We start from the raw sequence: 144,179 nt of genomic DNA, 5'->3' as shown, positions 1-144,179 counted from the left end.
TGTAGAACGAAAAACAAATTCGATGTCGCAATTCGGCGAATGCAAACGATAAAAATTACTCGTGAACGTCTGGTAATTCGTCTTATTGTCCGCTATAGCTGGGCGAAAACTGCTGATCTATTTATTTAATCATTTTGGTTACATTTGGACTGGTCTGTCTTAGCTGCCTCGCGCTGCGTTGTTAGAGCCACGACGGAAAACTTTTGATAATCAGAGAGGATTATTTTGCGTGCCGAGTGCACTGTTTTTGGCGAAGAAACAAAATGGTGTAGCAAAGGAAAAATTTAGGTGTCTCAGTTGTTACGTAAACATGAAGTGCGTGGAGCGGGAGCTGCACCTAAAACTGAATCGCAGCTCTTGCTTTCCTTAGCATCAGTCCAAAAATTTGCACATATATAGACTGACGCTTTTCATTAGCTTCCTTTCACAGCTGTGGTGGAAATATAAAAACAGAACAATAATTACCGACGAACAACATAATCTGAAGAAAGGCGATCGGAGACATGTTTGTTAGTGACTGTTTCCCCTTTCTGTAGCTGCTACATCCCAGGTATTCTGATGTCTGCAGTGACGTATGCAAAGCACGTGCTCGTTTTTATTAAAGTACATCAAGGGAAAACAATCTCAACAGAACACGATTAATGAGACGTGAAATACAGATACGACCTGCAACATCTGCTATACAGTTTGTTGCAGGCCAGAAAGCGTGATCGCATAAAAACCACTCTTATTAGTCATAAAAATTCTCAAATTGTTCAAATGGCTCTGAGCGCTATGGGACTTAACAGCTGAGGTCATCAGTCCCCTAAGAACTACTTAAAGCTAACTAACCTAAGGACATCACACACATTCTTGCCCGAGGCAGAATTCGAAACTGCGACCGTACCGGTCGCGCGGTTCCAGACTGTAGCGCCTAGAACCGCTCGGCCACAACGGCCGCCTCCAAATTCTCGGACAGAACAGTGATTCATCAGGCATGTAATTACAACTGCCCTGATTGTTATCAGAGAGACTGATCAAGGTATTTTGTACATTTTTAATATTAATCAGCCGAACAGGTACGCATTTGCACTTGTTTAGATACAAAGAAATTATTCTGCTTTTCGTTTTGAATAAAAAGAATTGCAAAGTTTGTTCGTATTTGCTCCGTTCCTACCTGATACAAGTATCTACTGAATTTGTTGTCTTCCTCACATCTCCGGTAGGACCTTCAAGTAATTCGGCTGTTTCCCACCGATCACAGTCTTTTTCTTCGGCATTTGTGCCTGGTACCTGGTGGATAATGGGATGTAGTCGAATTAAGTCAGGTGATGCTAAGGGAATTAGATTAGGAAATGAGACACTTAAAGTAGTAAAGGAGTTTTGCTATTTGGGGAGCAATATAACTGATAATGGTCGAAGTGGAGAGGATATAAAATGTAGACTGGCAATGACAAGGAAAGCGTTTCTGAAGAAGAGAAATTTGTTAACATCGAGTATAGATTTAAGTGTCAGGAAGTCGTTTCTGAAAGTATTTGTATGGAGTGTAGCCATGTATGGCAGTGAAATATGGACGATAAATAGTTTAGACGAGAAGAGAATAGAAGCTTTCGAAATGTGGTGCTACAGAAGAATGCTGAAGATTAGATGGGTAGATCACATAACCAATGAGGAGGTATTGAATAGAATTGGGGAGAAGAGGGGTTTGTGCCACAACTTGACTATAAGAAGGGATCGGTTGGTAGGACATGTTCTGAGGCATCAAGGGATCACCAATTTAATATTGGAGGGCAGCGTGGAGGGTAAAAATCGTAGAGGGAGACCAAGAGATGAATACACTAAGCAGATTCAGAAGGATGTAGGTTGCAGTAGGTACTGGGAGATGTAGAAATTTGGGCAGGATAGGGTAGCATGGAGAGCTGCATCAAACCAGTCTCAGGACTGAAGACCACAACAACAACAACCTGGTGGATCCAAGAAGGCAATCTATATTCTTTTACCAGCAGCATCAGGTTATGCTTGGACCACTCCATCGCTCACACAACCCATGTCAACCACAAAAGCGTGAAGTGGAGAGGACACAAACTTTTATTTTATTGTTATAGGATTTCCGTACGTGTGCAGACAGCCATCTCAACAGGGGAATGTCAATTATGACGGCACAGACGAAAGGCGAACACCACATCCAAACTCCGCGCTGATTAAAGCTACGACCCGGTCGGGAATTGAATCCTGGGACTTTCGGTCAGCCGGCCAGCGTGGCCGAGCGGTTCTAGGCGCTACAGTCTGGAACCGCGCTACCGCTACGGTCGCAGGTTCGAATCCTGCCTCGGGCATGGATGTGTGTGATGTCCTTAGTTAGGTTTAAGTAGTTCTAAGTCTAGGGGACTGATGACCTTAGAAGTTAAGTCCCGTAGTGCTCAGAGCCATTTGAACCGTTTTTTTGACTTCCGGTCAGGAATTGCAGCGCTGACCGCCCAGCTGCCGAGGCGGGCAAAAACGCAAAGTTCCTTTGGTGGTTGATTAAAAGAGTGACACAGCCAGCGGAACACGAGCGAATACTAGCGAATGCGAGCCGAACACGGCAGAATACTATTTCATTTGCCGAACAGCCCTTGCCAATGCTGCGACTGAAAACGACGTCACAGGCTGGCCAGTAGTGTTCGGTGACGCCAGTCACGAAGAAAGGACTCGAGGAGGCAGAGCGCCACTGCACTGCGAAATGGCGCTCCTTCCGCAGCTGGAGATGACCGACTTACTCACGTGCAAATTAGCGCGACAGCAAAACGAGTGCGTTTATCTTCAAGTCGTTAGCAATTGAGCAAAGCGGGCGTAAGACGCGCCAGCCGAGCGTGCATCGACGCTCCGGCTGTCAAGAAGGAAAACGAAGCGCAGCGGTTGCAGCCGAGCATCAGTGACGTCACGAGGGACAGCCTCCTACTCCGAGCCCCACGAGAAAGACCAACACCGACTCAAAGGAAGGCCTCGGCGCTTGTTGGTGACATCACATCACCAAGGCGAACGCCAGGTCTGTTGCAGGAAGAAACGCCTGGGCGTGCTTATCACTATAAATCTCTTATTTTTGGACAAAATGTTTGGTATTCTTTTGGATTCTGCAGTTTTATTTAGACTATCGTAAAGCTACAAATGAAAATCATAGTTCTGTATTACTGAACCCTGTCCAAACAAACGTAGATCGATATGAGAAGATGCTTTGCCCCATTGCAAGCTTCGGAAATTTTACATTCAAGTAACTATATTTACTTGATCCATTTTGCTATCGAAACTTACCCCAACCCCCTTACAATGAACTCGTTTCTTTCATTTATTTATTTATTTTCGTTTGACATCGTCACTGGAAATATGAACTAATTTACATGTGTAAATGTCCAACTGTTGCCAGTCATTAGATTACAGTCGTTTTCAACGAAAGGAATTCTAAACAGGAAACAAAATAGCTTCGTACATCGAAAATACTGCTGAGGTTAAACTTTTTTAAACATGCACATTGTTGTTGTTGTTGTGGTCTTCAGTCCTGAGACTGGTTTGATGCAGTTCTCCATGCTACTCTATCCCGTGCGAGCTTCTTCGTCACCCAGTACCTACTGCAACCTACATCCTTCTGAATCTGCTTAGTGTATTCATTTCTTGGTCTGCCTCTACGATTTTTACCCTCCACACTGCCCTCCAATGCTAAATTTCTGATCCCTTGATGCCTCAGAACATGTCCTACCAACCGGTCCCTTCTTCTTGTGAAGTTGTGCCACAAACTCCTCTTCTCCCCAATTCTATTCAATACCTCCTCATTAGTTATGTGATCTACCCATCTAATCTTCAGCATTCTTCTGTAACACCACATTTCGAAAGCTTCTATTCTCTTCTTGTCCAAACTATTTATCATCCATGTTTCACTTCCGTACATGGCTACACTCCATACAAATACTTTCAGAAACGACTTCCTGACACTTAAATCTATACTCGAAGTTAACAAATGTCTCTTCTTCAGAAACGCTTTTCTTGCCATTGCCAGTCTACATTTTATATCCTCTCTACTTCGACCATCATCAGTTATTTTGCTCCCCAAATAGCAAAACTCCTTTACTACTTTAAGTGTCTCATTTCCTAATCTAATTCCCTCTGCATCACCCGACTTAATTCGACTACATTCCATTATCCTCGTTTTGCTTTTGTTGGTGTTAATCTTATATCCTCCTTTCAAGACACTGTCCATTCCATTCAACTGCTCTTCCAAGTCATTTGCTGCCTCTGACAGAATTACAATGTCATCGGCGAACCTCAAAGTTTTTATTTCTTCTCCATGGACTACGCACATTATAAAACATAAATATTCCCCTCTTGCAACTGAAAGGAGAAACTTTATAAGATAAAAAAATTTTATTTGATAAAACAAGTATCTCTCTCTTGCTTCTTCTTCTGTCCCCCACCCCGTCCCCCTACGTGTACAATCGCAACATATTTCATTAACATTCAGTGCTCCTCACCCCATAGTCAACCAACATACCTAAAGAAGAGCACCAATATGTTCACAGTTTTTTGTAAAAGCAACCCAGTAGAAACGTAACTTCCTCAGATTTACAAATAAGGTAAAGGACCACGAATTCTATTGTTGCTGGACCATGAAGTTGTTTTTGTACGTCAATCCTTAAAACAGGTGGCAATTTAAGTTCAGGAGAACACTATTTGTTAAGAAGCGTAATGAACTGCACAATTAATTGATTGCAGAAACCTCTAACAAGGGAACCTCCCCATCGCACCCCCCTCAGATTTAGTTATAAGTTAGCAAAGTGGATAGGCCTTGAAAAACTGAACACAGATCAATCGAGAAAACAGGAAGAAGTTATGTGGAACTATGAAGAAAATAAGCAAAATACACAAACTGAGTAGTCCAAGTGAGATAAGCAATATCAAGGAGAGCATTAGGGGAGGAGCGCCGTGGTCCTGTGGTTAGCGTGACCAGCTGTGAAACGAGAGTTCCTTGGTTCAAGTCTTCCTTCGAGTGAAAACTTTAATTTTTTGTTTTCAGACGACTATATCTGTCCGTCTGTCCGTCCGATGCGATCACTTTTTTGGGAGTGATAATCACATCCACAAGAAAACCTAAATCGGGCAAGGTAGAAGAATCTTTTTACCCATTCGCCAAGTGTACAAGTTAGGTGGGTCGACAACATATTCCTGTCATGTGACGCACATGCCGTGACCAGTGTCGTATAGAATATATCAGACGTGTTTTTCTGTGGAGGAATCGGTTGACCTATGACCTTGCGATCAAATGTTTTCGGTTCCCATTGGAAAGGCACGTCCTTTCGTCTACTAGTCGCACGGTTTTGCGGTGCTGTCGCAAAACAGAGACACTAAACTTATTACAGTGAACAGAGACGTCAATAAACGAACGGACAGATCATAACTTCGCGAAAATAAAGAAAGTAAACCTTTCATTCGAGGGAAGACTTGAACCAAAGACCTCTCGTTCCGCAGCTGCCCACGCTAACCACGGCACCACGGCACTGCTTGGCTCAAACTATCCTTGACGTTACCTACCTTGCGCATGGTCTACTCAGTTTGTATATTTTGCTTACTTTTTTCATAGTTCCACACAACTTCTTCCTGTTTTCTAGATTGATCTGTGTTCAGTTTTTCAAGGCCTATCCAGTGTGTCAACTTATAACTAAATCTGAGGGGTGTGTGATGGGGAGGTTCCCTTGTAAGAACAATGTGTGTTCGTCAACTACCGCCAATAGTTCACATATTCCTGTGTCAGAGAGGGGGACACCACCATTGCCTGCGACAGACCTGGTGTTCGCCGTGCCTAGCTGACGTGACGTCACCAACAAGCGCCGAGGCCTTCGTTTGAGTCGGTGTTGGAAAGACGGGCCGCGCCGCGTACGTCATCCGCCGACCTTCACGTGACCAGGAAAGGTCGAACTACCGAACTGCACCAGTGAGCCTAAAGCCGTCGGCACACGGACCGTGCTGTCGAACGTTCTACATCTACATCTACATCTACATCCATACTCCGCAAGCCACCTGACGGTGTGTGGCGGAGGGTACCTCGAGTACCTCTATCGATTCTCCCTTCTATTCCAGTCTCGTATTGTTCGTGGAAAGAAGGATTGTCGGTATGCCTCTGTGTGGGCTCTAATATCTCTGATTTTATCCTCATGCTCTCTTCGCGAGATATACGTAGGAGGGAGCAATATACTGCTTGACTCTTCGGTGAAGGTATGTTCTCGAAACTTCAACAAAAGCCCGTACCGAGCTACTGAGCGTCTCTCCTGCAGAGTCTTCCACTGGAGTTTATCTATCATCTCCATAACGCTTTCGCGACTACTAAATGATCCTGTAACGAAGCGCGCTGCTCTCCGTTGGATCTTCTCTATCTCTTCTATCAACCCTATCTGGTACGGATCCCACACTGCTGAGCAGTATTCAAGCAGTGGGCGAACAAGCGTACTGTAACCTACTTCCTATGTTTTCGGATTGCATTTCCTTAGGATTCTTCCATTGACTCTCAGTCTGGCATCTGCTTTACCGACGATCAACTTTATATGATCATTCCATTTTAAATCACTCCTAATGCCTACTCCCAGATAATTTATGGAATTAACTGCTTCCAGTTGCTGACCTGCTACATTGTAGCTAAATGATAAGGGATCTTTCTTTCTACGTATTCGCAGCACATTACACTTGTCTACATTGAGATTCAATTGCCATTTCCTGCACCATGCGTCAATTCGCTGCAGATTCTCCTGCATTTCAGTACAATTTTCCATTGTTACAACCTCTCGATATACCACAGCATCATCCGCAAAAAGCCTAAGTGAACTTCCGATGTCATCCACAAGGTCATTTATGTATAATGTGAATAGCAACGGTCATACGACACTGCCCTGCGGCACACCTGAAATCACTCTTACTTCGGAAGACTCATCTCCATTGAGAATGACGTGCTGCGTTCTGTTATCTAGGAACTCTTCAATCCAATCACACAATTGGTCTGATAGTCCATATGCTCTTACTTTGTTCATTAAACGACTGTGGGGAACTGTATCAAACGCCTTGCGTAAGTCAAGAAACACGGCATCTACCTGGGAACCCGTGTCTATTCGTGGACGAATAGCGCGAGCTGGGTTTCACACGATCGTCTTTTTCTAAACCCGTGCTGATTCCTACAGAGTAGATTTCTAGTCTCCAGAAAAGTCATTATACTCGAACATAATACGTGTTTCAAAATTCTACAACTGATAGACGTTAGAGGTATAGGTCTATAGTCCTGCACATCTGTTCGACGCCCCTTCTTAAAAACGGGATTGACCTGTGCCCTTTTCCAATCCTTTGGAACGCTACGCTCTTCTAGAGACCTACGGTACACTGCTGCAAGAAGGGGGGCAAGTTCCTTCGCGTACTCTGTGTAAAATCGAACTGGTATCCCATCAGGTCCAGCGGCCTTTCCTCTTTTGAGCGATTTTAATTGTTTCTCTATCCCCCTATCGTCTATTTCGATATCTACCATTTTGTCATCTGTGCGACAATCTAGAGAAGGAGCTATAGTGCAGTCTTCCTCTGTGAAACAGCTTTGGAAAAAGACATTTAGTATTTCGGCCTTCAGTCTGTCATCCTCTGTTTCAGTACCATTTTGGTCACAGAGTGGTTCAAATGGCTCTGAGCACAATGGGACTCAACTGCTGTGGTCATCAGTCCCCTAGAACTTAGAACTACTTAAACCTAACTAACCTAAGGACATCACACACATCCATGCCCGAGGCAGGATTCGAACCTGCGACCGTAGCGGTCACGCGGTTCCAGACTGTAGCGCCTAGAACCGCGAGACAACGGCGGCCGGCGTCACAGAGTGTCTGGACATTTTGTTTTGATCCACCTACCGCTTTGACATAAGACCAAAATTTCTTAGGATTTTCTGCCAAGTCAGTACATAGAACTTTACTTTCGAATTCATTGAACGCCTCTCGCCTCACACTACATTTCGCTTCGCGTAATTTTTGTTTGTCTGCAAGGCTTTGGCTATGTTTATGTTTGCTGTTAAGTTGCCTTTGCTTCCGCAGCAGTTTTCTATCTCGTTTGTTGTACCACGGTGGCTATATTCCATCTCTTACCATCTTGCTTGGCACATACTCATCTAACACATATTGTATGATGGTTTTGAACTTTGTCCACTGATCTTCAACACTATCTGTACTTGAGACAAATCTTTTGTGTTGAGCCATCAGGTACTCTGAAATCTGCTTTTTGTCACTTTTGCTAAACAGAAAAATCTTCCTACCTTTTTTAATATTTCTACTTACGGCTGAAATCATCGATGCAGTAACCGCTTTATGATCGCTGATTCCCTGTTCTGCGTTAACTGTTTCAAATTCTGTTTGTCACCAGAAGGTCTTATATGTTATCGCCACGAGTCGGTTCTCTGTTTAACTGTTCAAGGTAGTTTTCAGATTAAGCACTTAAAAAAATTTCACTGGATTCTTTGTCCCTGCCACCCGTTATGAACGTTTCAGTCTCCCAGTCTATATCTGGCAAATTAAAATCTCCACCCAGAACTATAACATGGTGGGGAAATCTACTCGAAATATTTTCCAAATTATCCTTCTCAACCACAACAGCTGCTGAGCCAGGAGGCCTATAGAGACATCCAATTACCATGTCTGAGCCTGCTTTAACCGTGACCTTCACCCAAATTATTTCACATTTCGGATCTCCGTCAATTTCCTTCGATACTATTGGACTTGTTATCGCTATAAACACGCCTCCCCCTTCACTGTCCAGCCTGTCTCTGCGGTATACATTCCAATCTGAGTTTATAATTTCATTACTGTTTACATCTGATTTCAGCCAACTTTCTGTCCCTAGTACTATGTGGGCATTGTGACCGTTTATTAATGAGAGCAGTTCTGGGACCTTTCTATAGACGCTCCTGCAGTTTACTATTACCACATTAATTTTGTTATTCCCTGTTGCATTTTGCCTACTCCTACCTTGCCGCGTCTCAGGAGGCGTCTTGTCGGGCCTAGGGAGGGAATTCTCTAACCGAAAACGTCAACGTTGAGTGTGCCAAGTTCAACGTGCTGCTGAACGCTCAGGAACGATGCGACTCGTGCACACGGTACGTGGGCCCCAAACGTGGTATACGCGATCGCAACGCACTTCAGTGGCAGTTTGAGCAATGTTTCGAGTTCGTAAATCACACTGTTTACTCAACGGGCGCGCGTAAAATTCCCACGTTAGCTCTATTAAAATGCACATTCCTCCAGCGTCCACGAAAAGGAAAGTACCATGTCCAATCAATAAGGACACAGGCTTATAAAAGTTCCATTACAAACAGTGCGGTACTAATTTGGAATACTTCTCCGCATAAGATAAACATTATTTCATCATTCCCACATTTTAGTAAAACCCCAAGGTCAGTCTTACTTGATCACTGTTCCTGCCCAGTAGCAGAATCTTTGCAACATGTGAATTACGAAGTGTAAAAGAAAAAGGAGCAAAATTTCTTTACACATGTAGCGCAAGCTGTCCTGTAGATTAAGCCAATCGAACAAAGTCACCCCTCAAAAAAAAAGATGAACTTATATTTATATAACATCAAATATTATAGCATATAATTATATTAAACTAATAATAAAGTATCAGAACCTATTAAAAACGCGAATGTTAGGAAAAAAATTTGGAAGTGTTACGACGCGAACCACCGCCTCGCTACTTATTACGCTAAACAAAAGAATTGTTTCAAATGGCTCTGAGCACTATGGGACTTAACTTCTGAGGTCATCAGTACCCTAGAACTTAGAACTACTTAAACCTAACTAACCTAAGGACATCACACACATCCATGCCCCAGGCAGGATTCGAACCTGCGACCGTAGCGGTCGCGCGGTTCCAGATTGTAGCGCCTAGAACCGCTCGGTCACAAAGGCCGGCCTATTACGCTAAACCAACAACATGCTCCTTGTACATAATCATATTGTGTTACCCCTTGCTAAAAACGTTAATCGTAGATAATTACGTTACTAATTGAAATTTAATTGTAACAAATTGCACCAAGAACAATACGTTTTGGCTGGATCTTCAGTGTGGCGCTGCCTTCACATATCATACTCTCATCATACGCAAGTCACAATAATTATTTTGCCATGACTCTGATGCTTCTTCATTATTTTATTGGAGCGAATCACACAACTAACAACAGGTTTTCCAGTGATTCTCAATTTGCTGGTGCTCAAAAACAGGATATATACATATAGGCTTGAAATGAATGCCAATATGGCGCCTCACAACTCTGTACTGCAGGGGGACGGCGTGCGTGTGACGTAGGTGGCGTTGTGCCATCTCATTGGTCAACGCTCAGAATATCTGACATGCCAGATATTGCTCTGCACGTTCGGAAAGACTCTCGAACGTGCTGTTCCACGGTATGACGTCAGAAACTCGGCACGCACAACGCTCAATGTTCGGATACACGGTCCGTGTGCAGACGGCTTAAAAGGCTGCGGTCACAGCGGTTCCGATATCGGTGGATTCTGCCTACGACCGACATCGGGCGCAAACGGCTGTTCCTTTCAAGTCAGTACGCCACTACGTGCGCCGTCGCACTGTAGCCGATTCTGTCTTCAGAAGGTAGAGACTTCGGACGACAACAGGTGAAATTCAGATCAATTTGTTTACTTAGGGCCGGCTGTTATGGCCGAGCGGTTCTAGGCGCTTCAGTCTGCAACCGCGCGGCCGCTAGAGTCGCAGGTTCGAATCCTGCCTCGGGCATGGATGTGTGTGATGTCCTTAGGTTAGTTTGGTTTAAGTAGTTCTAAGTTCTAGGGGACTGATGACCTCAGATGTTAAGTCCCATAGTGCTCAGAGCCATTTGAACCAATTCTTTTGTTTACTCAGGTCACTTCGACCGATGTTCTCGGGCACGAAATATGCGAGTGTGAGGAACTGATAAGTTTACTGCAAGAAAAAGTGAATTTGTGGCATCCTGAGGATGAAAATACCGTAATCGGAATATAGTTCGGAATCTATGGACTGAAATCGCATCTTTATTCGAAACCTCAAACAGGCCAAATCTTTGTTGGAAATTTTCAGCACAGATTATAACCTTAAAAATTAATTTGTTCAAATGAAGGGTGAGGTGTATCTTATATGTACTGTATCTACAGTACTGTACCTTTTTTGTGGTAGGTTGTCATTAGTTGTTTACAAATTATTATTACTACTTTCTGGGATTTTATACCCATAGGATAGGGATAGCGTTAACCCGTCAGGGTGGCCGAGAGCACTAACGCCCTGCTTCCTAGACTCGGGTAGGCGCGCCGGCCCCGGATCGAATCCGTCCGCCGGATTAACGGCGAGGGCCGGTGTGCCGGCCAGCCTGGATGTGGTTTTTAGGCGGTTCTCCACATCCCGCTAGGTGAATACCGGGCTGGTCCCCACGTTCCGCCTCAGTTACACGCGTAGCAGATATATGAAACACGTCCGCATTAATTCACGATTTACACTAGACGCAGACAGTTGGGGTACACTGGTTCCATCCCTGGGGGGTACGGGGTGGCGGCAGGAAGAGCATCCGGCCAGTGCTAAAACTAACATTGCCGAATCCTTTGTAACTACGCCGACCCTGTGATCACTGCGGGACTATGGCGTAACCGAAAGTAAGAATAGTGATAGTGTTAAAATGAAGTCTTTTGCAAATGTGGTGTACGGTACGTATGTCGACTTGTAAGTGCTTTACGGTTTCATAGTACCTTATTATACGCTTTATTCTTGCCTTTTACTCGTGTGCTAAATTACAGTCACTGACTACGAGGGTTGTTTTTTAAGTAAGGGCCGTTCGCGCGTATAGTCCCGTAGTTCGCGCGGACGCCGCAACAAGCCACCGCGCCACTTGCCGGCATCCTTCCCGTTCACACTGACGCAAGTTGCAGCTCTGTAGCTGACGTGTACGCATCGCTGTGCTACGATTATTGAATCGCCCGCCGCGTGTGAGATACGGTCAGTGATACGTTTTTTGAGTGCGAGAAGCCCATCAGCTGCAGAAATTCATCGTCAGTTAACGGAAGTTTATGGCTTGAATGCAGTGAGTGAAGGTAAAGTGCGTCAATGGGTTAGAGAGTTTAAAAATGGCCGTCAAAACGTCCGTGACGAAGAACGGTCAGGCCGGCCCTCTGTCATTACTGATGATTTGGTGGCTGCAGTCGAAACAAAGATTCGTGAGGACAGAAGATTCACAATTTCCACTCTTTCTTCGGAATTTCCACAAGTTTCAAGATCGGTTTTGTACAAAATTGTGTCTGAAAACCTAAACTTTAAGAAACTATGTTCTCGGTGGGTACCCAGACTCCTCACAGAGGACCACAAAGGGAAGAGATTTGCCACTTCATTGGACTTTTTGATTCGTTACGAGGAAGAAGGGGACGACATGTTGAGTCAAATTGTCGCTGGAGATGAAACGTGGGTATCCCATATCACTCCCGAAAGCAAGCGACAATCGATGGAATGGCGACACACGACCTCGCCTGTCAAGGTCGAAGCCAAACAGACGCTGTCAAAGCGCAAGATTATGGCAACTGTGTTCTGGGACCGGCGCGGTGTTTTGCTAGTGGACTTTATGCCACGAGGAACGACAATCAACTCAGATGCCTACTGTGCAACTCTAAAGAAGCTCCACAGAGCAATTCAAAACAAAAGGCGCGGCATGCTGACAAAAGGAGTTTTTCTCCTGCACGATAACGCTAGGTCTCACACCTCTCAAAAGACTCGGGATTTGATTGACTCTTTTGGCTGGGAAGTTTTGGACCGTGCACCATACAGCCCCGACCTTCCTCCTAGCGATTTTCATCTTTTCCGGTACCTGAAATACCATCTTGGTGGGCAGCGCTTCAATGACGACGATGAAGTGAAAGCGGCCGTGAACTCTTGGCTGTCGGAGCAGGCGGCCGAATTCTTTGAAGAGGGAATTAAAAACTTAGTTGTACGGTATGACAAGTGCTTAAATAAACAAGGCAACTATGTAGAAAAATAGGTAAAAGTGTGTAGAATCAGAAAATAAAAGTTTTTTTTACAAAAGTATTTGTATCTTTTTTTAAAAATAAAAACGGCCATTACTTAAAAAACAACCCTCGTATTAGGCGACGCATGTTTTATTTATTTATTTATTTATTTATTTATTTATTGTTCCGTGGGACCACATTTAGGAGAAGTCTCCATGGTCATGGAACGAGTCAATACATGAAATTATAACACGATTGTGGAAACAGATAAAATGAAATATAAGAAACATATTCAGGCGACAAGTCGTTAGTTTAAATAAAGAAAATCAAGAATGTAACACTGGAATTTGCTTAATTTTTTAGCTCTTCCAGGAGCTCCTCGACAGAATAGAAGGAGTGAGCCATGAGGAAACTCTTCAGTTTAGACTTAAAAGAGTTTGGGCTACTGCTAAGATTTTTGAGTTCTTGTGGTAGCTTATTGAAAATGAATGCAGCAGAATACTGCACTCCTTTCTGCACAAGAGTCAAGGAAGTGCATTCCACATGCAGATTTGATTTCTGCCTAGTATTAACTGAGTGAAAGCTGCCAACTCTTGGGAATAATCTAATATTGCTAACAACAAACGACATTAAAGAAAATACATACTGTGAGGGCAATGTCAAAATTCCCAGACTATTGAATAGGGATCGGCAAGAGGTTTTCGAACTTACACCATACACAGCTCGAACAGCCCGTTTTTGAGCCAAAAATACCCTTTTTGAATCAGAAGAATTACCCCAAAAAATAATACCATATGACATAAGCGTATGAAAATATGCGAAGTATACTACTTTTCGTGTTGAAATGTCACTTATTTCAGATACTGTTCTAATGGTAAATAAAGCGGCATTTAGTTTCTGAACAAGATCCTGAACATGGGCTTTCCACAACAGCTTACTATCTATCCGTACGCCTAGGAACTTGAACTGTTCTGTCTCGCTTATAACATGCCCATTCTGTCTGATTAAAATGTCAGTTCTTGTTGAATTGTGAGTAAGAAACTGTAAAAACTGAGTCTTACTATGATTTAGCATCAAATTATTTTCCACAAGCCACGAACTTATATCATGAACTACATTATTTGATAATGTTTCAATATTACACACAAGAGCCTTCACTACCAAGGTGGTGTCATCAGCAAACAGAAATATTTTTGAATCACCTGTAATACTACAAGGCATATCATTTATATAAATAAGAAACAGCAGTGGCCCCAGCACCGACCCTTGGGGAACGCCCCATTTAACAGTGCCCCATTGGGACTGAACATCATTACCACTCTCAATATTGCGGAGGATTACCTTCTGCTTTCTGTTCTTAAAGTAGGAGGCGAACCAATTGTAAGCTACTCCCCTTCCTCCATAATGTTCCAACTTCTGCAGTAATATTTTGTGGTCAACACTGTCAAAAGCCTTCATTAAATCAAAGAAAACACCTAACGTTCGCAACCTTTTATTTAATCCATCCAAAACCTCACAGAGAAAAGAGACTATAGCATTTTCAGTTGTTAAGCCATTTCTAAAACCAAACTGTATATTTGACAGCAAATTATGTGAATTTAAATGCTGCAGTAACCTTGTATATACAACACTCTCGATAACTTTAGCAAACACCGATGGCATAGAAATAGGTCTATAATTGTCAACATTATCCCTGTCTCCCTTTTTATAAAGTGGCTTCACTACCGAGTACTTTAATCGGTCAGGAAACCGACCACTCCTAAAGGAAAAGTTACAGATATGACTAAGTACTGAGCTAACATACGTGGAACAGTACTTCAGTATTCTGCTAGATACCCCGTCATATCCATGTCAACGTGACGTTTAATAAATACAGCGAAACAGGGTGTTTACAACTCCCTCTTCTAGGTCACCACTATGTAACAGAGCGTTTCTCCTGTAATCTCGTATATTCATAAAACGCCTAGTTATTCCGATAACTAAGGACGGAGTGTACGGAAAGCCCATTGATATGGAGTCTCTTTAATGGGCAAAAGCCATCATACAGATCTCGTATACAGGCACAGTGGCATCGTGGTGTCCACCCCATCCTATGAGGTTAAAATGTAATCTGCTTCACACACCGAATAGATTGTAACCCAACCTCACCTCTTGACCCTGCCAGAAACTAACGGAGGGGATCGGACGCACTCTGACCAGGCTGTCGGCCGATGTCACCGGGCGACCTCCGGCGACGGTGTCTGACGACTGTTCTCGGTGCCACTGTGAAGGCAGCCTAAGCCAAAATGGTTCAGATGGCTCTGAGCACTATGGGACTTAAAATCTGAGGACTTAAAATCTGAGAACTTAGAACTACTTAAACCTAATTAACCTAAGGACATCACACACATCCATGCCCCGAGGCAGGATTCGAACCTGCGACCGTAGCGGTCACGCGGTTCCAGACTGTAGCGCCTAGAACCGCACGGCCACACAGGCCGGCCCAGCCTAAGCCACAAGGCCAATGAACCTTCTACAAGAAAAACCTGCATTTCTGGCAGATTCAACATTTTGCAATGGGCTATTCATACAGGTTTACGAACTGCGTCTTCTATTAGACGGTGTAAATTTGTACCAAGGCAAATTTTCAGATGGATAATACTTTAAAACAGCTTCTGTCTAGGTACAGTTTAGCGTTCTGCTAGTCACACTGGATGAACACCGAAAATATATTCGTACCATTGGTGTTTAGTGAAGTTCCTTATCCTTTTATTGTGTGGTATTTGTGCATACTAGTGAAATATAATACTAACGCGAATTATTTACAGACGAATGGAGGAACTAGTAGAAGCCGACCTCGGGGAGGATCAGTTTGGACACCGTAGAAATATCGGGACACGTGAGGCAATACTGACCCAACGACTTATCTTAGAAGCTAGATTAAGGAAAGGCAAACCTACATTTCTAGCATTTGTAGATTTAGAGAAAGCTTTTGACAATGTTGACTGGAATACTCTCTTTCAAATCCTGAGGATGGCAGGGGTAAAATACAGGGGGCGAAAAGCTATTTACAATTTGTACAGAAACCAGATGGCAGTTATAAGAGTCGAGGGACATGAAAGGGAAGCAGTGGTTGGGAAGGGAGTGAGACAGGGTTGTAGCCTCTCCCCGATGTTGTTCAATCTGTATATTGAGCAAGCAGTAAAAGAAACACAAGGAAAATTCGGAGTAGGTATTAAAATCCATGGAGCAGAAATAAAAACTTTGAGGTTTGCCGATGACATTGTAATTCTGTCAGAGGCAGCAATGGACTTGGAAGATCAGTTGAACAGAATGGACAGTGTCTTGAAAGGAGGATATAAGATGAACATCAACAAAAGCAAAACGAGGGTAATGGAATGTAGTCGAATTAAGTCGGGTGATACTGAGGGAATTAGATTAGGAAATGAGACACTTAAAGTAGCAAAGGAGTTTTGCTATTTGGGGAGCAAAATAACTGATGATGGTCGAAGTAGAGTGGATATAAAATGTAGACTGGCAATGGCAAGGAAAGCATTTCTGAAGAAGAGAAATTTGTTAACTTCGAGTATAGATTTAAGTGTCAGGAAGTGGTTTCTGAAAGTATTTGTATGGAGTGTAGCCATGAATGGAAGTGAAACATGGACGATAAACAGTTTGGACAAGAAGAGAATAGAAGCTTTCCAAATGTGGTGCTACAGAAGGATGCTGAAGATTAGATGGGTAGACCACATAACTAATGAGGAGGTATTGAATAGGATTGGGGAGAAGAGAAGTTTGTGGCACAACCTGACTAGAAGAAGGGATCGGTTGGTAGGACATGTTCTGAGGCATCAAGGGATCACCAGTTTAGTATTGGAGGGCATCGTGGAGGGTAAAAATCCTAGAGGGAGACGAAGAGATGAATACACTAAGCAGATTCAGAAGGATGTAGGTTGCAGCAGGTACTGAGAGATGAAGAAGCTTGCACAGGATAGAGTAGCATGGAGAGCTGCATCAAACCAGTCTCAGGACTGAAGACCACAACAACAGTGAAATATACACTGACGCCCCCAAAGAAACTGGGATAGGCATGTGTATTCAAATACAGAGATACGTAAACAAGAAGAATGCGGCGTTGCGGTGGGCAATGCCTGACAACATGTGTCTAGTGCAGTTATTAGATCGGTTACTGCTGCTACAGTGGCAGCTTATCAAGATTTAAGTGAGTTTGAATGAAGTGTTATGGTCGGAGCACGAGCGATGGGACACAGCGTCTCAGAGATAGCGATGAAGTGGCGATTTTCCCATACGACCATTTCACGAGTGTACCGTGAATATGAGGAATCCGACATCGCTGGGGCCGGAGAAACATCCTGCAAGAATGGGACCGACGACTGCTGAAGAGAATCGTTCAACGTGACACAAGTGCAACCCTACCGGAAATTGCTGCAGATATCAGTGCTGAGCCGTCACAAAATGTCAGCATGCGAACCATTCAACGAAACATCACCGATATGGGCTTTCGGAGCCGAAGGCACACTCGTGTACACGACACAAAGGTTTAGCCACGTCTGGGTCCGTCAATACCGAGATTGGACTGTTGATGACTGGAAACACGTCGCCTCGTCGAACGAGTCTCCGTTCAAACTCTATCGAGTGGATGGACGTGTACGGGTATGGAGACAACTTCACGAATCCCTGGACCCGACATGTCAGCAGCGGACTGTTTAAGTTGGTGGAGGCTCTGTAATGGTGTGGGGTGTCTGCAGTGGGAGTGATATGGGACCCCTGATACGGCTAGATACGACTGACTCTGACAGGTGACACGTACGTAAGCATCCTGTCCGATCAGCTGCACCCATTTATGCCGATAGCGCGTTCTGCCGCACTTGGGCAATTCCAGCAGGACAATGCGACACCCCACGCTTCGAGAATTGCTACAGAGTGGCTCCAGGAACACTCTACTGAGTTTAAATACTTCCGCCTGGCCAACAAATTTTTATTATTGAGCATATCTGGGATGCCTTGCAAGGTGCTGTTCACAAGAGATCTCCACCCCTTCATATCCTTACGGATTCGTGGTGTCATTTCCCTCCAGCACGACTCCAGACATTAGTGGAGTCCATGCCACGTCGTGTTGCACCACTTCTACGTGCTCGCGGGCGCCCTACTCGGTATTAGGCATGTGTACCAGTTTCTTTGGCTGTGCAGTGTATAATCGGTAAATTTACGTTACTTAGTTTGACTTTTTGTGTTGAATGGCAGGATATATTTAAGGATGTGCTTGTAAATCTTCAACACGCAGAATCAATAATAAAGTATGTACTGTACGTTTGCCGTCCAACATAAACACTGTGCATGCGCACGTGTTGTCTGCAGCAGCTGTATACAGGGTGGTTCATTGTTAGTGACCGGGCCAAATATCTCACGAAATGAGCATCAAACGAAAAAACTACAAAGAACGAAACTTGTCTAGCTTGAAGGGGGAAACCAGATGGCGCTATGGTTGGCCCGCTAGATAGCGCTGCCATAGGTCAAACGGATCTCAACTGCGTTTTTTAAAGTAGGACCCACAATTTTTATTACATATTCGTGTAGTACGTAAAGAAAATGGTTGACGTTTCACATGTGGCTGAAGACTTTCTGTTTCCTTAAATAATGTAACTATCCGGCGAACGGATGATGTCGTCCAGGATACCGAGCAGCATACATAGCACAGGCTCGTTGGGCATTTTTGTTACAATAGCGATACATCAACACGATATCGACCTTTTTCGCAATTGGTAAACGGTCCATTTTAACACGGGTAATGTATCACGAAGCAAATAGCGTCTGTACTGGCGGAATGTTACGTGATACCACGTAGTTATACGTTTGTGACTATTACAGCACCATCTGTGACAAAGCGAAAAAAGTGGCCCAACTAAAACATTCATATTTATATTGTAACAAATAAGCCCACGGTCACAAATATTAACTCAAAATTGACCTGGTTTCGACGCTACTATGAGCGTCGTCTTCAGAATTAGACTAACTGTACTAAAACATTAGGTATATAGTACATAAATAAAATTAAAGTTTGTACTGACTCGAAAAGATGCAGTACTTACAAGTCACATATTAAAAAAGATCTAAGCCGGAAAGACGACGTCATGAACACTTGTGCGATGGCGAGCCGCTAAGGGCTGCTCGTACTGTGGACAATGGTTGCAACAAGACTGAGGTGCCCACGTCAGAAAGTGTGGGCAAGAAAACATGGTGTTGCTACGAGCGCCATCTAGTAGCCGCAGAAACAACTAGGCTACTGTACATTCAAAATTAGACACATGAAATTGTGATGCAGTTGATTCAGGCATAACGTAAGCATTAATAATAACAGGATGAAGTTACATATTTATCAGCTTTAAATAGAGATACATTTTGTAACGTAAAAAAGTTAGTTATGACATACAAGAAAACAGCAATGATGTGACAGGAAAACGACATTTCGGCAAACTGCATGAGGAAATCTGAAACAAAGATCGAGCAATGGCTTTATACAGTCAAAAAAGTTTTTATTTCGCAGCTGCAGCTGTTCGTTGAGAATGAGGCCATCATGACAAGTGAGATGTTTGAAAATCTCCAATTCCTCTAAGACATCTAACCTACGCCCCTTCTTTTCGGTATGCAGAATATTGTTATCGGCTTTAGGCACGTGTCCAGTAATTAAGAGATAATCGGCAAAGGATGAATTTAGGGGACCGGTGCCGTTCTTTCTCAAAAGATGTTCTTTATATCTGACGATGAAAGCACGTCCGGTTTGCCCTGTATAACATTCATATTTCTTTCCGTACTACACGAGTATGTAATAAAAAATGGGGGTTCCTATTTAACAAAAAACGCTGTTGATATCCGTTTGATCTATGGCAGCGCCATCTAGCGGGCCAGCCTTAGCGCCATCTGGTTTCCCCCTTAAAGCTAGACGAGTTTCGATCTTTGCAGTTTTTTTCTTTGATGCTTATTTCGTGAGATATTTGGCGCAGTCACTATCATAGAATGAAGGCTTTCACGACCGGGTGACATGGCTGTGAGGTCGTGGTCCAAGAACTTTTCTGCTCCTTACGTTTCGTCCAGGACTGCGCTGGACTTTCTCAGAGGCGCTGCTCCGCTGAGTCTTGCCAACTGGCTGGTCGGGTTTTTTTTTTTTTTTTTTTTTTTTTAAATGGACTTTTAGTCCGGGGTGATATGTTACAATACAGCATCACCGGTCTATTGCGGTCTAACTGTGTTGGTGAGGCAGTAAATTTCCACAGGGCAGTGACTGCGTCACTGCAATTCACTTTGGAGGTGTGGCGGTGGGACTTTTAGTCCCGTACCACCCTCTGACGGCGATAGTATTACATGAGTCAGGCAGAAAAATTTTGCCTAACATGGGCGGGTGAAGGTGTGGCGGTGTTTCCGTGGCGCGGTGTCTGAGAGCGACTTATATATTGTGAGAAAGGGATACAGAAGTTTTATCTACAACGTTAAATTACTATCCACGGCTATATAGAGAAGCTATCGAAATTTATAAACATCACGATAATTTTAATAGGAAAGAGGAGGCTATGAAACTTAGCGATATACGGACAGTGGCTCTACAAAATTGCTAACAATTTTTATCTTTGACAAGGTGGTAATCGATAGTCAACATCTTTGCTATGGATTATCACTGCTCATCACGTGTCACCTAAACCACGCCCCCCTTTCTCACAATATATAAGTCGCTCTCAGACACCCGACCAGTCAGTCGGCAAGACTCAGCGGAGCAGCGCCTCTGAGGAAGTCCAGCGCAGTCCTGGACGAAACGTAAGGAGCAGAAAAGTTCTTGGACCACGACCTCACACCCGGAAAGTATATCAACAGCAGTCACTATCAATGTAGCACGCTGTATAACGGTGACGCAAGTCGCAGCAGGAGCAGTCGCGTCAGTGGCATCCTTGCAGTGCCCTCCCACTTCTCCCCTCCCCCCCCCCCCCCCGTGTCCCCTCCTCCCACCACCTTCCTCAAGGTCATCGAGCATGCCGCTGCAGCCGCGACGGCGCTCTGCAAAACCAGCTGCCCGAGCTCTCTCACAAGGGAACCTCCCCATCGCACCCCCCTCAGATTTAGTTATAAGTTGGAACAGAAGATACGGCTTTAAAAACTGAAAACAGATCAATCGAGAAAACAGGAAGAAGTTGTGTGGAACTATGAAAAAATAAGCAAAATGTACAAACTGAGTAGTCCATGTGCAAGAAGGCCACATCAAGGATACGCTGAGCTAAGGAGCACCGTGGTCCCGTGGTTAGCGTGAGCAGCTGCGGAACGACAGGTCCTTGGTTCAAGTCAGCCCTCGAGTGAAAAGTTTACTTTCTTTATTTTCGCAAAGTTATGATCTGTCCGTTCGTTCATTGACGTCTCTGTTCACTGTAATAAGTTTAGTGTCTGTGTTTTGCGACCGCACCGCAAAACCGTGCGATTAGTAGACGAAAGGACGTGCCTCTCCAATGGGAACCGAAAACATTTGATCGCAAGGTCATAGGTCAACCGATTCCTGCCCGCATCTCGTGGTCGTGCGGTAGCGTTCTCGCTTCCCACGCCCGGGTTCCCGGGTTCGATTCCCGGCGGGGTCAGGGATTTTCTCTGCCTCGTGATGGCTGGGTGTTGTGTGCTGTCCTTGGGTTAGTTAGCTTTAAGTAGTTCTAAGTTCTAGGGGACTTATGACCACAGCAGTTGAGTCCCATAGTGCTCAGAGCCATTTGAACCGATTCCTCCACAGGAAAACACGTCTGATATATTCTATATGACACTGGTGACGGCATGTGCGTCACATGACAGGAATATGTTGTCGACCCACCTAACTTGTACACTTGCCGAATGGGTAAAAAGATTCTTCTACTTTGCCCGATTTAGGTTTTATCATGGAAGTGATAATCACTCCCAAAAAAGTGATGAAAACATAAGAGTTTGTCACATAAACTGCAACAAATGAATGCAACAGTTTCACAGTCGCACAGTTTTCTCTGTGCTCTGTCAAAACATGTTTTTAACGTTTTCAAATTTTTCCGTGTGCAGACCGTCAATTCCTGCATATGTCCAAGCAAATCTGAACATGTCCTGGAATTTTGGAGAGCGAAGTTAATTATGTGTGAGTGCTTGAACTTTGATAATTGTCTGAAAAAAAAAAAATAAACTCTTCACTCCAGGGAAGACTTGAACCAAGGACCTCTCGTTCCACAGCTGCTCATGTTAACCACGGGACCTCGGCGCTCCTGAGGTCATAGTATCCTTTATGTTCCATATCTTGCGCATGAACTACTCAATTTGTATATTTTGCTTATTTTTTTCATAGTTCCACACAACTTCTTCTTGTTTTCTCGATTGATCTGTGTTCAGTTTTTCAAGGCCTAACCACTGTGCCAAATTATAACCAAATCTGAGGGGGGTGCGATGGGGAGGTTACCTTGTAAGTAGCGATCAGTCAACTGCCAGTCAGGGAGCCTCGTTAGCAGGAATACTCTTTCCGTGCGCTGTAGTCGACTGACGTCGTTTGTTTCGATGTTTGTTTAGGTGTAGCGTCCCCATACTACGGCGCAGTTACCTCGCATCGCGCTGACGGACAGATAATAATTGTTTGAAAATAAAAAATTACACTATCCACTCGAGAGAAGTCTTGAACCAAGGACCTCTCGTTCCACAGCTGCTCATGTTAACCACGGGACCACGGCGCTTCTGAGCTCACAGTATCCTTGATGTTGCATATCTTGCGCATGGACTACTCAATTTGTATATTTTGCTTATTTTTTTTCATAGTTCCACACAACTTCTTCTTGTTTTCTCGATTGATCTGTGTTCAGTTTTTCAAGGCCTATCCACTGTGCCAACTTGTAACTAAATCTGAGGGGGGTGCGATGGGAACGTTCCGTTGTTAGAAGCGCCGATCTACATCTACATCTATACTCCGCGAGCCACCTTACGGTGTGTGGCGGAGGGTACTTATTGTACCACTATCTGATCCCCCCTTCCCTGTTCCATTCACGAATTGTGCGTGGGAAGAACGACTGCTTGTAAGTCTCCGTATTTGCTCTAATTTCTCGGATCTTTTCGTTGTGATCATTACGCGAGATATATGTGGGCGGTAGTAATATGTTGCCCATCTCTTCCCGGAATGTGCTCTCTCGTAATTTCGATAATAAACCTCTCCGTATTGCGTAACGCCTTTCTTGAAGTGTCCGCCACTGGAGCTTGTTCAGCATCTCCGTAACGCTCTCGCGCTGACTAAATGTCCCCATGACGAATCGCGCTGCTTTTCGCTGGATCATGTCTATCTCTTCTATTAATCCAACCTGGTAAGGGTCCCATACTGATGAGCAATACTCAAGAATCGGACGAACAAGCGTTTTGTAAGCTACTTCTTTCGTCGATGAGTCACATTTTCTTAGAATTCTTCCTATGAATCTCAACCTGGCGCCTGCTTTTCCCACTATTTGTTTTATGTGATCATTCCACTTCAGATCGCTCCGGATAGTAACTCCTAAGTATTTTACGGTCGTTACCGCTTCCAATGATTTACCACCTATGGCATAATCGTACTGGAATGGATTTCTGCCCCTATGTATGCGCATTATATTACATTTATCTACGTTTAGGGAAAGCTGCCAGCTGTCGCACCATGCATTAATCCTCTGCAGGTCCTCCTGGAGTACGTACGAGTCTTCTGATGTTGCTACTTTCTTGTAGACAACCGTGTCATCTGCAAATAGCCTCACGGAGCTACCGATGTTGTCAACTAAGTCATTTATGTATATTGTAAACAATAAAGGTCCTATCACGCTTCCCTGCGGTACTCCCGAAATTACCTCTACATCTGCAGATTTTGAACCGTTAAGAATGACATGTTGTGTTCTTTCTTCTAGGAAATCCTGAATCCAATCACAAACCTGGTCCGATATTCCGTAAGCTCGTATTTTTTTCACTAAACGTAAGTGCGGAACCGTATCAAATGCCTTCCTGAAGTCCAGGAATACGGCATCAATCTGCTCGCCAGTGTCTACGGCACTGTGAATTTCTTGGGCAAATAGGGCGAGCTGTGTTTCACATGATCTCTGTTTGCGGAATCCATGTTGGTTATGATGAAGGAGATTTGTATTATCTAAGAACGTCATAATACGAGAACACAAAACATGTTCCATTATTCTACAACAGATTGACGTAAGCGAAATAGGCCTATAATTATTCGCATCTGATTTATGACCCTTCCTGAAAATGGGAACGACCTGCGCTTTCTTCCAGTCGCTAGGTACTTTACGTTCTTCCAGCGATCTACGATAAATTGCTGATAGAAAGGGGGCAAGTTCTTTAGCATAATCACTGTAGAATCTTAAGGGTATCTCGTCTGGTCCGGATGCTTTTCCGCTACTAAGTGATAGCAGTTGTTTTTCAATTCCGATATCGTTTATTTCAGTATTTTCCATTTTGGCGTCCGTGCGACGGCTGAAGTCAGGGACCGTGTTACGATTTTCCGCAGTGAAACAGTTTCGGAACACTGAATTCAGTATTTCTGCCTTTCTTCGGTCGTCCTCTGTTTCGGTGCCATCGTGGTCAACGAGTGACTGAATAGGGGATTTAGATCCGCTTACCGATTTTACATATGACCAAAACTTTTTAGGGTTCTTGTTTAGATTGTTTGCCAATGTTTTATGTTCGAATTCGTTGAATGCTTCTCTCATTGCTCTCTTTACGCTCTTTTTCGCTTCGTTCAGCTTTTCCTTATCAGCTATGATTCGACTACTCTTAAACCTATGATGAAGCTTTCTTTGTTTCCGTAGTACCTTTCGTACATGATTGTTATACCACGGTGGATCTTTCCCCTCGCTTTGGACCTTAGTCGGTACGAACTTATCTAAGGCGTACTGGACGATGTTTCTGAATTTTTTCCATTTTTGTTCCACATCCTCTTCCTCAGAAATGAACGTTTGATGGTGGTCACTCAGATATTCTGCGATTTGTGCCCTATCACTCTTGTTAAGCAAATATATTTTCCTTCCTTTCTTGGCATTTCTTATTACACTTGTAGTCATTGATGCAACCACTGACTTATGATCACTGATACCCTCTTCTACATTCACGGAGTCGAAAAGTTCCGGTCTATTTGTTGCTATGAGGCCTAAAACGTTAGCTTCACGAGTTGGTTCTCTAACTATCTGCTCGAAGTAATTCTCGGACAAGGCAGTCAGGATAATGTCACAAGAGTCTCTGTCCCTGGCTCCAGTTCTGATCTGCCTGCCCCTTGAGATTTCCGTAGCACCAACACGGCCCGCTGCTTCGCCTGACAGCGCAGTATATTCTCAAAACGTCGATCTGGGAAGTGACTAGGTCAGCGCGCTGACTACGGTCCTGAGCGTCGCCTTCTGTTCTGCCACACACGCCCCGCACCAACACAGACTCAGAGGAAGGATTCGGCGCTCGTTGGTGACGTCACGTCAGCTAGGCACGGCGAACGCCAGGTCTGTTGCAGGTATACTCATAATGGTGGTGTCTCCCTCTCTGACGCAGGATAATGTGAAACTATTGGCGGTAGTTGACCAACACACATTGTTCTGAGAGGTTTCTGCAATCAATTAATTGTGCAATTCATTACACTTCTTAACAAATAGTGTACGCCTGAACTTAAATTGCCACCTGTTTTAAGGATTGACATACAAAAACAAGTTCATTGTCCAGCAGCAACAGAATTCGTGCTTCTTTACCTTATTTGTAAATCGGAGGAAGTTACGTTTGTACTGGGTTGCTTTTACAAGAAACTGTGAAAATATTGGTGCTCTTCTTTAGGTATCTCGGTTGACTATGTGGTGAGGAGCACTGAATGTTAATGAAATATCTTGCGATTGTACACGTTGGGCGAGGGGGTGGGGGACAGCAGAAGAGGCAAAAGAGAGATACTTGTTTTATCAATTAAAATTTTTTTATCTTATAAAGTTACACCTTTCAGTTGCAAGAGGGGAATATTTATGTTTTCTAATGAGCATGTTTAAAAAAGTTTAAGCTCAGCAGTATTTTCGATGTATGAAGCTATTTTGTTTCCTGTTTAGAATTCCTTTCGTTGAAAACGAGTGTAATCTAATGACTGGCAACAGTTGGACATTTAAATATGTAAATTAGTTCACATTTCCAGTGACGATGTCAAACGAAAATAAATAAATAAATAAATGAAAGAAACGAGTTCATTGTAAGGGGGTTTGAGTAAGTTTCGATAACAAAATGGATCGAGTAAATATACGAGGGCAGTTCAATAAGTAATGCAACACATTTTTTTTCTCGGCCAATTTTGGTTGAAAAAACCGGAAATTTCTTGTGGAATATTTTCAAACATTCCCGCTTCGTCTCGTATAGTTTCATTGACTTCCGACAGGTGGCAGCGCTGTACAGAGCTGTTAAAATGACGTCTGTAACGGATGTGCGTTGCAAACAACGGGCAGTGATCGAGTTTCTTTTGACGGAAAACCAGGGCATCTCAGATATTCATAGGCGCTTGCAGAATGTCTACGGTGATCTGGCAGTGGACAAAAGCACGGTGAGTCGTTGGGCAAAGCGTGTGTCACCATCGCCGCAAGGTCAAGCAAGACTGTCTGATCTCCCGCGTGCGGGCCGGCCGTGCACAGCTGTGACTCCTGCAATGGCGGAGCGTGCGAACACACTCGTTCGAGATGATCGACGGACCACCATCAAACAACTCAGTGCTCAACTTGACATCTCTGTTGGTAGTGCTGTCACAATTGTTCACCAGTTGGGATATTCAAAGGTTTGTTCCCGCTGGGTCCCTCGTTGTCTAACCGAACACCATAAAGAGCAAATGAGAACCATCTGTGCGGAATTGCTTGCTTGTCATGTGGCTGAGGGTGACAATTTCTTGTCAAAGATTGTTACAGGCGATGAAACATGGGTTCATCACTTCGAACCTGAAACAAAACGGCAATCAATGGAGTGGCGCCACACCCACTCCCCTACCAAGAAAAGTCACGGTTACAGTCTTCTGGGACGCTGAAGGGGTTATTCTGTTCGATGTCCTTCCCCATGGTCAAACGATCAACTCTGAAGTGTATTGTGCTAGTCTTCAGAAATTGAAGACACAATTTCAGCGTGTTCGTAGACACAAAAATGTGAACGAACTTCTCCGTCTTCATGACAACGCAAGACCTCACACAAGTCTTCGCACCCGAGAGGAGCTCACAAAACTTCAGTGGACTGTTCTTCCTCATGCACCCTACAGCCCCGATCTCGCACCGTCGGATTTCCATATGTTTGGCCCAATGAAGGACGCAATCCGTGGGAGGCACTACGCGGATGATGAAGTAGTTATTGATGCAGTACGACGTTGGCTCCGACATCGACCAGTGGAATGGTACCGTGCAGGCATACAGGCCCTCATTTCAAGGTGGCGTAAGGCCGTAGCATTGAATGGAGATTACGTTGAAAAATAGTGTTGTGTAGCTAAAAGATTGGGGAATAACCTGGTGTATTTCAATGCTGAATAAAACAACCCCTGTTTCATAAAAAAATGTGTTGCATTACTTATTGAACTGCCCTCGTAGTTACTTGAATGTGAAATTTCCGAAGCTTGCAATGGGGCAAAGCGTCTTCTCATATCGATCTACGTTTGTTTGGACAGGGTTCAGTAATACAGAACTATGATCTTCATTTGTAGCTTTACGATAGTAAGAAAATCTTTCGTCAAAACAAAACTGCAGAATCCAAAACAGTACCGAACATTTTGTCCAAAAATAAGAGATTTATAGTGATAAGCGCGCCCAGGCGTTTCTGCCTGCAACAGACCTTGCGTTCGCCGTGCCTAGCCGACGTGACGTCACCAACAAGCGCCGAGGCCTTCCTTTGAGTCGGTGTTGCCCGCACACACTCGCTCAGCCTAGAGCCTGCCGCTGCGGAAGGCGCGCCCTCGCCACACGCGGAATCCCGTAGACGCGCGGCGGACCTGCGGAAACTCACGCGGACGCACAAAAATGGCCGGTCGTCTGATGGGATTCAAAAATGAAGGATACCAAGCCACACGCGTCTCTGTAGTTACTTTTTCTACATCTACATCTACATTCATACTCCGCAAGCCACCCACTGGTGTGTGGCGGAGGGCACTTACGTGCCACTGTCATTACCTCCCTTTCCTGTTCCAGTCGCGTTTGGTTCGCGGGGAGAACGACTGCCGGAAAGCCTCGATCTCCTCGGGAGGTATAAGTAGGGGGAAGCCATATATTCGATACCTCATCCAGAAACGCACCTCCTCGAAACCTGGACAGCAAGCTACACCCCGATGCAGAGCGCCTCTCTTGCAGAGTCTGCCACTCGAGTTTGCTAAACATCTCCGTAACGCTATCACGCTTACCAAATAATCCTGTGACGAAACGCGCCGCTCTTCTTTGGATCTTCTCTATCTCCTCTGTCAAGCATGCCGGGGTGGCCGAACGGTTCTAGGCGCTACAGTCTGGAACCCCTCGACCGCTACTTCGCAGGTTCGAATCCTGCCTCGGGCATGGATGTGTGTGATGTCCTTAGTTAGGTTTAAATAGTTCTAAGTTCTAGGGGACTGATGACCTCAGAAGTTAAGTCCCATAGTGCTCAGAGCCATTTGAACCATTTTTTTTTCCTCTGTCAACCCGACCTGGTACGGATCACACACTGATGAGCAATAAAGTATGGGTCGAACGAGTGTTTTGTAAGCCACCTCCTTTGTGTCCGGTCGTCTCATGAGCTTTAAAAATGAAGGATACCAACCACACACGTCTCTGTAATTACTTTATCTACATCTACATTTATACTCCGCAAGCCACCCAACGGAGTGTGGCGGAGGGCACTTTACGTGACACTGTCATTACCTCCCTTTCCCCGTTCCAGTCGCGTGTGGTTCGCGGGAAGAACGACTGCCGGAAAGCCTCCGTGCGCGCTCGAATCTCTCTAATTTTACATTCGTGATCTCCTCGGGAGGCACAAGTAGGGGGAAGCAATATATTCGATACCTCATCCAGAAACGCACCTCCTCGAAACCTGGACAGCAATCTACACCCCGATGCAGAGCGCCTCTCTTGTAGAGTCTGCCACTTGCAATGGTACTTGAATTACGTTACCATTATGGTACCTCACCTGAACCTCTCGATACCAGTAATATTCTACTGTGTTTCTGTTAACTACTTAACATATTTCTGAGACAACATTCAGATTTGATTTCATTTGTGATACATCGATATGTTTATATTGCAATGATATTATTCTTACGTGTATTCTTTCTTTTGTCACTATGATCTTTGACGTACTTGTAACTCTGATTTTTGGGCGGATTATTAGTTGGTTGTTAAGTTGTTAGACAGTCGGACCTTGAAAAGGTCAAGTCTTGGACGTCAATGTTGGAAAGACGCATATTATAGTTGGGTTATAAAATGTCAGGAAGATGTTTTCAAGTATGTTTTGTATATTGTGAAGTGATGTTTTGTGTTTACGTGATATTGCAATTAAGAGGAAGTGTAACTTAATTTCGGAGTTCTGATTTTTTTTTTATATATATATATCACCATTGTGCTAACTTTGAAAGGTTTAATCTCCAAGAATGGTTTGTGAAGCGCATGTAAATAACTTTTGAATATAGCAGGATAAAACCGAGGCATCTTTGCATCTGAGCTTGGAATCATAACCCCCCAGATTTTCAACGATTGATCCATGATTTTAGGACGAGACCAGCGTGGGAAACACGAAAAGATGCCTAGTTTTTTAATTATTACATGAAATGACTATTGACTGTGCTCTAATGACACCTGCCACATAATATGACTGTTGTTGCCCGAAAATGCAGTATCTAGCAGCGTGAGAAACACCACAATCGTTATTAAAGTTTCACCTTTGCTGTGGTAGGGTTGTTAAGACACTTCCGTAACGCTACCACGCTTACCAAATAATCCTGTGACGAAACGCGCCGCTCTTCTTTGGATCTTCTCTATCTTCTCTGTCAACCCGACCTGGTACGTATAAAGACACATTTGCATGCCGTGCATGAGTTTCCTCGGAAACCCGAAATCTTAATTAAATAATTAATCTCCGACAAATAAATAAAGCCTATGGCACAGAACTGCAGCGCTATGTCGCTGATAAAACAAAAATACAATTAGGACACTCTTATGTTTCATTAAGAAGAAGTAGGTCTTGTACAATAGCTGGTGCGGGAAGCACGTATATTTTATTAACTGGCACGCCGTCATATTTGTTGTTATATAAGAACACTGCGAGTTGCAATCTCACTAGGCAATCGACTATATTTATGAAAGTAAGTTGAATTATTTAACTGTAGGCTTATTCGTTGAATATATCTGATTTAACTAACTGTGTAAACTTTTTTATGTTTAGTAGACAGTCAGCTCTGTACGACGTATTGACATGGCTGGCAAATTATTCTAATATTCAGATTTTGAGTCCGCACCTACCGCAGCAGTCTTTGGAAACGATTTAAATACGAAGTCCGATTATTTGAGTCACATTTCACGGTCAACTACGAATAACATTGCATTTAAGAAAAAGCCATTGTCAAGCGTCTGATACAAAATAATTATAAGTCCACGTTCTAGATAAGCAAATATTAATTACAACCAATCACTATCATACATATATAACAATTAATATTTTATTTTATTTTTTTATTTATTTATTTTATATACGGATCCCACAGTGATGAGCAATACTCAAGTATAGGTCGAACGAGTGTTTTGTAAGCCACCTCCTTTGTTGATGGACTACATTTTCTAACGACTCTCCCAATGAATCCCAACCTGGCACCCGCCTTACCAACAATTAATTTTATATGATCGTTCCACTTCAAATCGTTCCGTACGCATACTCCCAGATATTTTACAGAAATAACTGCTACCAGTGTTTGTTCCTCTATCATATAATCATACAATAAAGGATCCCTCTTTCTATGTATTCGCAATACATTACATTTGTCTATGTTAAGGGTCAGTTGCTACTCCCTGCACATCTTCCTGCATTTCGCTGTAGTTTTCTAATGCTGCAACTTCTCTGTATACTACAGCATCATACGCGAAAAGCCGCATGGAACTTCCGACACTATCTACTAGGTCATTTATATATATTGTGAAAAGCAATGGTCCCATAAAACTCCCCTGTGGCACGCCAGAGTCTGTAGACGTCTCTCCATTGAGACATAAAAAACTGATAAGCTAACAACAACAAGAAAAGAAAACTCGGGACCTCACATCCAAAAAAAAAAAAAAAAAAAGAAAAGAAAAGGCGCGAAAAATTTTCCCGCGCAGTAATTCACGTACCATCGAGACGAAGCACGACTGAAAAATTTAGAAATTCATAAAAAGAGCTTCAATTACACTACTGGACATTAAAATTGCTACACCAAGAAGAAATGCAGATGATAAACGGGTATTCATTGGAAATATATATTATACTAGAACTGACATGTGATTACATTTTCACGCAATTTGGGTGCATAGATCCTGAGAAATCAGTACCCAGAACAACCACCTCTGGCGTAATAACGGCCTTGATACGCCTAGGCATTGAGTCAAACAGAACTTGGATGGCGTGTACAGGTACAGCTACCTATGCAGCTTCAACAAGATACCACAGTTCATCAAAAGTACTGACTGGCGTATTGTGACGAGCCAGTTGCTCGGCCACCATTGACCAGACGTTTTCAATTGGTGGCCAGGACAGCAGTCGAACATTCTCTGTATCCAGAAAGGCCCGTACAAGACATGCAACATGCGGTCGTGCATTATCCTGCTGAAATGTAGGGTTGCGCAGGGATCGAATGAAGGGTAGAGCCACGGGTCGTAACACATCTAAAATGTAACGTCCACTGTTCAAAGTGCCGTCAATGCGAAAAAGAGTAGACCAAGACGTGTAACCAATGGCACCCCATACCATCACGCCGGGTGATACGCCAGTATGGCAATGACGAATGCACGCTTGCAATGCGACCATCATGATGCTGTAAACAGAACCTGGATTAATCGGAAAAAATGACGTTTTGCCATTCGTGCTCCCAGGTTCGTCGTTGAGTACACCATCGCAGGCGCTCCTGTCTGTGATGCAGCGTCAAGGATAAGTGTCAAGGGTAACCGCAGCCATTGTCTCCGAGCTGATAGTCCGTGCTGCTGCAAACGTCGTCGAACTGTTCGTGCAGATGGTTGTTGTCTTGCAAACGTCCCCATCTGTTGATTCAAGAATCGTGACGTGGCTTCACGATCCGTTACAGCCATGCAGATAAGATGCCTGTCATCTCGACTGCTAGTGATACGAGGCCGTTGGGATCCAGCACGGCGTTCCATATTACCATCGTGAACCAACCGATTCCATATTCTGCTAACAGTCATTGAATCGCGACCAACGCGATACGATAAACCGCAATCGCGATAGGCTACAATCCGACCTTTATCAAAGTAGGAAACGCGATGGTACGCATTTCTCCTCTTTACACGAGGCATCACAACAACGTTTCACCAGGCAACGCCGGTCAACTGCTGTTTGTGTATGAGAAATCGGTTGGAAACTTTCCTCATGTCAGCACGTTGTAGGTATTGCCACCGGCGCCAACCTTGTGTGGAAGCTGTGAAAAGCTAATCATTTGCATATCACAGCATCTTCTTCCTATCGGTTAAATTTCACGTCTGTAGCATCTTCGTGGTGTAGCAATTTTAATGGCCAGTAGTGCATCAGTCTTTCCTATTAATTTCGTCCAAATCAAAACCTCATTCCAACTTGTTTATCATTTAATTACGAGAGTGGTCCCCGTCCTCGGACCAGTTCAGATTGCAGCATTTACCAGCTGACGTGATCAGTAGACTTGGACACTGTTTCTATGTTTCGATACAGTGTATCGATACGTGGTACTGTCTCAGTGTTTCGAAACGGCTATGTTTAAATGTTTCGAAACAGTGGTGTTTCATACCGCTCTGTCTCGGATACCGGGACCAGATTCGATCTCGAGCCAGACACAGAAACTGTATCGCTGTTTCAAAATAACGCTGATTCAGTCCACTTGTGCTTGGAAGGGACTAATTGTGTTGACACACTGACGTTTCATTCCGCTCTTGTGTAGGACGAGATTCGGGCACGGTACAGATACTGAAACATTTAACATCTCACTTCATGAAACACTTTCAAGTGTGTCGAAATCTTTTTCACACACGACAACACGAAGCTTAAGGCTTCCGAAACTAAAGCTTCATTTCTAATTGACTGCCCTATTCCGAAATGGCGTAATATCCGCTTTATAAACACCAACAAACAACAAAATAACGCACACTATTTGCATTCAAACTAATAAAAGTGTGAAAAACATTCAGTTAAATTACACATCTGTTATAACATACACTTGCTGCAACTACAGTCAAGCTTGATAAATGTATGAAGATGCCACTGATACGCGAATCACAAGATCCATTGCTGTGGTGGAAAGAAAATTATGTGTTGTTTCCTACGCTGTTTGAAATAATGAAACGGCGTCTTTGTGCTATGGCCACCTCTGTTCCATGTGAGCGCATATTATCAAAGCAGGGGAAAACAATAACAGACAGACTATCCTGTCTTTCAAGCTAAAAAGTATCAAAAATGGTATTTCTAAACTACAACTTAGAACAGATACAGTAAATCTACACAGAAATGAAACAGTAAAATTTCAGATGAATTTGTTCTTCTCTGGCAAATATGCACTGAATTTGTATTTGACTGGATTTTGTTTAGCCCACTAAATCTTAGATGTAGCTACCTAAGATCATTTTTTTTTCAGATTTGTTGCACGCAGAAGATACCTCCGTATTTGCTCAGCATTCAGTGAGTTTAATTTTTTTTGTGAGTGCATTCATTTATTTATGTGTTCGAGAATAATTATCTGATTTATGTATGTATATGTTTGTCTGTTGTAAATGTGCTATGTTTGGTTATTACACACTATAGGCATCTAACTTGTGTATCATAGATAATTCTCAGGCAAACCAACAACAGTACTTTGATACTTTTGTTTTTGGCTTTCAGATGCTGTGATAAAAATTGCATTTCGACAGCAACTTAACTTTATCTCTGGTTTCCTGGGGAAGTTTGTAATAAAATGATAATATATCTGCTTGTTGTGAGTACTTGAGGGATCTTGATATACCTGTACTTCAAACAAACTTCCTTAACAAGAATTGTAAGTAGCGTAGAGCCAGATCTGCCATGATATAGGTCTCACAAAGGCATTACACTGTATGAATTGTTTTAAACTTTAGTTTGGATTTTATACTTCAAGGAAACATACCGCAAACAATGGAAAATTTAACTGTGAGTAAGAAAAGTGTGAATGGCACACTCATAAGTGTTAATTCAGTGCCTCGCTTCCCAGAATGCTATCTCAATAAATTATATTCTATGATATGCCTTTTGAAGAGGACATACAGATCATCACTCATGAAATCTATCAAAATTAGGCACTAGAATACAGGGAAACGAGTTTGGCAAAATCTGTTACGTCAAACATACAAACTCTGACCTCACCCAATTGAAAATATGAAAGTCACATGACACGAAAACAGCGCATTTGCTGTAGCAAATACGAGACTATCAAGACTCCTAAGTGAAATTTTCATACTTTCAGCGATATGATTGGCGCTCTCTCGAGCTTATTTGTGTTTATATGGCAATATTTGTACATCTCTGTACAACAAAGCAAGTTGGCAATATTTGCTGCACTTGGAAATCTTATGAAGATTTGACTGAATATCTGTACAGATTCATTCAGACAGTTCTTCATTACAGATTATAACGACTCCTCTTATTACTAGGCTAATTACTGTTTAGCTCTACAGGGCCATTATACTGAAATGTTTCCCCACACCACCTAGTATTGTCTTTCTATTTGTGTGAGTAACTGTATGCTCACTGTTGTGGGTAAATACATACAGCGTACACAGGGCGGTGTGTGAAACTGATGGCGATTACACGCTTCCGCTGTTGTAGAAATCTGCTCCAGATGCTGCAGATACCGTGTTGAGCTGAAAGTGGTAACCAAAATACGGAGAAATATTCTTCGGGGGTCTGTTGCATAGCAATCAGATTGCTTTCAGTTCTGAGAAATGTCCAGTTACTATTGTGGATTTGAATGATCCATGAAGTGACTTCTTTTCCGAAGAAAACATCGAACTATTTCACTAGAACTGAACGCTCCCGTCGGAACTGTTCTCAACTGGTGTTTATTAGTAAATCACAATAGCAGTACATCGCTGGGTGTATAATAAGACGTACCTTCTTGAAATGAACAATATTTTATTGTTCTATTAACTGATTTCCTTCCATATGCACTTATATTTTACAATGTGAATCAAAAACTCGCAATGGCGTCGATTTTTTACATCACAAGAATGGCTCTCCTCTACTAAAATTACTCTTAACCAGAACAAACAAAACTATATCCTAAGAATAATTATGTGAGCGCTGTCCGCCACAGAGTAATAAACAATATCTTTGTCTCTCTCTCGCACTGTCACAGCAAGTTACGCTGCATGATACGTCATAAGAAGTCGCATCATCTGCATAGACACTGAGGTTACTTTTAGTATTTTTAGCAAAGTCATTGAGATGTAAGATTAGGCACACTTGAAGTCAGTTCCACACCTGTGGCTAAGTCTCCACCCAAGATAACAAGCTGCGACTTGCCTAACACAAAATTCTTTCTGTGTGTGTGTGTGTGTGTGTGTGTGTGTGTGTGTGTGTTTGTGTGAGAGTGTGCGTGCGTGTGTGCGTGTGCGTGTGTGTGTGTGTGTGTGTGTGTGTGTGTGTGCGCGCGTAAAAGAGACATAGGCAGAGAGAAAAGCACATCACCGATGTGTGGAGATCGCCCTACGATGTCTCTCATGCTACTGTAGATTATTGCTCGACATGACTTATCTTTTGCTGGTCGTTAATGACTACCAACTATCTCCCATTTGACTGGCTGATGGAAATGCAAGTTGCGTATTTAATTTCATCGTTCTGATGCTAATGTGCCATTGGGTTTCTGTGTTTTGAATGTGCTTGAAACTAAATGATACACTTTCTAGTGGCCTGTGCATTAAACATTATTCAGTATGAGTCGTGCTTTGCACGTTTTCATAAAATAAAATAGAGGATTGTTATATATCGGTTTATAAATATGAAGTGGAATCGTATCAGTGCAAACAAGGCTGTTTACTAATGTTGTTACTGCTGTTTCTAGGGACACTTTGTCTTAGACATCTCTTACTACTAGACTGTGTACGGGCTGGTGTAAAATTCCTTGTCTATAAAAACGAGCTTGAACTATTTTCTAATCGCAGCCACCTTTTTTATGACAATCACAACAGAAATAGGTCTACATACTAACGTTAGCGTCCTGGTGGCTTACTAGAGAAGGTATGGTGAGTACAGATGAATGTTTGACTATGAAGTACTGAATAGCATTTATTATGTCGACATATAGTGCAGTTAATAAGTGGCAGGAATATGTAAGCCCTTCTCGTAAGTATCCAGCCATTCCGCTGTCTTATAAGGCCATCCTGTCTACTCAGAATATGGAAATATCTGTGAAGCGAGCATCATGTTTTCTGAACACAATTTCTTTCTGCAACATAACGTCCCCTTTGGTGGCTTAAGGATTGCATATAAGCGTTCTGCAGCCGTAGAATATCATTACGGTGTCAGTACAGGCATGACCTCTTCAGAAGTACCGCTAATTTTGTGGGCGCGTTTCACAGGCATCGAATTATTGGCATTCGGCACGTGGAATGAACTAGGTGTAAAGCCTGGGGAACCGTGGTACTACTCAATTCGTTAGAAAATCAAAATTACAGTCTCACCACAGTAATTTAAAGGAACTAGAATAACTGTTGATGGACAAGCCTGTGATTGTTTTACAATTTTAATATGACTGTAAACAGACTACTGTCCATTACCACTGCTACAACAAGAAGAACTGCAGATGATAAACGGGTATTGATTGGACAAATATATTATACTAGAATTGACATGTGATTACATTTTCACGCAGTTTGGGTGCATACATCCTGAGAAATCAGTACCCAGAACAACCACCTCTTGCCGTAATATCGGCCTTGATACGCCTGGGCGGTGAGTCAAACAGAGCTCGGATGGCGTGTACAGGTACAGCTGCCCATGCAGCTTCAACACGATACCACAGTTCATCAACAGTAGTGAGTGGCATATTGTGACGAACAGCCAGTTCCTCGGCCATCATTGACCAGACGTTTTCAACTGGTGAGAGATCTGGAGCATGTGCTGGCCAGGGCAGCAGTCGAACATTTTCTGTATCCAGAAAGGCCCGTACAGGACCTGTAACGTGCGGTCGTGCATTATCCTGCTGAAATGTAGGGTTGCGCAGGGATCGAATGCAGGTTAGAGCCACGGGTCGTAACACATCTGAAATGTAACGCCGACTGTTCAAAGTGCCGTCAATGCGAAGAAGAGGTGACCGAGACGTGTAACCAATTGTAGCCCATACCATCGCGCCGGGTGATACGCCAGTACGGCGATGACGAATACACGCTTCCAATGTGCGTTCACCACGATGTCGCCAAATACGGATGCGATCATCGTGATGCTGTAAAAAGGACCTGGATTCATCCGAAAAAATAGCGTTTTGCCATTCGTGTACCCAGGTTCGTCGCTGAGTACACCATGGCAGGCGCTCCTGTCTGTGATGCACCGTGAAGGTTAACCGCAGCCACGGCCTCTGAGCTGATAGTCCGTGCTGCTGCAAACGTCGTCGAACTGTTCGTGCAGATGGTTGTTGTCTTGCAAACGTCCCTATCTGTTGACTAAAGGATCGAGACGTGGCTGTACGATCCGTTACAGCCATGCGGATAGGATGGCTGTCATCTCGACTGGTAGTGATACGAAGCCGTTGGGATCCAGCACGGCGTTCCATATTACCCTCCTGAACCCACCGATTCCTTATTCTGCTAACAGTCATTGTATCTCGACCGACGCGAGGAGCAATGTCGCGATACGATAAACCGCAATTGCGATAGGCTACAATCCGGCCTTTATCAAAGTCGGAAACGTGATGGTACGCATTTCTCCTCCTTACACGAGGCATCACAACAACGTTTCACCAGGCAACGCCGGTGAACTGCTGTTTGTGTATGATAAATCGGTTGGAAACTTTCCTCAGGTCAGCACGTTGTAAGTGTCGCCACCGGCGCCAACCCTGTGTGAATGCTCTGAAAAGCTAAGCATTTGCATATCACAGCATCTTCTTCCTGTCGGTTAAATTTCGCATCTGTAGCACGTCATCTTCGTGGTGTAGCAATTGTAATGGCCAGTAGTGTATAAACTTCAATTCGGACATTTGCCCTCTTAGTGATGCAATATACATATCTTCACTTTGATTAAATTACATAAACACGAATAAGAATCATATTATTTTGCGTCCGCAACCAAAATCATTGATAGTAGGCACCGTAAACAATCAATCTCAAACAATCGTTCTTGTTTAACCATGTCTCAAGAGACTAATAACACTACACACTTGCAACCAAAGTTACACAGCCACGTCATACCACAACCTCATAAAGAACAAAGAGATCTTAAAGCTCAATAAAACTAAACTGCCCACATAAAGGTCCACAGTGAAACATGCTTACACTAAAAATGCAAAGTGGCCAACCAAGGTCGCAAAACTTGCACACAGGAATAATAACAAGTCGCACGTTCATTAAAGATACTGCATGGGGGCTTAATTCTTATGCAATAATTTTAGTAGCTGTGTGTGCGGTTACGAAGTCTCGTAACCGGTTGGCCCTGACTAGTGTTAGTACGCAATCTGACTGCATAAAATTACAACAAAGAATGAAATGAAATTTCCGTTAGCACAATTGATTAATTAAGTCCCCTGCAACTATAAAAGCTACGAGACAACAAAGCACAAGTGTAACTGTTCTGTGTGTGGTAGTGTGACTCATCGTACATGTATCTGGCATGGCTCTTCCTCAATACGACAAGATATTTTAAACACCATTTACACTGAAGTAATTAAAAAAACCAGAAATACTATAATTGCACATAGAAACCAGAATTACAAGTCTAATACATGAACACGAGCCAGATGCTTTGTTGACTGAACCTGTGACCAAGAGGCATTATCATTAAGGAAATGTGAAATAATTTTTTTTTTCTTTACCTCCATATATATTGACGAAAAATACACTGTGATCATTGCAGCATCTTCCATCTAAGCATTACACCAACCGAACAGCATCTACTCGCTCGCCCAACAGAACAACAACTGCACACGACATCCTCTGAACTAGAACTGCTCTCGACAACCTCTCAACTAGTACTGCCCACGGCAACCTCTGAACTACTACTGCCCAGTGGAGGCGGCGGAATAATAATCTTTGGCGCAATATCTGGCGTTGTGACTCAGTGTAGCCACCTTTCAATACACAAATGATTAACATAAGTGTTAAATAAGAACGTCTAGTAATAACTCAACCAATAAAATGACTTACAGATTCGCCAATATTAACAAGGTGGCCTCACTTAACTAACGGACATAATGACTCAGAATGATTCCCAAATTGCACTTAACTTCAGAGAACAGCTTTAAGGCCCACAGCAGTGTTTGGAAGCAACAACGCTACGGCCGGCAGGCAATACGAGCGTTCACTCCCCACGGCTTGTGCACATGCTCACATAGCAGGCGGTATATATTTGTATAGAGTCCGACCGGCCTCACACTGAGCGGTCCTGACAAGAATCCATAACCGCACCGACGCCAGGGAACGAGCAGAATTAACAAATGGCCTGCAGTACAAATAGATTGCAATGAAGACAAGGTCAAATCACAGCGACACTGGAATATAGAGGGTGTTACAAAAAGGTACGGCCAAACTTTCAGGAAACATTCCTCACACACGAATAAAGAGAAGATGTTATGTGGACATGTGTCCGGAAACGCTTAATTTCCATGTTAGAGCTCATTTTAGTTTCGTCCACCTACGCTCAATGGAGCACGTTATCACGATTTCATACGGGATACTCTAACTGTGCTGCTAGAACGTGTGCCTTTACAAGTACGACACAACATGTGGTTCATGCACGATGGAGGTCCTGCACATTTCAGTCGAAGTGTTCGTACGCTTCTCAACAACAGATTCGGTGACCGATGGATTGGTAGAGGCGGACCAATTCCGTGGCCTCCACGCTCTCCTGACCTCAACCCACTCGACTTTCATTTATGGGGGCATTTGAAAGCTCTTGTCTACGCAACCCCGGTACCAAATGTAGAGACTCTTCGTGCTCGTATTGTGGACGGCTGTGATACAATACGCCATTCTCCAGGGCTGCATCAGGGATTCCATGCGACAGAGGGTAGATGCACGTATCCCGACATTTTGAACATTTCCTGTAACAAAGTGTTTGAAGTCACGCTGGTACGTTCTGTTGCCGTGTGTTTCCATTCCATGATTAATGCGATTTGAAGAGAAGTAATAAAATGAGCTCTAACATGGAAAGTAAGCGTTTCCGGACACATGTCCACATAACATATTTTCTTTCTTTGTGTGTGAGGAATGTTTCCTGAAAGTTTGGCCGTAGCTTTTTGTAACACCCTGTATAATAAGCACGCCCCCGAATTATTATGGAGCAAAACTGTAACATTACCCGTCTCCCAGTAACTTAGCAGGAAACTTAGAGATCACTTCCAGTTGCCTTAAGGCACTTTCAACAATAAATAAACATACCAAATGCTGCCGTGACAAACGATCAAAGCATTAACTCTACAGCTGCCGGGCACGTACACAACTGCAGACAGTCCCAAAGCGGACAATATGTCCTAAAACAAGTTAAAATTTTGCATGAAAACCACTTAAAACACACACTCCACAGACGACGAGAGACGAAATGAGGCACATCAGCCTGCTTAAAGTAACCACTGTGGATCCAAGTTCAGAGCCATCTGCGGCAGCTACCCGTGCCACAAAAAAGCTTCAACACCTTCTTAGTTAAACACAGAATAAAAGTCATACTTAACTTGGAGCTTGCAAATTACGATCTGGGGAGCTGTTCAGCGTGAGACGACGAAGCCACGGGCAGTTCTGCACGCCAAGGCGCCCAGTGATCGGCACCGAACATCCGGCGCGCGCCGAAAGACAAGGGCGGCGAGCACGGCGAGCGAGGCCAGTGCACCACGGTTTAGGGACGCTGGGTTGTTTCCGACACAAGTTGGCTCGTTGAACGCCGACCGGAGACTCTCCCGTCACACGTCCACCCTGGAAAACCCGCCGGGGGAGGAGTCAAAGATAGCAGGACGGCCCGATATCGATATCAGCCACGCAAGTCGAACACCCTAGCGCCAGCTTCCACGGCCGACCTGGACAGGATACATGCGACGGGATTTCACTTGTTTGCAACAAGTGTCGCCGCTCGCATGTCCCTAATTTTATTTCTCTTCCAGGAAAGGAAGGGGCAGCCACAGCATTTTTTTTTTCTTTTTGCATATTTCGCACTGCACCTGATCGTGTTGGTGAGTCTCTGTTTTAATAGATCATACTGTGGCGGGAATCGAAAAGGCTTCCTAGTACCTCAGAGTGAAAATACCCAGAAAAAAGTCCAATTACTGATTTATCACACTGCGAAATGTTTTTATTGGCGAAGTTGTTCCATACTTACTCTCTCGTACCACATGTCTAATCTTCCTTCGTGCTTAGAGAAACTAAACTACACTACTGGCAATTAAAATTACTACGCCAAGAAGAAATGCAGATGATAAACGGGTATTCATTGGACCAATATATTATACTAGAAGTGACATGTGATTACATTTTCACGCAATGTGGGTGCATAGATCCTGAAAAATCAGTACCCAGAACAACCACCTCTTGCCGTAATATCGGCCTTGATACGCCTGGGCGGTGAGTCAAACAGAGCTCGGATGGCGTGTACAGGTACAGCTGCCCATGCAGCTTCAACACGATACCACAGTTCATCAGGAGTAGTGACTGGCGTATTGTGACGAGCCAGTTGCTCGACCACCATTGAGCAGACTTTTTCAATTGGTGAGATATCTGGAGAATGTGCTGGCCAGGGCAGCAGTCGAACATTTTCTGTATCCAAAAAGGCCCGTACAGGACCTGCAAGATGCTGTCGTGCATTATCCTGCTGAAATGTAGGGTTGTGCAGGGATCGAATGAAGGGTGGAGCCACGGGTCGTAACACATCCGAAATGTAACGTTCACTGTTCAAAGTGCCGTCAATGCGAAGAAGAGGTGACCGAGACGTGTAACCAGTGGCACCCCATACCATCACGCCGGGTGATACGCCAGTACGGCGATGACGAATACACGCTTCCAATGTGCGTTCACCACGATGTCGCCAAATACGGATGCGATCATCGTGATGCTCTAAACAGAACCTGGATTCATCCGAAAAAATTACGTTTTACCATTCGTGCACCCAGGTTCGTCGTCCAATACACCGTCGCAGGCGCCCCTGTCTGTGATGCAGCGTCAAGGGTAACAGCAGCCACGGACTCCGAGCTGATAGTTCCGTGCTGCTGCAAACTGTTCGCGCAGATGGTTGTCGTCTTGCAAACGTCCCCCCCCCCCCCCCCCCCCAATCTGTTGACTCAGGGATCGAGACGTGGCTACACGATCCGTTACAGCCATGCGGATAAGATGCCTGCCACCTCGACTGCTTGTAATACTTGGCCGTTGGGATCCAGCACGGCGTTGCATATTGCCCTCCTGAACCCACCGATTCGATATTCTGCTAACAGTCATTGGATCTCGACCAACGCGAGCAGCAGTGTCGCGATACGATAAACCGCTATAGCGATAGACTGCAATCCGACCTTTATCAAAGTCGGAAACGTGATGGTACGCATTTCTCCTCCTTCCACGAGGCATCACAACAACGTTTCACCAGGCAACGCCGGTCAACTGGTGCTTGTGTATGAGAAATCGGTTGGAAACTTTCCTCATGTCAGCACGTTGTAGGTGTCGGCACCGGTGCCAACCTTGTGTGAATGCTCTGAAAAGCTAATCATTTGCAAATCACAGCATCTTCTTCCTGTCGCTTAAATTTGGCGTCTGTAGAACGTCATCATCGTGGTGAAGCAATTTTAATGTCCAGTACCTCTGCTTTATTGACTACGCCAAAGCCTTTGACTGCGTGGATCACAAGAAATTATGGAACGTACTGAAAAACATGGGTGTACCAGATCACCTCATTCATCTGATACGCAGTTTATACCTTGACCAAGAAGCCACGGTGAGAACTATGTATGGAACAACGAAATGGATAAAGATTCAGAAAGGGGTCCGGCAAGGCTGCATACTGTCACCGTACTTATTCAGTCTGTATGCAGAACATGTCATGAGAAATGCGAGGCTAGATGAAGGAGAAACAGGAATTAAAATAGCTGGACTAAATGTAAACAACCTCAGGTACACGGATGATACGATCCTGTTGGCAGAAAGTGAAGAAGAATTGAGAACACTCTTACTGAAGGTGAAAGACGAAAGTGCAACGGCTGGTCTTCTGCTGAATGTGAAGAAAACGAAAATTATGGCAACTACACCTACCAATTCGTGGGATATAGCAGGAGAAACCATGGAGGTGGTGACCACATTCAATTATCTCGGTTCCCTGCTGACGGCGACTGCAGCCATGAAATCCGGAGACACCTGTTGCTTGGTAGACAGGCGATGTCAAACCTTCTCAAGGTTATAAGGTCCAGAGATATAACACGAGCAACAAAGATCCGTATTGTGAGGGCTATGGTCTTTCCAGTTGTGATGTATGGATGTGAGACCTGGACCATTAGAAAGGCTGAACGGCGATGAATTGGCTCCTTCGAATTGTGGTGTTGGAGGAAACTTCTTAGAGTTCCATGGACTGCAAAGAGAACCAACAGAACAATATTGAAGCAAATTAAACCAGAGTTTCTCCCTGGAAGGTCTAATCTTAAAACAAAAGCTGACCTACTTTGGACACACAATGCGAAGGCATGCCTCGCTGGAAAAAAACATTAATGCTGGGGAAGATGAAGGAACTAGAAGAAGAGGACGTCAGAGGATGAGATGGATCGACGGCATCACAGAAGCAATGTGTTCCAACCTGGAAGGTCTACGGGAGAAAGTGCAAGACAGGAAAAAGTGGCGTGATTTGGTCATGGGGTCACGAAGAGTCGGAACCGACTAAACGAATAGAGAGAGAGAGAGAGAGAGAGAGAATGTATTAATCGCGCATACACTTTTCGGCGTCGCAGATGCCGGTACCGCAGTTTCCTATTGCGGCGACTGTAAAATAAGACTGATGGTCTGATGACCCGCATAACGCGGAGTTGATGACGCAGGGCCCTAATAGCGCTCCAGCGAGCACGCTCCTGGCGGTTTCCGCACCGCCCCGAACAACAGGCAGAGCCAGCCGCAGCTGCCTCCGAGTCGTTGCTGCACACACGCCGCCCCCGCATTCTCCTCTCCGAGCGAGACTGCGGGGCTGCCGTCCAACGTCTGCCTATTCGCCTGGGGCAGCGCGGCATCCGACCTGCCGCACACTGTGGCTACTGCAGGCGTTAAACACGGCGAGCTCCGTGTGAAGCGCGCTCCGTAAACTGTACAGCTGACAGTGCTACAGGCCCACGATTTGCTGCGCCTGTACAACGGTCCGTCTCGAAAACGTGGATCACCTGCACTTTTTTGTTCCCAGCTGCCTGGTACTCTAGGGCCAACGACTCCCGCCAGATCACCGAAGTTAAGCGCTGTTGGGCTGGGCTAGCACTTGATGGGTGACCATCCGGTCTGCCGAGCTCTGTTTGCAAGCGGGATCCACTCACCCTTGTGAGGCAAACTGAGGAGCTACTTGGTTGAGAAGTAGCGGCTCTGGTCTGGTAAACTGACATAACGGCCGAGAGAGCGGTGTGCTGACCACATGCCACTCTGACTCGCAACCAGTGACTCCTGTGGGTGAGGATGACACGGCGGCCGGTCGGTACCGTTGAGCCTTCGTTGCCGGTATAATAATAATGTTGTGGTCTTCAGTCCTGAGACTGGTTTGATGCAACCCTCCATGCTACTCTATCCTGTGCAAACCTCTTCATCTCCAGTACCTACTGCAACCTACATCCTTCTGAATCTGCTTAGTGTATTCATCTCTTGGTCTCCTCTACGTTTTCTACCCTCCACGCTGCCCTCCAACGCTAAATTTGTGATCCCTTGATGCCTCAGAACATGTCCTAACCACCGATCCCTTCTTCAGTCAAGTTGTGCCACAAACTTCTCGTCTCCCCAATCCTATTCAATACCTCCTCATTAGTTATGTCATCTACCCATCTAATCTTCAGCATTCTTCTGTAGCACCACATTTCGAATGCTTCTATTCTCTTTTTGTCTAAACTAATTATTGTCCACGTTTCACTTCCATACATGGGTACACTCCATACAAATACTTTCAGAAACGACTTCCTGACACTTAAATCTATACTCGATGTTAACAATTTTCTCTTCTTCAGAAACGCTTTTCTGGCCATTGCCAGTATACATTTTATATCCTCTCTACTTCGACCATCATCAGTTATTTTGCTCCCCAAATAGCAAAACTCCTTTACTACTTTCAGTGTCTCATTTCCTAATCTAATTCCCTCAGCATCACCCGATTTAATTCGACTACATTGCATTATCCTCGTTTTTCTTTTCTTGTTGTTCATCTTACATCCTCCTTTCAAGACACTGTCCATTCCGTTCAAACTGTTCTTGGAAGTGTTTTGCTATCTCTAACGGAATTACAGTGTCATCGGCGAACCTCAAACTTTTATTTTCTTCTCCATGGATTTTAATACCTACCCCGAATTTTCTTTTTTTTTCCTTTACTGCTTGCTCAATATACAGATTGAATAACATCCGATAATAATATATATAATTAATAAGTTAGTTATTTTTTTTGGAATGTGTAATGAATAGTTGATTTGTCAGAGGAAAGCTAATAAATGAAAAGTACAATTAATTTAAATATCTCATCCGCATACACAAATCACTTACTTAATCTTTTTACCTTTTTTGTTTGCTTGAAAGTGAAGATCAGTAGACTCTTAAGGTGCTGGAAAAACATTTAGTTTGCGATCTTAAAATCTCAGGGGAATGGAAAATTGTCTTCTCGCCTCGCGAGAAAATTCAGATTAGTTCTAAATTAATTTCGTGGGTATCGCGTTGACAACGTAAGAAAAAATGTAGTAAAGAAAAATCTGTAACGTTTTATAAATTGGGGATTGGTAACCGTTACTATGAAATGAAAGTGGAAATCCCAATTAAGCAATTATTATTTCACAAAGTAAGTTTTTTTTATAGACATCTGACATCTCGAACACTAATCGTACAGTTTTGAACAAAATAAAGAATTGTGCCGTGTTTCGGCGGAACAAGTAGAAATTACAGTAATCTCAACTGGATTCTGGGAGCGAAAGAAAATATTCATCCAGAATGAGATTTTCACTCTGCAGTGGAGTGTGCGCTGATATGAAACTTCCTGGCGGATTAAAACTGTGTGCCGGACCGAGACTCGAACTCGGTCCGGCACACAGTTTTAATCTGCCAGGAAGTTTCAAAAATATTCATAGTAAAGTCACTTCGGTAATTGCAATTGCCGATGATAATGACACAACCTAAACAAATTCCTAACAGGAATACAATTTCAGTTCATTTGAAACAAATGGAAGAATATAGGAATCTGATAGCGTAAGATGCTGTCGGAAAGGTGCGCGACGAAGAGAGAAAGAAAAGACGAGCGCGCGTTCTTATACGGGACAAAATACAGATGATAATGCTACGCCGTTCTCGTTATCCTGGTCGTACATATTCGCTGACTTGCAGCGCGGTTAATTGGCACACAGATTAAATTATATCTTAATTTTTGATATTTCGATATAAAAGGAAAATAGTACATTATTACGTCGCGGGCAGGACACAGTAAACTGCCGCTGTCAGAGCACAGATTCTTTCGGTTAATCTTTGCAGTATCTCGCAGTTATCTCGCCCAGATGCCTTTCCTATGCTGAGCACTCTTCGTTCTCCTTGTATTCCGCGATCGCTTCTTTACATAAGACAAGAAATTTTTAGTATTTTTAGGTTGATACATTGCCGATATTTTATTTACGAAATCATCAAACACTTCTGCATTGCACTCTTTGCGCTAATTTTGACTCAGACTAGCATTTGTTTGCCAACCAAACCTTCACTTCGTTTAACCAATTATTTATCATTGTCTCTTTGTTGGGACGCAAATATCTTATTTGTTTTTACACAAGCAATGAAATCTTTAGCTTTCGTTTTTGTATCTAACGGCTGAACTGACTGCTACAATGCTTGCAACTGAAAAGGAATAATTTTTCTCTAAGTAAGTTTTTTTGGGGTGGGGCAAGAATTAATATGCCCATGTTCTGTCCATGCACTTAGCTTCGCTGTGTGCCTCCTGGTACTTTTTGTTTCTGTATAACAAGGAATTTTTCACATCTGCTAAAGTAACTGCCATATCATTTTATGCGTCCCAATAAAGGCAAATAGAATGTTACATGAATGTTACATTATTACTACTTTGTTGATGTGCCGTATGACTTCTTCTTAGCGTTTATCCCACACTAGCAGAGTTTGCTTGGTGACACATCTGACTGCGTTTGGGTCTAACGGTTCAAATGGCTCTGAGCAGTATGGGACTTAACATCTAAGGCCATCAGTCCCCTAGAACTTAAAGGGAACCTCCCCATCGCACCCCCCTCAGATTTAGTTATAAATTGACACAGTGGATAGGCCTTGAAAAACTAAACACAGATCAATCGAGAAAACAGGAAGAAATTGTGTGGAACTATGAAAAAATAAGCAAAATATACAAACTGAGTAGTCCATGTGCAAGATAGTCCACATCAAGGACAACTGAAGCCGAGGAGCGCCGTGGTCCCGTGGTTAGAGTGAGCAGCTGCGGAACGAGAGGTCCTTGGTTCGAGTCCTCCCTCCAGTGAAAACTTTACTTTGTTTATTTTCGCAAAGTTACGATCTGTCCGTTCATTCATTGACGTCTCTGTTCACTGTAATAAGTTTAGTGTCTGTGTTTTGCGACCGCACCGCAAAACCGTGCGATTAGTAGACGAAAGGACGTGCCTCTCCAATGGGAACCGAAAACATTTGATCGCAAGGTCATAGGTCAACCGATTCCTCCACAGGAAAACACGTCTGATATATTCTATACGACACTGGTGACGGCATGTGCGTCACATGACAGGAATATGTTGTCGACCCACCTAACTTGCAAACTTGGCGAATCGATAAAAAGATTCTTCTGTCTTGCCCGATTTAGGTTTTCTTGAGGATGTGATAATCACTCCCAAAAAAGTAATGAAAAACATAAGAGTTTGTCACATAAACTGCAACAAATGAATGCAACAGCTTCACAGTCGCACAGTTTTCCCTGTGCTCTGTCAAAACATATGTTTTTTACGTTTTCAAATGTTTCCTTGCGTAGACCGTCAAATCCTGCATATGTATAAGCAAATCTGAATATGTCCTGGAATTTTGGAGATCGAAGTTGATTATGTGTGAGTGCCTGAACTTTGATAATTACCTGAAAATAAAAAATTAAACTTTTCACTCGAGAGAAGATTTGAACCAAAGACCTCTCGTTCCGCAGCTGCTCACGCTAAACCACGGGACCACGGCGCTCTCACGCTGACAATCTCCTTGATGTTGCCCACCTTGCACATGAACTACTCAGTTTGTATATTTTGCTTATTTTTTTCATGGTTCCACACAACTTCTTCCTGTTATCTCGATTGATCTGTGTTCAGTTTTTAAAGGCCTATCCCTGTGCCAACTTATAACGAAGTCTGAGGGGGGTGCGATGGGGAGGTTCCCTTGTTAGAACTACTTAAACCTAACTAACCTTAGGACATCGCACACATCCATGCCCGAGGCAGGAATCGAACCTGCGACCGAAGCAGTCGCATTGTTCTAGACTCAAGCGCCTAGAACCGGTCGTCCACCGCGGCCGGCTGTGATGTATTTATGTTGTTGTCATAAACAGACATCCAACTTAACGGCATTTCTTATATGGCTACTGTAGGACGAGTGATACTTAAGATATTGTTATAGCGGATTGGTCATTGTGAGGGAATCTGCACAGGTAACGTGACCAGTTTTGACGCAACTCAACAAGCAACAAACCTATCATGAAGTAGAAATGAATACTGGTTAAATGATAGATGAAACTGTTAGTAAATATTAGTTTCTCTGTGACAGAAAACTTCTTTTAATCGCAAGTAAGTACGTCAAGAAATGCGAGATTTTTATTGCACAGAGGGGTCGGAAGGGGGGGGTGGGGGGGGGAAGAAGAATAAACACCACTTTTACAAGTGCCTATATGTGGGTAGAAATTGATAAGTAGACAGAGGTTGTTACTACATAACAACCATATTAAAGACATTGCTACCGAGTTCTTAACTCGTTACGTTTGCTATTTGCAAACTATTACGCAAGTTGCGAGCCTAGATTCATACAGCAAAGTATTATTATATTTCAGTCTTCCCGTTATATGAAAAGGGCATTCTAGATACCTCCATACACATTAATTGATGATTAGAACGCTTCTACGAGTAATATCAAATATTTTATAAGAAATATCGTATAAAGTTGCGTGAATAGATTCATCACCCCCAAGATAAACATTGCCGATGGCTCAGGGTTGGGGGAAAACATGTCGGACGATTCAGCCTATTATATAGGAGCTCCATGTCCCCGCACTGAGGACGCGCTTGACGAAAACACTTGCGCGACCGTGCTTGATCAAGCACGCCCAAAATCCTCCCGCCTGTACATGGTTCAAGGATACTTGTACAAGCATCAGTTCATTTGTCAGGAAATGTCAAACTCAGACAACGATGTCCTGGCTTTGGCGGCCTTTTGGCTCGTGTTAATGAAAAACAAAACAAAAGAGAAAATGTTATATATGTATCAAAAAATGGTTAAAGAAAGGGAAACATTATTCCCGTACTATTTGCGGTAAGCACACTGAGGAAGTTGTCTCATTGTACTCTTGTTTTCCTTCTATCTTCTCCCTGAAATATTGCATTCTTTGAGTTTATCTACATTATAGTACAACCGAAGCGGTCGCATTGTTCTGGATTGAAACTCTTAGAACCGCTCGGCCACCGCGGCCGGCCTTTTGGATCTGTCAAGGGCATTTTCATAGGCGACACTGATTAATTTCATATCCTTCTTGATACTGTCCGTGCATCGTGTGCGTATTGTATGTTAGTCGCAGCAAGTCGTTCGTGGAGAAAGGCTGCAAGACGCGAAGGTCACGCCTCGCGCCGTTGGCCTACCGCCAGGATTCGGCGTGAGCGGGGGAAGGGAGGGGGGGTTCCGCGTGACGTCAGAGCTGCTGCCGCGCTGGCTCTTGTTGGGCAGTCGTTCGCGATACGTGTCAGGCAGAGCGTGCAACAGGGCAGACGTGTGAACAGCAGAGGTAGGACAGCTGAGCCAATTTTGAAAGACGCGATATTATTAAGTGAGACATCCAGACAGTTAACTACTGGAGCTGGAAGTGGCGAGTCGCGAAATGTGCGGCCTCAATAGCGGTGTCCACTGGTGTCAGTGGCTGTGCGAATTTCGCGAAATCGCAATCTGTGGGCTTTCGTGTTTACGTGGTTCATTTGCAGTAAAACATGCATACCGCCCAACTACAATGCGACAGCTGCTAAGTCGATATCTTGTCAGCAGTAGAAATCAACGTATCGTACTAACCCAGTGTGTAAATAGCGTTGCATGTCGGCGTCGGTATTTCGTTTACTTTTCTGTAAGAGTAACCGCGTGGTCAATTTGCTGCCAGTACCACAAAATTTGAAGCAAGTTCCTAACATATGATTTCTTCAGTTTCAATTACTACGACTTCCGACTCTCGCTTACTGTGCGAAAACTGTATTTGTTTCAGTGTACGCCTAAATGGAGAATGCTAGCGGGTCAGAGTGAAAGCGCACTCATTTTGATTAATTTTTCTTTTGCTACGAATATACAAGACAAGAGGAGATGTTGAGTCATAAGCTGATTTACCAAAATGTTTAATAGCAATTTCAAACATATGATAGGTACGATAGGCAATTACATCTCTATCATTAAAACTTTCAAGACCAGGTACACTAGAAACTCCGCTACCACCTCTTACTATGGCAAACGGTGAACCATCCATTTCCATGTGAAAAAGTGTCGTTTATATCCAAGCCAAAATTAAGAGAACATCCAAGAAATACACAAGGTCCATAACACTCTTCACTGGAATGCGATTTTTCTTGTCTCCTGATGTTGTAAGTTCAATGCTAGCGGGTCAGAGTGAAAGCGCACGGCTAGACAGACACAATTTTTGCGTAGAGAAAGTAAGAGCAATGTGGACTTTACAATGATAATAGCGATCATAATTTTAATACGTGAGCATCGAAAATTGAAGTAAACATTTTTTAAATTAATTATATAAAGAGGTCAATGAAACTTATACAATTCGGAAGGAACTTCTACATCTACATATCTGCATATATACTCCGCTAGCCACCAAGCGGTGTGTGGCGGAGGGCACAATTCGCGTCAGTCATATTCCTCCCCCCCCCCCCCCCCACCCTCACCCCGTCTTTCCACTCACGGATCGCGCGACTGCTACGGTCGCAGGTTCGAATCCTGCCTCGGACATGGATGTGTGTGATGTCCTTAGGTTAGTTAGGTTTAAGTAGTTCTAAGTTCTAGGGAACTAATGACCACAGCAGTTGAGGTCCCATAGTGCTCAGAGCCATTTGAACCATGGATCGCACGAGGGAAAAACGACTGTCTGAATGCCTCAGTACGAGCTCTAATTTCTCTTATCTTTGAATGGTGATCATTGCGTGATTTCAAAGTTGGTGGTAATAATATATGCTCTTCATCTTCGGCGAAGATCGGATTTCGGAATTTAGTGAGCAGCCCCTGCTGTTTAGCGCGCCGTCTATCTGCAAGAGTGTCCCACTTCAAACTTTCTATGAGATTTGTAACGCTCTCGCGATGGCTAAATGTGCCAGTCACGAATCTTGCCGCTCTTCTTTGGACCTCCTCAATCTCTAGAATCAGACCCAACTGGTCAGGCTCCCATTCAGACGAACAGTACTCTAAAGCTGGTCGAACTAACGTACTGTAAGCAATTTCCTTTGTTGAAGGCCTGCATCGCTTCAGGATTCTACCAATAAACCGCAATCTAGAGTTCACCTTACCCGTTACTTGTGTAATCTGATGATTCCATTTGAGATCATTTCGAATAGTCACACCCAGATACTTGACGGACGTTACGGCGTCCAAAGACTGGGCATTTATTTTGTACTCGTACATTAATGGGGATTTTCGCCTTGTTATACGCAGTAGGTTACACTTACTAATATTGAGAGACAACTGCCAGTCATTGCACCACACACTTATTTTCTGCAAATCCACACTGATTTGTTCACAACTTTCGTGTGATACTACTTTCCTCTAGACAAAAGAAAACAAAATCATGTGTATACATAGCCATTAGTTGAGGAAATATAGTCACACACACATGCACACACTAGAAAAGTTTTCCTTCTAGGTGAGGAAATATAGTCACACACACACACACACACACACACACACACACACACACACACACACACACACACACGCGCCACACGTACACACAAACACTAGAAAAGTTTTCCTTCGTGTTTGCTACCAACAGGCTTAATGATCAGGTGCTATGATAGAAACTAAACACGAAAGTAACAACGTTTCGTGAAGTTGCATTCCAGAGACAGTGATGTTTAAACGTTGCAGATAGTTCATTTGCAGTAACACTCGTATACTGGACAGCTGGGGCGCCGCAACTGATGATGTTTTCAACAGTGGAAAACGAAACGTAATAACGAAGCCGTCGGGGACAACAAACGTGGTTTATTAGCGTCTTTTCAAAATAGCTTTGAGCACTATGGGACTTAACTTCTGAGGTCATCAGTCCCCTGGATCTTAGAACTACTTAAACCTAACTAAGCTAAGGACATCACACACATCCATGCCCGAGGCAGGATTGGAACCTGCGACCGTAGCAGTCGCGCGGTTCCAGACTGTAGCGCCTAGAGCCGCTCGGCCACCCCGGCCGGCTAGCGTCTTTTGTTCAGTTAATTTGGTATAAGAGTAAACGGAACTAACTCTTTTTCGTTTGCCGCCATTGCTACAAGATTTAGTGTGTTCCCAACTTTCAGTATCTTTATTTTGAGTAGTCACAGCGTTTCTTATGGCAAGGAAACAATACTTGTTTTACCCTGCCCCGAAGAAGAACATTAAAGGGTCGGACAGTCCGAGGAAGAGCTAGAGGGGACACAGCTTTTGCATAGGAAAAGTAATGCAGATTTTGATAGTAATCATTCTATTGTCGTTCTGAATGATGCATTTAAATGTGCACTGAACAGAATTTCAAATACTTCTGAGAACTGTAATTAAAGTTTGATGAATTTACATTGGAGATTTCGCCGGCCATGGTGGCCGAGCGGCTCTAGGCGCTACAGTCTGGAACCGAGCGACCGCTACGGTCGCAGGTTCGAATCCTGCCTCGGGCATGGATGTGTGTCATGTCCTTAGGTTTAAGTAGGTCTAAGTTCTAGGGGACTGATGACCTTAGAAGTTAAGTCTCATAGTGCTCAGAGCCATTTGAACCATTGGAGATTTCGTAAAGCAAATTATTTCGCGTCTGAGGTGACTTTACGGCATTCACATTGTGTTGTAATAAGGGATAACTTAATTTGCCGCCATAAGCACAAAATTTATTTTTCAAAGCATTGTATCAAAGACATCTTTCAAACGCACCTTAATCTTGTCATTGTAGATGAAATTCAAAAAAATATCATGTCTCCAAAAAGTAAGAACTCTGCAGGGTTTGGTAATATTTCTAGTAATTTATTGAAATATTCTTGTGTCTGGATAAGGGACATACTCTGTCATATTTTCAATGGTCCCTACAGAAATGTGTTGTTCCCAGCAGAATTAAGAATGCCATTGTGAAGCCCCTGTAAAAAAAGGACGATCAAACTGAACTAACTGTGACCTATCTCTCTGCTGGCAGCTTTCTCTAAAATTCTAGAAAAGCTAATACATGTAAGAATTACTGATCATCTCATAAAGAATGGAATTCTCAGCAAGCCAATTTGGCTCTCAAAAGGGCCATTCAACAGAAGACACAATCTATGCACTTGCAAATGAAGTCCTAGAAACTCTTAATGAAGAAATGGTAGCATTTGGCGTTTTCTGTGATTTGTCTAAAACTTTAGATTGTGCTGATCATCAGATTCTCTTGCAAAAAGCAAAATTATAGGAATTAGTGGTGTTGCAGATAATTGGCTACAGTCGTATCTCCAAAACAGAAAACAAAAAGTTAATAGCTCAGGTGGAGTATGTGATGTTTCCTCACATTCTGAACGGACTTTCGTTACAGGTGGAGTGCCTCAGGGCTCAATTCTTGGGCCTCTATTGTTCCTGATTTTTATAAATGATCTACCATCATGTAGAAGCCTGCCATGTAAATTTACACTATTTACTGATGGCACTACAACTTTTATTACCCGTAGAACATATAGTAATCCTTGAGGACTCCATTAATCACATACTCTCAGATGTGGTTAATTGCCGGCCGCTGGTGGCCGAGCGGTTCTAGGCGCTTCAGTCTGGGACCGTGCGACCGCTACGGTCGCAGGTTCGAATCCTGCTTTGGGCATGGATGTGTGTGATGTCCTTAGGTTAGTTAGGTTTAAGTATTTCTAAGTTCTAGGGGGACTGATGACCTCAGATGTTAAGTCCCATAGTGCTCAGAGCCATTTGAACCATTTTTTGTGGTTAATTGGTTCAGAGTGAATGGTCTCTCATTAAATTCCAGTAAGACCAACTTTATTCAGTTCTGTAGAAAATCAGAAAAAGAGAGAGATAAGTGTGACATGTGGTAATCAGCGAATAGAAATAATGGAAACAACAAAAATTCTTAGAGTGCACATTGGCAAGAAAATGAACTAGTCTTCACGTATTATAGAGCTCTGTAAGAGGCTTAACTCTGCTACGTATGCTTTACAGGCTGTCACTACATGTGTTGAACCTAACACTACAAAAGTGGCATACTATGGTTATTTTAACTCACTCCTTGAATATGGCATTATTTTTTGGGGAAACCAGCCACTAGCAAGGAAAGTGTTCATTGCTCTAAGAGTTATATGTGGTTTGCTCCCAAGAGACTCGTGAAGAAATTGCTTTCGAAAACTTAAAACATACACAACTACATGCCAATATTTTTACTCTCATGTGTTTTGTTTGTAAAAACTAGAGGTATTTCAACCAAACAGTAATTATCATGAGCGTAACACACAGAGGAAGAATGATATACACAGCGAGCATAGAAATTGGTGCAAAAGGTTGTCCACTATACTGGAAAAAAACTCTTCAATGCTCTTCTTCCTGAAATAAAGGCAGAGATTCATCACAGGAGTATAAGAAAGCACTAAAAATATTTCTGCTAGAAAAGCTTTTTACAATCCAGATGAATTTTTAAATGAATAAATTATAAATTTTAATATTATATTAATACAAGTTGACGTAACACCGCTAAGAAGGTTATTTAACTTGAGCTCGGTATCTGTGTGTATGTTTTCCCGCAGTGCTTTATTGATTCTAAGAAAATATGTGTCGTCTTTTTTACTGTATTGCTGCTCAAAGACACTGTATAAATTTTTACATAATCATGTACTCAAATGTCTGTATATGCTATAAGATTATCATGTTGTATTTGTAAAAAAGTGACTCGGGTCCTTGTGAACCCAACCCAGTTGGACCTATGTAACACTAAATAAAATAAAATCAACTGGGCAATTAAAGAGAAATGGAAGAGCTATTTCTAGAACACTCGTAGCTACAGTGTAGCACGTGCCACAGATCAGTTCTGCAGCTAAAATTTCAGATACGCTACATGACATTTGCTATCACAGATAAAGTCCACTGACACAGTTGGTCGAATTTCGACCACAGGCGATACTAGGAAACACTGAGACATGCGGAAAACTACGTTTTGCTTCTGGAGCGCAAACTTCCGAGACTATATTCATTCAGTGTTAGATAATGACAACAGTTAGTGACTTCAAAAAATATTAAACGTAATTTCGAAGCTTTCCTACGTTTTTCTCGCTTACATGCTTAACGTAAAAGATTAATTCATTTGTAAAGTAATCAGAAGACTGGAACTGTTACATATATTGGAGCGCATTTCGTTAAAGCATCTTGGGTGGGTCATTTACTGGTTGTAGTGTAAAATGAATAGTAAACTATGCGGTGGAGCTTATGCCGTTCTAGAACTAGCAGAATGGTTACGTCTGTGAAGTATTTGTTGCATCTACACTGCACGCCTAGATGTGTTTCAAGCTTTGCTGTAAGATGTGGTTGGATAACTCAGCTGGTAAGAACTAGGGGACCGGGCTGATGCCTCATTCACGGCACAGACGTCCGATCTGCCTCATCGTCCAGGCGTGGTTGGCGTTCTGTTGATGGACGCTGCAGTAAACATTCTGTCTGCAGGTGCGAAGGCAACACACGTAACTGCATGCTTGACGAGCACACTTGACCAAGAACGCTTGAGCGAGTGTGTGAGAAACTTGCGAGGCGTCAAAACCGTACAAGCAGCTTGATGGTGGATCGAATTTTGATTATGCATGCGTGTGCAAGCATTCAAGGGTCTGTATGGTTCAGCATGTGTGCCAAGAATAGGGGAGGCTTGTGGAAGCATTCGTCAGTAACTTCACTTAATTTTTATTTGGTCCTGTTATACTACTTTTTTTTGCTTATGAATTTGGCCAGCTATGGAACGCATACAAATTAAGACTTATGGTGTTTCTTTTTATTCTTTTCTTCACAGTACTTCTTCATTTTCTCTCCAACTGCTTGTCTCTGCTCATCTGTCCACACTCTCTTAGGTCGAGGTTTTGGCTCATCTTCTTCATAGTTTGCGTTTCTTATCAGTAGCCTGAAGTGATTGCTGTCACATATTGTTTCTTCTGTAACACCTATTTTGTTGGCATCTTTCTTTACTGCTTCTATCCATCCTACAGTTTTTTTTCAGCTTACTAACTTAATTAAAAATTTTCTTTGTAATGCGTGTTTCTTCCGTTCTTATTAAATACCCATAAAATTCTAGCCGTCTGTTCCTCATTGTATCTGTGATATTTTCCGTATTTTCGTATAAATCTTCATTTCTCCTTTTAATCCATCTATTTTCATTGTTTTTCTCAAGAGCTAGAATTTTTCTTAGTATTTTTCTCTCTTTTTTTCTAGTTCTCTGAATTCGCCTTTTTTTCAATGTTAGGCGCTGTGAGCCTAACATTGAATAAATTTGAATAGTACATTACGTGTAAAGGTTGTACTATAATGTAGATAAACTCAAAGAATGCAATATTTCAGGGAGAAGATAGAAGAAAAACAAGAGTACCATGAGACAACTTCCTCAGTGTGCCTACCGCAAATAGTACGGGAATAATGTTTTCCTTTCTCTGACCATTCTTTGATACACATATAACATTTTCTATTTTGTTTTGTTTTTCATTAACACGAGCCAAAAGGCCGCCAAAGCCAGGACATCGTTGTCTGAGTTTGACATTTCCTGACAAATGAACTGATGGTTGTACAAGTATCCTTGAACCATGTACAGGCGGGAGGATTTTGGGCGTGCTTGATCAAGCACGGTCGCGCAAGTGTTTTCGTCAAGCGCGTCCTCAGTGCGGGACATGGAGCTCCTATATAATAGGCTGAATCGTCCGACATCTTTTCCCCCAACCCTGAGCAATCGGCAATGTTTATCTTGGGAGTGATGAATCTATACACGCAACTTTATACGATATTTCTTATAAAATATTTGATATTACTCGTAGAAGCGTTCTAAACAGCAATTAATGTGTATGGAGGTATCTAGAATGCCCTTTTCATATAACGGGAAGACTGAAATATAATAATACTTTGCTGTATGAATCGGTAACAATGTCTTTAAATATGGCTGTTATGTAGTAACAACCTCTGTCTACTTATCAATTTCTACCCACACATAGGCACTTGTAAAAGTGGTGTTTATTCTTCTTCCCCCCCCCCCCCCCCCCCCTTCCGACCCCTCTGTGCAATAAAAATCTCGCATTTCTTAACGTACTTACTTATGATTAAAAGACGTTTTCTGTCACAGAGAAACTAATATTTATTAACAGTTTCATTCATCTAGCATTTAACCAGTATTCATTTCTACTTCATGATAGGTTTGTTGCTTGTTGAGTTGCATCAAAACTGGTCACGTTACCTGTGCAGGTTCCCTCACAATGACCAATCCACTATAAAATATCTTAAGTATCACTCGTCCTACACTAGCCATATAAGAAATTCCGTTAAGTTGTATGTATGTTTAAGACAACGACATAAATATGTCACAGCCGGCCAGGGTGGCCGAGCGGTTCTAGGCGCTGCAGTCTGGAACCGCGCGACCGCTACGGTGGCAGGTTCGAATCCTGCCTCGGGCATGGCTGTGTGTGGCGTCCTTAGGTTAGTTAGGTTTAAGTAGTTCTGAGTTCTAGGGGACTGATGACCTCAGCAGTTAAGTCCCATAGTGCTCAGAGCCATTTTAACCATTTTTTAAATACATCACAAATATTGCTCTCCACTTTGGAAACTACGAAAACTCTCAGGAGCCGAAATCTTTTTAGACGAACTGCTTCAGTAAAGTTTTGGCGGTGGGAAGAAACGCAGTTGCCTACGACTGATTTCATTTTTATAATTATTTATATTATTATAAATTAAACTGGTAGAAGCCGATCTTGGGGAAGATCTGTTTGGATTCCGTAGAAATGTTGGAACACGTGAGGCAATACTGACCCTACGACCTATCTTAGAAGAAAGATTAAGGAAAGGCAAACCTACGTTTCTAGTATTTGTAGACTTAGAGAAAGCTTTTGAGAATGTTGACTGGCAGGAGTAAAATAGAGGGAGCGAAAGGCTATTTATAATTTGTACAGAAAGCAGATGGCAGTTATAAGAGTCGAGGGACATGAAAGGGAAGCAGTGGTTGGCAAGGGAGTGAGACAGGGTTGTAGCCTCTTCCCGATGCTATTCAATCTGTATATTGAGCAAGCAGTAAAGGAAACAAAGAAAAATTCGGAATAGGTATTAAAATCCATGGAGAAGAAATAAAAACTTTGAGGTTCGCCGATGACATTGTAATTGTCAGAAACAGCAAAGGACTTGGAAGAGCAGTTGAACGGAATGGACAGTGTCTTGAAAGGAGGGTATAAGATGAATATCAACAAAAGCAAAACGAGGATAATGCAATGTAGTCGAATTAAGTCGGGTGATTCTGAGGGAATTAGATTAGGAAATGAGACACTGAAAGTAGTAAAGGAGTTTTGCTATTTGGGGAGCAAAATAACTGATGATGGTCGAAGTAGAGAGGATATAAAATGTAGACTGGCAATGGCAAGGAAAGCGTTTCTGAAGAACAGAAATTTGTTAACATCAAGTATTAATTCAAGTGCTAGGAAGTCGTTTCTGAAAGTATTTGTATGGAGTGTAGTGATGTATGGAAGAGAAACGTGGACAATAATTAGTTTAGACAAAAAGAGAATAGAAGCATTCGAAATGTGGTGCTACAGAAGAATGCTGAAGATTAGATGGGTAGATCACATAACTAATGAGGAGGTACTTAATAGGATTGGGGAGGAGTTTGTGGCACAACTTGAGTAGAAGAAGGGATCTGTTGGTAGGACATGTTCTGAGGCATCAAGAGATCACCAATTTAGTACTGGAGGGCAGCAGCATGGAGGGTAAAAATCGTAGAGGGAGACCAAGAGATGAGTACACTAAGCAGATTCAGAAGGATGTAGGTTGCAGTAGGTACTGGGAGATAAAGAAGTTTGCACAGGATAGAGTAGTATGGAGAGAGCTGCATCAAATCAGTCTCAGTACTGAAGACCACAACAACAACAACATCGTAAATTACAGAACAGAATTGAGCAACAGGTCCTGGTTCCCAGTTGTCTTTGCGAAAATCTATGGCCCGTCTTTTCCTTCATGTTAGATTACGTGGAAATCTAGAAATGCAAAAACTATGTTTGCAATAATTAGTGCAGTTCAGAGTTAAGCGCCCGCCCGTATTTACGACGAATTCTTTGGCACATTTAGTTAGAAATCTCCACTCTCATTGTGACTCATATGTAAATAAGTGAGAATATGTTATACAGGGTGACACAGGAAAATAGGTACATTTCCATAATCCAATAAACCTAGAAGTAATGAAAGAAAGAACTTGCATTCGTAGTAATCGGAACCTTTATAACTTTGCCCTTTGCCATTTGATGGCATTTATCTTTTTTTTTTTTTTTTTTTTAATTACGGCTTAGATGGCGTATACATTCGTGAAATCTGCTGTTGAGATTCCTCATTGACCGCTGCGACATCTCAGCTGGGATACTATGAATTGCATCCCCAATTCTCTGTTTTAACTCACCAGAGTTTTTGGTCGAGTCCTGCAGACTTTGCTCTTGAGGTAGGCGCACAAGAAAAAAATCACAATAGGATAAATTTGGCGATCCAGGGGGCCAGGGAATATCATCGAATAGTGAGATCGCATGGTTGCCAAACAACTGTCGCACATGTGCCGTTGAGTGCCGTGCAGTGTTTGATGTCGCTCCGTTCTGTTGTGATCAGGCTTCTTGAACGTTTGGAAACTTGTTCAATGCAGGTGTAACGGAAGTTCGTAACATCTGCACATAACGATCGGCATTGACAGTTACTGTGTTTCCCTGTTCATTTGCGAAAAAATACTCTCCGGTAATCCCATGTGATGAAACATCACACCATACTGCCACTTCACTAGCGTGTAAAGGGCGTTCACGAACGTCCTTAGGATTTGTGTAACGGTAGTTCTGTTTATTCGAATAATGTGTGAGATGAAAATGTGCCTCATCTGACAACCACAACGTGTTTAGAAATTCGTCGTCATTCTTTACTTTTGTCATCATTTGTTGACAGAATCCTACTCTTAACTAGCAATTGTTGACCTTCAATTGTTGCACCATCTGTAGTTTGTACGGGTGAAATTTTAAATCAAGATGAAGAACTCTGTGAACACTCTCCCGGGACATCCCGACCACTGCTGCTTGCTTACGAATTGAACGCCGTGGCCTCCGTAAGACAGACTCGTGTACATCATCTACGTTTGTTGGAGAACGCACACTTCTCGGTCGTCCTGTTGGTTTATTCTTGAGGGCAGATCCGGTCTCTTCAAAGTTATTAATCCAACATCTTACCAAGTGTTTCGACGGAACGGCATCATGACGGCCTAAATTATAGAAACGTCGAAACCCCCCAAACGACCACTAGTTTTATAAAACATTTTTATGGCTACCGCACGCTGTTGTCCGTTCCACTGATCCATGATTACTGAAATGGCGGACTGTTTACTCGCTAACTGTCACGAACCTGCAGTGCTGCCACCTGCCCATGGGTGCCGCTACTCATTTCGAACAGTCCCGTTATTCTGTGTCACCCTGTACTTTGGCGAAAAACATGTCCGTCAGTTGGGCTCAGATTATAGGACAGCAAGTGGTCTGTAGGCTAGAAACGGCCGCCCGCACAGTGCAGGCAAAACAGCTGAGGCTGGGAGGTGACGTCACGCGGCCAGACTGGTTGGAACCCGTTGTGGTGTTGCAAGTGGAGGGGAGTGGGTAGGAGGGCGGGGGGGGGGGGGGGGGGGGGGGAGAGGGGCAACAACCGCTCTACCGCGACGGCGGGGCGTAGTGGCGTCTGTGACGTGAGTGCAGTTTGCCGCACACTGCACAGTGCCTTGAGCAATAGAGGTACAGGTGGTTATTTATTCATTTTTGCAGCAGACTCCAGTTCACTGTTAATTCTGTACATGTTTTGCTTTCAGTTTGATTCAAAATACGTGACCAACAAGACCTACCGTGAAAAATTACGATTTAATTGACGAAAGTACACAACTGGCCATTAAAATTGCTACACCAAGAAGAAATGTAGATGATAAATGGGTATTCGTTGGACAAATATATTATCCTAGAACTAACATGTCATTGCATTTTCACGCAATTTGGGTGCATAGATCCTCAGAAATCAATACCCAGAACAACCACCCCTGGCAGTAATAACGGCCTTGATACGCCTAGGCATTGAGTCAAACAGAGCTTGGATGGCGTGTACAGGTACAGCTGCCCTTGCAGCTTCAACATGATACCACAGTTCATCAAGAGTAGTGACTGGCGTATTGTGACGAGCCAGTTGCTCGGCCACCATTGACCAGACATTTTCAGTTGGTGAGAGATCTGGAGAATGTGCTGGCCAGAGCAGCAGTCGAACATCTTCTGTATCCAGAAAGACCCATAGAGGACCTGCAACATGCGGTCGTGCATTATCCTGCTGAAATGTAGGGTTTCGCAGGGATCGAATGAAGGGTAGAATCACGGGTCTGGAGAATGTGCTGGCGAGGGCAGCAGTCGAACATTTTCTGTATCCAGAAAGGCCCGTACAGGATCTGCAACATGCGGTCGTGCATTATCCTGCTGAAATCTAGGGTTTCGTAGGGATCGGATGAAGGGTAGAGCCACGGGTCGTAATACATCTGTAATGGAACGTCCAATGTTAAAAGCGCCGTCAATGCGAACAAGAGGTGACCGAGACGTGTAACCAATGGCACTCCATACCATCACGCCGGATGATACACCAGTATGGCAATGACGAATACAGGCTTCCAATGTGCGTTCACCGCGATGTCGCCAAGCACGGATGCGACCATTATGATGCTGTAAACAGAACCTGGATTCAACCGAAAAGATGACCTTTTCCCATTCTTTCACCTAGGTTCTTCGTTGAGTACACCATCACAGGCGCTCCTGTCTGTGATGCAGCGTCAGGAGTAACCGCAGCCGTGGTCTCCGAGCTGATAGTCCGTGCTGCTGCAAACGTCATCGAACTGTTCGTGCAGATGGTTGTTGTCTTGCAAACGTTCCCATTTGTTAACTCAGGGATCGAGGCGTGGGTGCACGATCCGTTACAGCCATGTGGATAAGATGCCTGTCATCTCGACTGCTAGTGATAAGAGGCCGTTGGGATCCAGCACGGTGTTCCGTATTACCCTCCTGAACCCACCGATTCTATACTCTGCTAACAGTCATTGGATCTCGACCAACGCGAGCAGCAATGTCGCGATACGATAAACCGCTATCGCGATAGGCTACAATCCGACCTTTATCAAAGTCAGATACGTGATGGTACGCATTTCTCCTCCTTACACGAGGCATCACAACAACGTTTCACCAGGCGACGCCGGTCAACTGCTTTTTGTGTATGAGAAATCGGTTGGAAACTTTCCTCGTGTCAGCATGTTGTAGGTGTCGCCACCGGCGCCAACCTTGTGTGAATGCTCTGAAAAGCTAATCGTTTGCATATCACAGCATCTTCTTCCTGTCGGTTAAATTTCGTGTCTGTAGAACATCATCGTGGTGTAGCAATTTTAATGGACAGTGGTGTATATTCACAACAGTTCATTTCAGTAAGTCCACAGTTCGTGGTTTCGCGGTAGCGTTCTCGCTTCTCGAACCCGTTCGATTCCCAGCGGGGTGAGGGATTTTCACCTGCCCCGACATGACTGGGTGTTGCTGTGTCGTCTTCATCACCACCACTCATCCCCATTATGGTCGGAGGAAGGCAAAGGCAAACCACCTCCACTAGGACCTTGCCTAGTACTGCAGTGCGGGTATTCCGCATCGCTGCCGTATGCTTTGTCAAGGACATGATTCATCTGGCTACTATTAATTTCTATACGAACTGTGAAATGTCTGCCATTAAGGTTTCACAAAGTCCGCCGTCTTTGGCGCTGCCGGCGTGTCTCCTGCATCAACACAGCGTCACCGTGGAATTCCCAGCCACGCGGCTGGACCCCTCTTGCTTCGGCCAGCGTCTGCCAAGACATGGTAGGCCTGCCGAGCGGCCCGTACCGCCACTGCTTCCTCCGAACTTAGAATATTATCAAGGCGCGACGACTAGCCCGCTACCTCACAAATGAAACGATAACAACTCGCGATAAGCTGACCGAACCGCCCTCACTCTGAGGTGCTATAATACTGTGGTCGACCAATAAATACATCTGCCACAGTGCCAAAGACTGACCATTCTTGCGAGCACAGAGGGTCACTACAGCTAGATTACTGATAGCAGAGTCATCGGCTCCTATCACTGACCCGAGTAACATGTTCTGTACACTAGTGCTGTTCACATGCATGGTATTTTCTTTGTATTTATTGGCTTTCCGAACGCTCCCATATGGCTACCTCAACAGTGGAACGTCATTTCTCACGATACGAACGTAAGAACAGCACAACACCCACTGCCCGAGCGACAAAACCTCCAACTCCGACGGGAATCGATCCCGGACCTCTCAGGCTAGCAATACGCCACGCTGAACAAGGTGGACCATATGCCGCTTGAAATTCAGCCATAGTTGCACAAAATCAGTCACCTGGTAAAAAGATAACGTCGGCCGCTGTGGCCGAGCGGTTCCAGGCGCTTCAGTCCGGAACCGCGCTGCTGCTACGGTCGCAGGTTCGAATCCTGCCTCGGGCATGGATGTGTGTGATGTCCTTAGGGGACTGATGACCTCAGATGTTAAGTCTCATAGTGCTTAGAGCCATTTGAGCCATAACAATGTGCCAGTTAACCTCATCAGAGACTTACAAATCAACACCACGTTATCGATATTCATACTTTGTTCACCAACTGTATGCATAAATTACGTGATATAACTGAAGAGTGGTAAATAATGATAGTAAGTTACTTAATAAAACATATGTTCTATCACTTGATACGGGCAAGTCTTCAGGTCCAGATTACGCTGATACAATAGCTCCCTACTTAGCAATCATATACAACCGCTCACTCACCGATAGATCTGTACCTACAGATTGGAAAATTGCGCAGGTCGCACCAGTGTTTAAGAAGGGTAGTAGGAGTAATCCATCGAACTACAGACCTATATCATTAACGTCGGTTTGCAGTAGGGTTTTGGAGCATATACTGTATTCAAACATTATGAATCACCTCGAAGGGAACGATCTATTGATACGTAATCAGCATGGTTTCAGAAAACATCTTTCTTGCGCAACGCAGCTAGCTCTTTATTCGCACGAAGTAATGGCCGCTATCGACATGGGTCTCAAGTTGATTCCGTATTTCTAGATTTGCGGAAAGCTTTTGACACCGTTCCTCACAAGCGACTTCTAATCAAGCTGCGGGCCTATGGGGTATCGTCTCAGTTGTGCTACTGGATTCGTGATTTCCTGGCAGGAAGGTCACAGTTCGTAGTAATAGACGGCAAATCGTCGAGTAAAACTGAAGTGATACCAGGTGTTCCCCAGGGAAGCGTCCTGGGACGTCTGCTGTTCCTGATCTATATAAATGACCTGGGTGACAATCTGAGCAGTTCTCTTAGGTTGTTCGCAGATGATGCTGTAATTTACCGTCTAGTAAGGTCATCCGAAGACCAGTATCAATTGCAAAGCGATTTAGAAAAGATTGCTGTATGGTGTGGCAGGTGGCAGTTGACGCTAAATAACGAAAAGTGTGAGGTGATCCACACGAGTTCCAAAAGAAATTCGTTGGAATTCGATTAATCGATAAACAGTACAATTCTCAAAGCTGTCAATTCAACTAAGTACCTGGATGTTAAAATTACGAACAACTTCCGTTGGAAAGACCACATAGATAATATTGTGGGGAAGGCGAGCCAAAGGTTGCGTTTCATTGGCAGGACACTTAGAAGATGCAACAAGTCCACTAAAGAGACAGCTTACACTACACTCGTTCGTCCTCTGTTAGAATATTGCTGCGCGGTGATGGATCCTTACCAGGTGGGATTGACGGAAGACATCGAAAGGGTGCAAAAAAGGGCAGCTCGTTTTGTATTATCACGTAATAGGGGAGAGAGTGTGGCAGATATGATACGCGACTTGGGATGGAAGTCATTAAAGCAAAGCCTTTTTTCGTCGCGGCGAGATCTATTTACGGAATTTCAGTCACTAACTTTCTCTTCCGAATGCGAAAATATTTTGTTGAGCCCAACCTACATAGGCAGGAATGATCATTAAAATAAGAGAAATCAGAGCTCGAACAGAAGGTTTAGGTGTTCGTTTTTCCCGCGCGCTGTTCGGGAGTGGAATGGTAGAGAAATAGTATGATTGTGGTTCGATGAACCCTCTGCCAAGCACTTAAATGTGAATTGCAGAGTAATCATGTAGAAGTAGATGCCTTACACCGACAGTGATAGGGACTGCCCGCGCTTAACTGAAGGTGCTTCAGTGTCTAGAACACGTTTACTCGAATACTGGCGTGCAAAATAAATTACGCACAAAGATGCCCTTATCTGTTAGGCAAGGGGGTCCGACCCTCCTTCCCCCGCCTCCCCTCCCCCGGCCAGCTCCCAGGGGAAGGAAAGAAACATCCAGGTGTTTTTTCTTCCAGAAATTTACATGAAAGTTGGTATTACGCAGGTTTTTGTGAGGTCAGAACTGCGCCTTTTTTTTTGGCTTCTTACAAGTTGCTCTGTTTCTTCCAAAATACTAAAATTACTCCACATCCACAGATCTAGGAACCCCCCCCCCCCTTCCCCCACACACACACCTAGAAACTATCCTAATGGTTCCCTTGCTTATAGATTAGGCGGTAGGGACGCGAAAAACTGACCGTCTGAAACGGATACTGCTAGTTTAGTTCTGAAGAACCGATATTTTTCTGTGTTTGTTTGGTCTAGGATATAACGGTTTCTTCACTTTTTTACTAACATCTGGATGACGAAACCAGAATACAAATTTTCCTTAGCACTAGCTCTTGGTCTAGCGTTGTTGCCTCTGGATCACAGGGTGCCGAGTTCGATTTCTGGCCAGGTAGGGGATATTCTCCTCCCGGGAACTGGGTATCGGTGTTGTCCTTATCATGTCGTCATCATTCGGGTAGTGGTAAGACTGAAAATGGAAAGAATGGAACTTGTAAGGGCGCTGATGACCATGATGTTGAGCGCTCCACAAACCACCACCACCACCACCACCACCACCACCACCACCACCACCACCACCATCATCATCATCATCATCATCATCATTATCATCATCATCACACTTTCCGTCACGCTACCTCACGTCACATCCCGTCACAACATTCCGCAACAATGGATTTCAAATGGCAGCATCCATACTGGCCGTCGTGTCAGCTCATATCACATCACGTCACCGTTCAGGTTTGTCCGGAAGAAAGATTTGACGGCCGGCGTTGTCGATCACGTGACCTCGGAGCTCGTTTCCGCCCCATACAATGCCATGTGCACATTTCCCTATTTCGCTTCGTCGTGGTTTTCATGGTTGTTATCAGTTTTTTTGTTGTTCTTTATTCGTTATAAATTGTGTCGTTTCGTTACTTCTTTTGTTCAAAGTTATAATTTTATAATAGATGACGAAAAATTAACTGAAGCAGTGAGGCAGCCGTCTGAATTGTGAGCGTACAAAATTACTTGTCCCATACTGCATTTATAAAGTTCATTTTTGTACATACCGGTATCGTACGTAATTTTTTAGAATGAAATGGTTCAAATGGTTCAAATGGCTCTGAGCACTACGGGACTTAACATCTTAGGTCATCAGTCCCCTAGAACTTAGAACTACTTAAACCTAACTAACCTAAGGACATCACACACATCCATGCCCGAGGCAAGATTCCAACCTGCGACCGTAGCGGTCAGGCGGTTCCGGACTGCAGCGCCTAGAACCGCACGGCCACCAAGGCCGGCTTAGAATGAGATGCATTGCAGTATGTCTGTAAGTTGAAGCGAAATATGTGCTGTGGGTAGAACCCAACTGATTAGGAAATGGGAATTATTTGTATGTTGCCAGGTATTTGTGCTGTTGAAACCTTCAGGCACTGCAACACTGACATAATGCCGATTTTGTGAAGTATACATCAAATAATGTACTAGAGCTGTTTGTTTGAATACGTGTTTCTCGCAAGTTTAGTTATTGTTAAGTAGTTGTCTGTATTGTGTGTGAAACAGTTTTGCAAACATCAGTGGTCAATATTTATGTGGTTTCACTAGCTAATCCCAGTAGAAATAAAGCACTTGAACAATTAGAAGCCAAATACAAGGCGTAAAAATTATTCTATAAATCTTGAAGGGAATGGTAACGTGCGAGAGATGACTGTTGCACAAAAATTTGCACTAGCTGACAACTAAACTCTGTAAGTAGGCTGTTTATGTTTTCTTTTTGGCAACGTTACGTAGCGCTCTGTATGAAAATCACTGGCTGTGCTGTGTGTAGTCTGTGGCCAGTTTGCATTGTTGTCAGCCACTGTAGTGTTGGGCAGCGGCAGCTGGATGTGAACAGCACGTAGCGTTACGCAGTTGGAGGTGAGCCGCCAGCAGTGGTGGATGTGGGGAAATGAGATGGAGGATTTTTGAGTACAGAATGGATGTCATGAACTGCTATATATATTATGACTATTAAGGTAAATACATTGTTTGTTCTCTATTAAAATCTTTCATTTGCTACTAGTAGTTAGTGCCTTCCGTAGTTTGAATCTTTTATTTAGCTGGCAGTAGTGGCGCTCGCTGTATTGCAGTAGTTCGAGTAATGAAGATTTTTGTGAGGTAAGTGATTTGTGAAAGGTACAGGTTAATGTTAGTCAGGGCCATTGTTTTGTAGGGATTATTGAAAGTCAGATTGCGTTGCGCTAAAAAATATTGTGTGTCAGTTTAAGCACAGTTCTGTACAATTGTTCTAAGGGGACGTTTCATATGTCGACCCTTAGCCTAGGGTACCTCACTGGAATCTTCTGATTTTTTCTTGTAGTTTGTGCAATTAGTGTAGCTATTGTTTATTGCTAGCGCGTAATTATAGAGAGAATTTCCTTTGTAGTTGCAGTCTTTCATTGTTGTACAGTACAACAGGTGTGGCACGCATGTAGATTTGCACCAAGTATTTCGCAGCTGCAATTAACTAGATATTATTTGCAGTGCTATGTTAATGTGTTCTCTTATTTTTGCTCTTCAAATTGTGCTTTTCTGTGTTGTCGTGTGAAATATTGTGACAATAATGGCGTGTGAAAAACGTAATACTAGGCTCCAAAGTAAACTGAGAAAAAACAGTGAAGACGAAAGCAGTGTGTTAACGCCACCATGTAATGAATTAACAAATATTCAAAGTAGTAATTTGGTAACTGTGCATAGGGAAATGGAGCGGGCGTCAAATAATGGAGTAGACAGTGAAACAGGTAGAGAACAGGGAAGCATTATCGATCGATCGGTCGGCAACAGCTCGCCTCAGGAATCGGGAATGACAGAACACAATATTGCAAATACTGTAGACTCAGGTTTTGGGTTCTCACCGTTTTCTCAAATGAGTCAAGACACATTTTCCGCTTGTCAAAATGTGAATGTTCCGGTGCAAATTCACTGCCGAAAAGCGCTGAGGAACATGTTTCAGACACCAGTGCACTGTTATTACAGTTAATGCAACAAATGGGACAAAGGCTACAAAAGTTAGACACAACGCTTGAACAAAATCAGAAACAAATGGGACAAAATCTTCAAAAGTTAGACACAGTGGAACATAAGCTTGAACAAACACGTGAAGATTTAACTACTGAGTTACATAACATTGAATCGAAATGTCAAAAAGTCTGTAATGATGTAAAAACACAAATTTGTGACCATTTTCAACCTATTTTTTCGCGGCATGAAAATGCATTACAGAATCACGAAGCAGCCATAAAAGAACTGCAAACTATTGTTCATGAAAATCATGAGACCTTGCAAGCTAAAATTGACTCAGTTGCATCTACTGATTTGGTTACGCAACTTTCAAATACTCAAGAAAACTTAAAGGACACAGTAGATACTCTGAAAATTGGTTCAGAAAGACACATGGAGGAAATTAGTTCATTATCAGGGAAAGTAGTTGAACTTTCGGATCAGCTAAATAATTTATCTACGAAGGTAGATGATAATCTGAATGACACAAAACCAGTAGTCTTTAATGACACAGAAGAGTGCGAACAAATTAGGAAATTCAAACAAAATCAAAATGAAATTAATACACAACACCAAAGACAAATCCGGGAAGTACAAGATCAGCTGACACAGGTAATACAAGAATTACGTAGTTCAGAGGACACTCGCGCCCCAATACGGGAAGAGGGACATAGAAATACGGAACAGCCACAAAATAATAACACAGGGCATTTCGGAAGTTATGAAAGAAATTGGCAATGTGAACCGAATTTTGAGATGGAACCGCCGACACGACGTAACAATGACCGACATGCGACTCGCCGACACGATGATTTTGACTATAAGCTGTTCATTACTACACGTAAATTCATAATGTTTAAGAATTCTGCCAACGACATTCATCCACAAGCGTGGCTCCATCAATTCTCTCATTCTTTTCCTCCCAAGTGGTCATTAGAACACAGATTAGAATTTATGTGTGGCTACTTGGAGAATGAACCAGCTGTAAGAATGCGATCGGTCATTCACGATTGTCACAGTGAAGGAGAATTTTACCATGCATTCCTCTCAGCATATTGGTCTCAAGCTACACAAGACCGAGTAAAGCATAGCATCATAATGATGAAACATTTCGAACAATCTGAATTTTCCAGTCTTGTGAAATATTTTGAAGACATGTTGCACAAGAATCAGTACCTGTCAAACCCATACAGCCCCACAGAACTCATCCGCATTTGCTTAATCAAACTGCCTGAACATTTGAGACATATTATTTTAGCAGGACGTTGCAAAGACGACATTGAAGCTTTTCAAGGACTGTTACAAGAACTGGAAATTGACACAGACAGTCGCGGGATGCAAAAACAGGGAAACAATCACTACAGGTCACATCTGTCAGAATTCCGTGACGACAGAAATAATAACTGGACACGACAAGGCTATTCTCACAACACAAATCGTGACCAAAACAGACACCACCCGTATGACAACCACTGGCAGAGTAATAGTTACAGAGAAAGATCGCATTTCCGTAGTAAAGAATATGATAGAGACAATCATAGAAACAGACAATATGGTAACCAGAACTATTATTATCAACGGAGACAGAATAATTTCAGACGCAACAGTTCAGCGGGCAGTTAAGATTCAGGGAGAAATTCTCCACGACGTGACCGACAAGAAAGAAACTGTGGGATCTACCGACATGACGACAGACGATATAATCATAACGACAAACCTGAATTTCATCAGAACTGGCGGGACTCAAACAGAGCAGGGCCCTCTCGGCAAGGCGAATTTGTAGAAGTTAGGTCTCCTAATCCCTGTAACGACGCGCGCCAACAAAGAAACAGACAATGACTCACACCGCAGGCAGCCACTTGCGCCCGCTGGCTCAGGGAAAAATAACATTGACGCTAACCTTGAGCAGAATTCCAGTATTCTTTACGGACGAATACCGCACGATAATTGCATTCAAGTTGAAACTCTGCGTACTAGGAAGAGCAAAGAGCTACACCACATTTCACATGTGAAACCATTTATTGAAAGATAATCTGCTTTTTAACTTTGTCTTTGCTATAAAACGTTTCACTTCACGTTACTAGCATGCTTTAGAAACTGTTACCATGCAACAATGTTTGAAGTTAAATATCGATTCAAGAACCAAGAGAACTTATTTAAACAGAAATTACGAATGCATTGTTATTGCGAACAGACGACACAGTGTTATTGTGTGTGTACATTCTTGCTTGTTAGTTACACAATTAAGTAACGACTATAAGGCTCACATACTTAGAACATATACTGGTACTGCTAATGAGATTCTAATGCAACATTTTGGTTTACTTGAAAATACATTCTGGATTTAAAGTACTTTCTGTGAGATACCAGATGAGACAGTGGTTAGTTTATGTGACAGCTACACGATTTTATCACGATGCTACTAATGAGTGACAATTTACAATGTTGCTTTTGCGGTGTTTCTGTTTTATATCTGCACAGTTTTTCTGAATTCTTCTGGAGAGTAAAACATGTTTTAGTAGCAACTTTTGTGGTATAGCTACAATGAGACAGCCTTTTCCGTAGCACAACAATATGTTACAGCACAGTAATTCCTTCATCACAACAATAAGCGTAATAACTAAGATATCTATACGCAAAGCATTTCACTTTTGTTTATCATGAGGTAAGTACATTGACTTCTGCAGAACTTAGCTTTCGGAGGACAATAACTACGACACTTCCACAGAGATTATCTTACAGCAAGACGCACATTTAGCGCTACAGGACACGTATTTGAGTGATTAATTTTGTACTTAAATCATTTATTTTTAAACATATTTGAAATACAATGATACAAAGGTTTTCCTTAATACATTTAATTCCATTCTTGTAATCTGTAACACCTGAGGGTATAATTACATTAATCCTCAGGGGGGGTACACGCTTTCTTTGTGTATCATGTGTTTGGCAAGCACAAGGAGCCCTAGCTAATATGGTATTTGCTTATACAACTTTACACATCGGTACCTTATTTCTCTAACACATAAATTACACAGCTATCTGATCATGTAACTGAGAGATAAACATTTTTTTACTATGTCAGTGACACATGTTTACGTAATTACACAGTTGGGTAACTTCACACTTATGAAATTGTATTTTGTCTGTTCTTTGTGAATTGTTCATTTTTTTTGGAACCATTGTGATACTATGAGAGCTTTTAATGATGTATTTGGTAAGGGAGCATGATTTTAAAGTACGTTCGAGGTAGATGACGCTATTGAAATGAGCAGAGAATATTTTTTATGGTTTGAAATTATTGCAGAAAGCTACGACATTTTTGAGATTTTACTGAGGTGTTATGATGTTATTTTTATGACGACGATGTGTATTATGCTGTTGAGGTATATTTATGATCAATAAGCTGATGTTATATGAGGAATCTGATTATGCTATGTAGTTATTATGATGAAATACTGAAGACGTGTTGATGAATATGAATATGTGTATGTGTAATAAGGTAAGGAATAATGAGTAGTGGTTAGGGACTCTGGTTTGTGAATAAGGTTGTTGGAAACCAAGAATCATACTTTAAGTTATGAAATGTATGTAAATGCGTGAATGTATCACAATACCGGCGAAAATTTTTTGGACACTGTTATATTTATAGGATTTTGTTTCTACAGATTTGTAACGCAAATTCTTGACCTGTGAAATATTTTTATATGAGACTGTCACTGTAGCGGAAACTGCTGTCATAAATATTTCAGTAAGAAAGTTAAGTGACCACCTGCACGTAATGCGTCGTGGGCACCCAGCTGTGTCAGACGCCGGGAGAACAAGTCATTAGTGAGTGTCCTTTTCAGAGGCACAGGTAGAAAAAAAGGGGAGGCCATTAACCTCGCTATTGACATTCCATTATAGAAAGCACCGCAAATACGACACGCTCATTACTTGGAAACATTCTTACATCTGCACACCTGATTATGACAAGTATCTTTCTACGAGAGTTGAGAGAATTTCTACTAACTTATGAAATGTCACATGGCTATTGAATGATATTTTTATGCTTTGCCTTTCATAGTTGCTTATTTCATTTGATATCTGTTTTCCAGCTGTGCTGCAGCATTGGTTTTAAAAAATAAACTTGAATGCATCTCCTAATGTGAACACTTTCTGTCAACAGATCTATTAAATAATTATGTTCTGATCCACATTCTTCGAAAAAGGAGCTCTTGGAATGGAAGGAACAATAAGAAGGGACTGATAACAATAACTGCATATATAATTTTCTTTTCAAGTACTTGGTAATTTTTTGTAGAATTAGTTTTTGTGGTGCACCACTTTAATTACATAGACAATAAGATGTGAATATACATTTCCCTTGTCTGCATTGTTGTCTTTACTGTAATATTTTTATGCTTGAGCTATGTCATGTTTATGTATTTCATTTTCTGCTGCTGTTTGCCAGGCATCGTGTTACTGAATTTGACTTTGTGTTACTCTGCTAAGCCTGTTTTGCTACTAATTTATTATTCTTGTTTGCTGCTCATTGCCTTATATTAGTTGTAATATTGTTGCTTACTTTGCCAATTTGAATTTTTGTCATTGCTGTTTGTATTAATTGTTTTATGCTGCTGCATTGCCTCGTCCCTTGGTATATATATCTGAGCTCAGTAGATTTAAGTTAGCTTAAGAGGGGGTAGACTATATAAGAAACTAACTATGATGAATTGGAAGAAATGCATTAAGAAGCTATAAGAAAATAGTTTGGCCAAAAAAGTAGTGCACAGTGGAGAAAAACTATTTTTGAAAGAGGATGTGAACAGAATACAGAAAGTATGCTTGGATAGGATGTTTTTTTGGTGGAAGCAAAGGTTGAAATAAGACGAAAGATCTATGGAATGAAGTTTTGGGATGGACTGCAGTACCAAATGTTACACTGAAAACGAACCCCGTTCTTTCCTTTTGTGTTATCCCACTATATGTTTGTGTACCCTTGTGTATTTGTTTTCTTTGTGTCTCTGTGTAGTTTCATAGAATTTTTTCTTCTTCTAATACTAAGCTACATTCACTATGATGAGGAATACTGTTATCCTCAAATATAATTGGCATTAATAATATGTTATTTACCTTGTAAATATGCTTAGACATTATTTATTCTGTTTTGTTTTAATGCTCATGTGTGAAGTTGATGTTTCAATAATTATTCTGATCTTTTATGTATTGACTTATGTCATAATTCCTGTAACATTGATGTATATGTTTATTTCTATTCTGTTGTAAAGCCTGTACTACAAATGTTATCTGTATTGTTATGTTCTTTAATGATGTATTTTGTACCTTTGTAATTGTATTCTTATGTTATAAAATTGTAATTGATACCAGTTCATCATATTATTAACTTGTTAGTTACATTTCACTGCACATTTTTCTGTTGGTCATAGTATATGGACAATATGTGAGAAGTAGGGACTGTTAGTGTTTGCACGTGTGTTGATAATTCAGCAAGGGACTGGATAACAGCATTGCTGGTTCTAAGGACAATTCCAAAAACTTTGTGAGTGCACAAGTGGTGGTTATGGACTTGCTATATTAACTGCAAGACTCTTCAATGGTGATTGTGCACCTGCACAGTCACAACAGATGGCTGCTGGCCATCTCTACAAGGACTACACTGGGTCTACATCTCTGATGACCCACCAATACCACAATCTCTACCAGGACTACAGTGGGCCTGTCCACTATTTCTACAAGGACTGCAGTGGGTCTGCACCTCTGGTGGCCCACAAATACCGTAATCTCTACCAGGACTACAGTGATCAGCTCTGTGATGACCTACCTACCAATATTCTTCAAAACTTCGAATGACTCTGCTGTGGGTTTACTCTGTTGTGGCCCATTACCTGTCAGCATGTCAAGAGTCAGCACTGTCTTTCAGTTGGAAGGACAACACTACTTCTTCAAGACTGCATGGAAATCCACTACTTCCGTGTGCGTTGTCTTTTACTGCTCAGACTTTGAAAAAAAAAAAAAAAACACTGATATTTTACTGTGATGAACAATCTGGACTGTCTTTATGGACTGTGAGAAAATTTTAGCTTTTGACCAACATTGTATAAATAAGTGTGTGCATTTGATATCTTTGTTATTGTAATCATGAAAATTTTTTTGAAATCATTATTGGCCACTGCCCAAAACAATTTGTAAAATTTTTTGTGGGGAGCATGGGGGCTATGTAAGTAGGCTGTTTATGTTTTCTTATTGGCAACGTTACGTAGCGCTCTGTATGAAAATCACTGGCTGTGCTGTGTGTAGTCTGTGGCCAGTTTGCATTGTTGTCAGCCACTGTAGTGTTGGGCAGCGGCAGCTGGATGTGAACAGCACGTAGCGTTACGCAGTTGGAGGTGAGCCGCCAGCAGTGGTGGATGTGGGGAAATGAGATGGAGGATTTTTGAGTACAGAATGGATGTCATGAACTGCTATATATATTATGACTATTAAGGTAAATACATTGTTTGTTCTCTATTAAAATCTTTCATTTGCTACTAGTAGTTAGTGCCTTCCGTAGTTTGAATCTTTTATTTAGCTGGCAGTAGTGGCGCTCGCTGTATTGCAGTAGTTCGAGTAATGAAGATTTTTGTGAGGTAAGTGATTTGTGAAAGGTACAGGTTAATGTTAGTCAGGGCCATTGTTTTGTAGGGATTATTGAAAGTCAGATTGCGTTGCGCTAAAAAATATTGTGTGTCAGTTTAAGCACAGTTCTGTACAATTGTTCTAAGGGGACGTTTCAACTCAACCTTACACAAAACAACTTTTCACAGGATATGTTGGCAGTTCGTAACACTGTGTTCTTTATAAAGCTGGTTCAAATGGTTCAAATGGCTCTGAGCACTATGGGACTTAACTTCTGAGGTCATCAGTCGCCTAGAACTTAGAACTAATTAAACCTAACTAACCTAAGGACATCACACACATCCATGCCCGGGGCAGGATTCGAACCTGCGACCGTAGCGGTCGCTCGGCTCCAGACTTTAGCGCCTAGAACCGCAAGGCCACTCCGGCCGGCAGGAATAAAGCACTTGAACTATTAAAAGCCAAATACAAGATGTAAAAATCATTCTATAAATCATGAAGGGAATGGTAACGTGGGAGAGATGACTATTGCACAAAAATTTGCACTGGACTGGCAACTAAACTCAACCTTACACAAAACGACTTTTCACAGGATGTGGTGGCAGTTCTTTATAGCGATTCCGGGTGCCATTTGACGTAAAAGAAAGAAACAACTGGTGCTTCGACTTACTAAAAATATTTATAAAATATCTAGAGGAAAATTTAATTATAAGACTCATAAAATACAAATTCCTCTTCCTAAAGCTCCTCATGCAGTGTGTGAAATTCCCCTTCTGTGCAACGTAATGACATTATTTTTTTTGGATCCACATTCTTTTTGCGTCATTTTGAACTTGTGTCTTTCTTCTGTAATCTACAAGCTGTTCCCGCAAACTGCAGTTCTCACGCAAATGCAGTTTAAAATCATCTTGCAAAGATCGCAATTCCCAGGAAAAACGACTGAGGACAGCCACACGAGTTGACATCTCGTGACTTGAATTGACTTGACGTGACGGACCGTGAGAACACGTCTCGACGAGACGGGTGCTCTGACGTGACGGTGCCTCAAGGGCCGGTGTGAATTAAGGTCGGGACACACATGCCCGGACCGTGTCAGGGCCGAGCGTCGGACGAGTGACGGCTGTTCTCCGGTCCGTTCCTGCAGGGGCCACACATGACCCGTGTCTTTGCTGTTCCTTGTAGTGACTCGGACGCGGTGATCTGTGTTTCTGTTTGTGAAAGCTGTAAATCATGTTCACCAATTTTCGTAATAGTGAATTAGGACTTACAGCACTTGCTTTAGACTAAGAGGAAAAAGAACGAAGGTAAACAAGACGAAGAAAATTATGGATCCACAGTGCCTGGCCCGCATCTCTTGGTCGTGCAGTAGCGTTCTCGCTTCCCACGCCCGGGTTCGATTCCTGGCAGGGTCAGGGATTTTCTCTGCCTCGTGATGGCTGGGTGTTGTGTGCTGTCCTTAGGTTAGTTAGGTTTAAGTAGTTCTAAGTTCTAGGGGACTGATGACCATAGATGTTAAGTTCCATAGTGCTCAGAGCCACAGTGCCTGGAAAACGAGACCAGTACAGGGAGAGTTTCGAACACTATTTTCTCACCTCGTAGATTATGAGACTAAGTTTTATGAATATTTAAGATGACGCAGTACACTTCTGTGAACTTTTAAAGAAACTAGAACCAAGGCTGCGAAAAAACGACACGTTCTGGAGAGTATCAGTTTCACCCAGAGAAAGACTGGCTGTTTTTTTACGGTAGGTTAAAGAAAAGTACACAGAACACAAATAAATAAGAAGTTTTAAGGACAGCATTTTTATTTTATTACTTTAGTAATTGAAAGATAAATACATAAGTTAGTAAATAATATAGTTAAATTTCTACTACCCTAAGAAAAACAAAATAGGACTATTCAGTGAATTAGTTTCTGAAGCCGATGAGGATGCAGGGGAACTTGGAGGATGATGGCTTTGGTTATTTATATACGAATTGTGCGAATCCCTTTGCAGATCCAAAAGCTGCTGTGTAGGTTCTGTTGACTCGTTTTCCACAGGTGAAGGATATGGTGTTGAAACAGATTTTTCTGAGGAATTGGAGGATGATGGAGTGAATTGATGGACTGATACGTCATTCGTGAGTTGCTTCAGTTCAAAGTCTTGTACAATTGAAAAAATCCTACTTTTAGCTTGATGAAAAAGTAGTGAATGCCACGATTTTAGGGCTGGTGCTATACCAGCCAAAAAAGCGTCAACTGGGTTTTGTATATCTCTCTGTTCTTCAGCTTTTTTTCCTGCCAAAATGTAAGCCATGAGCTGGCTTGATGCAGATTCTTGTGGTTTAACCTCACGCTGAAATTTTCGTTTCAGTGGTGGTTTGATAAAAGTGTTCTTCTTTGAAGTGACGGACGAATGAGCTGAGGGCGTCTGGGAATGCCGAGTGCGCTCTATCAAATTCTCTGTTTCACTACCCTGTGTTTTAATGATCCATTCTTCATCTGCAATGTCTTCTTGTGTAGACTCTTTTTCGTTTTCAACAATAGACTGCTCCTCTTGGGAATCTGTATTTGATTCTTGTTTATGCTCATTATTGTCTTGCATGTAAGGAACATTGGAAACTATTTCTCGTTCTACCATGTAAGGTAGCAGGAATGTTAAGAGATCTTCAGACTTGTATTTATGTTGATGAACAGCAGCTTGCCCTGAAACAATTTTCCTTTTCTGCACAGTCTTCCTTAGTTGGTCACGAACAGAAGACCATTTTTTTTTTTTGCATTCCTCTATTCCACCTGTAGCAAAAATATTTTAAATCGCGTATTTATATTACAATGTTTAAAATGCCGCAAATGTTTTATAGATTATACAGTATTTCTCATCTTATACAGTTAAATTTTTTTCAGGTTCCTTGCTACAGGAGATTCCTTTAAAAGTATTTCCTTCAGCTACAGGTAGGGAAATTCCACAGTTGGAGCTATCGTCCATGACACCTCTAGAGCAGTTATCGATTTATTGTTAGAAGAGGTGATGCCTGTGCCGAATGAAGAAAAATGGAATGCTATAGCTGAGGAGTTTTGGACAAAATGGCAGTTTCCAAACTGCATTGGATCTTTAGATGGAAAGCATGTAACAATACAGGCTCCAAACAACTCAGGAAGTCTCTATTGGAATTACAAAAAAAACATATTCCATTGTGCTTCTTGCTCTGGTTGACCCATGTTATAATTTTATTGCAATAGACGTGCAAGCGTACGGAAAAAACTCTGATGGAGGCATTCTAGTAAATTCAAACCTTGGAAAGTCATTGGAAAACAAGTACGCTTAGCGTCCTAAAGAGTAAAACTTTACCTGGAACTGATGTTGAACTTCCAATGGTAATTGTAGGCGATGAAGCCTTCCCTCTCAAAACATACTTGATGCGACCATATCCTGGCAGGAACTTAACAAATGACGAGGCTATATTTAATTATCATTTGAGTCGGGCAAGAAGAATATCCTAAAATGCATTCGGTATATTGCAACAGAAATTTCGAATATGTAGAAGAATCCTTCAGGGAGATCCTAATAACCTTACAATGATTGTGACGGCTGCGTGTGTAGTGTACAACTTTATACGAAAAATGGAAGGTTATAGGGTGCCCGAACAGAGGATGGATCAAAAGGAAACTGCTGAGGGATCCGGAAGATCATCAAATCTTCGAAACCTACCTCGAATTCGTGGGAGATCAACAGCTGCTGCATTTGCTGTACGAGAACAACTCAAAAAATTCCTGAATTCACGACAAGGGACTGTGGAATGGCAAGAACATGTCGCCTTGGCGATATAACGATGACATAAACCAAACATCTGTTTGTAAAATAAAAAAGTAAATAAATATCTTTCGGGTATTAAAACTTGTATAGTTTTTATCTTACCTTTGGCTTGTAGATCTGTTGCAATTGTCTTCCAAACTCTGTCTTTGTACTCGATATTCCTACAGTTTTCACTTCCCTGATCATAAAGAACAGGAAACTTACGAACTCCTTCTATTAGTCGTTCCACATCCGTGTTTTTGTACACAGAACAGTCTTGCGCAGTTGCACAGCTCACAATACAACTCTACCGTCCGGCCGTGTCCGTCACGTGAGAAATTAAACACGGCAAATCGCGCCCGGCCCGTTGACTTTCCCAGTGCAGGGCCCAGTCAAGTGGGGCCCGCGACGCCACGTTTGTTTTAATGGCGTATTTCGTTGTGCGGGTGACGGCCGATACTCGGACGTGTCTCGGCACGGACACGGTCCGGACATGATGCGTGTCCCGACCTTTGTTAAGGCCTGGCCAGACAGAATCCGGCCTGCCGCTGCGACGGACGGCGCAGCGGTGGACCGGACCACCACCACCTAAAGAGAAGGCCACGGCGTGCTCTTGTGACGTCACGCAAAGCGGGCCAGGGTTGGCTTGGCGCTGCGCTTAAAGAATGGAGACGCACGGCCTGCAAATCTTTGTCAAACGGTTTTACAGAACCTATTCCGTAAAAAATAATTAATTTCTGAAATACTTTTAGCTTTATATGGCAACTTCATGATGAAGTGCCAATCATTTCGATAATGGTCATAACTATTGTGGTATTTCACAGATGAGTATCAAATTTGAGAACGTTGCCATCAAAAATAGGGGTCGCTATGAATTTGTGTTTGATGTATATTACACATTCTATTGCTGAGTATAAAATACAGATGAGGTTTTGAAATTTTCGTAAAACTTTGGATCAATATCTGCTTCCAATCTCGAAAAAATTGAGCATCTGCAGCAACTTCACTTCCGATCGCAACGCGCGGGAATGAAAAATTCATAACGCCTGTCATATCTCGTAAACCGATGGAGATAACGAAACGAGATCTTGGCAAATGATACCACGCAAAGAGGAGAGTACTTTGCCGAATGGTTAAATTAAGTAACTTTATCAATCACGATATAGCAGAAACTATAGTTTATAATTCTTTTTTACCGGTAATGTAATTGCATAAGACTTATCAATAGCCAGTGAAAACGTACGAGTGCGGGATGTAAATAATATTGCGATATACATGATAAAACAAGGTACATTTGTGAAAAATGCACTGTGATAAAGTACATTCTTTCTGGACCAGACAACTATTATTTACACTCACTTGAAAAATTCTGCACTAATACAGTGTATAATATTAAATTCCTCTGCCTTTAGTATCCTAAATACATATTGTGTAGCTGTTTATAGAGCTCCGTCAGGAAAGCTGAGTACATTCCCCAAGCAAACAATCACTTTTAACTCACCTCACATAAACAATTATGCATTGTTATTGCAATGTAAATTTTCTTTCCTGTAAAAATATGGCAGATTTTGAGCATAAGTCAACAGTGAAAATCTACAAACCTTCAGCAGACATTTGCAGCAGTTGGAATGAGACAATGCGTCAAGCTAAGAACGTCAATAATAAATTTAACCTATTTCTAGATTAATTTGTTCCATTGTTTGAGACATCGAAAAATAAAACAGATATGCTTCATACAGAGAGATCGCTTTTTAAACATGAAAACAGCAGTTTCAACATTCGTTAGCACTCATGCTAACTATAGCGAGAGTGGAAAACAACACCCACTCACAAACAGAGAATAAAGCGTAACGGTAATGCGTAACAAAATACTAACTGCAAAGAAATTTGAACACGAATAAAAAGTAACACGAGCCACAAATTTATATTTCGTTTTCAAAATCAAAATAAAGCCACTTGATAACGAATACTAGGCCTATTTACTGCGAACTTTTGCTCACAATTTTAGTCAAATGTATCCAAAATGCAAGATATTCCACCAGAAAAAAATAAAAATTGTAGTAGGTATATAGTTTTTACATACCTTCGTGCGCTCAGTGGGTTGGAAATTGTCCCGATGAATCGCTGAAAGACATTTCCAACGCAGATTCGCATGTTTCGGAAAGGAAAACAACATTACTTTCGGTCGAGTTCCGTAATTCCCACGACACCTTGGCACACAACACTTGTAAACCATATTCACAGTAGCTTCACTACACGTAAACACTGTAATCGCTAGTTTTAAGCACGAATATAGCTCTCGATCCAACAAGCGTGTAGATAAACAAACGCTTCGAAACACAACATGGTGGCCCGCTTCGAGTGACGTCACGACCTGCTATGAATTTCGCGCCGCGGCCTTGTCTCCAGGTGGTGGTGGTATAACCCGTCAGCGGCCAGGGACGCCACACAGGCAACGGCCGTCCGGCCGCAGCGACTGTTGCTGCGTCAGCTGTGTTACACTGTGGAAGGGGCCGAAACCCATTATGAAGCTTGCATGCTTAGCGCGATTGTCTTGCGTTAGACGATTTGGAATCTTCATGCGCGACACGTTATCTTGCACTAGCGATACGAAATGGCACGAAGAAGAGGAGATGTTGGGTGCACGACATTGATAGCAAGAGAGAAAGCTTAGGAGAATACCATCGTCTGTGTATTGATCTAGAGTCTGACGAAGATAGGTTCTTCAAATATTTTCGTATGTCGCGAGAATGTTTCGAGGAAATGCATCGCATGATAAAAAGGTAGCACCGAGAAGTGCACAACGAACTGGAGAAAGCCAATTGATACAAGGCACAGACAAGCCGTTTGTTTGAGGTAAGTTTTACCGTTTGTGGCCTCTTTGTGCTTGAAATAGAAGTCATATAAATTATTCCATTGCAACTGAAACTTCCTGGCAGATTAAAACTGTGTGCCCGACCGAGACTCGAATTCGGGACCTTTGCCTTTCGCCGGCAAGTGCTCTACCATCTGAGCTACCGAAGCACGACTCACGCCCGGTACTCACAGCTTCCATTGCAGCTTTGCTGTATCATATGAAAGATTCGGTGGAAGAAAGTGCTATGGCACAACGTAGTTACGAGTGGAGTGATAAATTTATCTACATTGTTTACGAATACAGCAAACGATAGTAACATTTAGTTCAGTATGTCCCACTAGAGACATTGTATTCATAACATTGTCATTGAATTTAAACAAACATATCTTTGGTTGTTAACTTATCTATTCGTTCTATCGGCATAATTGATTTTAATCTTTTCCAGATACTTGACTACAGGCGACAGTCACCAGACCATAGCTTTTTCTTTTCGGTTAGGACGTTCAACAGTCTCAGATATTGTGAAACAAGTGTGCCAGGCAATGTGGACTGTTCTACAGCCCAAGTATTTACCTACTCCTACAACAGAGATGTGGAAGAAATCTGAAGAAGGATTTATAGAACTGGGGGTTTCCGAACTGCCTTGGAAGCACAGACGGAAAGGCTATCAGGTTACTGGATCCCAGTTCTTCTGTTACAAACAGTTCTTTTCGCTAGTTCTCCTGGCGATCGTTGATCCATGCTACCGAGTTTACAGTAGTTGATATTGGAAGTTATGGACGTCACAGTGACAACACTATTCTGTTTTCTATCAAGAGTATATCGAGGACAAAAGTATTCTATAGTCTGGGAGACGAGTCTTTGGTATTGACAGCTCGGTAGCGTCTTTCCGTTGCCTAGCGACCGCAGGCAGGCAGCCAATGACGGCCTGACTTTGAGCAGGTAGCAAGGCCCACGTTGCCGCTCTGAAACCTGGTCGTGCGCGCCTATGAAACTTACCAGTGTCTCGCGTGCAGGCGGTGCGGTCGTTCGTCGTTTGTCTGAAGTTGAATTCGCAGTTCATTTCGTTTTTAGTGTTTCGTTGTAAACAATGTCTAGTGCGGCGGGTAGTACCAGCCCAACACAAGAAGTGAAACGGAGGAAGAAAAGTGTGCTACACACCCAGGCCCGTGAATTCGTGTGCTCTGTGAGGGATTACTTGGAGAAAGAAAAGGACAAAGGTGGGCCCTTAATTCCTGTTGTTCAGGTTGGGAAGAGAACTGCAGCAGCATTGAAAATAAGTAAGAACACTGTTGTAAAGATAGGGAAAGAACAGTATAGTGTAGATTGTGACGAGAGTGGCACAACAAAGCTGCACACACCGGGAAAGAAGCGACCGAGAAATAAGCAGGTGACAGCTTTGGACGATTTTCAGAAAGACGCTATTCGTCGTCACATATACAGCTATTATAAGAGAAGGGAACATCCCACTCTATCTAAATTACTGGTGTCGCTTCAGAAAGACGATCTTTTTAAAGGGAGAAAATTTTCATTGCGTACAGTGTTGAAATACATAGGCTTCAGCTATTCACTGTTCAACGGACGCAAAATATTAATGGAAAGGACAGATGTAGTTGCATGGCGGTGCAGATTTCTGCGCAGGATCGTGGGTGTGGAATTCTAAAGTATAGTGTGGTTAGATGAAACTTGGGTCAATGCCAGCCATTCTTTACGTAGAGGCTGGAATGATGGAACGCCCGAGGGGACAATGGCAGTGCCTGTTGGCAAAGGAGGGCGTATTATTGTCTTACATGCAGGAACATCGAAAGGTTTTGTGCCAAACTGCTTGAAAATGTTTCGGTCAAAAAAGACGGGAGATTACCACGAAGAAATGAACAGTGTAGTATTTCAAGAATGGTTCGAGACATCGCTTATGACGAATCTGACAAGTCCATCAGTGATTGTTATGGACAATGCGCCTTATCATTCCGTTGTTCACGATAAGGCACCAACCTTGGCAACAAAAAAAGACGATATCATTCAGTGGTTGAAACGGCGAAAAGTAGATTTCAGAGAAGATTTAAGGAAGGCGGAACTGCTCGAAATTGTGGCACAAAAGAAACCCCAGTTTCCAACATGTGTAATTGACGAGATTGCTAAAAGGCACGCGCATGAAATCGTTCGGCTTCCTCCATACCACTGTCACTTCGATGCAATTGAAGGAGTGTGGGCGCAGATAAAAAATTACATTGCTGCAAACAATAAAAAATTCACGATCTCTGAAGTGGAAACTCTCCTTCCAGCAGCTATCAATAAAGTGACAAGCGAGACATGGGCAAAAATTGTAAACAGCACTGCAAGTGCCATCAGAGAGGCGGCCAAAACCGAAGGGGTTGTGGAAGAATGCATCGAAAATTTTATTATACATCTGGGAGAGAGCAGTGATAGTTCGAGTAGTGCCTAGGAAGACAATGTCAAATCAGATTCTGACAGTGATGTGAGTGGTGTTTTTCCATTACAGTAACTACAACGTATTCAGGAATGTAAGGAGGGAGTTTGCTATCGACCTACAACCAGATCATCATATTGTGAGTACTTTCTTCAGATTAAAACTCTTAATACACTGACTAATTATTCTGTAGCTTGTAGTAGAACAAATTAATAATGCTAATACTTAACAATGGAAACCAAAACTGCTAATGTTCAACAACTTGCGAAAATAGTTTTCATTTCAGTTGTGAAGTTTAACAAATAACTTTATTATGTTTCAGCATCTTAGATACTTGTACTAAATAGCTCTTATCAGTTTTCGAGTGAATATATTTCAAGCATCAACTTTAAATAAATTCACACGTACCAATACGTATTTTGTCTCGCTTTTATTTCTGCTGCTAGAGAATGCGTGTAGCAGACAGGGCGCCGCGTGCTGTGAGCCACGTTCGGCAACAGCGCCGTCTGCCCGCCGGAACTGTCAGTACCAATCACTCGTCTCACGGACTATACCTCCAAATCAGGGTCGCGTGTATCATACAAAAAGCTGTATTCTCTCACCTCCTCTGTAAGTCTTTCTGTGTCCACGATGCATGCACTACGAGCTGCAAGACAAAAGCCGCCTCACGCCGCTGCTTCCAGTCTGACAACAGAGCAGTTGAATCAGTGTTGCCAACTCTAAAAAACCCGAGTCGCTTGATTCAATATAAAAAGTCGCTAGAAAGTCGCAAAAACTGATTTTACTAGTAGTATACTAAAAATTTCGTGCTGTGAATGGTGCAATAAGCCAGTGGGGGGTTACTAAAATATTAATAAAAATTGTCTCATACATAATTGCTATATTGTCTTAATTAAATGACGCATCGCTTGCAACAACATACATATAAAATACGCTAACGTTTAATTAAACATGTTATCATAATTGATGCAACACATAAATTGTTGTTTCAATCACAGTAGTCAAATGTACTAGAAATATACAACTATATTTGCAACAAGAGAAAGCAGGAACTCAAATTAGGTTACAAAATATCTACATACCGGTATGTGAGCTATTCATCGTCGTCACTCAGAAGATCGAATACCTCTTCTGTTTCATGCTCTGACAGAACTGCTCAAAAGATGATGTTGCAGTTCGACTGGTTTTGTCGCAAAAGAGTAACTTTTGTTCGTTCCAAAAAGCTCCAATACATCTGACGGTATGTCAAAAGATGCACAATCTTTATTTTGCTTCTTCGGCTGGTCTCTCAATATGATCAAAGCATTAATTGTCTTTAACGATAATCTGTTACGTTGTTTAGTTTTTATAATGTTCATAGAACTGAATATTCTTTCCACTTCTGTATTTGAATGCGGTAGGCATAGAACAGTCATTGCTAGCTGTGAAATCAAAGAAAAAGGATTTTCCCCTGTGGCATTTTTATACTGCAAAACCTCACTCCTATATCGAACAGTGTTACTAGTGTTATTCCACCTAATGAAGTTGATATTATGCCATTCTTACAGCATACCGTCTATGAAATCGCAACTAAAACCCAATTCTTAGGCTACATCCGCTACAACATTATTTTTATTCACGTTTAGTGTTTCTTCAACTTTCAGCATTGACATTTTTTTCAGGTAAGGTGGTTTGTGTTTTTTTTAAATCAATTTTTTGTTTATGCTTAATAGTTTTCGAATGCTTTCTAATATCACACAATTTAGCATAAAACTCTGTTGCACATACTTGGCATCTTGCCTTGGATAAGTCTCCAACGACTGGTTTCAGCCACCCATTGAATTCAGGTTCTGCTTCCCACGCATCCCGATATTTTTCAGCGTACTGCTTCTTCTTCTGCGGTAAATCCATTATGCAAGCCACCACAACGTAAGTTTCACTAATTTATAACCAATGAAAATACATTAAAACTCAGGCGAACTAGAGGTCATGAAACAATCTACTCATTCGGTAACTCGATATCAGTCCTATTGTTCATTGTTTAAAACGTAATAATGTCTGAGATACCCCCACCGAATTGTTCTTGCGTTACCACTGTGCATGTGGTAATAATTTGACTGCGAGTTAACATTTCGGAAAATTAGAGGTTGCTAGAAAGAAATGTATTTTATTATACTTAATGTTACGTATGTTTTTTGTCAATTCGAAAAATAAAGGGAGTTCAAAAGGTGAAGAATTACAGATCGATACGCTATCGACGACAACAGGCTAGTGGGTAATGAATAATGAATTGTTCTATGGTCAAGGTTTTCTTACTCTGTAAGCAATTCCCACATTCAGGTTTACTAAATGCCGAACAATGCTACATGGTGTGCTAAGAACTTAATTTAACTTAGTAATCTAGAACAAAGTCAGTGTACCATCCATTCTATAGTTAAAATCTTAGTGTTGTTAATGAAAATACTGGCCCAAAATAGTTTTGATTTGTACTTCAAAAGTCGTCAGTACTCCAAAAGTCGCCAGATAAGTCGCTAAATAATTTTTGTCGCTAAAAAGTTTTTTTTGTCGCTAAGACGAAGGCAAAAGTCGCCATTTCTAGCGACAAAGTCGCTAAATTGGAAACACTGACTGTTGAATGCGCCAACAGTGGCAGGCAGCGGCCCCGGCTTGCGGCGAATCTGTGATCTGTGACAACCCGGCGGCGGCCGGTGCGTCAGAGCCGCACTCTGTGTTACCGCCGCCATACAGTAGCGGAGGATGGTAAGTTCACCCAACTTGAATATGATGTGACGTCATTATGACGTATATACGCTTTAGTCGATTAACACACCTATCGACTTTTACGAACGTTCGAGATTCTAAACTGTCGTCAGCTAGTGGCTTGTTTTGACACGTTCGATTCTGATAACAGCTCAGTGTGGCAGCGTATATGTATTTCACCAAAATAAAAGTGCTGGATATTAATAGAAATATTCCTGACCGTGGCCTTGAAAACACCATGGACAACACGTTTCGTAAAAAAGTGAAGTCTTCTTATGTCCAGACCAGATAAGATTGTGTGATTGTTGTATTGAATGCTTACGCCGAAAATAATATTTATTTATTATCAATATTTTAGTATGGTTTCATCGAATTGGTCTTGTCAGTACATATTATATTGTAGCAGCGTACTCTTGCTGACTTTTTTTTCTTAATTTATATAGCTGAAAGAGAACTCGTGCAAGTTTGTTAGTTAAATAATTTATATGTCCATCACAAGATAGTCTTTTATCAACCATAATTCCAAGTAATTTTACACTCGGACCGCAGAGACAGGTACCTTAGTGTCCAGTAATGACTGGTGTGTAGAATGATTGAATTTCGAACTTAAAAAGAAAAATATGAGGCATTGTTGAAGAAAAATCGTCGACCGGAGATGAAATACGAGGGGAAGTGGATTTCTCAATGTAATCTTAACCAAAGGTTAGTGTCTTGACGCATCTAAAGATTTTGGCTGCTGAGTGCTTCTTCTCACCGAGTACGAATAACCGACGCACTTCAGCTGGGTCAGAAGTACATCAATTTCTGCTTGAGATTCACAATAACCACGCAATTGCCCGTCGTCATCGATGCTGAACTCTTTTCAGCTTTTGTCTCATTAGTCTCTCGAATGCTGAACACATAATTAGAGACGAGCAACGAAAAACAACGCACAGGACACACACAGAGTACAATACACGATTTAAACGCAAGGAACGCAAAACACATTTAAACGAATGGCGCAGAGCACAGCGCTACCCTGTTACAACCTCTCGAAAGTCCACAAAAGTCGAATAGTCGATATACGGTTTCTATCGTGTTCGATGTAGCGTGATACGCCATAATGACGTCACATCGTATCCAAGTCCGGTGAACTTAGCATCCTCCTACAGTAGCGAGCGATTCAACAGTGCTGCCTGCCGGCTGCTGTTGTAGGCCACAGGCCGGACGGCCAGGCCGCGCGTTCTGTCTGGCCAGGCCTTTAGTGATGGGTCGTTCACGAACTGACGGGTCCATAGGAACGGTTCACCAAGATGGACGGAATGAGCGAGGAACGAATTCTAAAGGAACGGTCTTTCGTAGTTCACTTCGGTCGCGGCTTTCTACTGGTATTTCCCGGGAACGGGGAAGCGGTCGGTCTCGTTCCCTGAACGGCACTTCGGCCGGTCTCGCTCCAGCCTCGGTCCCGTTCGCCTCTCTGTCTCGTTCTCGCTCTCCGTCGGCTGGACTCGTCCTTCTTCGCGTGGCCGCTCGTGGCAGTTCCACTGCCGACTGCTGCTGCTTAGTTGAGAATCGAGTTGTCCGTTTCGTTCGCTACGCACGACCGTTCTAGATCTGTTTTAAACTTTTACTGAACTCTGGACTTCTGAAGGGCTCACGGTACCCTACAGTCTATTCACTGAGAGCTGGGACGAAACATAAACAGTGTCACGTGAGCGACTACGCTCGTTTCCAGAGAAAGCGTTCGCTGTTCACGTGATACGTAGGGGTGTGGAAAATCCTTGGCTCACGTTTTGCAGTTGGCGGCGTTCGGCTGGCTGCCGAGCTGTCTCAGCGGACCGTGAGAAACCTGGGCAACAATGTATGAAATATATTTAACAATAGTGTTAAAATAATGTTAAACTGAGTTCATTCCGGCGAAGCAGATTTATTTTCATTCAGGTTGCTAACAAAACGCTCCATTCACACACAATTGTTAATTTTAATAACAATACCAGTAATAATAATGAGAAAGGACGAAACAAGGTTCACTCTGTCGAACTTGAACTGTTTTCGTTGAGGTTTATAACAAACCGCTCCTCTCTCTCTCTCTCCTCTATAATGCAGTCTTAATTTCCACATTTGAGTTTCCACTCGCAAAGGACAAACGGTTGCGCCCATCGCATTCGAAAAAACTACAAAATTAAATTCAGACCTTTCTGAAACTTTTCTCGCTTACACCCCCACAAAAAAATTTAAAGGCGAAAAGTTTGTCGCTTACTATATTTCGGATGATGATTTGGTAAAAATTCTGCATCAGACGTGAGATTTTAATTTACTACTTCACAATTACTGACTCTATTGCGCAGAAAATTTGCGGACGTCATCAACATATAGTACCGAAGCAATTATAAAATTATTTTGCTGTGCGACACACAGTTTAGGAGATATGGCGTGATGAATATAGAGTAACGCGATAAAACAACTTTTCCTGAAAGCTTAAATATTTCTCTTTTTCAGTGCCAATAAATTTTAATGTAATGTAAAAAAAGGGGTCGGTAGGTAGTTCTCGGATCACTTTATCATGCTCAGGTGCCAAATTAAACACGACTTTCGTTTTTTAATTTCTGACGCCCCTGCCTTGTACACCCCTCGACGGGAGCGCTGTGGTCACGCGCGTTGCCGTGTTTAGAATACGTTTCTTGCTTCGGTGAATGGAGTATAGGTCATGGAAGGCAACGCACACTGATCTGCATTTGCACGCAGACAGCTGCCACCACCCTTCACAGGGGAATGGGGTATTTAAAACTCTAGTACATAGGGCGCGAACTATCTCTGACGCAGAGAGTCTACCCCAGGAATTGGAACATCTGAGAACTGTATTACGAAAAAATGGGTACTCAGAGTGGCAGATTCAACGTGCTCTCCGCCCAACCACTACAGCACAACCTGTGGAGATGGATGAAATCGCGAGGGAGGAGGTAGGCACTGCGTTCATTCCATACACAGGCGCACTCTCGGGGAAAATCGCCCGCATTCTGAAGAAACACCGGGTCGGAACTGTGTTTTGTCCTCCGAATAAAACTCGTGCACTGGTGGGGAGCGCCAACGATGGCCTCGGTTTGAGGAAGGCCGGCGTGTTCCAGATTCCGTGTCAATGTGGCAAGTCGTATATTGGTCAGACGATGCGTACCGTCGAGGATCGATGCCGTGAACACCAGAGGCACACTCGACTGATGTATCCGAGCAAGTCGGCGGTCGCTGAACATTGTTTGTCGGAAAATCACGCCATGGAGTATGAACGCACGGGGATTCTGGTACAGACGTCGAGATACTGGGACAGCGTTGTTAGAGAGGCCATCGAAATTCGCACCAATGACGACCTCATAAACCGTGACTGTGGCTATAATCCTAGCAAGGCTTGGGAACCAGCGATTGGGTTAATCGAGAGTAAATCGAGCAAACGTATAGTTGTGACGACCACGGCGGACAGAGCCATCACACCGACGTCATCTCAGACGCCGTCGCAATCTGTTCCACCGCGCGACCGTGGCGCGGGGCGCGGAAGGCGGGAGGAGCGCGCCGCGGGCGGAGGGTATTTAAATCGGCCGCCGCCGCGACCGAACCCAGTTCCCTCTGAGCACCCATAGCGTACGGATCTCCGTGCCGGCACGTTCACAAGAGCTCAGTCCGTCAGTTCACCTGATGATGGCGACATGTGTGATCGCCGAAATATTGTGCCCGTTGGACACTTTAGACCGGCAGTACACCCGTGGATATTTTGATTCTGGTTCTTTTCTGTTTTATTCGTCGTCCACGACAGGCAATGAAAATGTATTTTATAATTACGTAAATCACATAAATATTACGTGGTATGTAATACATACATATTTTCAGGTAAGAAAAGGGCATATCAGCTTACTTCACTATTTCGAAAAATAGCAGAAGACACACTTATAAAAGCACAAGTTTTTTTTTGTTATTACACATGCAAAGGAAGTCGACACAGCACACATAAGTGGCCATTCCTCCTGTCGAAGAAGTAAAGCCTATCGAAAGAAGCGAATCAGTTTCATTAAGTATTTAACACACAAAGCCAAATCAACAAATCCGCATGTCCTACCCAAGTACACTCAAAGCTAGTTTTACATTCGCAAATATAAGATTGTGGCGCATAATTTTGTCACTGCCATGAATTTCCAAAGGGAAAATAACGAGAGGAAGTAGAGAGACGAGGACTACCTTGGAGCAGCGCAGGCAGCTAAAACTCGAGCTTAGCGACGAATTTGAGGATGGTTTCGTCTAGTCGTATATTGGCTCCAACCTACACTTTGAGTAACCGACCAGAACAACTGAAGCTTAGAAAACGCAGTGTCTTCAACAGTGTTTTTGAATGATTTTAATTGTAAAGCTGTTTGCTCACGTGCAGAATTTGTGATAGTTACATAAAATTTTTCAGTGTGTTCTTACATGATACTCGCACGAGCCGCAGAACTGGCCCATGTGAGTGCGACATCCCATTCACTGACGTTTTATTTTCGTTTATGATCTTTGATGTCATTATTGGAAACCGAGCAATCTATGCTGAAATTTAAAAGGGAAATAATCAGTCTTTATCGCACGAATATACAGGGCGCTACAAAAAGGTACGGCCAAAGTTTCAGGAAACATTCCTCACACACAAAGAAAGAAAGTATGTTATGTGGACATGCGTCCGGAAACGCTTACTTTCCATGTTAGAGCTCATTTTATTACTTCTCTTCAAATCACATTAATCATGGAATGGAAACACACAGCAACAGAACGTACCGGCGTGACTTTCAAACACTTTGTTACAGGAAATATTCAAAATGTCCTCCATTAGCGAGGATACATGCATCCACCCTCCGTCGCATGGAATCCCTGATGCGCTGATGCAGCCCTGGAGAATGGCGTATTGTATCACAGCCGTCCACAATACGAGCACGAAGAGTCTCTACATTTGGTACCGGGGTTGCGTAGACAAGAGCTTTCAAATGCCCCCATTAATGAAAGTCAAGAGGGTTGAGGTCAGGAGAGCGTGGAGGCCACGGAATTGGTCCGCCTCTACCAATCCATCGCTCACCGAATCTGTTATTGAGAAGCGTACGAACACTTCGACTGAAATGTGCAGGAGCTCCATCGTGCATGAACCACATGTTGTGTCGCACTTGTAAACGCACATGTTCTAGCAGCACAGGTAGAGTATCCCGTATGAAATCGTGATAACGTGCTCCATTGAGCGTAGGTGGACGAAACTAAAATGAGCTCTGACATGGAAATTAAGCGTTTCCGGACACATGTCCACATAACATCTTTTCTTTATTTGTGTGTGAGGAATGTTTCCTGAAAGTTTGGCCGTACCTTTTTGTAACACCCTGTATATTTTTTAAGTATTTTATTTTAATGGTAACTAGTTTCGATCTTTACCATCATCATCACATCATTACATATCCCCGAGGTCTAAACAACATTTTCTTTAGAGGAACTCGGCAACAAAAAACGAATAAGTGACAATAACCTGTACAGTAAAAGTCATAACAACACATAGAAACATTGTGAAGCAACAGACAAAGTTCCTGTCACCATGGTGGCCAACGGTGTCCTTCACCCGTATATCTGTTCATCGACGCCCTTATCGCCATGACGGCGGGCGGCGTCAGTCGCCGTTATATCTCTGGTATGTTATCAGCCTTATCGCAGACGTGCTTTGCTGATATACGTCCGACTCCATGACAACTGACGGCGTCCTCTACCTTTATCTTCGCATCGGTCACGTATCCACGATTTTGTCGTTACTTCCACGTACTGCCCTTTTATTTCTCGACTAAGTAACTTCAATTATTTTCTTTCAGAAGTGTAATTAATGTTTACAGCAGGCAATTTTAAGTCGTTATTTTATACTTTTTCTTTTATAATGCACCCATACTGATAACTCTAAGCGTTTTCATACGGTATCGTCATACGCCTCCTTCCGTACTCGTGCAGTAGCTGAGAGAAGGAGCTTCACCCATCTAAGGCATATCGTTCCTACGCTAGTTAGCATCCGACGAATGTCTCCAGGAACGTACCTACAGCTTTTGCATGGGCGGGGGGGGGGGGGGGGGGGGTCCAACACTATCTTTTAGGAAGGTAAACCTGTCTTCGCCCACCACTTAAAAAGATTTTGCTGTTAACGCCAGTAGAGTAAATCAAGCAGAAATTTAATTACATGCGGGTAAAACTGTAGAGAAACACTAAATGATCCAAGCGTCTTTAAATAAAACATATGTATTGTAGCTGATGAGGTATTTATTTATGAAAAAGCAACTAATTGTAAGCTAACATTGGAGGTAATTATATATTTTTGAATATCATTATTAATCATTTATATTAAGCAATAACATTATTATATTAGTCGTCGTATTTAAATTGTGTCACTTTGGCATTTTGCTCTAACTTCAGGTCGTAAGTTAATTTAAAAATAAACATTAATTAATTTAATTTAAAGTATTATATTTAGCCTTTTACGTCTTGCTGCTAACTTACTAATAATTTCTTCAAAATCTAGTTGCATCGCCAGATCACGATGAACACTCATTAGAGCAAGACCAGTAAGTCTTTCACCTCCCATTTTATTCCTTATGTAAGTTTTTAGCCTCTTCATAGTCGAGAAACATCTTTCAGGGGTCGCCCGCCGTTGACACAGGGACTCTGGCTAATATGATAAGAAGCTTTTTTGTCGAAGAGAAAAATAGTTCATCACACTGATCAATAACTTGTATTGCAGTGATAGGTTTTTCCTCTACAGATTTCCAGTGATTGTGCTGTATCTCGTATTCACTCAGAATTGTTGTGCCTACATTCTCACCGAGAAATATTTGCACTATCTTCTTAAGATTTTCTTTTGTCCTGGAGTCATTATCGGTTGTTTCGGGCAGAAGCATCTGAATTCCTTCGACTGTTGCTTCATGTGGTTTAAAACGAGCATCAAGTTCTGTGATCACATGTTCAATAAAAGGGTAAAATGCATTTCGACGATAATATATTTCAGCAGTTTCTCCTGGGCTTGCCTTCCAGTCATTCTTGGAACAGTTATGTCACTTGAGCTCATCTGCTTTGCCTGCTCGAAAATGACTGAGAACTCACTTTCATTCCGAATATTTTATAGAGTACTTTTAACTGTTTTCGCATACCTGCAAGTGTTCATCAGGTCAACATTGACCTTCTGCATTGCTTTATTCGGGTTCGCTGTATACGAAAAAACTTTTCGTAATATAACAAGCGACACGATAAATTGGCTATTTTCCATCGCAGTCTGCAGCTAGTATGCTTCACTGGCGACATCCCTACTAGCAGGGACTTGAAGGGCCTCAAGTGTTGCCCGTACTACAGGAAGCATTTCTGCAATTCTCTCAATAGTCACATGCTTTTCGGTCCACCGCCTCTCACAAAGGGAGATCAGCGTTGAATGAGATCTACATCTTCATCTACAGCCATACTCCGCAAACCACCTGACGGTGTGTGGCGCAGTGTACCTTGAGTGCCTCTATCGGTTCTCCCTTCTATTCCAGTCTCGTATTGTTAGTGGAAAGGATTGTCGGTATGCCTCTGTGTGGGCTCTAATCTCTCTGATTTTATCCCCATGCTCTCTTCGCGAGATATACGTAGGAGGGAGCAATATACTGCTTGACTCCTCGGTGAAGGTATGTTCTCGAAACTTCAACAAAAGCCCGTACCGAGCTACTGAGCGTCTCTCCTGCAGAGTCTTCCACTGGAGTTTATCTGCCATCTCCGTAACGCTTTCGCGATTACTAAATGATCCTGTAACGAAGCGCGCTGCTCTCCGTTGGATCTTCTCTATCTCTTCTATCAACCCTATCTGGTGCGGATCCCACACTGCTGAGCAGTATTCAAGCAGTGGGCGAACAAGCGTACTGTAACGTACTTCCTTTGTTTTCGGACTGCATTTCCTTAGGATTCTTCCAACGAATCTCAGTCTGGCATCTGCTTTACCGACGATCAACTATATGATCATTCCATTTTAAATCACTCCTAATGCGTACTCCCAGATAATTCATGGAATTAACTGCTTCCAGTTGCTGATCTGCTATATTGTAGCTAAATGATAAGGGATCTATCTTTCTATGTATTCGCAGCACATTACACTTGTCTACATTGAGATTCAATTGCCATTCCCTGCACCATGCGTCAATTCGCTGCAGATCCTCCTGCATTTCAATACAGTTTTCCATTGCTACAACCTCTCGACACACCACAGCATCATCCGCAAAAAGCCTCAGTGAACTTCCGATGTCATCCACAAGGTCATTTATGTATATTGTGAATAGGAACGGTCCTACGACACTCCCCTGCGGCACATCTGAAATCACTCTTACTTGGGAAGACTTCTCTCCATTGAGAATGACATGCTGCGTTCTGTTATCTATGAACTCTTCAATCCAATCACACAATTGGTCTGATAGTCCATATGCTCTTACTTTGTTCATTAAACGACTGTGGGGAACTGTATCGAACGCCTTGCGAAAGTCAAGAAACACGGCATCTACCTGGGAACCCGTGTCTATGGCCCTCTGAGTCTCGTGGACGAATAGCACGAGCTGTGTTTCACACGACCGTCTTTTTCGAAACCCATGCTGATTCCTACAGAGTAGATTTCTAGTCTCCAGAAAAGTCATTATACTCGAACATAATACGTGTTCCAAAATTCTACAACTGATCGACGTTAGAGATATAGGTCTATAGTTCTGCACATCTGTTCGACGTCCCTTCTTGAAAACGGTTATGACCTGTGCCCTTTTCCAATCCTTCGGAACGCTACGCTCTTCAGTTTGATCTGAAATTTTCTTCAAAAGGTTGTCCCGAAGTGGAGATTGTCGAAAAATGTTTACTATACTTTTTATGAACTACTGACAGCCTTGGGAGAGCCAGTCCTCACAAAACTCTACCATCTGGTGAGCAAGATGTATGAGACAGGCGAAATTCCCTCAGACTTCAAGAAGAATGTAATGATTCCAATCCCAAAGAAAGCAGGTGTTGACAGATGTGAAAATTACCGAACTATCAGTTTAATAAGTCACAGCTGCAAAATACTAATGCGAATTCTTTACAGACGAATGGAAAAACTGGTAGAAGCCGACCTTGGGGAAGATCAGCTTGGATTCCGTAGAAATGTTGGAACACGTGAGGCAATACTTACCCTACGGCTTATCTTAGAAGAAAGTTTAAGGAATGGCAAACCTACGTTTCTAGCATTTGTAGACTTAGAGAAAGCTTTTGACAATGTTGACTGGCAAACTCTCCTTCAAATTCTGAAGGTGGCAGGGGTAAAATACAGGGAGCGAAAGGCTATTCACTATTTGTACAGAAACCAGATGGAAGTTATAAGAGTCGAGGGACACGAAAGGGAAGCAGTGGTTGGGAAGGGAGTGAGACAGGGTTGTAGCCTCTCCCCAATGTTATTCAATCTGTATATTGAGCAAGCAGTGAAGGAAACAAAAGAAAAATTTGGAGTAGGTATTAAAATCCATAGAGAAGAAATAAAAATGTTGAGGTTCGCCGATGACGTTGTAATTCTGTCAGAGAAAGCAAAGGACTTCGAAGAACAGTTGAACAGAATGGACAGTGTCTTGAAAGGAGGATATAAGATGAACATCAACAAAAGCAAAACGAGAGTAATGGAATGTAGTCGAATTAAATCGGGTGATGCTGAGAGAATTAGATTAGGAAATGAGGCACTTAAATTAGTAAAGGAGTTTTGCTGTTTGCGAGCAAAATAACTGAAGATGGTCGAAGTAGAGAGGATATAAAATGTAGACTGGCAATGGCAAGGAAAGCGTTTCTGAAGAAGAGAAATTTGTTAACATCGAGTATAGATTTAAGTGTCAGGAAGTCGTTTCTGAAAGTATTTGTATGGAGTGTAGCTATGTATGGAAGTGAAACATGGACGATAAATAGTTTGGATAAGAAGGGATAGAAGCTTTCGAAATGTGGTGCTACAGAAGAATGTTGACGATTAGGTGGGTAGATCACATAACTAATGAGGAGGTATTGAATAGGATTGGGGAGAAGCGAAGTTTGTGGCACAACTTGACTAGAAGAAGGGATCGGTTGGTAGGACACGTTCTGAGGCATCAAGGGATCTCCAATTTAGTATTGGAGGGCAGCGTGGAAGGTAAAAATCATAGAGGGAGACCAAGAGATCAATACACTAAGCAGATTCAGAAGGTTGTAGGCTGCAGTAGGTACTGGGAGATGAAGGAGCTTGCACAGGATAGAGTAGCATGGAGAGCTGCATCAAACCAGTCTCAGGACTGAAGACCACAACAACAACTCATAGACAATTCGAAATTAAAAGAACTACAGTTGTACAACTTACATTGTGTCAATGAAAAGAACTTGGCACAACAATCACTTATCAGTAGCTTCATATGCAAAGTTCTGTATCAGATCACTGAGGATGGCAGCAGCTAGACAGAGAACGTCAGTAAGTCGCATCGACCGATTTGTACTTGCTACTGCCCATTCAACTCCTGTGAACTTGACTTACAGTGTGTTTAACTGTAAGACGGCGGAGATGTGAGGGGAGTGCGGTCAGAGGAGGAAGCTCACACGAAAGCAGACGAAAGGCTTGGAAGTAAAACTCGCTTTAAATGTTGTTCGTAAATGAAACTGAAATCAATATATGTATAAGGATGAGTCACCTAACGTTACCGCTGGAATCAAATACTGACGAATCGATTCCACAGACCGAACGTGAGGAGAGGGGAACCACGTGTGTACGTGTGTACGTGTACCTCACCTCTCATGGTAATGTACATGTGCGTCAGTGAAAAAGACCAATAAAAAGGTGTTAGCATGTGGGCGTAATGTGCTGTTCCAGTCTCTTCTGTACCTAAGGTCCATCACCGTTCCCTCTGGATCCCTACGTAATTCAGTGCTCTCCGATACACACGATCGAACAGCGGAGGAGTGGTACTCAAGCGTCAACTTTAGGTTACAATATCTCCGGATGTAATCAACATTTTACAATGCAACAAACGGCACTGATTACGTATTTGTTTATATGTTCAGATGTGCGAACAAAACTAACGGGGTTCCATTTAAAAAACGTAGGTTTGTGTTAGAAAACGTACTTCCGTGCATTTTTGTATGGTTTGTATTAAACAATTACACTAGCCCCTCTCCTCACGTTCGGTCTGTGGAATCGGTTCGTCAGTATTTGATGTGGTTTACGAAATATATCCAGCGGTAACGTTAGGTGGCTCAAATAAATGTATGTATGTTTGTCTACTATGCGCTCACAAACCATTCATCCGATTGCAATGAAATTTTGGTGAGTTGTTCTCCGAACGCCCGAAAAGAGTAATGCACAATGTTTCAACGATTAGGTCACTGTAGCATCCGTAGCGCAATTGAGTAGTTAAAGGCTTGTCATGCAGCGGACACGGGATTGATTCCCACTGCTCGCAATTTTTATTTCATTTTATTTCATTCCCCGCAATGTTAAACTATTAATTATAAAATTTAAACAGGTCATATAGTATAACGTAACTGTCAATCTCTATATATAAAAATGAATGTATGTATGCCTGCCCTCTGTGCGTTCCCAAACCATTCATCCGATTGCGGTGAAATTTTGATGTTTTGTTCTCCGTACGCCCACGAAGGTTCCTAGTCGAAAAAAAAGAGATAAGACACATTCTTGAGGAGATATGAAGTCATAAACAATGAGATGCCACCGCGGGAAAATACCCAGATTTATGCATCCACTGTTTGAGAACGAGAGCACTTAGCGACTAGCAACAAACGTTACATACAATTTCAAACTTTTAGGAAAATTTTTCTCGCTGACTCCCGTCACAAAATAATGAAAGGGGAAAAAGGTTGTCGCTTACTACAGTTTCTCAGTACATACCGTAAATCTGCCCCAGTAGGCATGGCGTTTTAATGTATTATTTAGTTACTATTAACTCTAATCGCAATATATTTCGCATACAGTATCCACATATATCAGTAAATGCGCCGGCAGATTTATGTCTCTTTACGACATATAATTCAGGAGATATGACGTGGTAAACATCGAGATGCGTGAAAAAGTGCCGCGTCAGGCATGACGTTTTGTTCTGTTATTTCTTCACTACTAACATTATTCGCAACACGTTTCGCAAACGTGTTAAAAAAAGCAACTGCCTCTTCACTCATTTTGATAATGTTTAGCACAACTGCACAATGAAAACACGCAGAACAGTACAGCGCAAAACATTAACGAAGCAGACGACAATGGCTACCTTGTACAACACAGTCAGCTACGTAATGTTGGCGGCAGTCGGAACTGCGTGCCTACCGAAGTCTCCCGACGTTTACCGACTTCTGCCGATTCAGGACTAGGGAGAGGTCTGCCATCTAAAAGTTTACACACTAGAGATGGGCAAACTGAAACACGTAACTGTTTCGAAACAAGTGAAACAGTACACTGTAATGTTTCGATATGCTGTTTCGAAACAGTGAAACAGTTTGTGTTTTGTAATCTAATAAACCTACACATTTTATCATCTTGAATGTCTACTCTATAAGTATGTCCATATAAACACAAATGAGGTGCGAGAGCGCTAATCATGTCGCAGAAAGTATGAAACTATCACTTGGGCGTCATGGCAGTTTCCTGCAGCAAATGCGCTGCTTTCGTGTTGTGTGACTTTTATACTTTTCAATTGGCTGAGGACAGCCATAGCTGAAGACAGAAGAACCACCGCGAACGGAACTGGGGGTGGGAGCAAACTGCAGAAACAACGGATATGCTACTGGGATTTCCACATTCCCTTAGTATGGGTTATATACCCATACTGCTAATTTACATGCACACAAAGAGAATCATTGTGGATAATAGGCACAGTGACTATAGACTCACAAATAACGCAAAATAATTCGAATAAACAACAAAATATAACAGAAAAAATTTTTGTCTTTCAAGGTATTTCGAACCGTTACTATAAATTCACCATGCTTCCCAGCCCTTCCCGTTCACCATTACACTATCAGTGATATGTCAAACAGATTGCTGGCAATTATACCTACATCAAATTTATGTATATAATAACCGTCACTCTGCGCCTTTTTTTTTATTCAAAATGTTTAGGCTTACTTGCGTTTCTCAATATGATTACTGTACATGAACAGAGATGTGTATGTTATAAAAAAAGTGTAATTTAACTGAATGATTTTCACATATTTATTATTTTGAAAGTGAATAGTATGTGTTGTTTTATTGTTTGGTTAGTGTTTATAAAGCAAATGTTACGCTATTTCGGAATAGGACAGTCATCTAGAAACGAAGCTTTATTTTCGGATATCTTAAGCTTCATGCTATTGCTTTTCAAAACGATTTCGACACTCTTGAAAGTGTTTCATGAAGTGGTATGTTAAATGTGTTTCAGTACCCGTGCCGAGCCCGAATCTCGTCCGACACAGAGCGGAATGAAACATCACTGTTTCGATACAATCAGTCCGTTCCAAGCACAGGTGGACTGAAACAGCCTATTGAAATTGTTAACTGCTGACTCTATGTTGTTAGTAAAAATGGCCAGGTCATCTACAAAGGCCAAGTAGTCATTGTACACCCATTTGTTCTTAGGATCAAGTCTGAACCGCTCTTCATTTGTTTCTTCTTGGGCTAACAACTTTCTACACCAACTATAAGTATTGTTATGGCGCATTTTTAGTTACCGTGAATTTGACATGTGATTTTTCAGCATTTTGATGACACCATAAACCGTAGTAGACGGGCTTTATCGACAATTTCAGTATTTGTTAGTACTAGGCACTGTTCTTCCAAAGCCTAAAGATGCTATTATGCCTGTGCAAACTGTTAGTGCATGCCAGTATTGGGACAAGGCCAGTTCTGAGCCACTCTGCATTGTTGCCAGATGTATCCAAGATGGCGGCGATGATGTCATCCAAGACTGCGACGTGTAGACTTGGTAAAAGTGCATGACATCACCCAATATGGCGACCATGACGTAATTCAAGATGGCAGATTATGGTGGGGTTTGAATTTTGACAGGAAGATAGATCAATTGGGCTACCTCCAATAACTTAACCCCTTCCCCCAGAAAATGGCGGCAAGTTCAAATTCCATCAGGATAATGCAACACACATCTACAAACCTAAGAAAAATGGCGGAAAGATAGGTCATTTGGAGTACAGCCACTAACCTAAGTCATCCAACCACCACCTATTCCTTGGGATTAGCAGGAAGTCTGGTAGATATGTCAACAAGCTATCTCTACTAACCTAAGAAAATAGTGAAAAAGAAAGGGCACTTGGACTACCTCCACTAACCTAAGTCACCCGATTGCCACCTCATCCTAGGAAATGGTGAGGAGAGGACTCAACCTTCATTAGATATAAAGTTTTTTATTTTGCACACACCATTTATTTAAACAATTTGATGCAATACAGCCATCCAGTGTGTTCACCATGAGGTCTGGACTCTAACTGACCTAGTAAACAGTACCACCACCAGAGGGCACTCTCACCCATGATGTAATCCAAGACAGCTGATGATGCAAGTACTGTTATCCAAGATGGCAGGGAACAGTGTGGTTGCAATGAGGTCTGGAGTCCAACTGACCTAGTACACAGTACTGCCACCAGAGGGCACTGTCATCATTTCCTTGACATAATCCAAGATGGCGGTCTGGTGATGGAGAGGAAGGGCCTCATAACGGGAAAATCAAGGGTATGTTGTTTATTTATAAAAAATCAGTTTGTGGGGGTTGGAATTCTCTTGCTCATCATTCTCTGCTGTTTGGAAACATGTAGGTCTGTAAGAAGTAATTACATAGACAAGCATGATGCATAACCTAATGTTCAGCACTATGCTCTGGGTGTCAACCTAATGTTTGCCCATTTGTTGGCACTTAACCTATTGTTCTGTTAAGTGCTTTTACATGTCACCCATATTTCCTTAAACTATTGTACCGCCTTTGATACCAAATGAAGTAATTAGTTACGTCCTCCCACCATTTTCTGGTACACTTTTCGAATTTGACATGCTTTTGAACTCCATTTCTGGCCCTTTCTTCTTTGTCACCCATTCCCTTAAACTTTTGTACTGAGTTTTACATAAAAATTATGTAAATTAACCTAGCGTTCTGCACTTAATCTGCTGTTCTGCTCCATGTCACCCACTCGCACACACCCTCCCCTTAACTGTTGTACTGCTAACACGATGATATAAAAAATTTATGCAAGTTAATTAAATCGATATTCTTCACATGTATGGGGTAGTATTTTTTTAATTCACAGCATCCTGTTGGTCTGTGAAATCGATGGAATATAGTTTGAACAAAAGATTGTTAGTAAAAAACACATCATGCCACTCAATGCCTCCGACTCTGCACACGTCCCAAGGATATAGGATAGGAAGATGTAGGAGCCCATTCTTCGCACGTGATGCTGTTAAAGTGTGGATTAATAGAAGAATTCTCATGAAAGTGGTTACATGTATCCTCTGCCAGGCACATTAGTGTGATTTTCAGAGTAGCTATGTAGATGTGGATTTGACCACTAACATCGATAAGGAACGTAGTGAACCCACACCAGGTAGAAAGGTGAATGGGTACCTGCCCAGAAATTGGTCTGGTGCCCTGTAAGCTGTTGGAAAATAACATTTGCCGACCATTCTACCATTGAAAAAATTAATCCAGTACGGTACTGGGGTCAGTAGGTGAGAAAATAATTCATCTGCTCTGATCCACTTGTTACAATGTCCTATTTTTCCACCTACTTGTCACCGTGTGATTGATAAGTGGCAACCCCTTACCCCTCGATGCTAGCCACCACACACCGCCCTCACTCGGGTGATGCAGTGTCTCATGATGCCACTGGTGCAGTCTCTATCTTTTACAGCCATGTACGGGAATATGCTAAGCCTCTTAATTCGTTTCACTTTTTACAGTGTCAGGAAGTCGTTTCTGAAAGTATTTGTATGGAGTGTAGCCATGTATGAAAGTGAAACATGGACGATAACCAGTTTGGACAAGAAGAGAATAGATGCTTTCGAAATGTTGTGCTACAGAAGAATGCCGAAGATCACGTAACTAATGAGGAGGTATTGAATAGGATTGGGGAGAAGCGAAGTTTGTGGCACAACTTGACTAGAAGAAGGGATCGGTTGGTAGGACATGTTTTGAGGCATCAAGGGATCACAAATTTAGCATTGGAGGGCAGCGTGGAGGGTAAAAATCGTAGAGGGAGACCAAGAGATGAATACACTAAGCAGATTCAGAAGGATGTAGGTTGCAGTAGGTACTGGGAGATGAAGAAGCTTGCACAGGATAGAGTAGCATGGAGAGCTGCATCAAACCAGTCTCAGGACTAAGACCACAACAACAACAACAAATTAACCCTTTCAGACTTGATTTTTTGCTGGAGGGAGAAAAATTTTTCTTTATGCTCTAATGAGCTTAGCTGATTTTTTAATGATTTTAGACGCAAAATTTATACAAATATATGTATTCGTTTCGAATATATACTTTTTACAGTGTGCTTCATTTTATGGACTAAAATAATTTGTGTTGAAATATACACTGTTGTGACAAATGCACTGATAATTCAATTATTACCATTCGAAAATAATAATGATACTCAGTTATACAGTGCAGTATCACTAACCAACAACTTCCGTGAACTCCTGTGGTGACAAGCTGCTGCACAAAGACTGTGTTTACATTCGCTTGTTGATATTTGTACAGTGATGTCCAACATGTGGCAGCACATGTGCATGATGAAAAGACTGAACACCCACAGATATGCACATCAGGTTTCCATTGAGGGAAAATACTGCTGTTGCAGCTAATACATTCTAAACATTAACGTACTCGGTTTTAGCCAGTGGGTCTGGAAGGGTTAAGCTGAAGCTGTGATGGCAGGTTGTGTGTCAAGCTTGGATATCTCAGTCAATGGAGCACTTGCCCACAAAAGGCAATGATCCCAGGTCCGAATGCCAGTAAAACACGCAGTTTTAATCTGCCAGGAAGTTTCAGCCCAAACAACGCTCCAGATATGGAGACAGCATATCAATAGAGTTATAGAAATAGTATATGATTTACATCAAAGTTATAGATCAGTAAAATGGCTACTGTTCTCGAATGAGAGTTACGCTTGTTTCTGTGAACTGTGTATGTGACAGAACCACCTGGAAATCTGTGATGTACTGGGTTAGACGTTATGGTCCCACACTGTTAGAGCCTTTGTCACCATCAGTACAATCGTCCATGCACAGTGAGGCCCAGTCAGAAAGCTGTTCCCTGCATTATAGGAATATTGTTTCCAGTCTTGCCTCACAAAACTGTGGGACTTGTGAGATTAATGAGCAGAAGGCCAGTGTCTCTCGTAAGTGTGATCAATTTGTATGTGAGTGTGAATGAACTTGCAGAACTGCCACCGTGTGGTCATATAGTGAACTATGTGTGTTTCGTTCTAACGTAGAATGCACTGGTATCAGTCGTAGCATTTCTAGAAGCTTCTTAGTCATGCATCCCATTACAGTAAGGTTACTGAGATCAACAGCGCTTCTATATTATCGTCAAGGAATTGTTTGCAATATTTTCTGTTTTGTGGGGGTAAGTAAATAGTGTTGATATTGTAGTTTAACGAATGCATTAGCCTTTCAAACATTTTATGTGTGTTTGCATTGCTGTTCATTTTTTCCATGAAAATTCAACAGTGGGGGAAAGGATTGTTCACTTGCTGCAGCACTCAATTTTCATGGGGAGAGGACAGGCCCTTCCGTTAGACAGGCTTTCTAAATGGAGGAGTTTACCCACGCAAGAGGCAAAAACTTCACATGAATGCATAAGAGGCTTATATCTCGACAAAAGTAAACGGAAGCAATTGAAAAGTTGAAACAAGATCGTAAAGTTAAGAAATCACTAAAAAATGAGGCTGATGGGATGACCAGTAGGAAGGTTGCTGGTTCTCGCAAAAGAATCTCTAAAAAGAGACAGCTTATGGAAGTACAATGTAAAACCAGCCAAAGCTGCAAATTTCACTTTTTTTACTCAGTGACTAGTTTCGGCCTGGGACCAATTTTCATCATAAGATAGTCAAAAATGGTATTTCCAAAAATGCAAAAAGTGTGCTAAAAATGCGCAAAGAAACACTACAGCCCAGTTATCTCTATGCAGTGTAACTGTTCGTTTGTGCATTCTTGACATGGTTTTTGCATTTTTGGGATTACTGTTCTTGAATATGTTAAAATGATCTGAAAATGGGTCATTGAGTGAATAAAGAAAGAGAAATCTGAAACTTTGGCTGGTTTTCGGATGTAGTGCTTAACAGAAGTTGCTGACCTATAATTATTGCAACATGCGGGAGCTTCATAAATTATGGAAGGTACTTCAGAATGAGACAGTGATGAGTACAGCCTCAGAGAATCCGACGAGGACTACTACAGTGATGTTTTGGAGGAGAGTGTGGCACAAGAGGAGGAATGGGGAACTGTGGAGAAAGAAGCAGAACAAGGGAATGATTGGGCTTTGAAAGCTGTAGAGCGATTAACTACAACTGACTGCACAGTAGTAAGGTACGCTGGTAAAACCTAACTAAGACATTATGTGGGGGAGGTGCTTAAATTTGATGCAGTTGACCCCATTTTTTTGTTGTCGAGGAAATCTTCATTTATCAGTGGCCAAACCACAATATAGGTCCCTCCTAGAGAAGACATTTGCTCAATAGAAAAGAGTGATATTATAAATACTCTTCCACACCCCAGAATAAGAAGAAGGGGGACGTGACCTTTAACACTGAACTCTTCAATTACAGTGTGCAGCAATGTGTATTTCAATACATTTGATTATCATTTATTGTTTAGTTAAACTACTGCTACTTTGATCATCATTATAGTGCTTAAGATGACGAGATTGTTTTCACTTGTAGTTTCCCCGTTTATTATAAACTGAATTATGGGTAGAGATATACATCCTTAACATCTGTCAACTCTTTATCCTGATGAGAAAACTCTGTTTTCTGTGATACATCATTAGCCTAAAATGTATTCTATGACACAATAAATCTAGGATTTGATGTTAAATATTTTCTTGAGGTCACAAGCATTGTGACACATCATGGAACAACAGTTGATAACTCAAAAAGCTGTACTCCAGTTTTGGAGCTTCAGCCATAAACATAAACGTCAGAATACATGTTATTGTGGGGAGATTATCAGATAAAGGCATCTACTGTAGCACTTCAATAGCTCTTTTTGACCTTGTTGGTATTGTGCTAGACCTACACCTTGAAAGACTTCGAGATCCAGTGACACAGCACTGTAGCTAGAAACTGAAGAAACAGTCTTCACCCATTCTGAAGGCATGTGCAGAATGAGGGTATTTTGAAACAACAAGGGAAATAGTGATACTGTGTTGTTGAAGATCTGTAAATAGTAATGCTGTGTTGTTGAAGATCTGTAGCTATTATCTGTGGGATCAGCTACACACAATAAGGTATTTACCAACTGTTGTTTCATCCGCCTGTACAATGTACAAATATTGAGAGTGCTGTGTAAAGGAAAAGGGCTGCTCAGTGATGCTATGTTTCAGAAACATCTGCAATGGCACCCATTATCAATGTTGAGACTGCAGCCGTGGACCTGGGTGCCCTTCTGGATGCAGAGGATGGCGCCATTGTGACGATGATCGCGGGGGAGACACGGTTGATGGCGCACAAGGCAGTCCTGTCTGCCAGGAGCCCCGTGTTGGCTGCCATGTTCCAGCACGACACGCTGGAGGCCAGCAGTGGCCAAGTCACTATTCCAGACGTGGAAGGCGAAGTGCTGAGGCAGATGCTGACCTATATGTATACGCTCCAGGCCCCCAAGCTGCCCAACATGGCCCCCAAACTGCTGGCAGTCGCAGACAAATACGGCTTGTCAGCCCTGAAATCTTTGTGTGAGCAGCAGGTGATTGCACAGCTGGCCGTCGACAACGCAGCGGCCGCGGCTGTCCTCGCTGTGAGATACTCATGTCAGAACCTCACTGCGGCCGCCATCGCTTTCGTGAAGGCCCACACGCACAAAGTATTGGCCACACAGTGTTGGGCAGATGCAATGCGGAACCAGCTTGAAGATGTGATTGAAGTAACTAGGCTCCTCGCTGAGCCATCAGCAGAAACCAGGTAAGCACAAGACAAGCAATTCTTCTTTTATTCCCATTTTGTTTGGTGTGTGTGTGTGTGTGTGTGTGTGTGTGTGTGTGTGTGTGTGTGTGTTAAACTGTTTGTCACTGATTTTCATTAGATTTGTCTGTGCTGTAATATGCACCATCGATGGTCATTCCGAAGTAACTAACGATACTTTCATTTCCTTTTCATAACAGGTTCAATGGTTCTCTAAACGTCTGTTTGGAGTTAAGTAAGCTAGAAGATCGTGGAAATGTATAGTTTTTTGTAGCTTCGTAACCTGTTTTCATCTTAAACAAATCCATTCTTATTTTTTCATCACTTCAGTTATATTCCTTGTGTACAACACATTGTTATTTAAATTTTGGCATCAAGCTTCTGAACAAAGAATTGTTTACAGTGTACCCAGAAGATAGCATTCACGCTGGGGCTACAAAGGTGCGCTTCTCAACACAAAAACAGACACAATGACAGAAGCAGTTTGTAGCTAGAGAAGCGAGTTCACAGTTCTTGTTTTGCACGATTTAAAGGTCACAGTAAACCTCTTTACAAAAAGCAGCCTCCTGTAGTTTTGTGTCTTTACTGCTGTTGATAATGATACACCTATAAATGGCAGCATTAGAAACAAGTTGAAGTTGAGAAAGTATGTCACTCTTTACTAGCACCAGGGGCGTTGTAGTATGCTCAAACATGAGAGAGGGAAGGGAATAACATATTTACAGAGTCCCATTTCTCATGTTGCCAACTATAAATGCTGACCTAGTACAACTTTTACATGTAATAAAGCTTATCACTAGGCCCACAGCTTTCCCACATTCATGTCCCACAGTACACATTCAGTGGCCATAACCACATCTTAGAGCTGACAGACAGATCTCTTCATATGTCAGAAGCCTAGTAACTGGCAGTCCCAACTTTCACAAGCAGCCACATTAATATTGATGATTGCACTGGATAAAAACACCTAATTAGAAGTGCAGTGTATTGGTCTGTAATTAAGAGCTGACATTTCTTTCATCCTGCCACATCGTGTGCCTGCCACAGTACGGAATCGTACAACTTTGGGTGTTGTGTAATTGGCTTTACTTCCTCAGTATATGACAACAATGTGCCAACAATTTCCTTAGTAAATTATTTTATTACCTCCAAACAGTACAGGGGGTATCTGATATAATTTTTAAGGCACATCATACGAAATACACCAGGCTCTAACAAGAAGTGTATGGGCCACAGTGGAGTTGTGTATCCAGGACATCCCATAAACAAGGTGCTGTAAGCACAGGCGCAGTAGGATCTAGCTGATAACTTGTAACCCACCTGATGCACACCCTAAAAGAAAACAAACGAATCAATATAACCAAATAGCTGCTGCAGGCATTCACAGAAGATGCTGGATCTTCCTTTCACACTGACTCCTCTCTATTAAGCCGTAGCCCTGAATGTGAGTTCTATTTTAGCACACTCCATTCTACAGTGCAGACATGGATGGTGTGTACTGGTTAACACAATTGTCAGCATGGTAGATTAGATTAGATTAGATTAGATTAGAAATAGGTATCTAATCTCTGCTCTCCTGCTTTGTTTGAAGTTCTCTATGGTGTTACTAATATTTTTAATGGCAGCTAAATTTGCCACTGATTTAGCTCCATTCTGTCATGAATCATCACCCTTGTGGAATGCCATCTTCTCTGAATTGCCTTTGTTGCTATGTTCAAAACCTTATGTCTGTTCTGTTCATTTCTCTGTCCTCTTATAGCCTAGTCTGTGACACACAAGCTACAAATGATTTGAACAACATTTGATGATCAGTCTTACATTAAATACATTTACAGATGTGAGACAACTTCATTAATGCTTTTATAATTTCTGTGTGATTATTGCTTTAGTGATGTATTAGAACTGTTCTGTACAGTAATTCTCCTGTTAGTCCAGCAATACTATTGGCACTTATATTTACCTTTACTTTGTGCATAATTTTGAACAGTTTGTTGTTTAGTTTGTAGTAAGGTACACCTGTGGAGACTGTAAGTAATTTATGTTAAATGATAGACCATTTTTGGTGGCAGCATGTGTTCTATTACATTTGTACCCAATCGCAATGCAGTACTGCCTGAAGTAAGCAACCTCCTGACCCCCATGTGAAAGCACTCACCCACCCACTGCCTCTATGCACAGCATGCTGGCCACTACAGGGAGCACCCCCACCTCCAGCTCTCAGTTCCACAGGGACCACAGCCAGACTCGTGTCACCAATGCGCAACTCACAGCTCCCAGCCATACTCCTCCGCCGGACAATGCCATCGTCTCTCGCATGAGGTGAGTTCCACTTGTGCTGTTTCCACGCTCACAGTGCTACTTATTTTGGTGTTAAATATGTTACTGTAAAATTGAATTTCCTGTTTTTTCCTCTTTATGAGGAAAAATCTTATTTTATGTTTTTGAGTTATGATATGGTGACATTTAAAATTTTGAACAGGTGTGCATGAAGGAGGTGTACATCCTTTTCTGGATTAACAGTGAGAACTATGTTCAGTTCAAAGTCACATAAATGCAATTATATGGGAAGTGTGCCATAGAAACTGTATTATTTCCCAGAGATTCTTCAATGTAGTTTCTGCTCTCTGTCATGGTTGTGTGTCATAAAATTTAGTCCTCAAGGAAACTGTTGTGAAAGCAGGGTTTTGGTGCACTGCCATTCCAGGAAACCGAGATGTTGTGAGAATTACTAATTGGAGTTTCTCAGAAACACATCTTGAAGCAACATTAAGCAGAAAAATGAGGCAAACAGTGAATGTTAACATCTGAGTGAGCTTATGGCTTGCTATGGGTGCGTTCCAATGTGATTTGATATCTAGTCAAATGATTTTTTGAATCCCTAAATATTGAAATTTTCTGCCAAAATAGAAGTTGAACCTGGCTATCATGCTTAACACAAGCAGTCACCGTAACTATTACACTGTCTGAGTGTGTCTCCAATCCAGACTCCAACATTCATTGTCACTGATATTCCCACTTATGATGTTCACACACTAGTATCAGAGCTTCTCACATGGCGTATGTGGGAATAACAACAAGTGGGGAACAGAGTTGATGGAGGACCACGACATACCTTAGTGCAAAGGATATATAAAGAGTACCTATGATGTTAGCATTTGGAAATCGTGAATGGAGATCATCAGCCACAAATCACAATGGAAGTTGATCATTAGTTGAAAATTATGATTGTAGTAACCAGGTAAAACATGAAACCAATTGAAGTAACAGAAATGTGGCTTTATTCATAAACCTTTGAACAATAATGGGAATAATCATCTTGTGACTTCTAATGTGACAAGACAAAAGAATCATACAGAAGCCGCAACATAAGCCATAAACAGAAAAACTGAAGTGACTGGGTGCAAATAAAAGAACATAATGAGGGTGAATTAGTGCTGCTCCATGCATATACAGGCATGAATCACAAGTAGATGCCATGGTGGAGACGTTGCCATGTGCATGTTTCCTCTAGGCAGCCTCTAGTGACTGGCCAGCACTGATGCAGTTAGTGGTCGATTTGTGTACACACTGCAACACTGTTCACTCAACACCCTCACACACACTAGTAGAAGGATACAACAATGTTAATATTCCCAATCTTCCCTCTCATTTAAACTATTTTCCTCTTCTTCAGTGTAACCTTTATCATCTATACAGGGTGTTACAAAAAGGTATGGCCAAACTTTCAGGAAACATTCCTCACACACAAAGAAAGAGAATATGTTATGTGGACATGTGTTCGGAAACGCTTACTTTCCATGTTAGAGCTCATTTTGTTACTTCTCTTCAAATCACATTAATCATGGAATGGAAACACACAGCAACAGAACGTACCAGCGTGACTTCAAACACTTTGTTACAGGAAATGTTCAAAATGTCCTCCGTTAGCGAGGATACATGCATCCACCCTCTGTCGCATGGAATCCCTGATGCGCTGATGCAGCCCTGGAGAATGGCGTATTGTATCACAGCCGTCCACAATACGAGCACGAAGAATCTCTACATTTGGTACCGGGGTTGTGTAGACAAGAGCTTTCAAATGCCCCCATAAATGAAAGTCAAGATGGTTGAGGTCAGGGGAGCATGGAGGCTATGGAATTGGTCCGCCTCTACCAATCCATCGGTCACCGAATCTGTTGTTGAGAAGTGTACGAACACTTCGACTGAAATGTGCAGGAGCTCCATCGTGCATGAACCACATGTTGTGTCGTACTTGTAAAGGCACATGTTCTAGCAGCACAGGTAGAGTATCCCACATGAAATCGTGATAACGTGCTCCATTGAGCGTAGGTGGAAGAACATGGGGCCCAATCAAGACATCACCAACAATGCCTGCCCAAAAGTTCACAGAAAATCTGTGTAGATGACGTGATTGCACAATTGCGTGCGGTTTCTCGTCAGCCCACACATGCTGATTATGAAAATTTAAAATTTGATCACGTTGGAATGAAGCCTCATCCATAAAGAGAACATTTGCACTGAAATGAGGATTGACACATTGTTGGATGAACCATTCGCAGAAGTGTACCCATGGAGGCCAATCAGCTGCTGATAGTGCCTGCACACGCTGTACATGGTATGGAAACAACTGGTTCTCCAGTAGCACTCTCCATACAGTGAAGTGGTCAACGTTGCCTTGTACAACAGCAACTTCTCTGACGCTGACATTAGGGTTGTCATCAACTGCACGAAGAATTGCCTCGTCCATTGCAGGTGTACTCATCATTATAGATCTTCCCCAGTTGCGAATCATAGGCTGGAATGTTCCGTGGTCCCAAAGACGCCGATCAATTGCTTCGAACGTCTTCCTGTCGGGACACCTTTGTTCTGGAAATCTGTCTCGATACAAACGTACCGCGCCACGGCTATTGCTCCATGCTAATCCATACATCAAATGGGCATCTACCAACTCCGCATTTGTAAACATTGCAAAGACTGCAAAACCACGTTCATGATGAACACTAACCTGTTGATGCTACGTACTGATGTGCTTGATGCTAGTGCTGTAGAGCAGTGTGTCACATGTCAACACAAGCACCGAACTCAACGTTACCTTCCTTCAATTGGGCCAACTGACGGTGAATCGAGGAAGTACAGTACATAATGAGTGAGGATTGTTTCCTGAAAGTTTGGCTGTACCTTTTTGTAACACCCTGTATACTTTATACCTCCCCCCTGATCTGATAAATTATATTCCCATTTATAATGATTAATTTTGTTTGAGAAGAAATACAACTTTACTGTTCACTAAAACTGAGCTCTTTGGCTGCCCTGCAAAATCGTACTTTAGTTTTTTCTATTCAGTTCATCCCCAAAATAACTTTCTCATTGGGATCAGCTGTCACAAAGTATCCCTGGATAAATGTTAGGTTATTGATTCTGACAGTAGAATCTACTTACTCACAACTTCACTATAACTCCTCATTGCTACTTTAATCTAAATACCCATCACAGACAACTCAACAAAATCTGTTTGTGCTTTGTTCTACCCCTTAACTTTCATACACATCAGAAATTGGAATTCCAATTCAATTGATTCCCTCTCAACTTATCAATTTCCATATGAATGTCTGGACTGCCTTGTCTCTTACTATCGTCCTTATTTTCTTCATCATACAAAACATATTTCTCAATTTCTGCTAAGCCTGCATCTATTATTTCATCTTTATCTGTGTGTGTCTTTCTACTCTTAGTTGCATGGTACCCACAGCAGTATTAGTATGTTCTAAGTTATCTGAATTGTTTCTTGTCTCTTCCCACCATTCTGGATGCAAACTTTCACGTACCCTTTCCACTGCATTTATCATTGTACCATCTCTACTTTCATTATAACAATGGTTCCAAGTAACTTTTAAAATTTCATTCCTTATGCATTTATCAAACTCTTTTTTTTATCTTCATAACAACTACCTGTAATCAATAATATCAACTGGTAAAATCTTACTCTTACATTCCTCTCTTGTCACAGTTCTGGCCTAAGTAGGCATAATTATCATCACTGTTCTCATAACTACCTCCCTCGAAAACACTCTCTCGAACTTCTACATATATTGTACCATCTTAATCCTTTATACAAATCTATTTCACTTCCTGTTTTCTGCTCGACATCATTACAATATCTTCACTATCCTCATTACTGATAATCACTAATCTCATCATAACCATTTAACACATTCCTTTCACTCTCTTTACTGTTAACATCTAATGCAATCCCCCCCGCCAGGTACATGACTGTAGCATCAACATTAGTTGTAAACTCTTCATCTATATATGCTACAACATTAGTCATTAACTTATGTAAGCCAAATCCATCAAAATAATTGTCATCGTCGTCCTCTCCCATCAAACTTTCATTACTGAATACACTGTAAAAATTCACTAGAGATCTTGCATTTGATTCTGTGTCCACACTATGAGTAAACTTTTTGTGATGTTCTTCATCCATATATCTATATTCATACCAAGTGGGCATTGATTTAAATCAATAGGAAAAGTTGAAAATCTGTGCTGGACTGAGATTCGAACCCAGTTCTAATGCTTACTAGGCAGACCCTCTGACCACTAAGCCATCCAGACACAATTACTATCACAACTGCTTGGACTACCCAGCATGCCTCCCATCAGACACAAATTCTCAAAGTATCCACACATTACTATAGTAGTGTCCCTCTTGATTGGTAGTCCATGATTGATACATTGAGAATTTGTGTCTGAAGGGAGGTTTGCTAGGGTAGTCTGTGCAGTTGCAGAGATCACTGTGTCCAGATGGCTTAGTGGTCAGAGCATCTGCCTAGTAAGTACGAGATCTGGGTTCAAATCCCTGTGTGTCTTAATTCATAAAGGCTGTTGGATCAAATTGGTGTCTGTTGTTTAAGACATGTATGAAAGAACTATATATATATATATATATATATATATATATATATATATATATATATACTGTGACTTACCAAGCGAGACAGCGCTGGTAGATAGACACAATAAAAACACACACACGCAAATTTCAAGCTTTCACAACCCACGGTTGCTTCATCAGGAAAGAGGGAAGGAGAGGTAAAGATCAAAGGATGTGGGTTTTAAGGGAGAGGGTAAGGAGTCATTCCAATCCCGGGAGTGGAAAGACTTACATTAGGGGGAAAAAGGGACAGGTATACACCTGTACACACACCCATATCCATCCGCACATATACAGACATATGTCTGCTTTTGTCTGAGCAGGTGAATGAACTGGAGGATATAAGCTGAACATGGACAAAAGCAAAACGAGGATAATGGGATGTGTTCAAATTAAATCAGTTAATGCTGATGGAATTAGATCCCGAAATGAGACATTTAAAGTAGTAGATGATTTTTGCTATTTGGGAAGCAAAATAACTGATGATTGCTGAAGTAGAGGATGCAATCTGTTAACTCCAAGTATAGATTTAAGTGTCAAGAGGTCTTTTTTGAAAGTATTTGCGTGGAGTTTACCCACGTATGGAAGTGAAACATGGACAGTGAATAGTTTAGACAAGAAGGGAATAGAAGCTTTGAAAATGTGGGGTTCCAAATGAATACTGAAGATTAGATGTGTACATCACATAGATAATGAGGAGACACTGAACAGAATTGGGAGCAAATAAATTTGTGGCACAACCTGACTAAGAGAAGGAATCGGTTGGTACAACACATCCTGAGAAATCAGTACTAGATGGAAGTGTGGTGTTAAAAATTGCAGAGGGAAACCAAGAGATGAATACAGTATACAGATTCAGAAATATACACTGAAGAGCCAAAGAAATTGAGACACCTCCATAATGTCGTGTAGGGCCCTTGTGAGCATGCAGAAGTGCTGCAGCATGACGTGGCATGGACTCGACTAATGTCTGAAGTAATGCTGGAGGGAACTGACACCATGAATCCTGCAGGACTTTCCATAATTCCGAAAAAGTACAAGGGAGAGGAGATACCTTCTGAACAACATGTTACAAGGCATCTGAGATATGCTGAATAATGTTCATGTTTGGGGAGTTTGGTGGACAAGAGAAGAAACTCAGAAGAGTGTTCCTGGAGCCACTTTGCAGCAACTCTGAACGTTTGGGATGTCGCATTGTCCTGCTGGAATTTGCCCAAGTCCATCAGAATGCACAACATGAATGGATGCAGATGATCAGACAGGATGCTTATGTACGTGTCACCTGTAAGAGTCATATCTAGACATATCATGGGTTCCATATAACTGCACACGCCCCACACCATTACAGATCCTCTACCAGCTTGAACAGTCTGCTGCTGATGTGCAGGGTCCATGGATTCATGAGGTTGTCTCCGTACCCATACTTGTCCATCTATTCAATGCAATTTGAAATGAGACTTGTCTGACCAATTAACACATTTCCAATCATCAACAATCCAATGGTGGTGTTGACAGGCCCAGGCAAGGTGTAAGGCTTTGTGTTTTGCAGACATCAAGGGTACACAAGTGGGCCTTTGGTTCCAACAGCCCATGTTTTATTGAATGGTTTGCACACTGACACTTGCTGATGGCCCAGCATTGAAATCTGCAGCCAATATCAGTAGGGTTGCACTTCTGTCACGTGGTTTTGCTATATACAATTGTACATGTGAGATAATTGGTCTCACAATCTACTGCAGAGCACACTTTTATCTAGTGGAAATTTGGAAATTTGTGGTAAGTTCTATGGGACCAAACTGCTGAGGTCATCGGTCCCTAAGCGTAGACATTATTTAATCTAAGTTAAACTAACTTATGCTAAGTACAAGACACACATCCATGCCCAAGGGAAGATTCGAACCTCCGACGAGTGAAGCATAACAAGGTGCATCAGACAACATGGCTACCCCGTGTGGCTTATCTAGTGCTGTCCAGCTTTGTAACGAATGCACACCTGGAATGGGCACTGTCCCTTGGAGGTAAACAGGTTCTCATAAACGGTAATGTAAGGCTCACAGATACAAGACAAAATACCTGCACCAATGAACATTTTAAACACAGCCCATATAGGTTCAGTTTTTGATCCAGAAACTGCTTTTCCTTCTTCTCTTGTAACTTTATCATCAGACCAGAGGTGCACCAAAACACCACAAAATCATGAAAAGCTCATTTTGTCTCAAAAAATGGGTAAGCAATATCCATCTGATTGAAATTTGCTCAGAAGTTTCACATGTGCCGTGTATAAACCAGCTATTATTAGTAGACCAAAGAATACCATGGTTCTACAGAGTCAATTTTAGTCAAGCATTCAAGATATGGGTATAGAATTTCACTCTGTTGTGCACAATCATTTGTATGCACTATAGCAGATTCTGCATGTGACTGGTGATGAAAATCCTGAGACACTCTGCCCTTCTTTGTATTTGTGGTCTAAGGTAACATGGACTATGTGCAGTTTCGGTGTTACACTCTCGGAAGTCTGCTTGATCAACAGGTACTATGTCATAGGTCATCTGTCCACTACTAGATACAGGAGTAAGCACACTAGTTTCGTGAATACCATTATCATCATCTTCACACTTATTAACATTCACCTCATCTCCAACCTGTATATTTTCCTGTCGCACCTACAACAGCAACCTTTTATTTCTGTTTCCAAAAATTGTTTCATTATCTTTGTGCTAAAACCTGTTTGAGTCTATAGTCCCTTTCAAAGTGTATATCATGATCCATTATGTATCAAATATAACACCACACCTTACTTCAACAAAACACAGTTCTTAACTATGAATTTGTTCCAACCATGCATTAGTATGTATTTTCTATGAATTGGTTATAACAGTGGACATATAAATGTTGGTTGTGAAGATAAATTGTTACCAAGTTTTTATTTCCATAGTAAAGAAATATAATATTGGAAATCATATATTACATACTCAGAATATTTTCTGGCCCTATTGGAAAAATTTCAAATTGTACTTTGAACAGTGATACATGCATAAATGATTTGCCCACCTATAATAAAAAGTCCATAAAAAGCATATCAGGAGGATGTGAACCATATGTCTAAACTGTTTCTTTGTAGGTAAAAGAGTCTTGAAGTCTAGAAGGACCCCAGTCAACAAACAAGGCTTAACTTGCAGTTTCTTGATGATAGCAATTTGAGGTGTACATCTTTTGCTGCAGTTATCTGTACCTGAAAGGAAATCTCAGGTTGTCTGCACTATCAGGCAATTCCTGTTTTGTTGCTCATATGAAAATAATGTTGCCAAAACTTTTGATTGCTTTAGAATTGTTATTTATGAGGGCTGATCAACAAAGACTGAGACTGTTGTTTTTTGACAGATGTTTATTACTCTATTTCAATGTTTACATGATCTTTCTTGAAGTACTTCCCTCCTACTTGAATTCACTTTTTATAACATCTCTGCCAGTCCTGCAGGTATTCTTTGTCAGGTCCTTGAGAGTCATCTGACTTTTTATGAGCACTGCTTCAGAGTTTTCAAATCGAATGCCAGAAAGCTTTGCCTTTAGTGATGGGAAATGTGAGGCCACACACTGTTCTGATGAAGTCGCCACTGACACTGAGAAAGCTCTAGTCACTTCCTTGCTTCCTCAGTTTAGCCAATACTGACTTGCACTATGCTGCTGTAGCCGTAGTATGAGGGGGAGTTTCATTCTGGTAAGTCATTCCGCCACAGTCAAAACATGTGATCAACTTCACTTTCCTGCAGATGGAACAACTCTGTCATTTTTGGTGTTGGAGAACCAGGCGATTTACACAATTTGCTATCTCATTTTCTTTAACATAATTATCATGCAGCCATGATTCTCCACTGGTGATATCCAATTGCAGAAATGCACCTCCTCCATCAGAAAAGAGACACAGCACCTTACAGCTTCTCTCCACTTGTACAGCCTTTTGTTTGAGAGCCAACAGATGTGGCACACAATGGGCACAGTATGGGTCATATGGAGATGGAGATGGTAATGCATAATTGTAAAAACACTGCCGTATGAAACTCTCAACACTTCACTGAGGTTGTGTAATGTTCTCTGCCAATCCTCACTGACAGTCACACCAGCTGTGTTGACATTGACTTATGTCACAGCAGAAGCCAAAACAACAGGCCTGCCTTCCTCAGCATGGACAATTCGACCCTCTTTGAATTCCTTTAACTACCTAAACACGGTTGCATGAGGCAGTGCATCTTCAACCTACACTTGTTGCAGCTTTTTGTTTCAGTGAACATAGAATTTTATTGTGCTGAACTGCTCCTCTCATATCACCTCCACTATCTGGTATGCAAAATGCAAATAACAGCTGCCTATTGATATGAGAGTGCTGCCGCTTGTGGATATTATACATAAAAACTTGCCCTTTTCAAATGTTATGGTACAGATAGGGAACTTATAACGGAAGCTAGGGCAAAAATCAACCTGTTTTTATTAACCAGCCCTCATATTGGCATAAAAAACTAGCACACATTTCATGTCTGAAAATGAATTTAACATTGACCTCTACAGACTTGAAAAATTCTAGTCTCCCTCAGCTGTTGGCGCAATTCCTTGGTAGTTTACAGTGATCCAGGCATGAGTACAGGCATTGTTTAACAAAGTAACTGCATTGCTTAGAATTACAAGTGTAGTAGTTCTCCAGTAAAGGTTACAGAATTAGATTTTTAAATCATTAAAATCACTTCATAATAATAAACATGCTGAAATAATACTGTTATCATTGCCAAAACATTCAAAATACCTTTCCACAGTAATAAATTTACAAAACATTATAACTTTTTAAATATAAATTTTATTTTGGTGTTTACATAAGTCCTGCACTTTTACATAAAGCTGAATAATATCTAAAATTAGATTTTGATGTCTAAATTTTCTAAGTCTGAGTTTCAGCTCTTGCTTACCTTCCTTGTGCATGATTTTGAGTGGATACTATATTTCATGACAATTAACCATAATTCATCATTATTGTACTCAGAGTATCATTATTCCTTGAATTTAGATAAAAAATTATATTTTAGTGTGTGCTTATTAAGCTGCTGCACTTCACATATGCGTTACAAAGTGATATCACACAGTCCACTTGTACTTGTTTTCGTTAAGTCAGCTAATTCTGTTACTTTCCAATAATTAACAGAGGAGTTTGACGAAAAAAACTGGCACATCATGCAAAATGTGTGCTTAAACATAAATGCGGGTGCTAGGCAGGCCTGCTGGTTTTGTCCTCATATTTTACCACAAATGGCACCTGTGCTATGTTTTCAATACATTACAAGTGTCAGTCCTTGTCAGAACAGCTTGTTCTGTGTAGTTGTTAGTTCATTACATAACAGATAAGTGAACTGAAATGTTGGTTAACCATGGTTAGTTTTCAGTGTTTCAAGAGTCACCTAGCAAATATTTATACCACTTACAGCAGAAGCTAAGTCACAATGTGGCCACAAATGTGTGCAGTGTGTCCATCATGTGGACACTCATTGAAGAGAACTGTGATGAAAAAATAAGAGGGTGCAAAGGTCATTGCAGAACTGAGCGCCACACACACAAACCCTGCCAGCACCAAAGCAACACCAAGGGAGCTCCATAAGCAGAGAACCACATGTTATGTTGCAGTTCCAGAACCACTCATCAGTGATGGAAATGCCCTTAACAGGAAAACACAGTGCCAAAGCCATAAAACCTGAATGATGGAGTAGTGGAAGAATGATGGAGTAGTGGAATAAAGTACGGGGTGGCACAAAAAGAATGCATGGATTTGAAACTAGTGTAACTGGCTCTATTTTCATCACATACAAAATGTACTCACATCACTACAATTGGTAATGTAACCAATCTATAAATTGTCACGTTTTTCATGTTGTAAAAACGTCAGGCAGATACCGGCCTTCTTTATAAATACACATTAAAAGTCTTTCTTCGAAGCTCACCATCAATTTCATCAACATGTAGTGAAACTGCAGGAGTTTCTTAACGTATTGCAACTTTCACGTCATTGAGTGTATGAGGTTTGTTACAGTACACTTTACTTTTTAGGTAACCCATAAGAATAAGTCACAAACTGACAAATCTGGCGAGCGTGGTGGCTCACTAAACATGAGACCTCATGTTGGGGAAACATTTCTTGAAAAACTACGAAAGGGATCATTAGCCATGGGGGGTGTTGTTGGAACCACATGTCTGCCATGTTCATCCCTATACTGTCCTGTTGTGGATGCATGAAATTGTGTATCATTGCAACTTAATGTACAGCATTCACTGTTACACTAACACAACTTCCTTCACAAAAATAAAGCTCAACTATTCCCACTTTGGACACTTCACATGCTGCACACTGACTTTCGATGCACGTCTTGTGGGTTGTCTGCTGCCCAGTAGTGACAGTTTCGTGTGTTTACATAACTGTCTGTGAAATTGCACTTCATCGCTTATCATCAACACATCATCATGAGCAGCAAGTACATAAAGCGTTCTCTCACAAAACTGTCTCTGTTCATCATAATCAAGATCATGAATCTTCTGCACCATCATAATTTTCTAAGGATGAAAACATAACTCATCCTTCAGGATGTGCTGTAGCAAGCGACGAGAAAAGCCCAGAGTTGAAGTGCGGCATCTAATAGAGTAGCAAGGACTCGGAAGAACAGATTCTCTACTCTATCGACTTTTCCTGCACGTACACCATGTGGGAACGACCAGGTAATGTCTGCTTCAAGAATGACTTGGTTGTGCAACAAGAGGCAACCCAGTGCAACATTCTGCTGTAATCAGGTTTTCAACCATTTATCAGAACATTGAAATGTGTATGGAAAAGTCGTTGAACTGTCATCAAGGAGTCATTACTTTTTAAAAAATGTTCAGTAGCGAAAATGCTATGATGCATGGTCCACTGCACCATTACTACTGACACTGAATGCTCTAACCTACAAAACAACTGGTCCCCCACCTCTGTCATTCTGCTCACACACTACACAAGCCAAATCCACTTTTTGTGTCATTAGTTGGATGAATCTTGTTTCACACTGTTTACAACTTCTAGCCAAGTTTCCACCCAAGAGTGAAACATGCAGGTTCTGTGTTTATTTGTTTACGTCATACTCTATTATTTATTTTTAATGCTACACGTATGTGTGCGTCTGTGTGCGCGGGCATGGCCGCACGCGCGCGCGTGTGCGTGTTGTATGATGATGATTCTGATGATGATGTTACGAGAAGAGAGAGGATAAAACACATTGCCAGAACAGAGTCTAGTACTCACAGATAGCACAAAGGGCACTGTCAAACTTGACATCCCCATCTGATGGGTGGTTCACTATCATAGTGTCACATGAGACACTGCAGATAGTTTTGGTATTTGACCCTAGCCACTGGCACAAATTCTGGTGATCAAGAACTTAACACCACTACCTCTTCTTCCCTTGCTGTCCAAATACTGGGAGTGAAAAGTTTTTCCACAATCAGGATTTGAACCAGCTTACCCCCAGGTTGAGGAATCGCCGCAAAAGAGTGCGTTAGAGACCTTGACCATGAGGGTGGGCAGATGGAGGGGGTTTGGTGATGATTTGAGCAACTATATAGTGGTGTTCCATTGTGGTGACTTCTTTCATTCAACCCCACTGACTACAGCCAATGATGCGCTGCACCTGCCAGACATCAGCAGCTCCTGTCAGTTAATGTACCACAGCTTTTCTCCAGCATCTGTACTAATAACTTTTGCTGCAGGTAGCTTTTTGACCTCGACCTGGAGCCATGCACTCTTAACTGTCTTTGTTCCCACTTCTATAAGGAAATGTCTCCCAGCAGCACTCACAACAACTCTGCCTGCACAATGACACGTGGTTTACCTTAGCCATCATGCCTCAATGGCGTTAGCTTCAATGGTAAAGCTTGATATTGAGAGTCAGTTATCATAGTTACTCGAAGCCCAGCAAGCGGAAGTAATTCTACAATCACGCTGTTTGAGTTATGATCTTTTGGAAGGTTCAGTACTAGAAAAATGTAACACCAGATACCTGGCACATCCTTCCAGTATTGGTGCTGGAGTACTAAGCATGTGAAGTGATTATTAGTGCAGTGATGTGATACTGAGTGCTGGAAGTACTAGTTGACCTATTTTACAATTCACGCACCTGGATGTTTTGGCACCCTTTCACCAACAAGTGTGCCCAAAGACAAATTCCTTTCTGACTGTGCTGGTTCCCTTCACTGCCAGACAAATTCATTCTTTAGTTTTAATTTTGTTTTGTATAGTAACCAAAATATCTCTCCTTTGTTTGTGTGAGTCGTGTGTAAGGAATGAACACTAGCGAGTGCATCTCTCATCTGTCCCTGGCATACCAGGTCCCACGCATGAGCTCAAGTTAATATTTTTAGAAACTGTAAGATACTGAACATTGCCTCAGTGATATCTTATGTGGTCATTTAAATTAGCAATCGGTTCATGTATGTTGTAATAGTTAGATCCCTGGACTAAAGACAGGATTATTTTCATAAAAATCAACCCCAAGTTTCATTTCACTGGCTGTGACCTTTCCCCCTTTCCTCACAAACTACTCCCAATCCAGGGCCTGTCACTCCCATTCTAATTACCAGTGCCAACAACTCGACCATTACTACTTATGACGTACGTACCTGGTCGCTCAACTTCTGCCTTCATCTTGAACTCCTGTGGAACTTCATAGTAGCAAAGATGTTGTGGACCCCATTCTGGGCACCGATTTTCTTGGCCATTACTGTCTACTGGCCAACATAGCAAAGTGTTATTTAGTTGACAGCACCTTCGGCAGGTCCATCTGCTGCAGTGCCCATTCTGTTATATGTTTCGCTGTGATGCACCTGGCATATTCAGACCCATATGCTGAGCTTCTTGCAAAATTGCACAGAATGAGTTTGAAGAGCAGCTCATCAACAGCATGCTTTGCCCTTCCAAAAGCCATTTGGCCTGAGCGGTTCCTGGTGCCTGTGTGGCAGTTATCATAAGCTCAACATCTGCACCATTCCACTCCTATGCAGCACCTTGGAAGCAACTACCTTCAGTAAGATAAACTGCGTCAAAAACTGCATCCAAGGCCCGGTCGCCTCAGAGGACATTGAACTAATAACCATAATTGTGCCTCTTGACCTGTTCAATAGCACAGTTGACATTCATCCTCTGCAGTACTGTACAAACTTGGCAGCAATTTTTAGACAACATCTTGTGCGGTGCACTAGATCCTTTTGTATACTTAGATGATATATTCATCTACCCCACGCCAGCCGGTGTGGCCGAGTGGTTCTAGGCGCTTCAGTCTGGAACTGCGCGACTGCTACGGTCGCAGGTTCGAATCCTGCTTTGGCCATAGATGTGTGTGATGTCCTTAGGTTAGTTAGGTTTAAGTAGTTCTAAGTTCTAGGGGACTGATGACCTCTGATGTTAAGTCCCATAGTGCTCAGAGCCATTAGCCATCTACCGCAGAGACAGCAAGAACACTGCCAACAAGCCCATGAAGTTTTTCTCACCAACAGAAAGCAGTGGTAGTAGCCAACACTAAAAAATGTGTTTTTGGGGCAAATGAGGTTGAATTTCTCATACAAGTAGTCTCAACTGCTGTTTCCCACCTCTCCCCAAGAAAGTACAGGCAGTAGCGAACTTCCCACAGCCTACCACTTACAAAGGACTCTGGTGTTTAATCAGAATGGTCAGCTTTTTCTGACACCACTTCAAGGATGCCACCAGTACTAAAGAGCCTCTTAGTAATGCACTTCATACTGATAAGAAGAAAAGTCATAAAGCAGTCTCTTGGACACAGGGCATGATCAAGAGCTTTGAAAAGACAAAATAGGACCTAACCAATGCCACAGTTTGTCCCACCCACCCTCCTGGCAATTATTGTAGATAAAAGGCAAAGTGTTATTCAAGTCATCCTCCAGTAACACATGGGCAACATCTGGAAGCTCTTCCAAGATTTCTGATGCACAACGCTGGTGGGCTGCACACAGATAAAAGTTTCTTGCTGTCTATGAAACCATTTAGTATTTCCAACTCTCAGTTGAGGGATGCATCTTTACGGTCTGTAATGATCAGTGCTAACTCACCATCAGCTTTTGTAGGAAAGATTTAAATCAGGTCTCCCCCAACACTTTAGACTACAAGTGTACATTGAGCAATTCCCTACAGAAATCTGGCTTGTCACCAGCGTCAATAATATTGTGGCAGATTGCCTTAGCCATTCCTGCACCACCACCGAGCCACTAAATTACAGTGCTCTAGCTATCACCCAAGACGATTACACAGACTTAAACTGGTCCCCTCAGGACTCATCAACGTCCATTTACTTCCTGTGGTAAGCTCTGAGTGTAAAATCTGATGGAATATGCTCAAAGATCTATCACAGCCCAAAAGGTCTATCAGCCCCCTTCCTTCTTGTACCTTTCCATTCTCATGATCTCAGACTCCCTGGGGGCCATGCATCTGTAGCTCTGATGAAACAGAGCTTTGTCTGGCCAGGCATTAGTGCAAATGCAGCAACTGGGCAAGAGACACCAGTGGTGTCAGGTATCCAGAGTGTTCAGGAAGCCAATGTTAGTTTACAGGAAGAGGGCAGGTGGGAAAAATTGACTTAGGGTTATTCTTACACCTGAAATATTTTGACTAACGAATCTCATGTGAAGCAATTACTTTCTCTATTTGGTGACATTGTGTCATAAAATTTGCAAATAACTTGGCTGAACTTTTCGCTGTCAGCTAAGAAAAAGTTCTTTAAATACACATGATTGCTTTCATGTTTTTCCTTCTTAAATGTCAGTAGGGGCTCCTGCATATAGAGAGTTTGTTTTTCATGTGTTAATTGTATGTTTCAATGTATTAAAGTTCGTTATAAGCAGCTTTCTGAGGTGAAAGTAACTCACTGTTTGTAATGAATTCTGACAAAATATGAGAGTGAATTAGTTTTTAGGTGGAATTTAGAAAGTTTTAATGGCAAGTAAATGAACACTTTGACGAAGGGACACTGTTATCTGTTTGTATCTTCTACACTGACTTTTGGATTTTTATGTGTTATGGAAGGGAGGTATTTGATTTGTCATTGGACAGATGGGTATTCAAAACTGCTCACAGATTCACTTCCATGACATTTTCCTTCATTTGGCATGTGTATTTATGGTAAAGTGTAATAATCTTGATGTTTTGTGCAGGAGTCTTCCTCCAGAAGAGAAAGGAAGGAAGCTGATTGAGTCAGCTCGGGCGGGTGCAGTGCAAGAGCTGCAGGCACTGGTGGCAGCAGGGGCAGACGTGAATGCTTGGGATGAGGAGAAGAGGACTGCCCTGCAGTGGGCAGGAATGGGTGGACACGTAGAGGCGGTGAGGTCTCTACTGGAGAGTGGTGCCGAGGTAGGGATCAGGAATATAAGGCAGAACACGCCTCTTCATGCAGTTGCAGTTGCTGGCCATGCAGCTGTGATTAGGCTACTGACATCATATTCTGCAGACCCTAACGCCAGGGGTAATTTGGGGAGGACACCGCTGCACTGGGCAGCATGCTGTGGTCATATTGAGGCAGCAGCTGCATTGCTGGAGGCAGGAGCCAACAAATGGGCCAGGGATGACAGTGGAGCCATCCCTCGTCATCTAGCCAGTGAGAATGGCCACCAGCAAATTGTTGATTTGCTGACATGAAGCTTGAAGTCTCACGGACATCTGCAGTAAAACAAGTAAAACTTTGCTGTATATCTTATCATTATTTTTAATATACAGAATAAAAGAAATTGATCATCATTCATTTCTACCCGCCATTATGTAGTACGTATAAGTGCACTGGTAACACCTCTATGGGCTTGACAACAGGAAACATCTCTATCTAATGTAAGTAACCTTCCTTTTGATAAAGCAGTCTGAACTACACCCAATGACAAACCTTTACAGAACTCAAAATTTGAAAACACTCGCTTCATTACCAATAAATTCCAGTTTTCTGTCCTCCCAGTGTGCGATGTCAAACAACTCACTGTAATCCAGCCATATGGTATCTTTGACAACTGCCAATATTTTGACAGATACACACCCAATTGTTTTCAACATACAAATGGCAATATATCAGAGATTCTCAAAGAAGTTAATCTAGCTGTATCCCCATAAGTTGTTTGACCAGACCTCTACATAATTTGGTTACTGACAGGTAGAGGTCGGAACATGTTAAACTAGTGTAAACTGCATCATACCCAGATTACTGCCACGTAAGCTATATAGTTGGAATGCATCTGCACGGACTAAATTTACTTATCTCTACAATGCAGATGGTGCAATAATTTCTGTATCTAATTATAATACTACATTACTTGCAATATTAAACTCACACCATATTCTTATTGTATGGAATCATATAACCAGTGTACATTTCATAAAGGAGAAGTGGGCAATAACGTAAAATTGAAAGATCCTCACATGGGTGCAAAGTTACTATTATGAAAACATATTAATATCTGTCAGGTAATTATACCAATCTCATGTTACAGAATGTAACAGCAAATGTTCCCACTTTCCACATTTTCCTTACTTAGATCTTCAGTGAATTTCCCTCAGCCTGGTGTCATGTCAGTACTGTACCTGAGGATCCACCATGCAACCTGAATAGCAACCCTAGCTGGGCAGGCGGTATTGCTAATGGCACCCTCACTGCCCCAGCTGGCAGTTTGCCCAATTAGGGCTCAGATGAAATGTACATCTGATGGGAGGATTACAAAACTACATATGTCACAAGAGACATGAATGGTCATCGACTCTGAAGGAATAAAAACCAATAATGCTTGTAATATTTTAGAAGATTACTATGCACATAGACAGAAATTCGTAATTATCTAAAACAGATAAGATAACAATAGAACATCAAGTGATGTGGTGCAGTGGTTAGCACTCTGGACTTCAAAACCGCATCCAGCCATCGTGATTAGATTTTCTGGGATATCCTTAAATTGCTTCAGGAAATGCCAACTTCCTTCCCCATCCTTTCCTAATCCGATGGGAGCAATGACTTTGCTGTTTGATTCCCTCTCCCAAATCAATCAACCAACCAACAACAATAGAACCTTGTCTCTCTTGGAGATTGCCACTGACTACCAAATAGTAACCACAGCCCATATTACAACCTGCAACGTAGCTCTCATGGAAAGTTAAGAAATTTAGTATCTGAATTTTGGGATAGTTAAACAGTCTACAATGGAGTATAACCTAAAGATTGATTTTAAAATGAAATTTTCACTCTGCACTCTGTTATATGAAACTCACTGACAAATTGAAACTGTGTGTCAGACTGACATACGAACTCAGAGCCTTTGCCTTTGGGTAAGAGGTGAGCTGCCCAAGCACGACTCATGGCCTGCCCTCACAGCTTTAGTTCTGCCAGTTTCTTAGGAGAGCTTCTGTGAGGTTTGGAAGGTAGGAGACTAGGTACTGGCAAAAGTAAAACAGTGAGGACGAGTTATGAGTCCTGTTTGCGCACCGCAGTCAGTGCAGCACTTGTCCATGAAATGCAAATATCCCAAATTCAAGTCTGCCTGGCACACAGTTTTAATCTACCATTAAGTTTCAAGACCGATTTGTTTACCATAAAACATTTTGAGAAGTGGCCAGAAGCAGTAATACACAGGGAAATAAAAGATTGTACTTGCAAGGAATAAAATCTCTATCTTCATAATATTGTCATGCATACATTTCTTCATCAAAATACAATTGTCCAAAAAACTGAAACTGTGCTTGAGTCAGGACAGGGATTTACACTCGCGAGCGCAACAATTTCTTAATTCTGCACACGAAATGTGGCACACATCAGGCAGAATCAAGCAGGTGAGGCGGTAGTGAAAATCATAGATGCATAGTAAATAAAATTTTGCTTCTCTGGCCCATAAATCAACTTAATAATTCTAACTGAACAGAGGTCTGAACGTGTGAAAAGTGACTTACTGTAAGCATTGGTCAGCAGCAATGTAGATATCTTTGCTGACTGATATTATACAGTTTCTCTGAGTTTAACTGAATGTTAAAGCAAAATATATTTTTCTCAATTTTTGTAAAAGATAAGCTATTCTGTATTGATGCTCGTAATGGCAGCTGCAGACAATGAGCCTTTCTTACTTCAGTGCCTCAATAAAGCTGCACTACTAATGTCATTCACACAGTAAGTCATCAGCCAGTTTGAGGTCTTCATGAGAAGTTTTCATTCAAAAGTGGTTGCACAGTAGTTTTAGTACAGATGATTTGGGTTATTTATGGGCAATATACACTTGGTACATCGTTATGACAGCAGTGGGTAATTCTTATGGCATCAGCTATTTTGTGCTCTGAAGCTTCAACAAAGAAACAAAATAGGACATTAAATATAATTTTGACATGTGTTGATATAATCATTGAAAGAGCATCTTGAACAGAAGGGCCACATCTATGACAACCAGCAAGGATTCTGAATTCATCAAGCATGTATATTCCATCTCATGCTTTTTTCATATGAAAAGCCATTAGTCAGGGCAGCCATGTGGATGCAGTATTTCTTAACTTGACTTCTAAAAAGGGTGAAGGGTTTGACTCACTGACATTAAATGTAATTTGTGACTGTAATGAGGCTTTCTGCATCAGGAAGAAGCAGCATCTTACCTTGGATGGAGGATCATCAAAAGAAGTTGGTGTACACCGTGCAAGTCTGTCTGTACCCTTGGTGTTCATATTATATATTAATGACCTGGCAGGCAATAAAAAGAATGTGAGCATTTTTGTCGATGAGTTACCTGTATAGAAGTGCTGTGTGATAAAAAACACCCACAATTATTCATATCTTAATAAGAATTAAAAGTGGTGCAGAGATTGACAGTCATGTTAAATGATGAGAAATGCTGTGCACTTCGCAAAATGTTTAACGTAGTATCCTATTTGAATCGGTTAGTGTCAACTGAAATCAGTCAACTCACAGAAATACCTAGGTGTAACTGTTTGTGGGGATGTAAAATGGAATGATGGTATATGCTCAGTTGTAGATAAAGAGGGTGGCAGACTTTGGTTCATATGTAGGATCTGGGGAAAGTGTTTATACCTGTTTTGCATATTTTTTGGAATATTGCTATGTTGTTAACAACACATGAAATAGACTTAATGAGGTATATTAAACATTTAGAAAAAAAGGGCAGGGTAAATAGTCACAGGTTTGTTTGTTCTGCAAGAAAGTGTCACAAGAATGCTAAAAAAAAGAACCTGAAATGACAGATGCCTGAAGATATACAAATATCTTTCAAAAGAAAATTTAAAAAAATTGAAAACTGACATTGAATGAGCATTATGGGAATATAGTACGAACCGCTACATAAGAGACAAGATTAGAATAATTACAGCATACATAGAGAGAATAATGGTCATTCTTCTCTCTCTCCTCTGCATTTAGTACAAAGCAAGGCATCCTTTGCCATTTACTTCAGTGTTTTACAGAGTTTGGTTGTTGATACAGAAATGTTCAAAAGCACACCTGAGCAGTGTACAGTAAATGACAGTGTACTTGATGTTAACATTGATTCATTTGTTTCTCAAATGGAAAAAAATATTAACTGTATTGCCTCCGTATGAGGCATACTGTCCCTTTCATTATTGTCGACGTCCCAGTGCAGGAAAACTAAACAGCCAACAAAAATGTAGAACAGTTTACTTTCAATAACTTTGTTCTGCATTTATCCAGCAGGATTTTGTGAGAAGATTGTCTTTCTTCGAAATAGTCTCATTTAAGTTATCTCACAATGCTAGTTACACTTTCCACTACAAAATATTGTGCCGCTAAAGTCACTGGAACAAGTCTTAAAACTTATTCAATGTCTTGCATCATGCCAACAAAACATCTGTGCACTTGAGTAGTTCGCATGGTCCGCTGTATGTCAACTACTGAACAGATGCACTGCACTTCCAGCTAATCTTCCCAATAAATGTGAATATCCCATGCTGTTTAGATGCTGAATCACTAGGTAACAGATAGCCTGACACTAACCTGCATACTCACAATGCTACCGTAATATTGACGGTTGTTAATGTGCAAGGTAGGAACTAAAGACATAAAAAAATGGAAGAAATATGCTAAACAATGGCACAGAGGATAGAAAAGAAAACATTTGGTGTGCCATTGTCAAAGGGAGATGTATGAGTGTTAACATGGGGCTTCCTTATGCTTTCTCTACTTGCGTTCACATGCCCTTGTATGTTCCACAAGTCCCTCCATGGTCTTGGGTGACATACACTGTAGCTCAGTCAAAAAAAGGTGTAGAAAACACTGTGTAAAGTTGACCATTGGTCTACTCCAAGTTTGTTCTGTTCATCAAATCCAGGTTCACTAGCCAACTGAAGTAAGTACTTTGAAAAGTAGCTGTAATATATTTTCACACAATTTCCCAACTGGTGCCACCAAGTCCGTGCTGAAAGGTATGTACACTTTTATAATTCTCACTCCACGTACAAATGTTCGTTTAACACCTACAATGGAACACCCACCTTAAAGGCAGCTATATTCACTTTTGTTCCACTAGAGACACCGAAAAATGCGCTACAATTCTATCCAGCCAAAGAGGGTCTCATTTGAAATTTAGTCATAGTGTAGTGAAGGTCACGTGCTTCGTCATGCCAATTTACTGAACAAAACTTGCTTCCATTCCAGACCCACACCACCTTTCAGATGGATGGTGGAGGTAAGAGCACGTATTCACCTGCCTTACAGATTGATGTTCCTGAACTCGCATTATTGTGCCTCACAAGCAGATAATCCAACACATTCTTTGTAAGTTCTTTTACGTGACATTTTAAGTTACTTGAATTCACTAAAGCTTAAGTTATGTCTTAGTGAGTTTGCTTAGAGAAATTGGGAGTGAGTAACTATGCTCATAAAAATCGCAGCTACAATGTTATTTACTTTTAAGTATGGTTTGAGTTCGTTTTAGTGTCGTTTTGTGTCTTTGTAAACTACTACGCCCTCGAAATACATTTTCTGTACATAGTTGTGTACTTTACACAGTAGCAATTTTTATTTAATTCATTATGTTACATTAATTTTTAGCTTTGTTTCTTGGTTGTTCGCTGATTTGTGAAGATAGATTGCTACCCTTTTTACAACTATTTTCATTAATTATATTCGGCAAGGAAGTCCTAGCCTATGTTGATCTCTAAGTCAGGCTGGTTTTTTAGGGTGCAATAGCTGGAAATATGCATTCAAATGCGTCTAACATGTGAAGCAGATAAATTATGCAGATGACAGAGATGTTTTTGGAAGACTCTGACTCTGAAGTTGACTCCTGTGATTCAGATGCACCTGACGAAAACAATGTCACTTATAGAACACAACACAGGCTAAGACATGTACGAAAATGAGTATTTAGTATGAAAAGAATGCCACCATTTGAAAATGCCAGCAGTCTCAATTCTGATGATAGTGTGCCAGATACGATAATCATGGAACGTAATCCTTTGAATTCACCAAATGTTGCAAATTCCTCTGATACTTTATCTTAGGGCATTGAAGTGGATCTGTCGGTTGTTCCTGTATACCGAAAATATGTGAAGACTGGTAAAACTGCTTGAGAATGTAGTAATAAAGTAATAGACGAAATCGATACAAGTAACACGAATCTGGTTTTATTCGTAATACTCTGAACAATATCAGAAATAAGCTTCTCATGATTTCACACGTAACAAGACAAAAGAATCATACAGAAGGTGCAAGATAAGCGATACACAGGTCAACTGACGTGAGCAGAAAAAAGTAAAAGAACATAGTGTGTGTATATAGGGGTTAGTCCCCAGTAGACAGCACAGCGGAGACTGTGCCACGTGCATGTCTCCTACAGTCGGCCTCTGGTGGCTGGCCCATGGTATTGCTATTGGCGCTTGATTTAAGTACCCACACACACACAGACACACACACACACACACACACACACACACACAGTGACTCTACACTTGGTACACTCAACTTCACACACACTAGCAGCGGGGTATAGCACACATCTCCATGATGTGAGAGGGTGCCCACACAACAGAGGAGATGCCAGAGACCTGATGAGAGACACATCCATTGGATCTGAAGTTGCAACAGTCAGTGCCAACAGCAGGAGCAGAAAAATGTGCCAAGCAGGCACAAGATGATAGGACCACAACGCGTGGAGGCATGTCCAAGGGTAGTGGGCCTGCCACCGCCGAATGACAGCACTGCGGAGGAGGCTGCCATTACCCAGTGCAGGTCTCAGTGCACGGAAGTCTTGGCTGAACCCACTGGCAATGATGGCTGAGGCAAGGGGGCTGGTGGAGGTGGCCCAACTGGAACAGCAGGTGGCAACAATGGACTCGAAACTGGAACCTCAGGACGCCCCATGTCGGGGACAGCTGATATTACATGGGTGCCTCCACAGCAGGTGACGGGTTCGAGCTGGGGTGGGGTGGCGGGTGGGGGGTCAGAACAGGCTGCAGCGATGGAGGCAACATCCACAAACTGATAACTTCTGATGGCGACCAGGGCCACAACTGATCAAAGAGGCATGCCACCAGCCTTTCAGCTATGTGGACGTCAGAAAAAAGGCATCAGACTGCTCAGCTTCCCTATAGGCATGAAGTATTAGGTGCTCAGAAGACTGAGAAGGGCACCAACTGGTGAAAAAAATGGTTCAAATGGCTCTGAGCACTATGGGACTTAACTGCTGCGGTCATCAGCCCTCTAGAACTTAGAACTACTTAAACCTAACTAAGAACATCACACACATCCATGCCCGAGGCAGGATCCAAACCTGCGACCGTAGCAGTTGCGTGGTTCCAGACTGTAGCACCTAGAACCGCTCGGCCACACCGGCCGGCCATCTGGTGAAGATTCCACACAAACTTTTTCATTTGGCCCTTGAACGCACACACTAGTCATTTCACCTCACAGTTTGATCAAGAGCGGGATGGTGCAGCCATAATATTCCAAGATTCTACTCCAGGCAGGTGTAAAATAAACGTGCGCAACGAAAAATAATAAACTCTAAAATGAAGATTTGGCCCTGTCTCACTACTCCCTGAATCAGATCTCAGGATCTCTTAATGGACTTTAACATATAAGTTACAACCTAAACATAAATGATGAAGGCAACTAATCCTACAAAATGGTAAACGTTGTCCCTGCTTATATATTTATTGTAGCTTAAAAAAACCTTTATATTACAAAGTTTACATTTCCTAAGCAAAATTACTAATCAATTGCCAAACTTTGCCCCTTATTATGATGTGCGGTCTAATATCAATAACACAAAATGACTGACATCATCCACATACCGAACACTGGAAGACACTACTTTCAAAGATGATCTATGGTGGTGTGGAATATCAGTGGAAAAATAAGCTGAAGAAATTTGCGATATCACCGGCTGCATCCGGTGCATCAAAGTGATGGTTCTCGTACTTGTCTGCTGTGTTAGAAGAACTCCAGCCACAAATAAACTCTTTCAAGTAATAGGACGGCAGAAGGCTATACTATAATACTGTCTTCTCCTCTCTGTGTTCTACAAACAAGAAGCACCAACTCGCAGCCCCAAACACAGAGTTCAGATAATGTCTCAACATAAGTATAGGCAGAGGAAGTGCATTCAATTACTGAATGCTGCATACTCAACTACGACTTCCAACCCAGAGGTGAAGTCTACAATCGTATAGGTTCCCAACAGTACAGTGCTTAACTGTTATAACTATAAACAATACAGGAAACAGGAAGTCTGTCTGTATCAACAAAGCTGATACCGAGTGACCGTCACGCACGGACATTCAGAACGGAAGACCATGTCTCTCTACTGCTGGCTCCCCAGCAAAGCTCAGCTCCCCACCATTGTTATTCCGAAAACGAATCATATTCCCGAAACCACGGAATATTCTCCCGCTCTACAGATTCTTCCAAACGCCGACCAAACATATTTTAGTCTTTTGTCGTCCAGCGCTGAAAGTTTGCCAGGAAAAACCTATACTCGTACAATGGCATGCTTCTGAGTAAAAATCCTTGGAAATAACCCATCTGTGTGGTTTCCGAGGTGCCGCTTCTTCATTCCTCTCACCTGGGTCCAAGATTTTCCTTCAGGTTCAGCTACAACACTGGCCGGTCGCGACTCTATTGTGCTCCAGCGCTTAGGTGCTATGACATCCGTCATGCTATTTCCTGTGTTTAAGCAGGACCGTCACACCTGTGTTGGCCTTCCACCCAGGACTTCAGTTCCGCCAGCAGTTTCATTTCCACTGGTGTTCCAACCCCTACTAGTGTGGGCAATGATTCATTACGCTGTTTTTATAATAAAGACACTCCATCACCTTTCATGCAATAAGAATTAACAATTATTTACAAGACGTACGTGACAATGTTAGTTTGCTTTATATATTCATATATAGGATGTACAACCTATCACATGATACCTAATTGTATTTGTAGATCACAGCAAAGTATGTGGATGAGTGCTTGTAAGGTGCGAAATTATAGGATTGGGTAATTCTTACAGTATTATCTTATCCAGTATAAAATCATATGACCATCAATTGTCTGTTCAAGCGAAGTAATAAGAATACTGAACCGTATCATCTTCACCGAGCCAGGTGGCGCAGTGGTTAGACACTGGACTCACATTCGGGAGGACGACGGTTCAATCCCGCGTCCGGCCATCCTGATATAGGTTTTCCGTGATTTCCCTAACTCGCTCCAGGCAAATGCCAGGATGGTTCCTTTCAAAGGGCACGGCCGACTTCTACATCTACATCTACATCTACATTGATACTCCGCAAGCCACCCAACGGTGTGTGGCGGAGGGCACTTTACGTGCCACTGTCATTACCTCCCTTTCCTGTTCCAGTCGCGTATGGTTCGCGGGAAGAACGACTGTCTGAAAGCCTCCGTGCGCGCTCGAATCTCTCTAATTTTACATTCGTGATCTCCTCGGGAGGTATAAGTAGGGGGAAGCAATATATTCGATACCTCATCCAGAAACGCACCCTCTCGAAACCTGGCGAGCAAGCTACACCGCGATGCAGAGCGCCTCTCTTGCAGAGTCTGCCACTTGAGTTTATTAAACATCTCCGTAACGCTATCACGGTTACCAAATAACCCTGTGACGAAACGCGCCGCTCTTCTTTGGATCTTCTCTATCTCCTCCGTCAGACCGATCTGGTACGGATCCCACACTGATGAGCAATACTCAAGTATAGGTCGAACGAGTGTTTTGTAAGCCACCTCCTTTGTTGATGGGCTACATTTTCTAAGCACTCTCCTTCCCCATCTTTCCCTAATCCGATGAGACCGATGACCTTGCTGTCTGGTCTCCTTCCCCAAACAACCCAACCCAACCCCGTATCATCTTCATCTTTGCCTAGGTGTGGTGTGTCGTCTTCTGGAGCCTTGGCTTTGCTCTGCCGCGATTGGTCCGTTTGCTTTTAAATTTCTGGGGGCACCGCGTTCTGGGGAGAGACCTGCTGACGACGAGAGTATCGAGTGCTGCTGCCGGAGTGAGACGGGGAGTTTAGTTTCCGGTTGTGTGGCAGCGCAATGTTGCGGGAAAGGTGGTATAACTTCCTGTGAACGCACGTGACTGCTACGAACGTGTGTACGCGGGACGGCGGCAGTGACGGGCTGTGTGATAAGGAAGCTCGGCGTGGCAACTGTTGACGCGACGTGTCCGCGTTGCTATGGCGGAACTGGGTCGATCGACATAACTCGAGTTGGTGCTGGTTGCAACCTGTCGCCGAATGCCTGTCTGCCTTCTGGACTAACGGTGAGAATTTCTTGACTTCATGTGTCTCACTCAATTTCTGCCCGCGTCGTCGGGTGTTTCACAATTTTAGTAGGCTCAGGCGTGCCCGAAATCCCGATTCAGTGACCTGCTGTTATATTGTCAAGTGTAACTATCACTAGAAAAGAGTGTTAACTCTCTGTGCCTTAACCCAGATAACCCTGACGTCCTTCTGGAAGGACGGCATCACTCATTGTTGAAATTATTTATTTTTGCGAATAACGCATTGTTACAACGGACTGTGACACATTGTTATATGAAGTAGGCAGAGTCAGTTGCGCGCTGCGACAGTCAATTTGACGCTGTCGTTCATAGTGAGTGAGAAACTGTGTCTTGAAAATAGGCCCAGTTTCACCATGGACGAACTGACCGACCTTGTCGTCGATGGGTATGTATATTTTCTTTCATATTGCGTCAATAATTCTGAAACTTGTCATATAATATCTTAAAGAATTAACCTATATTATTTATGGGTTTACATTATTATTGAAAGTTTTCGTCAGTTGTAATTCAATTATGTTTTCAACCGTCCTTCCAGAAGGACGTCAGGGTAATGTGTTGTCATTTTGTATTCACAGAAAACGATGTACACTGATGGAACTTTTGGACATGCTAGAATCAAAAGATGAGGAAATACCTAATACTGGTGTGAATGTAACATTACACCTCCTCAAAATGCAACTGATGACGTAACAGGTGAAGATTTGGGTGCTGAAGAAAATCCAAGTGTACATAAATTACCAGCAAGTCAGCTCAATGCTACTGCGCTACATGACCTAAAAGAGAGGGGCTTGGAAGCATCAGGAACAATAAGAGGAAACAGAGTTAAGAATTGTATTCTATCATCTGCAGATAAAATGATAAAAGAAAATAGAGGATCATATGAAATTTTTTCTGACTCAGCATCTGGGATTTCCATTGTACGTTGGAATGACAACAATGTTGTTACTGTAGCCACCAACTTTGACAGAGTGCAACCACTACGCTCTATAGCAAGATTTTCCAGGGAACAAAAGAAAAGGATTAGCGTGCTTCAACCTAACTTATTACACTCCTACAATACTCATATGGGAGGCATAGATCGAGCTGACGCTGATGCTCCATAAGAGGGAAAAAGTGGTATTTCCCGATCATTGCACATTTTATAGACATTGCAGAGCAAAATGCCTGGGATCTTTACAAGCACAACGAAGAACCCATAGATAATCTGACATTTAGTCATCGAATTGTCACTGCAAATCTTGAAAGTAACAAAAGAGTCACTACCAGCAGAGGACGTCCTAGTAAGAGGGCAAAACTAGATTCTAGATTTGATGGAAGAAAACATTATGTTGCTGAATTACCAACGGACGAGATAACAAAAAAGAAGAAGCAGCTGAAATGTCGAAGTTGCCACAAAAAAACTACTTCTATGTGCCTAAAATGTGACAACCACTTCACGTTTGTTGCTTTTTGTCTTATCATACTAGTGCATAAAATATGTGTATAGGTTATTTTCTTTGTTTTTTTGTATTTATTAGCTGTTTTAGCCCATAATTCAAATTTATTTATGTTTATTTGAAAGTATAAAAACCAAAACAAGTCAATTGTGCAATCTCATATACTTTAAAAACATGTTCCCTTATTGTCCTGACGTCCTTCTGGAAGGACGCCCATTTTTGGAAACACTAAATAAAAATAAATACTCAAAAATGTTTTTACTTTCTTCCTTACAACCTTGTGAATGAATGTAGATAAGAAATAAATCAATTTTGAAAAAAAAAAAAATAATTCAGGACTATCTGGGTTAATAACTGAACCTAAAATATTATCTGTGGTTGAAATTTTATTCTGACCCAAGTGCAATAACGATTTTGTATTTTAAAATTTGTTGAGTGGTATTATTATTTGGTACTGGTCGTCACATTTACGAAGTCGAAGATTTACGAAGGCCAGTGGGCGTCTTTAACAGTTCCTGCCTAGATAGGCGTTATATTTTGAACCATGCGTTTCAATGTTTAGTAATTTTTATTTTATGTGGTATAGAGAGTTGCTGTCACGCCCTATGTGGACGATTCGCCACGTTGGTGAAGTTTCTAGTTGTTCTGCTGGTCTGTGCCAAATCGCTAAAGCAGGCAGTCCTTGCACAGCTGATTGTAAATTTTTTCTAGTGGTGAGGAGCACAGGCTGGTTTTAAGTGCTAACTCACTAACTTCAACCATTCTCAAATATTTATTGCTACTGATATTCATGCCCTTCAGGCCGAGTGGCGACGTCACTACCCCTTTTGGTTATTAATTTTATCTTGTTACTTTGTTTCATTAAAAAACCTTTGGTATATGAATTTGTCTTTTGGTCTTTACTGCTCCTTTGGACGAAGTAAATTAACTGTTGGTTTTGCATTCTTGTAGCATTATCAAAACAGCATTTGTGCTGATATTTGATTGGCCCATCTGGCCAAATGATTAAAGTCGTTCCTTTCAGTAACATATTGTATTATCAAAGGTGTTGGGTCCTTCAGACCGTAATTATCTCCTTATGTTGAATCTTAAGGTTGTCATTCTGACATTACAGTTGTGAATGTTCAGCGGCCCTTCAGGCCTGGAATTTAAAAAAAATTTATTGTGTTTTGTGATATACAGGGTGACTCACCTAACGTTACCGCTGGATATATTTCGTAAACCACATCAAATACTGACGAATCGATTCCACAGACCGAACGTGAGGAGAGGGGCCAGTGTAATTGGTTAATACAAACCATAAAAAAATGCACGGAAGTATGTTTTTAACACAAACCTACGTTTGTTTAAATGGAACCCCGTTAGTTTTGTTAGCACATCTGAACATATAAACAAATACGTAATCAGTGCCGTTTGTTGCATTGCAAAATGTTAATTATATCCGGAGATATTGTAACCCAAAGTTGACGCTTGAGTACCACTCCTCCGCTGTTCGATCGTGTGTATCGGAGAGCACCGAATCCAAAGGGAACGGTGATGGACCTTAGGTACAGAAGAGACTGGAACAGCACATTACATCCACATGCTAACACCTTTTTATTGGTCTTTTTCACTGACGCACATGTACATTACCATGAGGGGTGAGGTACACGTACACACGTGGTTTCTGTTTTCAATTACGGAGTGGAATAGAGTGTGTCCCGACATGTCAGGCCAATAGATGTTCAATGTGGTGGCCATCATTTGCTGCATACAATTGCAATCTCTGGCATAATGAATGTCGTACACGCCGCAGTACATGTGGTGTAATGTCGCCGCATGCTGCCACAATACGTTGTTTCATATCCTCTGGGGTTGTAGGCACATCACGGTACACATTCTCCTTTAACGTACCCCACAGAAAGAAGTCCAGAGGTGTAAGATCAGGAGAACGGGATGGCCAATTTATACGTCCTCCACGTCCTACGAAACGCCCATCGAACGTGTACCTCACCCCTCATGGTGCGTCAGTGAAAAATACCAATAAAAAGGTGTTAACATGTGGACGTAATGTGCTGTTCCAGTCTCTTCTGTACCTAAGGTCCATCACCGTTCCCTTTGGATCCCTACGTAATTCGGTGCTCTCCGATACACACGATCGAACAACGGAGGAGTGGTACTCAAGCGTCAACTTTAGGTTACAATATCTCCGGATGTAATTAACATTTTACAATACAACAAACGGCACTGATTACGTATTTGTTTATATGTTCAGATGTGCTAACAAAACTAACGGGGTTCCATTTAAAAAAAACGTAGGTTTGTGTTAAGAAACATACTTCCGTGCATTTTTTTATGGTTTGTATTAACCAATTACACTAGCCCCTCTCCTCACGTTCGGTCTGTGGAATCGATTCGTCAGTATTTGATGTGGTTTACGAAATATATCCAGCGGTAATGTTAGGTGACTCACTCTGTATATATGTATACCAGTGAATAAGTGTTTTTTAATGTTTAATAAAATTAAATTGTGTTTGAAACTGTAACCTCATTGGGGTCTAAGCTTTCACTCCCTGCAGCTTTTGAGCTCTGCTTATCTTATGTTTTGGTTAAGTTTTCCCATACCACAATGTATCAAATACGAGGGCAGAGGAACACTAGAATCATGATATGTTCTTCTAAAGTCATTCTGCCTTCGTTGTTGGGTTTATTACCATAAGTTTACTTATTACATGTTTATTATAATCTGTCTGCCATTTATGTTTGGGACACTTTTCCGAGACGTGACAATTAGAATACACAACATCAAAAGAAATTATCTAACATTCCAAAAATTTTAATGCTCTTTTAAAAATGGCAGTTCCCATCTTTCTTTAGACTTAAGGCCCACGCTCTCTGTCATTCATCCACCCCTAAGACATAGGTTGAGGCAAGATATATTAAAGTATCCTAATCTTTTCAAAGTGGTCATCCGGCAAATTACATGTGCTTCATTTACCCATTAATATGCAAGACAAGCAGTTACGTCAATTATTCAAGAGGTTATCTACTGTTCATTATCCAAATATATAAAATTCTATGAAACATTCTGCGTAATTTTTAGTCGGTCATATTTATGCTCTTGGTTTACATCACAAAAAACATCATTTTACCAACTGATTGACCAAGTCTAGTGTTACCCTAACGTGTATACTCTTTAAACATTTCCAAAATCTTATGTTCTAAAGCAGGGGAGGGCAGGAATCCTACAGGTGTGCGGTGCAATTGCACGCGTGCAGTTAACAGGTGTTCTGCTCGCACGCAGGGGCAAGCTGGCCACCCGCTTCTCTCCCATCCCCACCATACCGTCTCTCCGCTCCTTCCTCTGTAATGCGTTTTGTTTCCTAGCTTGCTTTATAAGGCATACCGTTTGTAGGAATGCTTGAAAGAAATCATGCTTTGAAAGAGTACCTATTACCTACGATACGTTTTATTTATCACAGGTGGAGTTTACAATACGTTTAATGTCTGGAACAAAATTTCTACATACAGACAAACGCAAACAGTTACTCAAATTTTCATCACTGATGTTTGCTCCTAACCGAGACTTATTAATTTTCAAAAATCTCTCACATACGTATGTCGAAGCAAACATTGACATTATCTTCGCGGCTTCACAATGGACCGAGCGAGGTGGCGCAGTGGCTAGCACACTGGACTCGCATTCGGGAGGACGACGGTTCAATCCCGTCTTCGGCCATCCTGATTTAGGTTTTCCGTGATTTCTCTAAATCGCTTCAGGCAAATGCCGGAACGGTTCCTTTGAAAGGGCACGGCCGACTTCCTTCCCCATCCTTCCCTCAGCCGAGCTTGCGCTCCGTCTCTAATGACCTCGTTGTCGACGGGACGTTAAACGCTAATCTCCTCCTCCTCCTTCACAATGGAGTCTATTACATGTCTTGCCAAAACGAACTTGTGTCTCAGACGAGAATTACACTGTAGATCTATTAATTGCCGGCCGATGTGGCTGAGCGGTTCTAGGCGCTTCAGTCTGGAACCGCGTGATCGCTCTGGTCACAGGTTCGAATCCTGTCTCGGGCATGGATGTGTGTGATGTCCTTAGGTTAGTTAGGTTTAAGTAGTTCTAAAATCTAGGGGACTTGTGACCTCAGATGTTGAGTCCCATAGTGCTCAGAGCCATTTGAACTATTTTTTGATCTATTAATTCTATTTGCAAATTGGGATGAATATCATCTACAGAAACAGCAAATGGTCTCGAGAATCATTCTAAAGCTTGGGATAAATATGATAGTCCCCCAATTGCTTCAGAAATTCCTCATTTATTGCACCAAGTACGGAAACATATTCCTTGCGATTCTATTCTCGCGCAGTAGACAGAGTAGGGAAATGCAGTGCGTTCCCTGACGAGAGCTGTTGTTCCCACAACTCAGGCTTGCTAGTGAAAGCTTGCACCTTTTCAGTCATTTCACAAAGTAGATGATTTTCTCCATGCAAACTTGTGTTCAACGCATTCACGTGGACGGTAATGTCCACTAAAAACGTAAGGTTGTTATCCACTCTGGATCTTCTAACTTCGGATCGTACCTTCCCTTGTCGTTTAAAAACTGATTTATTGGTATTCTCAGCTCAGAAAATCTGTGGAGTACGTTACCGAGGCTAAGCCAGCGGCCTTCACTGTGGTACTGTATGTCACCGAACTATTCTCCAATTTCAGCTAAATATGTGTGAAACTATGTGTAATACCGTCGTATCTCTAATAATTAACTACCTGAATAACCACTTGCTTGACGTACTCCAGTTTTGCTGCTTTTGCACAGGGTACTTCTTGGTGCAAAATGCAGATGGTGCTGTACAATGACTCTTCTGTACGCTGAGGCTTTTTTCATAGTAGTCCAAAAAATCCCATTTGTTCCCCTTTCATTGCAGGTGCTCCGTCTGTTTTCACTGACACCAAACGTTCCCAGTTTAATCCAGTTGAATCGTCAGCTTCTTCAACGGCTTTTAGGATGTCTGGGCCGGTAGTCTTGCTTTTTAAAGATGTCATATCTAAAAAATCCTCTATGTGCAGAGCAGTGTCCCAGCCGCAGACATAAATAAATAGTTGAGTGGTGTCTGAAATATACATGGACTCATCAAGTGCGATGGAAAATGCAATAAACTTCTGCACTGCACTCCTTAATTGACGGTAAATGTCACCTGCCATGGCACTTATTCGACGACTTACAGTCTGTCGAGAGAGTGATAGCTCGAAAATGATTTTTATTCAGTGGGCAAAGTATATCAGCAGCGTCATTGATGCACTCCTTTATAAATTCACCTACAGCAAGTGGTTTCTCAGGTCTCGCCATATTAAGCGCAATCTTATAACTTGCACGTACCACCGGGCTATCATTGTTGTCGTTCCATAAAATGTTAAATCAGTTAGAAGAGAGACACAACGAAAGAAAGTCGCAGATCTCTTGTGGCAAAAGCAACTTACGTCAGATTCACCTAGTATCGTCAGGTCGCTCTTCTTAAGCTCATTCAATTTCCCCATCCACTCAGAATCCGACAATAAACTTTACTCGTCCTTGTGATATTTATTATAACGGCCTTCAATACTAAACTTCCGCTGACCAGCGAGAATACTGCCACATATTAAACATTTCGAATTTTCACGTTTCTGCACAAAGAAAAAATGATTCTCCCATTACTTTTTAAAAGATAGCAAATCTCCACTTCTGCGTTTCCTTGATTCACTCTGCATTTTCTGTTTCTTGAAATACAACGTTCACTACGTA

General features: G+C 42.1%; 1 protein-coding gene across 1 annotated transcript; it reads left to right on the top strand.

Annotated features, from left to right (window-relative positions):
* The first annotated feature begins 50,463 nt into the window (after positions 1-50,463).
* LOC124720367 (ankyrin-1-like) lies at positions 50,464-126,959 on the top strand. The gene is made up of 4 exons (XM_047245695.1): positions 50,464-50,513; positions 107,649-108,222; positions 110,401-110,541; positions 126,380-126,959. The coding sequence occupies exons 2-4, from the start codon at positions 107,660-107,662 to the stop codon at positions 126,858-126,860; spliced, it is 1,185 nt and encodes a 394-aa protein (XP_047101651.1). The 5' UTR covers positions 50,464-50,513; positions 107,649-107,659; the 3' UTR covers positions 126,861-126,959.
* Positions 126,960-144,179: the final 17,220 nt, after the last annotated feature.

Source organism: Schistocerca piceifrons, chromosome 11, assembly GCF_021461385.2.
Source record: "Schistocerca piceifrons isolate TAMUIC-IGC-003096 chromosome 11, iqSchPice1.1, whole genome shotgun sequence".
Classification (NCBI taxonomy): Eukaryota; Metazoa; Arthropoda; class Insecta; order Orthoptera; family Acrididae; genus Schistocerca; species Schistocerca piceifrons.
This window is presented reverse-complemented; position numbering and strand designations above follow the sequence as displayed.

Excerpts from the sequence above, each read along its gene's own strand:
- LOC124720367 (XM_047245695.1), top strand. The coding sequence starts at position 107,660 with ATGGCACCCATTATCAATGTTGAGACTGCAGCCGTGGACCTGGGTGCC. Across the intron at positions 108,223-110,400 it reads GAGCCATCAGCAGAAACCAG|CATGCTGGCCACTACAGGGA; the intron begins GTAAGCACAAGA and ends CTCTATGCACAG. Across the intron at positions 110,542-126,379 it reads GCCATCGTCTCTCGCATGAG|GAGTCTTCCTCCAGAAGAGA; the intron begins GTGAGTTCCACT and ends TGTTTTGTGCAG.